Source organism: Pogona vitticeps, chromosome 11, assembly GCF_051106095.1.
Source record: "Pogona vitticeps strain Pit_001003342236 chromosome 11, PviZW2.1, whole genome shotgun sequence".
Taxonomy (NCBI): Eukaryota; Metazoa; Chordata; class Lepidosauria; order Squamata; family Agamidae; genus Pogona; species Pogona vitticeps.
This window is the reverse complement of record NC_135793.1, coordinates 1,706,122-1,850,300: the sequence shown is the minus strand read 5'-3', so window position 1 is coordinate 1,850,300 and position 144,179 is coordinate 1,706,122. Positions and strand designations below refer to the sequence as shown.

Below are 144,179 nucleotides of genomic sequence, written 5' to 3'. Positions count from 1 at the left end.
CCTCCCTCTGAAAACCAGGATACACACTGGAAGCAGCCTTTAGGATTTCTGAAGAAAAACTGTTTCTGCTGACTCTGTAATTGAAACAGTAAACGGCACTAAATTCAATGAAATATTCTTTTAAATAAAATAGTTCTGCTTTGTGAGGTTGTTTTAAAGAAAGAATTCCTAACTGAGGTTTTTCCTTAAAAAAAAGGGGAATGGATGATGGGAAAAGAACAAGGCTTGGGGGCTTCTCAAAGGTTGAGAAGAGGATGTGACACCCAAAAGGTTGGAATCACTGTTTGTTGTCACCTTCTGCAAAAAGGGGATTGCTGCCCACAGCCTCTCTGCAGGAAATATTTTAGTCTGTCACCATCCAAGGGATCCCAGGCAGCCCCTCACCTGGGGGGGAAAGACACAAGGACCCCATCCACCACGCAGAGGACCGAGTCCAAAGGCACTCACCACGCAGTGGGTCATGACCAAGCAGAGGCAGGAGCACCAGGCAGAGAACACGGAGCTGGAACAAGGCACCGAGAGGCAGGAAGCCAATGGAGGCAAGAACAGGGACCAAGACAGGAGCAGAAATACTGGGACGCAGGAGCTCAGGAACAGCAAAGCAGGCAGAGCAGTCTGCACAACACAGCTGAAACCCATGACTGCAGAGGCCACTTCTGGGAGAGCCGCTCCTTAAATAGCCCTTCCTTCCAGGTTTCCAGGTGAGCCTCATGAGTGGCCCAGCAGCTGCTACCCGGGCCAGGGCCTGAGCCTGCAAACATCCAGCCGTACCTGGGGTCAGGCTGGCCCCGATCCTGCAGCTGCCCGGGCAGTGTGGGCCAGATCCTGACATAGTCTTTAAAATGCTCAAAACGTTGTTCTCGCTTGTCTTTGGCTTTTGCTGCTGCTAGACCAGACTTGACCCCAAGTACCATGATTTTTAGAGTCCCCCTTTCAAATCACGTGACTCTCCGTTATTTTATTTATTTACTACCTTTCTCCCAACGGAGGAACCCAAGGACGTTCATAATAAATTAAAGCAATAAAATCACACACCCTTAAAAATGAACAGAACATAATGTCCACCCCCCAAAATTAAAATAAATAGGCAAGAGAATTAAAAATGTCCTTTAAAAACACACATGGTTTTAATTTTCAGAGGAAATGAAGAAGTTGGCAGCAGAAACAATTTTACCTAAATATGTCTGTTTGTTAATCACTCTTAAACCACACTTGATTGTCCAAATCATTTAAAAGGCTGCCTACATATCCTTTCTAGCTTAGGATAAGGCTGGCTACAGATCTGGAAGTTCACCTATTCTGCCACACGACATCCATAGATTTGTGCCAACGAGAAAAATGTTGTTGAAAAAAATTCTCAGCTTTAGAAATCAAACAGTGCTAATTTCCTTTGGCTTCAATCCGAGGGGATGGGCTGCACTTGGTATATGGCGTCCATGCAAAAGGTGCATGACAGGGAGCTAGCTTGCAATTGAGTAATTAATTACTTCTGAGTAATTGAAGAAAAAAGATGGGTGAGCTTCCCCCTTCTTTAAATCTTGGACACACAGATTTGTATTGTATTTTAAAATTAGCAGGAGCTATGCCAACAAGACAGAATGTCTCACCAAAATAATAATAATAATAATAATAATAATAAAACAGTGCTGTTTCCAGTATTTAACACAAACCATTTGGATTTCAGAATTCACAGTTCATTTCCTTTTTCCTTATGTACCCCTCCTCTTTAGGGATGGGGGAATGACACACTATCAGAGTGACCCATACAGGCCGTTTTCCCTGAGAGAAAAAAAGAAGCAAAACGCTGAATGCTATGCTCTCTGCTAGGTTTTCCCAGACTCCAAAAATTGCAAGCGTATTTGCACAACCGATCTTCAACCCGTACTTCTCTCCCTCCATCTCCACTGCTTGATAGGGGTGTAGCACAATTGCCATATCATGCTTGCACATCTAACAGCTACCTTTGACTGGAGTTTAAGACTGAAAGATCAAAGCCCAAAGATTGGTTTTCGGAAGAAGGAATTTTAAGACAATATTCAGTTCTCTTCATCTCCCTTTGATTTCACAGCAGCGTCGTTTCCTTTCATATTAATAGTTAGCTCAAATGCTTTGTCTTTCTTTGAAAATGTCACCATCCTGGTGCTTGTATTTTGGTTTGTTTATATTTTTTTAGAAAAAAATCTCCATCTTACTATGCCACATGTATTTATGTACTCCCACATTAAGAAAGGTTGAAAGACTGAAAGTCCAGGTCAACGTGGCCAAAAAAGATTAAGTCTACTGGAAAAGGAAGGTAAGTTGCTTCTTTGCTGAAACAGCCGTACTGGTTATTCATTTCCATTAGCCGTCATTCCACGTGGCTATAAAGGTGTGGGAGGTGAGGCATCAAGGTCCATGTCACCGGCTCAGTTGAGAACAGGAGCCTTTGGGCTCATCTTCTGCCAAAACCACCTCCTCTCTCTGGTCATTCCAACTCAACATTAATTCTTTTTAAAGTTACAGGAACATTTAGGGCCGTATTCTGTTGAGCTTCTACTGAGCAGGACATTGCATTGCCAGGAACCAAGTTGTCTTCATAGCTATCATTGCTCGTTTTGGTGGTTCTGTCTGAACAAGCCATGTGGCTTCTGGTGAGACCTTACACTAGGCAGAATCTCAGAAAAAAAAATATTAGCCCCCAGGCATTGTAAAGTCATAGTTGGCTTCCCTTTATTTGTGATTTACAGGAACTATCCAAGGTCCTGAAACTATGGTGAACAGGCTCAGCATAACTTGGGTCACTGCAGAAGAGCAGGGGAAAAAAGCCGTCCAGAAGTTAAAAAAAAAACACACACACACACACAACAGGTTCACAACACTCTCCTATCTGCAGGCACTATCCATCACGAGTCAGACGCTTATTTCTGATTTATGGGTGCACCTAGGAAAGCCACCAACATGGCGTTAACAAGTGACACTTTGCTGCCAAGGCTTACATGATGCACTTTATGCAAGCTGAAACTGGCCAAAGGGTTTGGGCCATGGTGTTCAAAGTGGCCTTTTTCCCCCCTTTGTTCTCTCTATTCTTCCTATTCTAGCTATCTAATGGTGCAAATCTGCACAGTAAACATTAGCTTATTTTCAAAAATCTGTACCAAAAACACACATACGCACAACTTTTTAGACGCTTCCAGTTGCCTCATAGGACTCCATTCTGATTTTAAAACAAGTGCGCTAGAATCCTTATCCATTTGTGTTTCCGTTTTCAGGTGTGGATCAAAATAAGAACAATAATGAAGTTTTGCTCAGCTCCAAAACACCCTTCCTGTGTTGAAATGTTCAGTCCCTTCTCCTCCCACACCTTGCACACATGCTCCTCCAGATGGTCGCCCAGTCCTCCAAAGTGGTTCTTTGAAGGGTAGGAAAGTCTGCTGTGAGGAAAAGGTGGGAAAGCCTCATTTCACACATAGAACATCACATGCCATTCCTCGGATCCAGACCTAAACATTTCATTCGCTGGAACAAAGCAGGGAAATGAATCTTAGCAGAAGCTGCAACTCAGCAACATAAAAGGCGTGCGAAAGAATAGTCCGTGGTGTATGAATGGACCAACCCTGATTTTACATCACTAGGAAAAAGGTTTTCTATCTGTACGGGAATTATATGTCCCCAAAAAGTGGGATGGGCAACAGAGACCCCAAACATACCCTTAGCACCCTCCAGGAGTTTTCCTTTAAAACTGGATGTACCTACTGCTGTTTTGTTTTGACTTAGAAAACTGGAAGAGGGCTTGTTTTACAAGACTGTTAAGTAGACTCCTGGCTTTATGGGAGGTGGGACATGTGGGCCTCTTCGGATTTTTGGATCTTGCTGTACCACATCCTAAAAAAGGGCTCACCCAATGCAGCCACTAAGACAAACAGATTCACCAATTAAGAGTTCTCTGCCTCACCTAGGACAGAGACAAGCCACACTGACTCCCCAGCCCGCATGACCTCAAGGCTCCAATTAAAATTATTTCTGAAAGGTCTTCTAGTGGGGCACGGGGGCTAAATGTACTGCAGTTTGGGTCTCCCTGGCCTGCTTCAAGTCTGAAGGATTCAGAATCAAAAGGGATGAAATCATAGCTCTGCACTGAGAGAGAGACAGACAGACAGAGACAGAGAGAGATGCTTTCAAAGTCATAAAATCAGATGATGGAGACAGCTCCTAGACCCTGGCAGACTGAGGACACAGACTCTATGCAATTATTACATAGCTTGGTTTCCTTAACAAAAAAATAAAATCCCACTGCCACCCCAAAGGCCATGACAGATAAAAACAACAGCATATAAAAACAGGAAACAGCAAGACCAGGAGGGGGGGTGGATGCTATTTCTTCATGTTCTTACAAAACCTGGTTTCCACGTTGCAGCATTGTGCTGTATTTCCAGGACATTTCTCCAGCACTGCTTTCTTGTGAACACCCACATGGCTACACCTGTTCCCCTCACACACACACACACACAAAAGACAGTGCATCTCCTGAACAGTTTATCCAGTTTATTCAACCATGACTTCTAGGGGAAAAGGCGATTCCGCTGATTGCGGTAAAGGAAAGCGCTCCCTAGCTGCCAGGGTGCGAGCAGAGACTTCCTGTTCCCCAATACCTGTGCAAGGATTCGTCCTTTCAGAAGTGGCGGGAAAGACAGCCACGTGCATGGACTACAACTCCCAGGATTTTTCAGGGATCACAGGAGGATTTTGGGATTTGTGGTCCAAAACATCCCCCACCCCGAAAAAGGCCGAACATTTTCAACTACCATTTGCTGCACAATCCATTGGACTGGGAGCAATTCTAACTATCAAAATAGGCGACGAAAGAAGCTCTCTGGGCTGTTCCCCCAGCCGGGACACTGAAAATTTAGAGCTGAGGAGCCGACAAGGGGGTGATGGCTTCCTATCTTGACAGCAACTGCGAGGGAGAGGATGCTGCAGGAGAAGATGCTCTAATCCAGCTACAGGGATCTTCTTTTTGACCATGCATCCAAAAAGCAGAGGGAATTTCTTGCTGCAGTTTTTAGCCGAGGGTCCCCATCTCCTCCTGCTTTAAAGGGACAAACCACAGCTGAACCACGCTGAGAAAGAAATAAAAGGTTAGGGATCTTGGAGCAGAGCATACTTTAGAGTAGGGAGGTTTCACCAAACGGATGGCTACAGCTGCTACACTTTTTAATTGCCCACTGCTTGCCAGTTAATGAAGGGTGGCCAGGGGGAGGGAGGGAGACACACTGCTTCTACTCTGTAATGGGACTCGTAGTCCCTCTTTATCGCTGATCTAATTCTAGATCCGTATGTGCCAAGTTTAAAAGTGAGGGGGTGAAAACAGCTCTGTTCTGTGTAGCTTCTCAAAATAATAATAATAAATCCACCATACAAACCTTTGCAGCTATGTCACAAACTTATTATGCAGCAAGAAAAGCTGTGAAGCTCTCAATATACAAATGCACAAAGCAGGAAAGTGGGGGATAAAAAAGAAAGAAAGCAGGTTTATTTTTATTTTATTTTTTTGTTAATCTTGTCTGCTTGAAGCAATGGTATGTGTTACTTGTAACAATAGAAACAAGATGTGCCAGACAGAGGTGTGAAGCTTAAGTTCTGCATTATTTTTTTACAACCCTTACTGAAGCATTCTGAATGAGTATGTAGCTGAAATACGAAAGGGTTTTTTTTTTGACGGTACATCAGAAATGAGATACGACAGATGAGAGGCTAAAAAAATAGTGAGCAATTATAGGATTTCAACCCAGAAATGCCACAAGGCTGAAATGGTGCACACTTCCTTGGAAAGAGACACAGGTCATTAAATCCACCCACCACAAAACAGGAATCTGGACAACTCAAAGCATGAAACCAAGTGTCTCGAATATCCAGCTGACCTGTGCTGGTGAGGACCAAAGTTTAAGGTGCCAGATGCCACATGGGACCTTTCCCCCCCCCACCCCCAGGAAGAGGGTCACGCCTAACTGTGCATCATGGTGTGTTCCCAACAGGCCATCAACAAAGTTGTTTATTAAATTTATCCCCTGCCTTTGCAGGCAGAGGTTTCTCCTGAGCAACGCTAGTATACAAGGACCTTGAGTTAGATCTGTGCTTGTCAGCTGATGTCGGCCGTTGTAACAACTACGAAGTTTAATTATTTATAGAAGAATGAATATTGATGGTAGATCGGTTATGTAAACGCTGGAGGGGGAAAAATGGGTTGTGTAGAAGAGACCAAGATGTTCCTCTTAAAATGCTCTCTAAACAACAGGAGACCTGCTGTGACCCAAGACACTCCGGATACTGTTTCTATCGCAACAGGGAGGATTAAATTTTAACCCTAAATCCGTGCAAATATAGCGAGGAGCTGCAAGCTGGTTCCGGTGGCCCAAAAGGTAAGAAAGCCGGCTCAGCTGCCTGACCCTGAATTTGCTACTGATGCTAATAAGCAGGATGGAGTTGCTAAAGATGATGGGCACCAGAAGTTATTTGTTTGATATAAACTATCTGAAACTGAGCTTCATACGCAAAGGTTTGAGCCTGTTACACAGTTAATGGAATCTTTCATACTTGTTTATTTAATTAAGCTGCTGCTGGGGGGGGTGTTTGTGTGTGCGTGTGTGCGCGCGTGCGTGTGTCTGTGTGTGTGCAAGTGCAGGAAAAGCCGGAACAGAACAGCCCGCGCATCCATGCTGGCCCAGAAAGTCTGACTGTGGTCCTCTCACAGCCTAAGGTTGAACCTCCTAGGTATTCATCTAAATTAAATGCTGGTTTTGTGTCTCTACTAGAGTTCTGAACTGAAGTTTGTGCCCAACTCTAGTTCCTACCTCTTCTCTCCTGAGAGGCTGTTAATGTGGTAGGCAGTAGTCACTACACATCTAATTTATTTCGATTTTAATTCATTGTTGGTTTGAGTCATACGTTTTTAATGTTCATTACTGTACTCTGCCCAAAGTGACCATCAGCCAGACAATCAATTTAGAAGTTAGTTAGTTAGTTACAGTAGTTAGTTAGTTTTAGATAGATAGTTTTAGTTAGTTAGTTAGTTAGTTAGTTAGTTAGTTAGTTAGTTAGTTAGTTAGTTAGTTAGTTAGTTAGTTAGTTAGTTAGATAGATAGATAGATAGATAGATAGATAGATAGATAGATAGATAGATAGATAGATAGATAGATAGATAGGCAGGCAGGCAGGCAGGCAGGCAGGCAGGCAGGCAGGCAGGCAGGCAGGCAGGCAGGCAGGCAAGCAGGCAGGCAGGCAGGCAGGCAGGCAGATATTGGCAAAAGAACATTTAAGCATGTTTTTGCGAGCATTCTGAAATGAGCATTTTTGCATAGATTTTTTTTCCCTTGAAGGGCACATTCTTCCCCAGACACATCTGTACCTAACAGGCCGTGCTGCATCTGTGCCCATCAAAGTTTGTAAAGAAGGCAGATTTCTCATCCATTCCCCATTGGCGAGGTTTCTCTTTTGCTCTCATGAGGTTTAACAACTCACAAGCCATTTGGGATCTTCAGTGCTGCTGAGTCATAAGTTTGTTTCTTACATTTGCATCCGACTTTTCCCGGGTGGTGCTCAGTCCGTCCCTCTCACAATCCTCCTGAAAGGTAACGCTGGGCAGCCCTCATCCCGGCATACCTCAAGATGGGATGGCCTAAAGCAAGGATTTAAGCCCAGATCCTGCGCAGTATGGGAGCCGCCTGCCACCATCGATCAATCACGCTTCGTGCAGAAGATAGATACAAATGTGTGCGGAATTATTCTCTTTGAAACTACAGCATTTTAAAACATTTCCCGACTGTGAAGTCACAGAAAAGGATAAACCGCCACAAATTCTGCATATTGCTGATCTGGACTGAGAGATAACTAAAGAGTGACAAGTGCATTGTAGCTCTAAATGAACTGTCTCATTTCATTAGAGAGAGCGCAGAGCGGCTTTCCGTGGTTAGACAAACATCGAGTATAAATATTAGAACAGACTCTCCAATGTATTCATAGGCCATCGCCCTTCAGAAGTAAGCAGGGACCTCAGCTGCAAAAGATCTGGCTCTCCGTTCTCCATCATCATCATCTCAGAACTGGAACAGCTGGAAGGGGCTCTATCTGGATCATGGAGTTCAGCCATTCAGTAGCTCTGGACCTTTGTATCCACTAGTTCCTTCCCCAGTTGCGATTTCAGGCTGCCTGGGACAGAGCAGCATTAAGTGGGGGGGGAGGAGCAAGGCCCTCCCCACTTCGCCCCTGGACAATCCCTGTTTCTAAACATCACCCAAAGCAAAGGAAAAGATGTGGCTCCCGGGGATTTGAGCAGCAAAGCAGAAGGTTTCCTGTGACGTTCAGCCCATGTCAAGGAGACCCGGAAGAGTTTTCTCAAGTTTACTGGGAGTATGGAAAATTGTGGGTTTGGGCTACGACCATCATGATGTTGCCTGTTTAACGCCGGGAGGAAGAAGTCCAAAACACCGCGCTGCACACTTCTGTTGTCAACCATGGGAGAGACAAAACCCCAGACAACATGGCACTGCAGCTGTCAAGCTGCCCAACTAAGCCTAGTCTCCCTTCAGCAAAGAGGGTCCCATTAGCAACTCCATGAAAAAGTTTGAATGTGATGCTGTCCTGGTTTGGGAGGAAGGAGCCTTCAGGTCTAAACTAGACAATATTTTGCATCCAACGGGGCTCAAATCGCTGTTCAGCCATGGAAACCCGCGAGGGGGTGGCCATGATCCAGCCACCTTTTGAACCTCTAAGTAAGTACAGAACATATATGGTAGAACGTAGGTATTTAGAACTGCTGCAGTGTGTTGGACAGGGCGAAAGAACGGGGCTCAGGAGAGCTGGGTTCAAATCCTGGCCAAGGCAACTCACACGGGTGAGGGCAATGGTAAACCATCCCTTGAACATCTTACATAGGTCAAAACCCCTATGAGGCTATGACTTGGAAGCAGCGGGAGGTCAGGGAGCAATTAAATCAGTGGGCTTTGGGTCTGGAAGTTAGGTATGCTCTGTAGATTATGAGTCATACAGTGAACAATCAGTTGACGCCAGAAAGTGGAACTACATCAACACATTTATATTAAAAAAGCAACAATTCCAGCCCAATCCCTCCATATCATGTTTTAAAAACTGATTAGACAAATATTTATTCTTTATTATTAGAAGGTCACAAACTCAAGCTAAAGCAGCACAACAATATGAACAAAAATAAGAAAATAATCATTTAAACATTACGGTTCTTCAGGAGAAAGCTGTTCGTGAAAATAATAGTGTCTCTTTATGAGATTCTACAACAGAAGAAAGAAACTTAACCACAGGCTCCAGGATTTTCTGGTTTCTGCTGACCAACAAATACTCCCTATATTATTGTGAATGCCCTTCCGGGGTATTTCCTTAAAAGAGGACAGAAAGCTTTGTGACAATCTTCTCGGTGGAGGCTACATTCAGACAAGATACAGGCCAAAGACCCAACTCCATGGGCACAGACTAATATTTATAATTTCCGCAGAGATCGAAAGAGTTTACATCTCTGGCTGAGAGGTTGGGAGTTCGATTCCCCCACACAGGGGCTGGATTTTATGATTCACAGGGTCCTTCCTGGCTCTGAAGTTCCAAAATGATGGTCATGGTGATAAAGAAAGCTAGAAGTTAACACAGGCAACAACAGACAAACAAACTGGAAAGCTGCTGTAACATAGCTAGGAGGCCTCCTGTCCAAGTTTTATTGCAGCTGCACCATTGTCTCAGAAGGCATGTTCACACCTTTTATGGGTGACCACATACCATATCATTGCATTGAATCTTTCTTGCACACTCTGTCTTCCACCACCACCCCTCTCTCACACACACATTCCTTCAAACCCTGAAGGAGCAGGCAAGCAAATCAAATGCAGACTTTATTTGTCACGTCTGGGAAACACATTTTTTCTTCCTTTTATTTTTAAAAAAGTTTTTATTGTTCTCCCAGACAGCAGTGTCTGTCCACTAGTAACACAGGTGCAATTAAAGACAGGTTAAAGGTTCTCTGGTGAATGTGGCATACTTTCAAGTTTATTAAAAGCTCGTTTTGCATGGCACTAGAAGTGGGGAAGCCGTAGGGAGAAGTAGGGCAGCTTCGAAATTTCCCCCTTCAGCCGGAATAAAAGTTTGCAGTTCTCATGATTTAGCAGAGAAAAGCAAAGGGGAGGAGAGAGAAAAGAGACGAAGCCCCAGAAGAGTAAGCGAGAGGTGGCATGCCTTTGTCTCTCATTTAATTAATACCTTGATGGAAAAATCTCTGGAATATATTAAGCAGAAATCAACACAAAGAATGGATTTGACCTTTAGTGCCTTCTTCAACAAGTACAAAAGACTACATCAGAGTTGATCATTTTCATTCCATTAATCATTATTTTCTTGCTTTCGCATCAACCAACATCGGCTGCACATTTCCTTTTCTTTAAAGAGAATCTGAGTGAAGAAATCATCATAACAGCTTGTTCCTAAAAGGGCACTTATCCCAAGATAACAGAACATGGCTTCCTGAATCAGCTGAGCGAGAAGATTTGGTTTAACTTTGCCCAAGTCAATTAACACATTTTGCAGAAGGAAACCTATCCACGAAACTCCAACCTAAACTTTAATCTTAGAATTGTAAACCGTATGGATTATCGAGTCCAGCTCCTACTTTCTATTCATTCATTCATTCATTCATTCATTCATTCATTCATTCATTCATTCATTCATTCATTCATTCATTCATTCATTCATTCATTCATTCATTCATTCATTCATTCATTCATTCATTTGCATCTGTCCTTCTGCAGAGGATGCTACCCAATTCTGCAGTGCTTAGGGCACCTTCCAATAAATCCTGCTTAGGATACATGCCACTCCTGTGCAGCAACTGCAGCCATCCTGCACAGTGTGGGGTGCTTTCTGAGCCCTGCAGCCAAATCCTTCACACAAATGATGCCCTTCTCTGCAGGAATTGTAACGACCCGGCACCACTTTGCACTTCTTCCGGAAAAAAGAAAAAGACCACAAAAACTTCATGTGCAGATTAATCTCGCCGTGAGGAGAAAGCAGCAGCTCCCCCTTCTTGGTTTCCCTCTGAGCGGTAGGATGCAAGATTTGCACCCAACTTGGTATATTTACAAAAATATCTAAAACTGCTTACTCTGAAAGCCACCAAGCGGGGATTTGAAAGGCAGTGCTCGAAGGGACATAAAGGAAAAACCATCCCTCTCTTTGCATGAGAATTACAGAAGTGTTCCTTTTCTAAATACATGGAGAGTTCAGGAACCTTCTCTCTGCAACATTTTCTGGCTCCAGCTATTCCAAGGGCAAACAGAGGGGGAGAAAACTCTTTAGAAAAAGCCTCCCGTTCGAGGCCACCATTTCTCCTCTGCCACAAAAGCAACATAAAGCAACACTCCTCACTTCTTCTCTCTACAACACTTTTAATAGAACATAAGGCTTCATGCTTGGTTCCTTATAAAACAATTCTTTTCTGTACACACCACTGAGGAGCAAGCATGCTCCGAACAATTTAGCTAACCAATGAAAGCTTGCTTAATGGAAGTGTTTTCAAAAACACACTACAAGATTTTCCCCTCTCCCCAAACAGAAACAATTAAGCATTCACTGTAATTTGCATCTGCTTTCTCTCCTGTTTCTAAAGCCATGAACTCTGCCTTAATATTAGCCCCCATATGCTCATCTAAAGACCTTAAGTGTTGGGGGGAAAGGATTTGGCCACACAACTCCTATTAGAGTCCATGGGAGCAATTAAAAGCTGCAGCGAAAAAATAAAACTGCATTGCGGGGAAATTTAAGAGTTCAAAGACTTCATTTCTTAAATAAATAGTCTTTCATGTTACTGCAGATTTCCACTAACGTTGTTGTTTGCTTTGCCTCTATTCCCTTTTCCTCGTTTGCTCCTTTAAAAGCACCGGGAAGGCATAGTGAAGCTGAATGCAATCAACCACTAAATCATCTTCTTGTACACGCACACCTGTACAGCTTTCTTGAATCATCATCCTCAGCAGCAGACTGTTAAGTCAATTCTCACTGATGGTGACCCTCTCCAGGGGTTTTCTAGGTAAGGAACGCTCAAAAGAGGTTTCTCATTCCCTTCTTCTAGGGGCATCCTGGGAGCATGCAGCTTGCCCAAGGCTACCCAGGCTGGCTCTTCACCCAAGAGGCAACGTGAGGAATTGAACTCCCAACCTCGGACTCCATGACCTCATGTCTCAACAACTGAGCTATCCAGCCAGTATAATAATAATCATTTATTTATTATTTGATTTTTACCCCACCCTTTTAGACAGAGTCTACTCGGGGGCCGCACAATCATGTGTTGCCAATTCATGGTGACCCTTTCCAGCCGTTTTCTAGGTAGAGAATACTCAGAAATGGTTTGCCATTCCCTTCTTCTGGGGACATCCTGGGACTGTGCAGTTACACAGGTCGGCTCGTCTCTCTGGAGGCACAGTGGATAATCTAACGCCCAACCTCTGACCCCACCGTTATTGGGTGATCCAACCAGTCTCTCTTAGACTGGAATATTAATGGGCTGAATAACTCCCACCCAGAATTCTTGAATGCAGATGTGATTCTTTGGACAAGTTGCTTGCCACTCTCTGTGTGCGAGTGCGTGTGCGTGTGGGTGTGTATTCCTCTAAACACATGGAGCGAACTGTAGTTGCATAGCCATGTGTTGTGATTTTAAAGCACAAGAAGGAAATGACTCTGTTTTTGACAGGATATGTGCTACGGAATGAGTATTCTGGACAGCTGATTTTGCATACTTGCCCTTCAAGGAATTAACAGCTTGCTTATCGCTTGCCTTAAGACTTGCAGGTGTGAAAATGACAACTAGTGGGCACAGGACTCATTCTGCCCAAGCAACGTTTGCCGAAAGCCTGCTGTTCTTCCCACATAAAGTAATTGCTCCCTGAGACCAAGGAAAAATGGTTGGAAAGCTAATAATTGGTCAGATTGATCTCTGACAGCCTGTTGTCCCTGTCCTCCCACTACTGCTGTCAAACATCACCTGGAACTCATTTCTAGCCAGCAGGGCTATAATCGGCCTTTCGCCAGCCATTCGCCAAAAACAACAGGCCTCTTCAAAGGGGACCACGCACTGTGGCTCAATGAAGGCTATCAGGGTACAGCACAGCCAGGGAGACAGTTAAGACTTCTGCAGACACCAAGGGCATCCTCAAACCGCTTGGCCCAACGCCTCCCTTATGAAAATAAATGTACAAATGCTCGTAACAGCTGTTGGGTTTACAAAGCAAAGCACTATGAGCTCATGAAGGCTCCAGCAGTTCCGTGTCGCTCCGAAGTTCTCTATTCCACCAAGTTCTACTCTTTTCAGCCTGAAGTCTACGGAGGCTGAAATAAGATGCTTCCTCCACACACATGACCCACAGCCTGGTGTCTGGGGAAGCCATGTTTTCTCGAGGGATAGGGATTAACCAGCACACTCGTCATGTTTCCATAGGTGGCTCCTGCTAGCCATCAGGCAGTCTCCGATTACGTTCAAGCTAGTGGCTGCTGTTCATTCTGCTGGCAAAAGCCATAGGAGGAGGATTTGTTAAAGGCCAAAGGGGTCCCTCATTGCTCAAGGAAATATGCATTGTGGCCTCCCTCGACACCACTGCTGCACTTCATTTCAACAGACATTATATCCTGTAGCTTTCCCCAGCAGAACTCATAACAGCCCCTGGCTGAAATCATGGGAGAGCTAAAGAGAGCAACTGAGACGCTTTCAACATCAAGAGGACATTGAACTAGTCCAGCGGTTCCCAGATGTTCTTGGGCGACCACCCCCATAAATCCTGGCCTTCGCAGCTAGTGACAAAGGCTTCTGGGAGTTTCAGACCAAGAACATCTGGGTTACCCAAGGTAGGGGACCACCAAACTAACCAACATACTTAACTCCGTCTACCTAGAATCAAGCTGGCTTGTGTCTACATCGTTCCCATCATGAGGTTTCTTGCTTTGTTCTACAGTGGGGTCTCTACTTAAGAACTTAATCTGTATTGGAAGGTGGTTCTCAAGTTGAAAAGTTCTTATGTTGAATCTGCATTTCCCATAGGAATGCATTGAAAACCATTTAATCCGTATCTGCTCTTTTCCGTCCATAGAAACTACAGTGGAACCTCTACTTAAGAACTTAATCCGTTTTGGAATGGTGTTCTTAAGTTGAAACGTTCTTAAGTTGAAGCAAAATTTCCCATAGGAATGGACTGAAAACCAATTAATTCGTTCTGGCTGTTTTTTTGTTATGTAGAGGTGCGTTCGTACATTGAAGCATTAGTTCCCATAGGAACTAATGCAAAGCTGGTTAATACATACTCTACCACTAGGGGGATAATTTTTTTTTTAACCTAAGATGACCTAAGGTTAAAAAAAAGAGCAGGAAAGGTTATTTTTCCTGTTCTTATCTTGGATTTCTGTTCTCAAGTAGAAGCAAAATTTAGCAAATGGAGCTGTTCTTAAGTTGAATTGTTCTTAAGTAGGGACGTTCTTAAGTAGAGACCCCACTGTATTCCTGTGATTTATTTGGAGGACTTAAAACTCCAGCGGGTCATTTTATTTTATACTCAAGGCATCTTAAATCACATGGGCATGCAATCATAGACACACACACGAACACATGCACATACACACTCGTTCAGGGGTGGGGCGAGTGAAGGGAGATGCTTTCATTTTCCCCCACAGTTTTAGTGGAAGTTTAAAAGAATTTAATCATCATCTTAGATCTGCAGAGCTGGAAGAGACCGTCTGGATAACAATCATAATAAGACTGATGGTCATATTAATAATGAGAATAATAGAAACAACAGCAATGGTGCTACTGGGGAAGCATCCGTGCCGTGAGGTCCAAATGGGTGGGGTGGGGATGATGTAAAGTGAACTCTCAAGGGGAGAGATGAAATATTTCAGGTGTTTTGAAGCCGTGGTGATAAAGGGGAGGAGGCTGAGCTAAACATATTTTACTGCTTTGTCATAACATGCATTCATGTATAGCGTAGCATATAAACGTGTCCTATTTGGCATATTTATGGAATTTACAGCACGATCTTACATGATTGCTGCATCGGAAGTGAATTGCAAATAGACCCGATAACAGAGAAAAGTGGATGAAAATCACTGTGCCTTTGCACTATCTCTCTGACGTCTTTGCAAGCATTGGGGGAGGGGGAGCGGAGAGGGGTTGAAAATAAAAAGCACAGTTCCTCAGAGTAAACAAAAGCAAGGGTGTTATTAGATGTAAACTGCTGTGTACAGACTGCGTAGATCTCCTGAATTTAAAAAAAATAACAATCCCAATCGTTATGGGGAAGAAGTGTTTTCTAATCCCAGATTTTCAGCATCCAGGCCAAACGATGGGAAAAAAAATGCTAAGACACACCCACCTTACTGCTTGATGGCTAAGGGAAAGAATGGCAAGTATCCCCAACAGCCATGCACCAAGATTAAAAACCTGGCTTTTGAGTTAAAAGGAATTTTCTGATTCAGTATGAATTCCACTGTATCACATGTTATATAGAGTTTGCGCCCAAACTTAATGGGCTGTTTATGTTACCGTTAGCAGGTAGCCAGAGGACCTGATGAAGATCAGGCAGGCCGTTGTACATTCCAGTTCTTCCTCTGCTAAAATACTTGATCAGTTCTCTTGAAAAGAGAAGCAGTTAAAACAGGGAAAGAGGGGGCTGGATAGCTCAGTGGTTTGAGGTGGTTTTACTATTGCCACCTCCCAGTGGGTTTCCACGGCTAAGTACAGATTTGAACTCTGATCTTCTGGGAAGAAGTCTGATATTCTATTTGCAACACCACAACGGCGCTCATGGCTTATCCAGTACATGGCAGATTATTGCAGCATACAAATATTTTCACACTTAATAATCTTCCTCAACCACAAAGGTAATTAAGTGACTTAGGCTAGTCAAACTCCCACTTAGCATGGCCAGCAAAATTGCCACAAGCTTAAATAGGGACATATATGTTACCTTGCACTTCTCTTAAGAGCATAAGGCAATAGCAATGATGAAGTATTATACTACATCAAGGCCAAGAGAACCTCATAGCATAATGATCAACAAAATATGCAATTTGAACATGTACCCCCCCCCAAAAAACACCAAAAAAAAACACAGCTTCACAATTTGAAGACCTTTTCCTCTTTTTTTTTCCTTTTACTTTATTACATATAAAAAACCTAATTTTGCAAAATGCATCGTGTTTGGAAGGTTCCCTGCGGATAAATGCAAGCTGCCGAGTATTGTATCAGTGGCAAAGGGAAAAATAAAAGATTTTCAACCACAACAAAATTTATACTAAAACTGTCAGTCTTTTTTGATTGGTGAATTCATTTATTCTCCAGCAATATTGTCATGCTGGGAAAATTATATTGTGTGTGTAAACCGACAGAGCTTCAAACATGCATACTATAATAAAAAAAAAGCAGAAGGCTTAATGTCTCTTAATATGCAGCTCTGTTCTTTTTATTGAGCATCACCAAAACAATCAGCAACCTCTTTTCTGGAACTGTAATCTCGTCTCTAATTTCCCTGTTTTGTTGCAACTCCGCCCGAAAGCTAAGGAAGTACAGATGAATGTACGCATGCCATTGGTCATTTGACATTGACATGGTAGATCACAGCCCAGCAACACACCCGATCAACCTGCTGGATGAGTCACAAGGCATGGATGCCTTCCATTTCATACCTCTGGAAATCTCTAGAGCAACAAAACCAGAGACCAGAGTAGCCTGGGTGATGGTGGCAGAAAATGGGGCTGTCCAACAAGACAATGGCTTGTTGGTTGGTTGGTTGGTTGGTTGGTTGGTTGGTTGGTTGGTTGGTTGGTTGGTTGGTTGGTTGGTTGGTTGGTTGGTTGGTTGGTTGGTTGGTTGGTTGGTTGGTTGGTTGGTTGGTTGGTTGGTTGGTTGGTTGGTTGGTTGGTTGGTTGGTTGGTTGGTTGGTTGGTTGGTTGGTTGGTTGGTTGGTTGGTTGGTTGGTTGGTTGGTTGGTTGGTTGGTTGGTTGATTCATTCATTCAGTCAGTCAGTCAGTCAGTCAGTCAGTCAGTCAGTCAGTCAGTCAGTCAGTCAGTCAGTCAATTTATGTACCACCCATCTAACAAACTGCTACTTTGGGCGGTGCTCAGCAAATTAAATGAACATTATATAATAATATAAGTACTAAACTATCTCAGACATAAACCGTAACCCAAAACAGGCGGCAAAACAATTTCCAGAACCACATGACTTCTCTCTGCCTTCCTGCACCACCTCAGTGATTTGGAAAGATTCTCCCCAACTTAGGTTGGTGTTTAGGACCTTTCTGAATATGCCAAAGTAGTTCCTTTTATAGAGGTGGTGCCACTGCAGAGAAAGTCTGGCTTCTGGTTACTATTTTGGGGGCTTCTCTGGGATTTGACACCCAAAGGTCTGTGAGGACCGGGTCAGACAGGCAGCCAAACTTGGCAGAAGATGCTCCCAACCCTTTTTTTTTTTTGAGTTGTGACCTCCTTTAAGAATAGACAAGTAACCTGCAACCCTCCCCTGCCATATTTACATTAAAAGACTTTTTAAAAAAAAAAAACGGGGGAAACCCATTCCTTGTCTTTCTCTCCCAAAAGGGTGTGTTTCTCGTGCATACACTGACACCCTCACTTTAATATCTTGCTCCAAAAGGTCAAGGAAGGGCTACAAGACAGATCGGGCAACCTGCAACCCCCTAGGAGACATGTCACGACCTCTTTGGGGGGGGGTCCTGCCCCCCAGGTTGGGAAACATTGCACTAGGACTATTCAAGGGTTTGCCCTACCCTGTCCATAGTGTTCCGGGTTCAGCAAAATTAAGATTTGGGTGATTTGAAGATACAACAACAACAACAACAACCAGGGCTTTGGGAACAATATCAAGAAATTTCACACAGTACTCTAAGGAGCTGCAGATTGCAGAGCTACCAAAAAAAATAAAATGGCAGTAATAAGAACGGCATCCATACTGCACCGATATTTAACAGTTACTTAGGTTTTTGGTTAAAACTTGCCTCTGCAATATAAATACCAGTCAATGTTTTTAGCATTTTGATTGACTGTGCCTGGTATTTTAATAATAATAATAATAATAATAATAATAATAATAATAATAATAATAATAATAATAATAATAATAATAATAATAATAATAATAATAATAATAATAATAGTGTTGCCAAGTTCCCTTCCCTCCTTCTAGGGGCGCTCCGGGACTCTGCCGCTTTTGCCCAAGGCTAGCCAGGCTGGCTCTTCTCCCAGGAAGCACCGCAGGGAATCCAACTCCCAACCCCAGACCCCTACCCTGAGTTATCTATGCAGCTTAACGATACTAACTGAGTATTTATTCCATGCTAGCCAAAGAAGGTAAATCCCTGCAACAGCATGAGCATTATTTACTACATTTAAAAACATTTCTGATCCACAACAGATCCAGGGCAATGCACGTCAGTGTTATAAAAGGCATTAATACTGTGGTTGCAAAAATTTGAGGGATTAAATGTATTCCATTTGCAAACAGATAAACAGATCTGTAGTTGTTGTTGTTTTAGAAAAATAAACTAAAAACTAAAATGCCCAGGGAGAAAGGAATGTGTTGATAATAACTAAAATATACAATTTAAGGATTTGACGGCGGAGGGAACTAAGACAGCTCGTTTCTTCCCCCTGCCCCGTTTAAATCCTGAGCACAAGACTCAAAATCCCCGCACCCCTTGCACGAGTCCTGAGCAGCAACCGCATTGTCATTCTGCATCGACCCCATTTCTGACTGTTGGGGTGACCCCCCATGAAGAGAACAAGATGCAAGGAAGGACAGCAGGTAAGAAGAGCGAACAAGACACGACATCCTTCCTTTATTGCAAAGATTTCATCATGTCCGTCTTCTGTGTGTATGTTGTTGTTGTTTTTAAAAGAAGGCATCACACATTCATAACCCTAATCGATTTTTCAGAGACGAAAGCAGAGGAGGTCTCTTTGGGATCCGCTGGCTACATTTCTGCACGAAAGGAGATCTCGGCTGGTGTGTCTCAACGACCTCATAAAAAAATTTTAATTAACAATATTTCCAAGAAGGAAAAACTACCATTAAGGGTCTGTCGCTACCATGTGACTTACAAGCGCTGCAATGCTGTGTAACATATTCAAATGGGAAGCCAATGATACCTGCCATCTGAGCATCTGTGGCGCTCCGAAGGGCAAAGGGGTGATGAATTGAGGACCTCACGTGAACACGGACACAAGAGGGAGAGACGCCAACATACAAGCCTGGCAAGAGACAACCTGTCCCCCTCATCTGCCTACTCATTTTATGTGGTCAGACGTTTCTACAAATTATATTAAAAATATATCCTATCTTGACAAGCCAAGAACCGAGATGGGCGCAAATCAGAAACCAGCAACAGAATTGTGAATCTGAATTCTTTTGCTCTCAGATAAGGAAGAAGGCAGGCCCACTGGCAGCTCTAGAGAAAAGCTGTACCCAATACCATCTGAACAGGTATTTTTCATAACCCTACCTGGTGGTGGGTAGAAGTCAAATTGGGACCCCTTTGTCGTGCCCAATACTGACCCAAAGTGCATCATTTTTCACGTCGCACAGAAATACAAGGTAGGATAGCACTTTTCGAAGGCCTGAAAGGTCTTCCTACAGAGGAGGGGCAGGATCTGTTCTTTAATCATCACACAGGACAGGACATGCAACAATGGGCTCAAGCTATAGGAAACCAGACAGGGAAAAAAATTCTTAACTGTTAGAGCAGTACAACAATGGAGCCTATGATCTCGGGAAGTGGTGAGCGCTCCAATGCGGAGGCCTTCAAGAGAAAACTGGACGACCATCTGTCAGATCTGTTTGGACTTGGACCGAACAGGGGGCTGGACTTGATGGCCTTATAGGCCCCTCCCAACTCAATTTTTCTATGATTCCATGAAATAGATATGACTGTACTTCTTCAGAAACAATATTTGACAAGGATGCACGCCGGAGAGAGACTGATGCTGTGTTTGGATACACTGTAAACCTTCTATGTCCCTCAAAGATCTCTGAATTTCTCTTCTAAAAGGACTTGGGAAAGATAAACACACACATGAAACTACCATGGAGAAGAAGTCCATTAAGCAATATCAAAACCTATGGATGCTCTGAAAAGGCGGGAAGTTATGTGTGTAAATTTTGCAACTTGATCAGCTGCTCGGCTGCATTGGCATGGCATAAGAATGTTGAAAGCATGATTCCTTCTTTAAAAAAACTGTACTTCACATTAATGATCACAAATTTTCAGGGTGCTCATGGACTTCCACTGAATTATCATCCGTGCTATATTTGTAGCCCTTGTTTTGATTTTTTTTAAAAAAAATTGCACATCAGTGCACACAGAATTCCAGCCAATAGACTTGATTTATCATCTATAATGTCAAACTCGAAAAGGTTAACCACCATTATTAGCTGCCAGTGAAAACGGAGTCAGTCTATGGGCTTGAATAGGGAAAACAGTGCAGGGGACCAGATTCGGGGAAAAGTGGAAGGAAAGTGGTTTGCGGGGAGGTGAGGGGAGAGAGAGAGAGAGAGAGAGAGAGAGAGAGAGAGAGAGAGAGAGAGAGAGAGAGAGAAGCCTCTCTCGTCATTTACATTCACCAGATGGGAGCCCGCATCCTCATTCCAAGGAGCCATATCCCTAAGCAGCTCTCTTTGCATTTATAATTGAATACAGCTCAAAATATAATCATTGTAGTGTGGAAAGATTAGAAGATCTCAGATGTGCCTTATGAAGGGAGAGCTGCAGAGCAAAAGCACAAGAAAAGGTATTTATGGGGGAGTGGGGGATTGAGGGTGGGAACGCTGCTGCCTTGAGTCAGAATTGGACCACTGCCAAGGTAGGGTGCAAGGAGGCCTTGCACGCATCTTTCTCCTTCCCCCCCTTCCCTCCCCTTTCTTTCTTTTTTTTTCCAAAAGAGGCAAAGCAGATGTCTTGACAACCTGTGCTGATTAAATATCTCCAAGATATTTGCCAAAGAGCCTGGATTTATTTATTTATTTAAAAACACAGAGAAGAGAGAGAGAGAGAGAGAGAGAGAGAGAGAGAGAGAGAGAGAGAGTATAAGGAGGAGGAGATGAAAACACACAGAGGCCCAATGTATCTATCAGGAATCCACTCTGCGGACGTCCTCAACCGATGATCCAAGCGAGCATTTAATTTTCGAGCACAATTCTGCCTCCCGCTGATGTAAGGGTTTGAAAACCCATCCTTGCTACACCGATGAACACAAAATTATGTTGCTGTTGTTGCTGTTGCTGTTGCTGCTGCTTTGTGCTGTCAAGTCGCTTCTGACTTTTGGTCACCCTATGAGAAAGTGACCTCCAAGATACCCATTCCTCAAGAGTCCTAGCTCGGTTCTTGCAAACGGAAGCACAAAGCTGTAGAGATACACAAGACCGGTCTCCTTTCAAGTCTACTTATTGCGACCTCCACGGACGAGCAAAACCTCCCCGGGATTTGAGACAGGAGCCTTTCAAAGACTCACCTGGAGTCAGAACCTGGGTCAGGCATGGAAATCCTCTCTCCATCTGAGGCCCCATGGGAACAGGGCAGCATCCATCCCTGGAAAAGGGGTGTATATTCTGACAGACAGCTGGCAGGTGCAAAGCTTTCCAAAATGCTGTTTCTTTTGGAATACAACTGGGAGTCATAGCCCCTCTCCAAAAAAAAAAATTAAATTAAATCCAGTTTTCTGTGCAGGAAGAACACAGAAATCCCAGTAAAGACCAAAAGATGGATCCTCTTGTAATGAAACGATTCGATACAAAAAACCCCCACAGACTTTGAAAAAGGCAAGAGAAAGAAAACCAAACAGCAAAACCCCTGGAACACACAAAATATCTCCCAAAAGAACATGCAAATTTAAGAGACATATATAGAAAAACAGAAGATCAAATCCACAGGCCAGATGGCAGCATCTATTTACATTTGAGAAAGGCAGGAATTAAAAATAAAAATTTGATGCTTCACATTTATAGCAAACTCGTGTTCTCAGTCATCTTAATTAACAGGGCTCTCCTCCAGAACCATCCCTGCACATCCGTCCATGCACAACACGCCTCTGGCAGCTTCCAGCATCACTTGGAGCAAAGAGACCCATTTTAATCCACAGATTCACACTCGGAGCTGTTGAAAGCTGGCCTCGGGAGACAGCAGGGACCCACAGACAAAAGGGCGAACTCTATCCGTAGTAAAGCCTCCAGGGGACAGGCAGGAGACACCCTGCGCCCAGCGGAGGCACCCGTTTTCTCTTGCCTCCTCTCCTCCATACCTCTTCACCGCTTCCTCAGCACCTTTGTAACTGCTTAGGGATGAGCCTGTCCTGCCTCACAGCAGAGCATCTGGCATTGGGATTCTATGCAGACCAGTTGTTTTTATGAGCTTTGTTTGCAAGGGTTGCCTTTCCGTTCTGCATCTGTACAAGGGAAACAACCCTGACTTGTTACCTCGGCATTTTTGTAAGATTCAACGGGAGAGAGAAATCGCTCTGCCCTCTGTGAGCAAGCAACAGAGTCAGCTATAAATCTTAAGGCAACTGCAGTGATAGCCACTGCATGGAAATACTTTAATGTACAATACTAAAAAGTCAACAAACTCACCCGAGATCCAGTGTCAACTTTACGAATTTTGGCAATGCCCAACGTTGTTGTCTAGGAAGGTATGCAGTGGGACAACCTTTAAAAGGCTTAATCTAGCTAGGTGAGCAATTCACCGCAGGTTCTTGGTATCCCTGCATGACCTTTCTGGAACCCCATCCAGCTCAAATCCATTGCTCAGCCACAGATTCATGCATTACTGCCTTTCTCCCAGAATCAGGACCCAAAGTGGCTTACAAGACAATTCAAACAACGGCGGATTAAAAAACAGTGAAAGGACAGATATTAAAATAGAATTAAACTGAATGATAAGATTAAAGGCAATTAAAATTAGAACTTTTTGACTTAAAAAAGGAGAACCAGCATATCCGCCGGAATCTTATAACTTGAGACTATTAAGTGCAGAAAAGCGATGATGTGAGGTCAAGCCAATTCTGATTTATGGCAACCCTTTTCAAGGTTTCAAGTCAGAGATTACTCAGAAGTAGTTTCCCATTCCTTTCTTCTGGGGGTGCCCTGGGATCGCTGTGCAGCTGGCCCAAGGCCACCCAGGCTGGCTCTTCTCTCTGGAGATGCCCAGTGGGGGGAATTCAACTTCCAACCTCTGGCACTGTGGCCACGTATCTAACTCACTGAGCTTTCCAGCACCTTAAGAGTCAAAAGGCTTGCTTAAATAAGACATTTTGTTATCTACTGCCAGAAAGAGAGGAAGGAGAGGCCAAACTTGCACAGAGCATCATGATATTGCCAGAGGGAAATGACTCAGGACCATCTTTGAGGCAATGCAAACTGTTCATGCATCACATCCGAACGCATCTCACATTCCTACATGTATTAAAAAATGGGTACAGATTTTCTGCTCACACCCAAACCAAAGTTCTGTGTTGCACAGGTAGCTAGAAGGACCAGAGCATTAGAACCACAGGCTTGCAAGGAGAGGGATCTGTTCACAGACATGAAGCACACACTCCAGTTTGACATGTTGACTCTATTGCCTTCTCCAGCTCATTACTGGAAGCCACGTTTGTAGGCAGTGGCTGTCCATGATCTCATTCCACTTTGGGTGTGTGGGGGGGGGAGGAATTACCCTCTCATCCAATTCACACAAGATCAGTCAATATTAATACAGGTTTTCCAGGGCTTCCTGCTTCTTCTCATGCTTATAGATCCTGGGATGTTCTATGTGGACTAACTTTGGCTCATAAAGAACTCTGGCCATTTCCCTTTATGTAATCAGCAATCTTATCTTCGTACTATGATTAGTACAGCAATAATATGGCATGATTTCTTCCTTGAATTAATGGTGTGTGTGGGTGGGGGGGGGGGAGATTACACAGGATTTAAAAACTATTTTTGGGATAAAACACCTCTATCCTGGTTACAGACTTAAGGATAGGCTATGGCACATGAACAAATTACGTGGTTTTGGCATTTTCATGTGATACTAAATAAGAGGAATTAGGGAACTACAGAGTAAAGTCATCCCTCCATGTAACTTACCCTGTTATACTGAGAATCTGTTGGGATCGCAATGAAGGGGGAGCGATTCTTACACACCATATGTTCTGTAAATCCTCATAACACCACAGAGAAGGTGAGATGAGGATGGAATTCCACCCTCAGATCTTGCTTTTGTATATTTAAGGCAGGCTTTGATGTTATAAAATTAAATCCTACCCAGAGCCGGCAGCTGCCTTTAATGGTTGTTGCCTCTGCTTGGGGGCACTAAGCCACTTTTGAGAGTGAACCCATTGTCTCTTTTCTACCCAAACAAGCCTCCCAACTAGCTCAGCTGCACATGGAAACTTAAGATGCAGGGTGCGTCTTTCTGCCTGAAAAATAAGCAGTGGGATTAGAGCTGAACTCAACAGCCCATGCCTCTTCTCCCTCTCATTGTTAACAATCGCAAGTCAGCACACTCTGCAGAGCTTCCCCTGGATGCCAAGACAAGGTCAAGACATTTCCCTGCCTGAGGCCATAGACAAGATGGCACGTGGAACCCAACCCAACCCAACTCGACCCAACCCAACCCAACCCAACCCAACCCAAGCACCCAAGAGTAGACAGATGCATGGTTAATCTGACTTCAACTGGAGATGAGCAGAACAAGGGAAGAGATGCAGGGCACAACACACGGGGTACACCGCCCGTTTCTCCAAAACCTCCCACACGCTGTCTACTGTCCAGCCCCTGCCACCTAAAGTGGCCAACCTCACTCTGCCCCTTGGGAAAACCAGCCCTGCACCACAAAAGCAAAGGCAAGGAACGTACAGGCCAGGAAAGGGGATCAAGTTCTCTCTTTTTTTTTCTTTTTTTTTTTAGCATGGTTGGGGGGGATCAGTCAGTCAGTCAGTTTATTGTTACGGTCTTTAGACCCATCATATAAGGCAAGGGGGGGGAGATAAATCTTGATAAATTTCCAGATACTTCCCCCAAAACATTTAGGAGTTAAAAAAACCAATTTAGAAACTATTGTTAAAGTCCTGGGAGGACGACTTCTAGCCGGTTCTCCTCTTGCTCGACAAGCAAGCCCCTGCAGGACCTCTGCTCATTTGACTCCCTTCCTACCCACCTGGCCCATTGCACTGGCCCGAGCCAACATGCCCACACCCAAAAATGCCCGTCTGCCTTCTCGGATGCACATGCCTGGACTTCCCCGAAGAGGCTCCTTCGCACTCACACCAGGACAGCTGTGAAAATATATATACAGAAAACTTTCTTCTGGAGAGCTGCGTGCCTTTGGCTTCCACCTCCAGCAACGCCACTTCTTCCCAACCCAACTGGTGGCAGCATTGAGGCTGGACTGGAGTGAGCACTGCTTCATTCCCCAGGACATGGAAGACCTATTTGTGATCTATTTTTGCTTCATCATTCACACTGTACGTATGGATTGCTTGACGGGTTGCATTTATGCCCCACTTTTCTCCTTATGATCTGGCTGGAGAGCTCAGGGGCAGAGGTCTCTGACTGCGGAGTTGAAGGTTGCGAGTTCAATTCCACCGGTGGGGCTCCACAGAGAGGAGCCAGCCTGGGTGGCCTTGGGGGTCCAGCTGCCCAGTTCCTGGGATACCCCCAGAAGAAGGAAATGGGGAAACCATTTCTGTGTGTTCTCTACTCAGAAAACCCTGAAAAGCATCTGCCATAAGTCACACTTGGCTTGACGGCACATGGTTCTTATTATTTATCCCCATGCACTCATCTCTGATGTACATGGCTGTTGTCCCTTCACGTTGCCTTCACCCTAATTCTAATTCTGCCCCATGAGATTCCCTGCAGGGGAGAAAAGTGTGGCGTGTCCCATCTTTTCTACCTAGTAGGCAGGCAGGCAGAAGGGGCATCCCCTCACTTGCCCAAGGGGATGGGACCAGCATCCTCCCATCATCATCTGAACAGAGCAAATAGGTTTGAGAGGCCTAGGATACTTCACTGCGGGGGGGGGGGAACACCTAGACGCTTACATCTCATGATTTGCCCATGCATGTAGGAGTTTTTTAAAACATCACCTGATATTTCCCGGCCTAGGAATGGAAATGCAGATTAGAGAGTGTTTTTATGGTGTGCAAATCCACTTCTCTTATTTGTTTTTTACATCATTTTAAAAGGGAGGGGGAATGGACGCTGGAGGCTGAAACACAGGCTGTGACAAAGGGAAGATCATGCATGCACACAGTTTTCATGCCAGGCTCAAGCACTGTTTATCAGACAGAAGCAGCACTGCGGCATCCAGATCATGCACGCCTGTTTTGTTCACATTTTAATGTGCCATCTTGCAGTAGATGCCTGCACAGCAAAGTAAATGTAATCGCTATATATACCCTGTGTGGGTGTAAGGGGTTATTTCTAACAGTTCTCATTATACTTCATTGCCAATTTAAAATGCACTTGGGGGGAAATAAGAGAGAGAGAGAGACCTAACTGCCTTCAAAATAATTCCATCTTGATTTCCCCCCCCTCCCTAATTATTTCCAGAACCTTTTCATTATGCAATTTCTGGGGCTCATTGAAAGCTTCTTCCTTTCAAATGATGTGAGTCAAGCAAATGAGGCAAATCTGATCTTCCTCCCTTTCCTTCTACTCCTTTGTCATAAACACAGACACGGACAAACACAGATTGACAACATTTAGCCCCCACGAACCGTTTTTAACAACAATGAAACGGCTCGCATTTTGGGGAGGGGAAAACGCTGCAATAGGAACTTCGCCCTAATCGGTACAGATATTGTGTTTCCGTTGCAACGGATAATGCAGAACGGAAGGAAGACAACGAAAGCAGACGTTCTGAATTATAAGGGTCTTGGTAGCCCTGAAGTGAAAGATGATTGTGGTTTTGTCACGCAAGCCCCTTTATGAACCCTTGTCATACCTGCAGGACTTCCACTGACCTCTTCCAGGTACACCTCCTGCTTGTACAGGCATCGTATTTTCAGCCCAAGAAAAAACATGGGCAGGGATAAAAAGTGAGTGAGCTTTTGTTTCGGGAATCTGGTGCACCCTCTCCATTTATACTCCTCAGCAATAAGGCACTCAGCTGATTGCACTCTTTGGGGTAAGGTTGCTGCTGCGTAATGAGGGAAATGGCCCTTGCAACTCTCTTAACCTATGAAGAAAAGGAAAAGGCTGGCTGGAAAGTTCACTCCATTGGAGCACCTGAAGGCCATGAGTTCGGTTCCTCCCTGTGGTGTGCAAGAGAAGAGCCAGCCCGTGTAGCCTTGGGCAAGCTGTATGATCCCAGAAGAAGAGAATGGTAAATTGCTTCTCAGTATTTTTTTAGTTGGCTATGAAAACAAATTTAGAATATATGTGCATACATATGTATATGCTAAACCTCCGTGCTCTCCAGCCCAGAGGACCTGGTTTGCCAAGACCCAGGTAGACCTGCCTTTCAACCAGAGAGGCCCGGTCTACTCAAAACCTGTGGGAACTCTCTAACTGAGGTCCATTACAGGCTCCTCTTCAAGACCAATGGAGATGTACTTGCGTGGATAGGTAAAGACCGAGGAATTATAGAACCCACCAAATGCAGAAAGCTAGAATCCTTTGGACACATCATGAAGAGGAAACAAAGTACAGCTTCTTATATCTGATTGTTCAAGGTGATTTAAATGGGGGAGGGGAGCTATTTGGAAAGATGGCAAATTTCTTGACTAAAGAACTTGGGAAACTGGTTTGGGTGCATAACTGTTTAGCTCTTTTGTTCATCCAAAAGTGCAAATGGGTGCGAGGACTTCCAGCCTCCGGTAGGAAAAGAACAATAAACAGCTTAGGTCACACAATAATCTTGAATCATTCTCGTTTCTTGGCACTGGGTGGCTTGAAAAAGGCTACTGCAGGTCTATTCCACTCAGTGAACTCTGCATGAAATTTTGGGGACAGCCCCGCCACTTTTAGGTTGCCCATGACTGTCCACCTAAGCCTTTGTTTGGTTCGCACAAAACCAAAGACCTCTTTCGATTTCGAGAATATGGAATCAATGAAATCTGGATGATGGTCCTAGAACAGGGTTGGCGAACGTACACGTTCCTCTTGTCATAAATGGAACAAAAAGTGTGGGCTTCACCTATTTAACTGAAGGGAAGTCTCTAGTGCCATGGAATGACTATATCGTTCTTTAAGGACAGATGAGAAAACTCAGCCTTCGAAAGACATCATGGAGTTAGCAAAGGTACCCACTGCTGCTAATCAGAATTTGGATACCATTTCCTTCAGAGCTGAATTAGAGCTGTAGCTAGGATGAGGAAACTGAGGCTTAGATCCAGGGAATAAACCTTCGAGGGTGCAAAGATTTGGACCCTCCCGTCCCCAGCCACTCCTTCTCAGGACAAAGGAAAGATGACGCAAATGGGCTGGGGAGAGAATCAGTACAGCCACCGGGTATCCACGTAGCAGCTTCCCTCTGCTTTCCTGCATCATTTCCCCACGGACACCAGCCTCACATGATCAAAAAAAACACTGAGCCAGACGGTTGAACTCAAAGGCCTTATAGGCCCCTTCTGACTCTATGATGCTATGAAAACAAAACCAACAGGACACCCTGGTCCAAGGTGATGAAATTGCTGGATACATCTTCAGACAGAAAGCCTCTGAATACCGCTTGCTGGGAACCACAAGTGAGGGACACAGGTGTTGATGTTGAAAGGCAAGTCTTGCTTGTGGGCTTTCCATCAGTTCATCTGGCTGGCTAGAGTGGGGACTGAATGGTGGACTACCAAAACCACCGGCCCATACAAGAAACACTGTTCTAGTATTCTTAAATGCGAGCGTTTATCTCTGGCTTGGAAGGCCCATCTACATCACTGTCCTCGTAACAGAGAACGATTTCAGTTTTAAAAACCTGCTCAAACGGTTTTGAGAAACCTCACACAGGTAAAAGGAGACGCACACACCTATACACAGCCATGAGTCAGCATCGGCAAGCAGCTAAACCCATGACAAGCATTCAGAACCTCATGCTGGGCGAAGCAAGGCCACTCTCTTGCCCAAAAATCTTCAGCACTCTATTAGTGAACTATCATCATCATCATCATCATCATGATCTTAGAACAGCAGAGCTGGAAGGGAATCTGTGGATCATCGGGTCCAGCCCCCGTCAGGGAGGCACCGTGTGGGGATCAAACTCCCAACCTCCGGCTCCACAGCCAGAGACCAGAACCACCGAGCGATCCACCAGAGATGTTCCAAGGGTGGGGAGGACTCTCGCTGCCACCAAATCTGTAGCAGAAGCTCCCGAGGTTTCATTGCAGAACAGGAACAAACCTTCCAGGTACCAAAATAAATAAATAAATGAAATGACTAGTGCATTAACTGAAGTGGTAAATGTGATTTGTCATTTACCACTGTGAATCTATAGATTTTAATGACGGGGTCTCATTTACATTTAACGATCAGTGTACTAGAAAGATTTCTCGAGAGCTGGGGTTATTTTCCTGTCTTGGTAGGAATATATAGAAATTTCTTCTTCCCTAACATTTGACTGACTGAGCGGCGCATAGAAATGCGTTATTTAGTCTCTCCACAAGATGCAGACAAACATCAAATATAAATGGCAGCTGGAGAAAGAAGGTAGCCTTTTCACTTGATAACCGTGGGATCTATACACAAATAGCAAGAGGAACCCACCGGGCCCCAAATGCAGTCTTCAGAAACACGGTCTGGAAAACCTCAATGACTGAACATTTCAAACATTTTAGAGGAAATAAGGAATAGTTCACCAGGATATTCTTAAAGATGGGAAGGCCTAGGGGGGGAAACAGAAAAATTGGGGGGGGGGGGGAGAGACAGTTCCTCCCCCCCCAACCGGTTTTTCCCCAAGCAGTTTCATATGGCTTCAAAATTTCTGGAAATTTTACATCTCTAGATATCTTGTGACCTACAGGGGTGAAAGGAGCCAAAGCCAAGCATGAGATTTATTCAGTGGGGGGGGGGGGAGGACGGGACTGAAAATTACATTGGATTTGCTCATCAGATCTTTACAAAGAAAAAAAAAGGCAGGAAAAGGCATGGAAATTATCAGCCAGAATCCAACTGAATATTTACAACTGTGTACGTAAGTGCAATGGCGTAAGTCAGAGTGGCAAAGAGATGCTAATTAACAAGTCCCCGGTTGAATTCCTACTCATATGCTGAGCCACGCAACTGGTGCGCTACTGGGAATTCAATCAGGGTCTAATTCCACTTGTTGCCCCAAGTTACACCTGAGCATTTATGGAGGTGTAAATGCTCTGGTGGACAGAGTGCCTGAAGAACTTTGGATAGAGGCTCGTAACATTGTACAGGAGGCAGCAACAAAAAACATCCCAAAGAAAAGGAGATGCAAAAAAGCAAAGTGGCTTTCCAGCGAGGCCTTAGAAATAGCAGAGAAGGAAAGGGAAATAAAATGAAAGGGAGATAGGGAAAGTTACAGAAAATTGAATGCAGACTTCCAAAGAATAGCAAAGAGAGACAAGAGGGCCTTCTTAAATGAACAGTGCAAATAAATAGAGGAAAATAATAGAAAGGGACAAACCAGAGATCTGTTCAGGAAAATTGGAGATGTTAAAGGAACATTTTGTGCAAAGATGGACATGATAAAGGATAAAAATGGTAGGGACCTAACAGAAGCAGAAGACATCAAGAAGAGGTGGCAAGAATACACAGAGGAATTATATCAGAAAGAGTTGGATGTCCCAGACAAGCCAGATAGTGTGGTTGCTGAACTTTAACAAAATTAAAAGACATTTGCTTCTTGGGAGGATAGTGATGACAAACCTAGACAGCATCTTAAAAAGCAGAGACATCACCTTGCCGACAAAGGTCCGCATAGTCAAAGCTATGGTTTTTCCAGTAGCAATGTATGGAAGTGAGAGCTGGACCATAAAGACGGCTGACCACCGAAGAACTGATGCTTTTGAATTGTGGTGTTGGAGGAGACTCTTGAGAGTCCCCTGGACTGCAAGGAGAACAAACCTATCCATTCTGAAGGAAGTGAGCCCTGAGTGCTCCCTGGAAGGACAGATCCTGGAGCTGAGGCTCCAGTACTTTGGCCATCTCATGAGAAGAGAAGACTCCCTGGAAAAGACCTTAATGTTGGGAAAGTGTGAAGGCAAGAGGAGAAGGGGACGGCAGAGGATGAGATGGTTGGATAGGGTCATCAAAGTGACCAACATGAATCTGACCCAACTCCAGGAGGCAATGGAAGACAGGAGGGCCTGGTATGCTCTGGTCCATGGGATCATGAAGAGTCGGATATGACTTAACGACTAAACAACAAAAAATGCTCAATGGGATTCTAGCCATGAAGATTAACAGATTGGTAGACCTTGGGCATAGAAAGAAGGATGAATGAGAAAAAAAAAAGCAGGATAGATTACAGACACTTTTAGAAGAAACACTCAATGTTGGAGTGGATTGAGAAACTAACAGGCACCAGACTGCTCAGTTTGGGGGATTTGGCGGGGGGGAAGGAAATAAGGAAGATGATGGACAATTGAAAGACTCCTCGTTCTTTGATTCTGACGAATGCTGCAGAGAAGGACTGGAGGTTTAAACGGAACACGCGGCTGTGTTTGATAGTCGGGAGCTGACATGGCAGATCAGCCCAAGACAGCGTTTTCTGACTAACGCCGGATACGAGGTGCTAAATGCTGACAATTCCTTTGAGCCTCTCCTCTGTGGACAGCCGTTTTCTCAAGCTGCGGTTGCAAAAATTTTGAGTAATGAGACAAGAGGAAAATATCCCTGCCGTCCTCAGATGTGTTTCTGTTCTCTTTGAGGGCCATAAACCAAGCATCTCGGTCTCTTCTAAAAGACATGCATCTCGGGCTAATCAGGTTTGCTGCATGTTCTTAAGAAGATTGAAGATTCGTCAGTGAAATTTTATCACGGTGTTGAAAAAATGAGTGTATGAGAACAATACTGGTTTGACGTGTTGCAGTTGCTACTTCTATGACTGATATCGAACCGTAAATATAATTAAAGCTTTTTTTTGGGGGGGGAGGTGTGTTTCTCTTTCATACATAAGTGACTCTAAGCAGTGTTAAGACAATTATCCAGAGAGATTAATCAGCTCATCCCAACTAATATAACATTTTGATACACAATCTTCCCTGTTTACTGAAAGGACGTTAGATTATGAGCACCGACACACCCATTTTATTCCAGTATTCATCTGGAATAATCATTCTTTAAATCGCAAGGGGAGACGGCCATACTTATTTAATTAAGAATTTGGAAAATTTGAGTATAAGAATCAGTCAATCAATCAATCAATCAATCAATCAATCAATCAATCAATCAATCAATCAATCAATCAATCAATCATTCATTCATTCATTCATTCATTCATTCATTCTTATATCCCGCCTATCTGTTCAATTTACGACCACTCTAGGCGGCTAATGGATTTGGGCATCTAATGTCTTGTATCAGTTTTCAAATGCATTAACTCCAAGCAAAGGAGTTTTTGCTTTTGTGTTGCTTTTATCAAAAGCTTCAAGTAACATTCAGTGGCACAAAAAAGAGGAAAGGTATACTATTTTAATTTCCATTTATCGTTTATGAGCATGTATGGATTTGTAAAATTTTAAATCCTCATATTTTGCTGCATATAATTAGCATGTCCAGGCTGAAAATTATGAATTGGGGGGGGGAGAGAGAGATTGTTGTTGAAGCATTTATCAAATTCTCTCCGGTAGGTGAGACTTCTGCACTTACCGTTCATGTTGTGCCCTGTGTAAACCTTGGTGACTCATACTGACCTTTTTAAACTAGACTGGCGTGAGCTTTACTCAGCAGATTGATCAAACAAGAATTACTTGATTAAAAACTGGGGGCCGATTTTAATCAGCAAGGGTCAATCTTAATCTGTGCACCTGTGAGATAAAGAGAAACTTGTTTATTTTGGGAAGCAAATTCTGTTCTAGGATGTTGCTGGGGTATTTGCTATGTCAAATGAGAGACAGCATTTGAGAGCAATAAAGCCGTGCAGACGGCATAAAGGCCTGAATTATATATTTTGCTTACATAACAGCTGAAGTTGGGTGGAAGCCAAAATGTTCAAACTGTTAACGCAACCCGTCGGAATCAGGAAATACATGAATTTCAGAAGCCATTGTTTCCAACCCATTGTTTCCAGTCATCCCATCTTACTTCCAGTCCAATCCAAAGCAAAATGTCTCAAAAATAAGAGTACACAGGATCACAGCCTTCCTATTGGTATCCAGAAGTTGAGCCGTGGCAACTGGATTTCTTTCTTATTAGGTTGGAATGTTTCATTACTCACCCAAGTAGCTTCTCCTGTTGCCATGACTCAACCTCCAGATAACCTCACCTGGATGACTGAGAATCTTCACAGATATATCTTCCTATTGATAATACAGGACGCTGGCAGAAAGCCCTAACTGGGTCCTACGCATGAGATGACCAAGTTCCAATGACATCCATTAACAGCCTCTCTCTCCAAAATCCACCTCAAAATATACTAAAACTAAGAGATTAGGTCTCGATTGATTAAGGTCTCAATAATTAACAACGACCACATCTGCGTGAAAACTGAAACCAGTACAAAGATTTAGGCTTGCATCAACAAGGTTGAGATTGCAGACAGTATGACTGCAGCCTTCCTGTGTCAAAAGCCAAGAATCTCATCAATTAATTTTTAAGAACTAGAATTATCGGGTATAATTATCTGCCAGAATATTTCCTCGTTGTATAAGAGAATGAAATATAATATAAATACGCATACACTGCAACAGTACAAATTTATTTCACATTCTTGCATTAATAAGGTAATAATGATTAATAATGTAATAAAGAAACATCTTGTTATTTGCAATCCATTAAAAGCCTCTTCAGTCACAATGGGAGTGTGTCTTTGGGGCAGAGACTGAGGAAAGGAGAAGACCTCTAATTAGCGGGTAGGTGGGTGACAGGACCCCATGACTACCTCACTATACACTGCAGCAAAAGCTGAGGGAGGAGGAAAATGTCCTCTCATAATTCAAGCATGTTCCTCTCCTCAACGACTCTCTCCATTTGTAGAACATGATGCTTGTTTCAAAGAGCGCCACAACCTCCCTCCTTAATCAAATCCAACTTTTAATTTTAAAAAGCAATTTCGAAATCCTCCTGTGTTGCTTGTAGAAATGGTCTTCTGACAATATCTTCCCATCCCACAAGTCTGGAGGTATTCAGTGTAAGATGAGCAGGATTTTTAGAAAACGCTACACCAGTTTCAATAAGCCCTGAACCAGCCACTTCAATAATTTTAAATATTTTATTCCAATCAGGAGAACAAAAATATTAGCCCCACTCATTTTCTTCAGGCTCAATGAGCTCAAGCTAGAGAAAGCCAAACTTAGGCTGAATATCAGGAAAAAATGTCTTAACTGTTAGAGCAGTATGACAATGGAACCAATTCCTTTGAGAGGTGGTGAGCGCTCCAACGCCAGAGGCATTCAAGAGAAAACTGAACAACCCTCTGCCAGATTTGCTTGGATTTGGGATTCCTGCCTAGACTGGATGGCCTGAAAGGCCCCTTACAACTCCATTGTTCTATAATTCTATGAATCATTTTCTTGGAGAACTTTAGTTGGTTCATTTTAGAGATCATAGCCAGGATGTTGTTTTTTCCTTCCAGATCCACCAATCTATGTAACAAGCTACGACTGTGAGAAGACAGGTGCCACCAGGAACTTTTTAAAGGTGTTTTCAGGTAGTTCCTGTTTCACACATTCTGGCACTCCGACCCAGAACAAAGATCCTTAAATCTCCTAAAAGTTGAATCACGGGAAGTGCACAGCTTATGCTACCCATGGAGTAGCAGATGGAACGGTGGTTTCAGTGTACAATCATTATGGCCACTTATATCCCATTGACATTTTTGGAGAGCTATTGTAGCAGTTTGCAAAAACAATGGTAAAATACAAATAAATGTACCTGCATTACATCTAAAGCAAGCATTCCAATCGAAGTACAGTAGATTTAAACATGCACAATTTAAGTGCATGTTCTGTTCTCCCATTGAATGTAATGGAGGTTAACCTTAGGCTGCATCCTATATAAAATAGAGAGCTCTATGTCATAGCCCATCAACCATTCCGGGATTATGAACCACAGGTGACCATGTGAACCATCACAGCAAAGAAAAGGCCTTATCGTGAAGCGATGGCCATTTCACACATTTAGATGACTTATTCCTTATTAGAATTTCCACTGCCAAATATTCAAGACTGCAGTCTTCATTGATGAATGATTTTCCAGCCCCTCCGTTGCCCAACAGTCATCAACATAAACAGCTATTTTAAAAGAAAGCATAATTGAAATTCCGCCTCGGAATTTATTCATAATTGCTCAGGTTCCCTTTATAGGATCTTGGGGAGGGGGGGGGCGGATGGAACGCATGTTGATGATCAAGAGTTGATCAATCAAAATGCATGGATTGATCAGTCTCCCATCAAGTTTCAAATCTAATAATCATAAACACTACATCAATTTAGTACTTTTGAAGTTATGATGTATTTTGGATTTTCTTTTCTTTGTGAAAAAAATTAGAAGTTGGTCCTCTGTTTTTACAGTTCTTGCTTTGGATTCTTCCAAGTGCTCCAACCTCTGGTATCTTACACCCGCCAATCACTCTATGAAAAAACTTGGATCTCATATTTTCCATTAAGGACATTGATATATTTACAGGCATTTTGTCCTTATTCTTATCATTTTACTGGAAATTTTCAACAGGGAAGGAGGAACACTGAATATTCACTATTATTCCTGGTACAGCAAAGTCACAAATGGAAAATCCATACACAGGAGGTCATCAAGAGATGGCCATGTCACACTGAGAATATGGGAACTGGGTAATTCTTAGTGACTCTTGTGAAAAGACTCATGTTTCCTGCTTATTAAGAACAACTGCACTAATGCACAGCTCCTGAATGAGAAGCCAGTGGCCACAGTACCTCAACAAAATCAGCCTGCCCTGTGCAGTTTTTTTGTTTGTTTGTTTAACAGGAGTCCTATTGTGTCACAATATTGTGTCCGATTTAAATCCACACAAGAACACTGCACTCTTTCAGCAGTCCAAAGACCATGGATGGTTTTTTCCCCCCATCTTTTTAATTTAAAGGGACAGGCTTGGTAGATCATATGTCAAGCCACACACTTTGAAACAGGTTCCCTGGGAATTGGAGGGGTGGAAGAAGGGGAAAAGGCTAAGAGAGAAAAACAAAACCCAGTATTTTGGTTTAAAGTCCAAGAGTCCAAAGGAGATGTGTTTGAAAGGCTAGGCTGTGAGGGTCACCCAAGTAAAAACTCTTAAAATATCACCACAGTAATTTAATGATTCATTCAAAATATTTTACCCCACCTTTCTCCTTAAAAAGGATGCAGGGCAGCTTACAACACTGAAAGATAAAATTTAAAGTTGAAAACAATGAGTATGCAACAGTGGTTTACATCATTAAGAGACAATGTTTAAAGCTAATAACAATGAGTATAAAGAAGCAGCTTACATCATCAAGAAACAATATTAAAGCCAAAACATGTATGCAAATATTAAAAAGGAACAAATATTACTCTGAGAGATGGTAAACGCATGTGGTACTAAAGGCCCCATCAGGGCAGTAATGCATAACAATCCTCCTAAAGGTCACTCATGAAATCAGCCGTGTGGCCAGCCACTCAGGCAGGCGGCCCATCACTGAGAGGAAGCCTGCCTGAAGAGAAAGGTCTTTGCCTACTTGTGAAAGGGCAGCAAAGAGGGGCCAGCCTAGCCTCCAGTGGGAGGGAGTTCCACAGTCTAGGGGCAACCACAGAGAAGGCTCCCATAGCAGCACCTGTGAAGGTGGCGGGACCGAGAGAAAGGGCTCCCCTGATGATCTCAACACCCAAGCCAGATCATAGTGGGAGACACCGTCTTTGAGGAAATGAAATCAGTCAAAGCTCAGGTCTTAAAATAAGTTTAATGAGTTAAATAATTGCAGGTTCTTTCCTTCTGCACATGGAAGCCTGTCTCTTAGGAGCTTCTGGACTAACACCTGTATTGCCCTAGGTATTCGACAAGAAAAGCCTGCAGGAAATGAAGAAAAGGGCAGAAGAGGAAAAGAGGAGGAAAGGGTTGTTAGAAAGAATAAAGCACTCTCTCCCTCTTTCTCCCCTGTATTGTACTTGTTAGAAGCAAAGTTTGGGGGAGGGGGGAGAAATAAATACACACCCAGATGGATGCAATGAGTTTGAAGTGCCTGGTTTTCATCGTCTAGCCAAGGGTCCCGAAATAACAGGTGTCAGCATCTCCCGGGTGCACAGGAGAGCACCTGGTGGGTTGCCATCAGACGTGGTCAGGAACCTACAGGCAGACCTTGCTGTAGCATTGTAGAAAGTATGGCAGATCTCATCGGTATGAAAGCAGGAGCAGAAAGCTTTACAAGACAAAGCGTTTTGGGTGAAGTACAGGAAGTTACCTCTTTGACCAAGGGCGAGCAATGAGGAAGGGCAGAGCCAGCAGGAGGGACCACTCCCAAGGTGGGCATATGTCTGGAAGCCTCAACCCCCAATATCCCTTAGCAGGCTCCCCCAGTGAACACGGGTGACTCTAATTTCTGATGGCTGCGCATTCTCTCTGTGTTTTATTTCATGCTTTTTAATAGTCACGTCCAAGCTGCTGAACCCACATTAGCACCATGGACAGCTCCTACACAGTGCAGACTGGCAGTGTGAAGAGTTTTGTTTTTGCTTTGTGGGTGAGAACTAGAGAGCCCAGCATTGAAGCTGCTTCGTGAATTCTGGGAGCTGTAGTTCAAAGACGCACCTCTGCACACCTTCAGAGTGGATGCACAGCCCCTCCTGAAACTTACTGCCAACCAAGTACCGTTGGATCCACTCTTCTGTACGGCAAGCATGAGGAGATCCTCAGAATGGATCCAGTCTAATGTTTTGAATGGAAGTTATGACAAGGAGTAGGGGTGGGAGAAGCCTAGCATGAAATCACTGCATTGCTCGGAGGCAGCCGAAAATCTTACCATGGGACCAATCAATAAGCAGACAACATTCGTCCGAGCCCTGTCAAGAGAGGGCTAATGGAGATCCACAGCCACACAAAACATGGAAGTTGGGAAGACAGCTCCCATCTCATTACTTGCGCTGGCTGGGGCTCATGGGAGCGACAGGAGGAACCCTGACGGGAATGGCTGCTTAACCTCGTCAAGCCACAAGTCCAAATAGGCTCTTACAGAGAGAGATGGACATTGACAGGATCAAGTCAAGGGACCTATTCCTGCATCTTAGTGGCCTGATGGCGAAAGGAACTCTTTACACTCTACCCATCTCAGGGAATAAAGGCATTAACAAGAGGGTGTTTGTGTGGGTGGGCCGGTGCACACAAGAGAAACACACACATCCCTTCAGCTAATGAGTTTTTTTTTTCCATATTGTCATGCTTGATTGGGTTGATTGTGTGGGCTGTTTTTGAGTCCCTTCACACAGTTAAAAGACTTGACGTTTTAGGTGTATTAATAGTCACAAGATTCAATGTAATACATTAACCAGTTCCTCTGTGTGTGTGTGTGTGTTAATATTGTTTCCCAGCACTCTTTTGAGTGCTTCAAAGCAGCTAAGAAACCAAAGAATGGTCTCAAATCAGGATGTGCCACACAGCTTGGTTTGCTTTGGGTTACCAAGTCATGAGGTTGCATAACAGAAGTCATACCTCGCTCATTTCACCTTCAATACATTTTGTATAAATAGAGTTTCGTAATCTTCTATCAACAATAATCTTGGAGCTGCACAGCTAGAAGGGACCTTACGGATCATCCAGTCCAGCCTCTGTCAAGGAAGTTTATGACTTTCTGAGTCACAGACTTCATATGTTCTTCACCTGACCATTTTTCCCCTTCTAAATCCTAGGGGAAATGTCAATTTTCCTTTCCTTCAGAGAAGTTGGTCCATCAATTTGTTTTCTGCTTGTTCCCTAAAAACTTGGAATATTCGTGAACATTCCGTGCCATCACATCAAGTCACTTTAGGGAGGCTTCATTCCCTGAAGTGCCTATGTTCCTCCTATGCCTAATTAAGTCTTCCCATGCTGATCCAAAGATACCCAAGACTGTGCCTCCCACAGACAAGAGAGAAACATCATGAAACTCGAGGTTGGTATTACCAGAAGGCCTGACATGTAGTGTCATGGTGCATAGGGCTGCTTTCCAAATCTCTTGAGCCACCCAACTCTGATTCATCAAGTATGTAGGGCTGGGGGATCCTGACTGACCCGAGCCCATCCAGTAAACTTAGCAACTAAACCATAGATTTCAACTTGGATCTCCCAAACCCCTTCCTATACACTTGCTGCCTCAGGTGAGAACTTGCTATTATATAAATGGATGCCAAGGTTGAAATGTATCGATAAAAAAGCAATTGAAATAACAAACATGCTTGATTTGTGTACTGAGAAAATAAAAATACCTAATCCACATAAAGTGCTGGCTGGATAGCTCATCTGGCTGTGGAGCCAGAGGTTGGGAGTTCGATTCCCCACTGTACCTCCCTGGAGGGGAAGAAAGCCAGCCTGGGTGGCCTTGGGCCAGCTGCAGAGTCCCAGGATGCCCCCAGAAGAAGGGAGTGGGAAATACTTCTACCTGGACAACCCTGGAAAGGGTTGCCCTAAGTCAGAACTGCTTGGGCGGCACACAATGATGATGATTTCACATAATATGCAACTTCAGCTCCGTGGATTTGGGAAACAAGGGATACAGGCATCCTACTCTAGTCACCCAACTGTGACTGCAAAACCACTTCTGTTTTTGGGGGGGGAAAGGGGGGGAGCTTTGCAGATGCAGGGCCTTTAAAAGGTGAACAGCCGTTCCAGGTGTGGCAAAAAAATTTTTTGCCAAAAGCTGCAGGCTTTTCTTAAGGAAAAATGTTACAGACACCTGAAGAAACTGGACTGAACTACAGACTTTGCAGTTCTTATCGTTTGTCCGAATGGCTCTTTTCTCAGTAACCGAAAGTTAATAAAATTATAAATTAACAAAGGCGGAGGAGAAGGGCATTCACAAACAGTCATATCTCTGTTCTAGGCTTGCATTAACTCACCGCCTGGTTGCTCTTGGCAAATTAATATTACCACCAGGAAAAGCTACAGAAAACTAACGGCGACACAACACAGCATGTTGACTCCCAAATGCAAATCTCCGGCTCCATTTCTGATTGCACAATAACTCAGCACCCAATGACTTGCAGCTAAATAATCCATCGGTGGTGCCTGCAAAACATGCTCAGTGCACCATCTGAGCATGGTCCGCATCGAAAGCCAGAGAAACTGGCTTTCCTTCGTCCACTAGAGGCTGGGAAGAATCTGACCGACCAGGCCAAGGGTCACGAAATTCAGGCAATCCTGTGCTCGTTGGGCTGGAAATAAGCACGTCCACCTAAACTGGACTTACTCCTCAACAGACACGCATAGCATTGCACTAATGAGGCAGCAGAGAAAAGTCTCTTGGATTTACGAAATGAAGAACAGGATTTTTTAAAAAAAAACTGGGGGGGGAGTTTCACCCCCAAGCTTCAGCAGCACTTCTGAAGATCTTTAAAAGGCTTTTGCAAGCTTTAGATTTCAAGCTTTCACATATTACTTATGAAAAATGCAAGCTGCGGAAAGGGAAAGAGAAAAACTTCTGAGGATTTAATATTCTTTCTCTGGGCTCTTCTACTGCCACTGGATACTGATGTGACTAATAATAATAATAACTTTTTTAAAAAAAATTAATGGCAGTCAAATAAGCTCCTCTCCTTGCCTTGGCATCAAAGCCTTGTCCTTTCCTTGTAAACTGGACCAGACGCGCGACTTCTGTCGCTTCTGCAGAGTGTGCAGCTGGCAGAGGCCGACCCCCTCAGGGCTCCAGAAAGCAAGAGAAAGAGGCAGGTTTTAAAAGGCACTTTCACAGTTTCCTGATCTGCTTTATCTGGAAGGCAATGAGCAGGAGGCAATTCTTAGCCTCAGCTAGAGCAGGACCCACTGAATCAACGGTACTTCTGAAGCCAACAGGCCCATAAGGCACATTGATTCCATGGTGAGCCACCATGGATCCCCCCCTAGGGCAGTGGTTCCCAACCTTGGGTAACCCAAGTGGACTACAACTCCCAGAAGCCTTCACCACCACTAGGTGTGCTGGCCAGGATTTCTGGGAGTTGTAGTCCAAGGACATCTGGAGATCCAAGATTAGGAAGCACTGCCCTAGAAGTGGCTTCTGTATGATCTAAGACTCTAGGCCAGTGGATCCCAACCTTGGGTCCCCAGATGTTCTTGGACTAAGAGTCCCAGAAGCCTTCACCACTAGCCATGCTGACTGGGGCTTCTGGGAGTTGTAGTCCAACAACACTTGGGTTACCCAAGGTTGGGAACCACTGCCCTATGACGGGAAAGGCAGCATATAAGTAAGTAAGTAAGTAAGTAAGTAAGTAAGTAAGTAAGTAAGCAAGCAAGCAAGCAAGCAAGCAAGCAAGCAAGCAAGCAAGCAAGCAAGCAAGCAAGCAAGCACTATAAGTACTTTAGTTTGGACTAGCTATGTTTTAAATTACTAGCCTTTAAAATGTTATCACATGTTTAACTGTTTATTTCACAACCTTCTGTTGCATCGCTCTCTTTTTCTAACTATTTGGGAGCCACCTTCACTCCCTTCAAATAAATGAAAATATATAGAATTGTCCTTTCCTCAGGACAGGACAGAGTAGGATCACATGTCAAACTTCACAGAGAACTAACGAGGACATGGAGTCATCAGCAATGCCCAAGAGACAAGAACCGTTGCATGGATGGCCCCTGCATATTCCAGAGAGGCATCAGGTTCAGGGAAACTTCAAAATTTGCAAGAAAGACAAAACTAAAACTATGCATGTGGAGGAGATCCTCAAAAACAACCTAACAGGGTGTGGACCATCCTTCGCGTGGGCACAGGATCCCGCTCAACCATTCCAGGGAGGGCAGTCGAAACCTTGGAGTGGGGAGAGGGAAGAAAGAGAGCAAATGACATGGTGCCACCTGCCGCTAGCTAGCTAGTGCCCTGAAAACATTTTATTTCTCCTTATTTCTTCCTAAAGAAAGGGGACAAAATTTGAAATGCATGAAGGAGCAGAGGCAAAAACTAGTAAAAGGAAATCTGACCCATGCCGAGCTTTTAAAACTCCCTCCCAGATAACACAGTAATTACTGCTGACAGCTTAGAAGTGCCCTAAAACATCCGTAGGGCATCCGTAGGTTTGATTATCTTAAGGATACAGGATTGCTAACAAAATCTTCCGGAGCAGTAAATGCCAAGGGTGCTCAAGGGCCCATCAGTGTGTCACAGAAACTCTCCATGGGGGTCACCGATCCCCAGGATGATGGAGGAGAACAAAGCAGCCGAGAAGAATGATTAAGAGCAATAAAAAGCAGCTTAGGGAGTTGAAACCGAGGCAGCAGGAGGTGGGGACACAACGACACAGATTCCTCGTCACTACAAGGGCAGACGTGCTCCTTCTGCGCCAAGACAGCAGCTCCCAAATCTTTCTTATGCCATAAATAACATTCCATCTCAGTTTTATTTAGATCCTGATTAGTATTATTATTTCGATTTCCCTGAAATAACAGGAATGGTCTAAACCAAGATTGTTTCCAGCCTCAAGCCATGACTCCGTGACTGCATTCTGTGTAACATTAAAAATAGGAAGGACGGGGGGGGGGGGGGAATAGGGAATGCAAAACGGCTCTCCTCAAAACTAGAAGATGACAAAATCTCTCTCACCTTTCTGTCATTTTCCCCTTAGTCTTCACTGAATAATCAATAATTATGTGCTGGGAAGTCAATCCTGACTTAGGGCAACCCTTTCCAGGGTGTTCCAGGTAGAGAAGACTCAGAAGTGTACTACCATTCCCTTCCTTTAGGGGGAGCCCTGGCATCAGTGTACAGCTGGCCCAAAGCTACCCAGGCTGGCTGTTCTCTCTGGAGATGCACCGTGGAGGAATCGAACTCACAACCTCTGGCTCCACAGCCAGAGGCCTAAATCACTGAGCTATCCAACAAGCTTGCCCTCAATACTTAAACGCCTTACGGACCACTTTGTGATCTTTCTGGTCAGTGCTATTTTGCAGGTTTACACAATGTTGTCCTTTTGGTATATTATTGTATTTTATTATTCATTTTAAAGACAAGAATGCTGGGAAAGGTGCAATGAAGTGGGAAAAGAGGAAGGCCAAATGTGAGATGGATTGGCTTCCCAAAGGAAGCCACAGATCTGAGTTTACAAGAGCCAAGCTGAGCTGCTCAGGACGGGACATTTTGGCGATCGCTCATTCATGAGATCATCATAGGTCGGAGATAATTTGATAGCATATACCTATAGCTTTATTCTTCATGAAAACATTTTAGCAACCAGCCCACAGACACACAGTGCTAATACTGTGGAGTATAGATCACTCCAGTTTGCTCTGCCCCCCCCCTAAACGAGCCCTTGAATGTTAGATTTTGTACAAAAACCTACCCAGATCAAGGCCAAGATATGCAGCCCTAATCCATACAAAGCTTGCACACCACCCCATACAGCGAGTTCGCAAGTATCTGTTTCCACACCTGCATATCATTTGACCTGTATGGAGAATACAGGTCAAATTTCCTGTATGGAGAATGAGTTCAGGGAAATCGCCCCACAGCTGCGATACAAGGAGGTCTGCAAGCGGGATCTGGAGGCCTTAGGAATGGACCTCAACAGATGGGAAACCTTGACCTCCGAGCGTTCAGCCTGGAGGCAGGTGGTGCATCACGGCCTCTCCCAATTTGAAGAGACCCTTGTCCAGCAGGCCGAGGCCAAGAGGCCATCCCGAAACCAGCAAAACCAGGGAGCTGGACAGGGGACAGACGGTATTTGTCTTCAATGTGGAAGGGATCGTGTGACTCTTAAACTGGCCTTCTCAGCTGCACTAGACGCTGTTCCAAGTCCTCCATACAGAGCATGTGACCATAGTCTCTCGAGACTGAAAGATGCCTAAAATATCATTTGACCAGTAAATGCCGGGTCTGAGTGATCTTTTAGAGCACACACCACACTTTTAAAGAGGTAAAAGAAACATCAGGTTAAATCACAGGACGGGGGGGGGGAGGTGACAAAATAACTGCTTCACCTCTAAAAAATGAGACAAACTCAACAAAAGGGAGGGGAAAATGGAGGAGAAGAGAAAGGTGTCAGCTATCATCAAGGCTGTAGCCTTTAAAACCTGTGTAACTACAGTACTAACTCAAAGAACAATGACTTTAGTTGACTGCAATGAGTCAGCTGCTCACCCATAATGTCAGCGTTGGAGATGCTACGGGATGCTGATAAACATTCTAACTGCTCAGATAGTTTTAAGATGCAAGACAACACAGCATGTCACGTTCCTATTTTGGATAGCATCAACCTCCCTATGCAGCCATACCTGGACGGAGCCAGTCTAGAACCCAACTAGTCCACCTGGTACCATTCACTATGTACGTAGGATCCTGGCACTAAATTTAATGTCATGTGGTCTGAATTTTAACACTCCTTGAATCCTAGAATGATGGCATTGGAAGGGGCCTCTCAGGCCATCGAATCCAACTCCCTGCTCCAGGCAGGAATCCAGCTCAAAGCAGACTTGACAGAGGGTGGCCCAGTTTCCTCTTGAAGGCCTCCATAGCGCTGTAGCGCTCACCACCTCCCAAAGTCATGGGTTCCACTGTCATACTGCTCTAAGAGTTAAGAAGTTTTTTCCCCCCGATATTCAACCTCCATCTGGCTTCCTGTAGCTTGAATCCATTATTACATGTCCTGCACCCTGGGGAGGACTGAGAACAGATCCTGCCCCTCCTCTGTAGGTCTACCTTCAAGTATTTGAGAAATGCTATCCGGTCTCCCCTCCATCTTATTTTCCCAAGGCTAAACCTGCCCTGTTCTTTCTGTCTTTCCTCCTAGGCTTTGGTTCCCAGCCCCCCTGCCCTCCTCTGAACCTGGTCAAGAATCTAGACCTTTTTCGCTTCTGCATACTTCCTGCAGCTGGCCTCGCTTCCACGCTGTCCATCTCTTCTCTTCCATAATCTTTCCTTCCTCTTTTCAGGTTTCCTGGATTCGGGTAACCACAGGGAGGGGTGGGCTACCCAGAGAAGACAGGTACTACTTCTCAGCTGGTTTATACTGTGTTATTAAACAAAATATCTCAACTTTCCAATGTCAACACCTAAAGACCGATGGGGCTGCTTGACGAAGTGGACCTAGGCAATCCCATAGCCATCAGCCAGACATTTTTTTTCTCTCTCTCTCTGGTCCTTTTCATAGGTCTGCATGCGATAACAGAATGACTCTTGAATTCAGTTATTACCATACAAACATCACACCCATTAATTCAAGAAAAACTCCAACATTTGTTGGCCTGTTCCAGGCTTCAGACAACATTTCCCCACGAGTCTGCTTTGAATATAGCCGAATGGAAAACGGCTGGGTTTGTTTCTGTTTCAGTCCTTTGTACCATCTTCCTTCAACCCTCCTTTTCCAAGCATTACCAAAGCGTGGTGCGACAGGCGCCTTGTGCATGAAAGCCTTCTGAGCTGACATCCTATGGATGCCATGCGTTCATCCAGGTTTAAAAGACTGCAGGCTGGTTCCTCCAGCTGACCCTCCTCATTTAATTCCACACCGAAAACCGACAAAGGGCACCAAAATTTAATAAAGCAATCTTCTTTTATTTCTCTTCTAAGCAACTGAAAGCAAGCTGTCGATTTCTCCATCTTACCTACCACCTTTCCAGATATCGCCAAAGGGGGAGTCCTTGGACACTCCCTTCTCTTAAGATCTGATATATTCCCATCCTCCCGTCTTCCCTCTTCCTTCTCCTCCACCACCCTCAGTCCTCTGATGACTTTGCCCATTCTCTTTGGCTGTGCCGCATAAACAATTCAACCTTCCAGAACATCTCTGATGACCTTCTTGAAGACCCTTCTTAAAACCCATCTCTGCCATGACCTTCTGGGTACATCTTATCTCCATGCTTTACTTCGACTAAGCCTAAAACTTAGCCTCTCGGCGACACCTGTCACAGAGGCGCAGTTCCCCATTTATCCCACGCCATACCCTTTCTGTTGCGTCTCCTCTGCTAAATATAAGACGGTAAAAGCAGTTCCTTCATTGTCTGCAAGAACCAAGCACGCAGGTGACACACAGGTTACCCTGGCTTTTACATACACCTTCAAAATGACAATTTCTTTCCACAGATGACCTTTTGAGTTCCATTAACTCACTTATTTATGCATTTATTTATATAATGCACCTTTCTTCCAAAGTAGGACCCACAGCAGCTTGAAATAAAAACACACACCGCTAAAAACACAGCTAAGTTATAGTAATATTCGAACACAATGGAATAGGTCATCATATTACAAACGAGCACGGAATGAAAACAATTTAAAAACCATTTCAAGGCACAGCGAAAGAAAAAGCACAACTCAAAAGATGTTTGTTTGCAGGAAGAGATTATAACAAAACGAAACGAAAGGCCAGTTTTGAAGGAGTGCTTGTAAGTTTTCTTTCCAGAGAGGTTTAAAAGACATTTTCTTGATACAATAGATTTACTTTGTGGCAGGTGAGGAAAACGTTGCTGGAGAACATTACAGGAGCTGGAAGTTAGTTAGAAAAGGTTTTGACAGTTAGCCCTGTGAAGCTAACAGGCCTGAGTGGTTAGGGTTGTGTGCATGTTTTTAACTAGAATGCTGAACTCTACCAACAATTATTGTCTTTTTTTGGGGTGGCGGGAAAGTCACTTAAATTTAAACGATTCCTGAGCCCAGGAACTTGGTCTGGTACTAAAACTGAACAGAACTCCTGTTCTTTTCATCCGGCCCATACACTGCCTACCCCAAACTTTTTTTTTTCGTTTCAGCATCAATAAGAAATAGCCCAGCAAGTGGGGGAGGGGGGCGTTAACTGCCACTGGCAAACTTTTGGAAGTCAGAAATGCATGCCGAATCTATTAAAATTCTCAAGTAGAGTCCGAATGACCTTTTCTTTTTAAAAAAAGAAGTCGTGCTTTTTAAAGAATCACCAAGGCCCAAGAATGAGAAACAAGGGTTTTGCCAAGAAGACTCCAGAGGTTTCAACACAGGAATTCAAAGGGCCGGCAGGTGTCTCGGTTGCCACGATTGCTTCATTTTGGCTAAGACACAGCATACTTGGAACAGCTTTTACTGTGCGTCTTTTGTTTGGAGGGATCTTGTGTAACTGAGTCCGGATGAGGAGCCGATTTTTCTAACTATCCTTAGTTAGAGCAGAAGTTCTCCCAGAAAAGCAGCATGATATCTCCTCCTGGCCTGTTGAAAGCTGATACACAAGGCACGAATCAGCAAGAACAGGTGGCTAGAATTCCTGTGCAGATCGACCTGATCTGCACAGAGAAGGAGTGGATCCTTATCTTAAGGATCCGCCTTATCTCCTGATTTATCTTTCACCAGCTACACAGTATATACAGAATGCCAGCAGAAGATACTTCTCCTGTTTCCAAAATTGTGAAGACAGGGCTTGGGGTATAGACAATTCTTATGCAACTGAGAGAGATGTGGAGCGTACCTGTTTGTCCTCTCCTAGAATTGACGCAAAGCACCCGTGCATGGCAGATTTATTCAGTGAACAGGTTGACTGAACAGACCATGAAGGATGTCAGGCCCTACCCGTAGTGCTTACATAACCGCTGACTATTTAATCGTGGCTGTTTTGGCAAATATTTGTGCTTTTTTTAAAAAAAAAAAATAAAAGCAGTGTGCCAAAGAGTGTTGCTTCCTGCAATATCAACTTAACAGACACACTCAGAAGCAGGAACCGGATCCTCTCTACTCCTCAGTACCAACAGCTACCTTCAGACATCAGCATGTACACAACGCATAGACAACATTGCATTCACAATATCACCTGTGATTAGACAACCAATACTTGAAAACCTTTCCAAGCTTCCACTCTGAACCATTATCCCCAGCTCTTTGGCTTGAGAGACCACTGGCCCATCGGGAAGCACGAATCTCTGCAGGCAAAGGTGTCAACCATTCCTGAACTGCTGGGATGTCACGGAAGAAGCGGAGCAGCCTGGGGGGGAGGGGAGTCCACAGCAGAGCCCTAATTGGGGATGGGAGACCGCAGAAGCCTTGCAACTGGAGATCCAGAGGACATCCTTTAGCAACAACCCAATCTTTAACGGTCACCTGCATGCCACAGGCCAGAGTAACCGGCTGGAGTGCAGCCCAATGGTTTCTGACCTTTTGATGAAGAACAGACAGGTGGCTGCATGTAATGGGTTTGACACATATCACCAATCCGAAATCAACCAGATGGGAGTGTGCAGCAAATTAAAAAAAAAAAACAGGGAGGATTTGGGGCACATGAAAGCACCTGTGTACAATTTATTGGCTAGCAGTCAACCCACCCTTTCTGCTGCCCTCCCCCTTACCCCATTTTTTTCAAGTGGCACCAACTAGTACTCAAACATTCTCAAGCATCACCGTGTTGACAGCTGGGACTTCTATGTGACTGCGCAGAAAAGCAAGGAGAGGGTTCGAGAAGCAGGGGCACAGCTTAGAATCCATCAAGGGAAACCACCAACACAGAAAAGGAGGCCACCCTGCATAACCACACAAAATCCTAAGGAACAAAACAAAAATACCCAAAAACGCCGTGGCACCTTGAAGATTAACAATTGTATTTTAAGGTGCGCTTTTGTGGACAAGTCCACTTTGTCAGACATAGGAGGGTGAATGAAATACTGGATAAAATACCACTTTCACAAGTAAAGCATTCTAAATATTCATTGGCTCTAAAAGTCTCGGGTGCATGGTTACATCTCACATACGGTAATTTATGGCCTGTGTCTGGTGTTAGGTTCTATTGTAAACATTCCTGCAGGAGACAGAAAACAGATAGCAGGCATGAGCAAGGAGGAGGGGGGAGAAGGAGTGGATGGGTGGGTGAAGACTGTTAACGACTCAAGGAAGAACATATACAGTCATCTGAAAATCACACATTTACCCTTTAATTTGCTCCCATACAAACATCAAGTAGTGTGAACTCCAGAATTATCTTCAGGAAAAACCAAACTTCCAAATAGAACTGGAAACAAGGTAAGCAAACCGATTTCTGCATTCCACAACCCTCCAAGACCAGTTTATACATCATGATGATGAATGCTTTCTCCATAACCAGGGTAATGCAGGTAAGAGTTGTGGACAGTTTTTTTAAAAAACGATTCATTATCAAAATTCACTCAGCTAAGACATTATTTGGCAAACCACACACCCTCCCTTTGCTTCATGCATCCGTGCGAGCAATTGAGAAAGGACGAGGGCATCAAAGCAGAAGATTTCCGCCCTTTACTGGGCAGGTGGTTAACCGTATTCATTGCACTGCTTTGTGTCTGGACAGAGTTTCGGGTAATAAGTCAGTTTAATCCCGGAGAGGCCGCTTCCTGGGGAAAGAGGCCCTGAACTTCAGGGTTGGGGGGGGGGCTGGGTGTACCCGGTTACTTTCAGCATCCCAAGAGGATCTGGTGGGAAGGAGTCACACGGAGCCACGTGCCGGCAGGGGTGTAAAGCAGGCCAAAGGCGATCCCGGGGGGGGGGGGAGATGCCTAGCAGTCTCCTCCGGTTCCAAAAGCGGGCCAGTTTCCAAAAGGAAAGAGGTACCACCACCTCGATCCATCCCGAAGTGCCAAGGGGAAGGCGCAGGCAGGCAGGCCGGCTCCGGACCCCTCTCGTGCCAGGACGGGATCCGACCCCCCCAAAGCCTTGGGCGGAGAGGAGGCGAACCCAGCCGGCCCCTTCCCGCCCCGGGCCTTCGGCGGCGGTTCCAACGCTCAAGCCCCGGGGCGGCCCGGGCTCCATCCCTCCGGGGCCGAACCTCCTCCTCCGGCCGTCCCCACCCGGAGGCAGAGGGGCGCGGGGCCCCCCTCCCGGCGCAGCCGAGCCCCTTCGGAGCGAGGGGGCCGCGCGGGGCCAGCATCTCCTTCCCTCGCTCGCTCGCTCCCCCTGTGCCTGCCCGCCGGTCTCTCGCCTTCGCCTTCCCCCCCCCCCCCCCGGCGGGGACCAGGCATTAAACCAGCTGCTCATTAAGGAGGAGGACCCCTGGCCCTGGGCGCCCCCTCCCTGCCTGCCTGGCTGGCCCCCCTCCCCCGGAACGACCCCCACGGTTCACAAAGGGGCTGAGCGTCTCCCTCCCTTCCCCCTCTTTTTCTCCCCCTAAAGGGGGGGGGAAGGAAAGGATATCCCCTTCAAAAAGGGGGGGGCTGGGGAACTTCCCCCTCCGGCCCTTCCCCCTCCCCCCCCGCCCAGCCAGGCCTTTTGATTGGCACCGTTCCTGGAGACCCCCCTTCCCTCCCTCCCCCCTCCCTCCTTCGGCCCTCCCCTCCCCCAGCCCTCGCCGCGGCTCTTCCCCCCCCCGACCGCGCCACAATGCCTAAACACACACACACACACACACACACACACACACACACACACACACAATTGGGGGGGGGTAGAGAGAAGAGAAAAGAGACTGCAGGGCTGGGGAGGGGGGCTGCGCGCTCGGCTTCCTCGCCCGGCCGTGCGCGCTGGGGCTGCGGCTGCGGCTCCGGAGGGAGGAGAGGGTTGGGGGGGGCAAGGCGAGCCTCTCGCTCTTCTCTCCCCCCCCCGCCGCCGCCTCCCTCGCCTCGCCCGCCAGCCCCGCGCGCACACACACACACACACACAAAGAGGGCGCCTCGCCTCCCCCTCCCTCTCCCCCTCCCGGCCGGAGGCGCGTGGCCGAGGCTTACCTGGGAGCCGGCGGCCTGGCCGCGGAAGACGAGGCGCCGCGGAAGAAGAGGAGGAGGCGGCGGAGGAGGAGGCGCTCCAGCCCGCGCCGGCCTCTGCGGTTCTCTCGCCGGGCGCCCGGCGCTCCGCCAGCCCGGGAGGGGGACCTGCCCGCCTGCCCGCCTGCCTGCCGCCTCCTCCTCCTCTCGCTGCGGCGGCGGCTCGGCTGGGCTTGGCGGGGAGGGGGCCTGGGGGGCGGCCCCCGCGAGCTCCGGCCTCGCCTCGGCCCGGCAGCCCCGGCAGGAGGAGGAGCAGCAGCAGCGCCGGCAGCGACGCGCCCGCTCGCCCGCCTCCGCCTCTCCTGCCTCCGCTTCAGCACCAGCGCGGGCGGCGGCGGCTCCTCCTCGCCTGCCTCCTCCTCCTCCTCCGCCGCCGCCTCTTCGGCTGCTGCTGCTGCTGCTGCTTGTGCCGCCGCGGCTGCCGGGGCTTCCTCCTCCTCCTCCTCCTCGCCGCCGCCGCCTCCCTCTTCCTCTTCCTCCTCCTCCTCCTCCTCCGCGGGGCCGCTCCTGCCCATTCAGAAGGTCCCTCTCGCGCTCCCGGCGCCGCGCTCGCCCCGCTGCCTGCCTGGCTGGCTGGCGGGCGTCCCTGGGCCGAGGCTGCCGCTGGCTGGCGCGCGCCCGCGCTCGCTCCTGCCTCCGCGCCCTCCCGCCCTCCCTGGCTGGCGCGCGCCCCCACGCACTCACTCACGCCCGCGCGCTCACACACACTTCTCTTTCCCTCCTCTTCCCCCCCCAGCCCTTTCTGGAGGGAAGGGGCGGCGCGCGCGCGCGCGAGAGAGAGCCTGCGTGCTTGGATGCCCGCGCGCGCCCCCCTGGAGGAGGTTGCGCCTCCCTCACGCACTCCGCCGCCGCTTCTGCTTCTCCCCCCCCCCATCGCCGGGCGCGGAAAACGCGCCGAGAGGCTCTCCCTTTGGGCTGGGCTGGGGGGGGGGAGATCCTGGGAGCGAGTCCCCCCCACCCCACCCGCCCCACGTGTCCTTGGACTACCCCGCCCAGCTGGTGGGGAAAGGCTTCTGGGCGTTGTAGTCCAAGAGCCTCCCCAGGATGAGGAACCCGTGGTCTGCAGGAAGGCTGCCAGGCCCACCTTCGCCTGAAATTGGGGGGGGGGGGGAGAGGAGAGAGAAAGTTCTGCCCATGGCAACACCATGCAGGGCTGAAGGGCGGGGTGGGTCCTTTAAGAGGAGAAGACCCTTTCTTCTCTTGCCTCTCTTCCCCTGTGCCCCGGCCACCTGCTCTCCCATCAGGGTCAGTTAGCAGAGGACAAGCACAGCTTTGTAGGGTGGGAAAGGTTTGGGTGCCTAGAGGGACAAAGACCTGAGGGGAAGAAATGCCCATTGGCCTGAAGGGGCCCTCAGAGGCGTTTTCTATTACAATCCAGGGTTTATTTCCCCCCCCCCCCAAAATTCCTCTTCCAGGTGGATAGGTGCCAGCGTCTGCCAGCAGTGCCCCCCAGTGTTCTACAGACCGCAAACTAGCTCTACAGAAGAGAGTAAATAAGAATGGGCGGTCAGGAGGAGACCAGAGTGGAAAAGCACTGCATCTGTAAATTCACAGCTATAACCAATGGTTTGAATAGAGATGATGGCTTCTTAACACACCCTACATGTATTAATAGATGGGGGGGGGAAACAGTTTTGCATACAGCTGAAATGTTTTTTTCCAGAAAGACCACAAGGTAACAAAACCTCTCAAAAGCAGAAATCCTTGTTTTAACACCTCCAAAGGTTACTGACTGATGTAATTGGCCTTACCATCATCAGGATGTTGATGCTTCTAACCAATCCTTTGAATATGCACCAGCAGGGTTCATAACACAACTGTCATCCTTTATCACGTGCCGTTCAGTATCTCTCCAAAACTTGCAAATTATCTAAGCTATCTTTGCAACAAGAGTGGGGAGGAGATCGCATTTCTATCCCTCATTTTCTGCACCTGCTTAGTGCATCCGTGGTGGTGATGATGCAGAGACCAGACTTTGGGGTGCTGTGTTATACCAGATTAGAAATCAGTACCCGTACCCTTTCCCCCCGAAAATAAGATAGGGTCTTATATTAATTTTTGCTCCAAAAAAACACATTGGGGCTTATTTTCAGGGGATATTTTAGTTTATTTTCATGTACAACAATGTACATTTATTCAAAGACAGTCATGTCATCTTCTAGTTGCTGTACAAGGGTGGAGGGCAGGGTTTCACTCAATTGAGGCTTATTTTTGGGGTAGGGTTTATATTACAAGCATCCTGGAAAATCATACTAGGTCTCATTTTCAGGTCAGGTCTCATTTTTGGGGAAATGGGGTAGCTTTGCATTGACTGAAGGAAAAGGTGCTCCAGGCTTTTTCTTCCTAGCCCTATCTGGAGAGAAAGCCTTTCCTAGCCTTATATCTGGTGGTCTCCCACCCAACTAGTAACTCTACCTAACCTTGCTTAACTTCTAAAACCAGTTTTGCTCTGAACGGTGTGCAACTTGAAATGATCATATGCTAGCTCCTTTTAATAAATATAACGTTTAAGCAATATGATCTGGTCTGAGCAAATGCATTCACACTGGATCCTTTTTTTTCCAGAGTGAGGGAGGGGAAAAAAACGATTCAAAGGGTGGCAAGACTTAACCTATATAATGTTATGGATTAATCTCTTGGGGTGATTAACAGCTAGAAGTGCCGTTCTGTTGGGAGAATCAGCAGGTGGGGTTTTGGTGAAGCTGGCTTAGCTCTCAATTGCACCCGTTCCACAATGCAGTTTGCATCGGTCCCCTTAAAACCTGACCACCATAAATACATTGGTTCTCTTTCGTCCGCAATGCAAGCGTCCTTTCTGTTTGCATCCAGAAATTATATATATTTCTACATTTTCTGCAGGAGGACCCCTAGTGCCCTGAAATACAGCAGAGGATTCTAAGTGCCTTGCCGAAGTGACCATCACAGAATTAGCAGAATGGGATCACTGCAATTTAAAGTGGGATCAGTATCCTGTAACGGAGGGGTGCTAATCATGTCGGCCCCCGTCACATGAAACAGATAACAATGACATCAAACACATCACATGCACAGATCTTCCAAACGTATATGTTCAGTTCCCCTAAAAGACAAAAGACACACATAGATTCAGAAATGGGGCCTTCTTTGCTGTGGCACCCATACGCTGGAACCAACTCCTGGTGGAGCCACTCCTGGCTCGTTCCCTCCGAACATAGAAAAGGCTTCAGAAAACATTCTGGGTGACCCTGGCAGACGTGCTTATTTACTTTTTTGTTTATATGCCTCATGTTCCGCGTTCTGTTCACAAATCCCGCCTTATGGGTTTTTTTGTACTTTTGTTTTATTTGTAAAATAAAATAATTCACCGCATTGTAAGCTGCCCTGATTAGTGCATTGCACTCAAAAAAAGGGTAAAGGTTCCCCTTGACAATTTTTGTCCAGTTGTGTCCGACTCTAGGGTGCGGTGCTCATCCCTGTTTCCAAGCCGTAGAGCCAGCGTTTATCCATAGACAGTTTCTGTGGTCATATGCGACTAGACACGGAACGCCGTTACCTTCCCACTGAGGTGGTCCCTATTTATCTACTAACATTTTCACATGCTTTAGAACTGTAAGTAAGTAAATAAATAAATAAAATTTTGCTGGCTGAAGCAAAGGACAACATGACCCACCTCCTTAATTCCATGTAAAGAAGGTGATTGGATGGAATGATGCAGCTTACATGCACTTGCAAGATCCGCATATTTCCCCCTGCTCTGTTGTCTAGGCAAGAGCATAGAATGGATGTTAAGAGGTAATACGTGGAAAGTCACTGAAGTAGCACGAATGGCATCATGCTTGCTTTTGTGTGTGGAGTTAAGCATGCTTCCAAGACACAGATGAAAAGTCATGCTACGAAATGATTGCCCAACGGCTTAGTAGGGGCAGCATGCCAGATGGAAGAGCAATAGTGGAATGGCTCTACGCTGGCAGCCTAATACAGTACAGCACATTCCATTATAAAAAAAATTTACTGTTGGAAATGAGCTAAGGCACAGAGCGTTAAAGAGCAGCAATGAAAAGGCTTCTCAAGCAGTAGCATCTAAGCCTACTTCTGCCTGTGCTGGAAAATCTAGTGGCTTCCCATCTGTTTCCAGACACATCTGAAAGTTCTGGGTTTGTCTATAAAACCCTCACCCAGGCTGTGCATCAAAAGCCCATTTTCTCCATATAAGCCCACCTGCTTGCTCACCTCATTTGTAGAGACCCTGTAATAGGATTGGATCCACACAAGCACAAAAACTAATTAGGAATGCTCTATGTCCAGAGCTGTCAGGACCGGTCCCAGGAGGCTTTGAATCTGCCCCGTATGGGAAAATGTAGACCCCCAATCCTTTGTGAATTTCTCTAGTTCCCTGTAAAGCTGCCTTAAGCTTTGCTACAAAAGAGGAGATCAGCATTTCACCTGTCCAGAATCAAATCTGGAAAGAGATGCCCTCCCCCCGCACATACAACCCAGAGGGGCGTTAGCGAATATCTTTGCGGTTCGCAGGAGATGGAACTCATGTAGCAAATGCAGCTCTGGGCCTCCCAGTGCATTTAATCTGGATGAATAGGGTTTTGCAAATGAAAAGTCGTTAGACTACCTGCCCAAATCAGGAGGGACACTGCATTCATGAAGACAGATTTGAAACTAAATTAGGAACCTCTTGAAAATCAGGAACGGCAAATTGATGATACAATTATTATGATGTTCCTTGAAAGGAGTAGGTGGGAGAGGAGAGGAGAATCGGTCACAGAAGAAATGAAACACTGGCTTTACCTCAACACAGGTAGGTCAATGCTTCATTTGCGCAGACAGCCTGCGTTGCAGTGGAGGTGAAATTAAAGGTCATGTTGTCAGACCGTTTACACTGGAGAAATGTAAGCTATGCAGATCATTTCAAATGGAGCGAAAGGTGGGAGGGGGCTCCCTCACCATCGTCGGGGAGGGGGGAGAGAGAAATAACTCATTTTTCTCAAAGAGAGATAAAGACATCTTTGTACATTTGCAAATCCGAGAGCCTGGTGCTATAGCGAGCGCCACAGAGCGACCCGAACGGCGCGAAAGTAAATTAGCCTTGTGTACGGCCCACCCCCAGCTTGATAGAGAAGGTAAATAAACTTGATAGATGGTGAGGGAAGAGCCTTTTCATCTATAAAGTCCAAGATAAGATTTTCTTTTCAGGATGATGTTAGCTGTAGAAGCAATTCGGTCTGCACCTTCTGTTCACAAAGAGTGTTTCTTGAAGGATCCCAGGTGCGTTTGATTTATCAGCAGGATCTGAATTCTGCTCCTTCTTCACAGGGGAGATAAGGAACACCTTTCAAGAAATGGGGGACCCTGAAGTCCACATAACCCTAGCCCTCAACCCCTTTTCACCTTTTGCGCAGAGAAAGGGGGTGTTCAAGGAGTCCTGCACCTGCACAGGAAAAGCCCAGGTGAGCCAACCGGGCCAGCACCTTGGTGAAGATCATCCCCAGCCTTCCCAGAGAGAGAGAGAGAGAGAGAGAGAGAGAGAGAGAGATCATGTTTGGGGTTTGCTGCAGGATTCTGGGACTTGCAGGTTTTTTTTTTTTAAAAGAATCCACATGTATTTATTATTTGCTTAAAACGTGCACCCGACATGGAGTCCCACACATCCTGATGAATGCACCAATTCAAGCACACGCACAAAAGGTTTGCACCCATCACAATGGCGGGAGGATCATCTCAAAGAGGCAGCATGGTGTTCATTTGGAACTATCTAACCCCATTAATTATCTAGGTTGGGTTGCCATCCTAAATAAGTCCGCTTTTCCTCCTAAAAGTGCCAGGGACCCTTTGTTCTTTTGCGGCAAGAGCCTAAAGCGGACGCCATCCCTCTGTAAACAGTAAAAGTCCACTGAATGGCAGGGAGTTTTTCAAGAGTCCAGATGCTGAGTTCTTTGCTTTTAGAAGTATAGGGAACACGGCTGGCATCGAAGGACTGGAATCAAGGCGTTAAGGATCAAAAGAAGTTTGTGAGCAGATGGCCGTCGCTCATCTGGTACGGCTAGGATGGCCCACATGGCCTTTGTTTGAAGGACTGCCACAGAACGGTCCTTCTGGCATGGTTTCCAAACAGGTAACCCTGTCAATCTGTTTCAGCAGGTAAGAGGCGCAAAACCAAAAAGGAAAACAGAGGAAGTGTGGCACCCTCCAGCCAGAGAGCTTCATTTTAGTGTGAGCTTTCTCAAGTATATCAAGTGTACAAGTTCATAGCAAACCCCCCCTCATACACACATTTATAAAATAATAACCATCTGGGGTCAAGTCCATTCTGACTTTTCAGGGCTTTAAAGGAAGAGAATACAGAGAGGTGGTTGGTTGACTCTTCCCTTTTTCTAGGGGGTGGCCACCCAAGGCCACCCAAGCTGTCTCTATCTCCCAGGAGGCTCAGTGGGGAATCGAACTCCCAACCTCTGGCTCCACAGCCAAATATCTATATACCATATTTTTCGCTCCATAAGATGCACCTTTCCATAAGACGCACCAATTTTTTAGGAGAAGAAAACAGGAAAATATAATCTGTTTTCTTCGCTCCATAAGACACACAGACTTTCCACCCCCGTTTTGTGGGAAAAAAGTGCGTCTTATGGTGCAAAAAAATACAGTATACACAATTTCCATAAAACACAGGAATGATCATCAAAATTGCATCCTTCACATGCAAAAGGAGATCTGGGGGTTGGGAATCTATTTTCAGTCCAGTATAAGAGTCACTTGCTGTGTTGTCTAAACTCATGGCCTTGCTTGATATAAAACAGGAGCCTACATTCATGAGATGTTCCTTATTATCAACCCCCCTTTGGGACCGCAAGCAATATACACCCTTCTCTGGGATAACCAAACATAGTAAAGTTTAATCCTCCATAAACATGCACAGGATTACACTGATTTTTCAGGAAACAAGCCACTCTGGACACCAACTCGATGTCTTGCCATTTTCCCAACAACGGTGATGGAAATGAAGATAAACTCTAAGGACATTTGAGGCCAGGAAATCTTCTGTTTTTTTTTAAGGAGAGGAAGAAGCACCCGCTGTGCTCAGACAGATCTGGAGATCTTAATAAACCAGTCATGTCCCTTAAATAAACCTTGTTCCTTGCCAATGAGGTTGCCCTCTAATGTAAAACCATTTTGAAATAGGATGGAAACTGTTAAAGAATATTGCTGGATATAAAATCTGAATTATCTCCAACTGGGATTGCTACTGAGTTATTTTCCTGGTTTTGCCCAACATATTCGTTCTGCGCTCACAGACATGTTTTAATTGCATGAAGAATCGGCGTTGCCAGTTATTGGCAAATTAAAAGATCTCCATCTGTGAACCAATAGTTACAAAAGGTTTCCTTCATTAAGGAGATGAATAAGCTTATGAGATGAAAACAGATGAATCAAGGTACACAGTCTGAAGAGTGTTCTTCTAAATGGAATTTTCTTTCATTGATACACAAAATGAGTACGCTCTATATTCTCTCCTCCAGAGTCTCATTTGATTTAAATGCTGCAAATTTAGGTGGCAAACCCTATAGTGGTCCAAAAGATACTGGGTTTTGTGAAACATCTTCTTTAGCTGCAGAGGTCTACATGTAGGGAGTCATTCACAGAAGACTGGATGTTGCTCCATTGTTTCTCTTCCACCATCAGCGGAAGGAAGGAAGGGATCAACAACAATAACACAATCTTCTGCGATTAATCTAGGATTGTTCCATGATTTGTTTCCACCAACACAATCAAGGAGCGAAGGGGAAAATCATACCAGAGATAATTTAAAGCAAAACGTCTGGTAATACTCAGATGACCTTGGATTGGATGAAGTGGGCTGCAGTCTGGAAAATATTTACCCAGCAAATCTTGTTAGCCTTTATTTAAAGTCCTGCAGGACCCTTGTTTTTGCTACAACAGACCAACACAGCTATCTCTGGAAAGACTTTACTAAGAATGTTTACAAGGAAAAAGGGGGGAGGGGAAAAACCCCACTGTCCTCCCAAACCTAGGACAGGACAGCCGTTGGGCATGGCTTGAACAATGCAAGTTGATCCACAATGGGTCCTTTACGTCTCTGGAGGTTGGGAGTTCGCTTCCCCACCGTTCCTACCATTTCTGCAGTTCTAAGATGATGATGATTGTAATGCTACAACCCATTACTTTACCCTGTGTATTTTCATTTTACGCATGCCAATAAAAGCAGTCTATAAGAAGGCACAGTCTGACATTTCTTTAGATGACTTTCAGCTGCTAGGAAAATCTGGTTTCCTCTTTTTTCATGAAACGTCTCTTTAAGTTGTCAGTGCATTGGCTTCATTAGTATGTGATGACATTTCATCATTAACCAGATTAAGCCTGTCTAGGTGGCTTAGTGAGATGGCACGCCTAGCTGTGGAGCCAGAGGTTGGGAGTTCAATTCCCCTGCTCTGCCTTTCAGGAGAAGAGCCAGCCTTGGTAGCCTTGGGGGGGGGAGCAAGCTGCACAGTCCCAAGGCCGCCCCTCAAGAAAGGGAAGGGTAAATCCCTTCTGAATATGTACTGTATATCTAACAAGTCCTAAGTTAGAATCAGCTTTATGGAATGCTATATTTGTCATAGTCACCATTATTATCCAAGGTTATCAAGATCAACATGCAGAAACCCAGGCGAAGAGGTGCACACGGGGCATGCTGTTAACATTTATTTGATGTTTTCATCTATTTTTATGTGTTTTTTTTCTCCTCTGCATTCTTTCATTCATTTTATTGTTCGACTTAGGTCCCGCTTTATTGGGCAGAAACGCTAGGTGGAGGTCAAACCAGCAAATAAACAGATAAAAATAAATCAGGCGGTAAAGAGACACAAATATATACTTCGGTATACATGTTTGGCTGATACCATCTATGTCAGAATTGAAAGGAAAGTTTCTACTTCACCTTTCCAGGAACTGTTCAAGGTGACTAAGTGAGGCACAACCATTAGCTAATCCTTTCAAAAGCCACTTGCAAACTTTCCCCTAAAACAGCATCTGGAATGAACACAATCCGACAGATACCTAAAATGAAGAACTGCAGTCCGAAGACTTCCTTACGAAGACAGCCACGCCAAACGTCTTCTAAGAGGTCCTCAGAGACCTTTGCGCACCACACATCATGCTCTACAGCTGAGGCAGTCAAGGGGCGCATCCATTTGTAGGCGCTCAGCGATGTTCAAGCGCAGGATTAAGACAACCACAGGCGGGGATGATGCCAAAACCACGTGGGGAGGGAGGTTCTGCTTCTTCGGGAAAAAACACGGTCTGTGGGAATGGCAGTGCAGAGGACCCAGTAGTTTCCAACTTTGGCTACCTAGATCTTCTTGGACTGCAATTCCCAGAAATCCTGGCCAGCACAGCAAAGGGTGAAGGCTTCTGGGAATTGCAGTCCAAGAACATCTGTGGGCCCCAGTTTGAGAAGCACTGTGATCTTGTTCGACCAAGATCACAGAGATCTGGGTTCAAATAACCAGTCAGCCATGGGACTCCATGGGATGCTTATGTGATTTCCCTTCCACTCCGCCTTGAGGCTACAGAATACCACCTTTAATCTTTAACTCTTTTCTTTTTGTTACCAAAGCACAGTGTGAGTTTCCAAACAGATACAAACCACCATTTAGATTAATTAGTCTGATTGCATTTTGCGCATGCTCAGCAGCCCAGGCTCTGGCTTGCCCTTCCAATCAAATGTTCCATAATTTGTGACTGGCTTTCCATTGTGATGACCCTCTCATTCGATTTGGCAAATCCCCCGATTTGCCTTTTGCTTTATGCACAGCTAAAATCAGACCGTCTCAGAATGCCAAGGGTTGGAAATGGAATTAGAACAAGAGCCTTAATCCTGGTTTCTTGATTCTGGTGTCACACCAAACTGTTGCTAGTTTAACTGGAGCTCAGCAAACCCCTTCAAACCAGGGTTTTCAACTGTGATTTCTCGGCCACCCAAACCTGCTGTAATGCTACAGAGTAGAGGCTCCTTTCAGATATCCTGTCCTACAGCAGCTAACCATGCCTTAGCATGCTATCCGAAAGGAGCCTCTGTATTTCGTAGCATTAAAGAACAAACAAAAAGATGCCCAACTGTGGCACTCACGTTGGCATGAGCAGAAGATGATTTAAAGAAACCAGAAACTTCAGTGTTATCTCAAGAATTCTGGAGGGAGCCGATGTTCTTTCCTCTGTGGGACATTCTTTTTGCCTTTCAGCTGTAAAGTGAAGGCAGGCAAATAATATTTTAAAATGCATTAGGAAGTGAAGAGGGGAAAGTGGATGGTTTCCCCCCTCCCATTTCTTCTTCTCCCCCCCCCCGCAGATCGCAATTGGTAGAAGTACCTATTCAAATATATATTTATAAACAGCTTGAATCTTAAAGCTTGACCAGATGGAAACGTGCCTGCAAAGAATTGGACGCCATTCAGGAAAGGCAGGCAGCCAACAGACGATCTAACCTGCACCAACATATGCCAGAAAATGGTCAGTCATCTCATCTTTAAGTTTGACTCTTAGCCAGCAGATGCCAGAACGACACAAACAATCGTTAAGTGCCTTTTAGGAAAAGCGAGAAGCGATTGTATGGACAATGAATGCCAGGAAGGGTTCCTGATCTTCCATTTCATTCCAGAAACTTCTCACATGGATCAACTGAAGACACACTTTTCCATTCATCACACATGGGTTTGCTTCTCACACCTGGCACGGTTTTAACCATCAGAACATCCAATGACAATTCTCCCCCCCCCCCCCGACCAGGAATGCAGAGGAAGAAAGCAAGCTTGAGAAGCGATTTCGGGGCATCTCCGTGGCTGGAAAAGGCCGGCTTGTTTTAAAGCAAAGCACACAAAAATGAAGCATGGGTGGAATTATTACAAAAAGAGATTAATGCATTTGCTGGAGCCTTCATCATGCAGGAACCGACTGGCAAAAATCCAGGGGAGAGGACCTTTGTCCTAATGCTCCAGACAAGAGAAATATTTTGCAGACAGGGAGAGCATTTGGAGACTAACGCCCTAGAAATCCCAGATTACTTCCCTGCAGGTACTAATCTAAGTTGGCAGAGATGTAAACCTGGCAGGAATGCAACCCCTTCCTCCATAATAACTGTATTCCCACCAGTGAACACTAGAACTACCCAGATCCACTTTATCTTCTCTCTGGTGGCATCCAGGATTTATCAAAGCCATCAAGGGGTGGAGTTGGGGGGGACTATTTGCTCCTTCAGTTCTCCAAGCCAGCAGACCTCAGAAATCACACCACCCAATGACAACGTTAGGAACAGCCTATATACTACATTTGATCCTCAACAGAGACTTAGGTTTTTGGTAAAAACTTGTATCTGTTAGATAAAACCACTTAATGTTTTTATAATGTTGATTGACTGTGCTTGGTCTTTCTGAATAACAACAACAACAACAATGGTGTGTCATTAAGGCAATTGTGACTTATGACACTTTCTAGGGTTTTCCAAGTACTGGTGGTCTAAAGGGGGGGGGAGGCGGCAGGAAGAGTTACTTTTTAAAAACTCTGCTAACCAGATTCCCATGCTGGGTCGGGCAATGTAGTCCTTGTCTGGGCATGGGAAGAATGAAGAATCTTTGGCATTTTATGACAGCGGGCACCTTTTTAAATTAAAAAAATAAAAAGTGATTTTTTTAAAAAAAAACTATATATTTTTTTGTTCATTGCTCAGCACCTCATCCCAGGATAACTCTTGCTGCTTCCCTTTCCTGCTTGACCCCCCCCCCCAAAAAAAGTTACGCTCGCTGCCTTTTCAAGATGTCAGTGGGCTGTCCAGATTCATGAAGCGGAGGAACCAGAAATATTGTGACATTTCCCCCTGCTTCTGACATGCATTTAGAGATGTTTAAAGTATTTAGCTGTTATGTTGTCAAACCATTACATATAGAAGAAGGCGGAAAGCTAGGGAGGATTAAGAGGCAGAAATGGCATGCCACAAGATTCAAAAAAGGAAAGAAAAGAAAGTCTTCTGCATTCAAGACCTCTTGGCCAGATAGTGGAGGTCTCCCTTGAAGAGATTAGTGCATACAGAGTGAGGGAGGGAGAAGGCCTCACAACAGAGAAGACCCAGCTGATTGGTGACATTTTTATGCAAAGCTGAAAAGCACACAACAGACAAACCAAGCCTATGAGAACGGTGATGATCTTGTATGCATTTGAGCTTTGCAGATAAATGTCATGGACCAACCGGATCTTTGGCTTTCCCTGTGTTTCAGACCCACCACTTAATTTCTCTCCGTTTCTTCCTGCTGAGGACAACCCTTCACACAAATCTGGGAGTTCTCATAAGCTTAGAGGACCCTCAAACAAAGAGAAAGAAGGATCCATCGCGGTCTCTGCTGTATTTCCTGCTGTGTTTACCACAATCCTTCTGAAACCCAAATATCGTAAAGCACAACGAGATATCATAACGTGGTGGGGTCCGTGAATTGGCCATCATTCTGATTCTACAAAATCATACTACTGGCCACTTTATTAAAACCAACCTACCTATCGCTGGGAGAGGCTGAACCATCAAAATGTAAGGTACTTACACAGTGTATCCCAAAATGTAGGTAGGCAATGATGCATTTTTATCCAGAGAACTTTCCAGGCAATTAAACATGTCAGCCTAGAGGTTGGAATCCTGTTCTGCAACTTATACTGCACAAGGCTGATGATGTCATCAACCATAACTTTTTAAATTTTTTAAAATAAAACATTTCTTGTTCCCATTCCAATGGTCCTGAGACTCCCATGGGATCCCTTTTGGGGATGGTGAGCCCTTACTCCCCCAAAGCTTCTGCTGCCAGTGAAGCCATCCCAACGGCTGCACTTTTCAGAATTTAAAGACCACCCTGTGGCCCCTAATGGCTTCTGCAGTGAAAAGGATCCCATGGGAGCTTTGGGGTGGGAATGAGAAATGTTTTATTTCCCCCCCCCCAAAAAAGAAAAGCCATAGATGATGACATCATCAGCCTTCCGCGGTGCAAACAGCAGAATAGGATCCCAACCTCTAGGCCGCCATGTTCCATTTCTATGCCACCTTCATCCCAGTGAAGCTGCGCATGCAATGCCATCTCTTACCTTGGCAAAGGTTTGCAGAGGCTCACCTTGTCCCTCTTTTAAAATCGAACGTCGCCACCAGCTTTGCAAAAAGTGAAGTGTGTGCATGTAGGCTGTTCTGATGTGATTAAGGTGACCGCGGTGGGTCCTTTTAAGACCAACAGAGTTTTTGAAGTTATTTATAACGAGACTGGAGAGCGAAACATAGCAGGAATCCTTTTAACAAGCACTCAAGAGAATAGAATTCAAAACACACCAATGGATGTTGAGTAGGCATCGTGGGGTGCTGGATTCTTGTACGAATGTTGGAATCAGGAACAACGGGCATTACAATAGCTATCTCCTTCTCCTGGGTGAATATCCTGTCTCAAGCTTCTCTGTGAACTTCAGAGGCTATTCTGCTGGTCTTGACTTGGAAGGATGTGGGTGGTGGAAGGGAGGGAGGGAGAAGCCCTTCAACTCTGGTTGAGAGACTCAGGACACACTTACTCCACTTAGACAGATATGAAAGCTGAACAGTGAGGGGACCTGGCAGGGGGAAAAATGGATTTGGTTGAAATCTGGAGCTAGAGGAGAGCTTTGCAGATACCTGTATTGCCAGAAAGGCTATTGCTTCTAGATCACATCAAGCCAGGTTTCTCCCTAGATGGCAAAAATAATGAAACGAAGGTTGTTGTACCGATGGGCACATCATGGGAAGGCAACGCTAGGCGGCAAACACAATGATACTGGGAAAAGTTGACAACTGCACTGCCTGGTGGCTGATGGCAGCTGGAATTCCCCAGTATCTGGTGGGGACATGGTGCCCCACATCTGATGTGCAGGGTGGAGAAATGGTGAATTTTGGAGAAGGGGCAAGTATGAACTGCTGGATAGCTCAGTAGTTTAGCTATCTGGCTGCGTAGCTAGAGGTTGGGAGTTCGATAACCCCACTGTGTCTCCTTGACTGGGGCTGAACTTGATGATCCAGAGGGTCCCTTCCAACTCTGCAGTTCTAAAATGATAATTTAGAATCTATGCAAGACAAACATGGGTAGTAAGGCAAAAAATGAAGGCTGCAACTCTCTAATCCCCAAGCCTTTCCACAGTTCTCCATTCACGAGTGTCCTCCAATGCTAAGGCACCCTTCCTTCCAGATTTCCACTAGACGTGGATTATCCACTTGCATTTAGACAAAGCAACCAAACCCAATCCTAGTTTCCTCTTCTCAAGCTTCAAGCTAGAGGTTCCTTTCCATGCTTTTCTGTATGGATTTTCCCAGTCAACAATGTTTTCCCCCTCCCCTCACCCTGCTTTTAAATTTTGTGTTGTTGTATCTGGGTTTTCTGACTGTCATCCTTTCAATTTCTCTTCCATTATACTTTGAATTAATCCCAAGGTCTTCTCTTTTGCCCTACCGTACTTGATTGGCTCTTCTCTACATTAGAACCTTGTTCATCTCTACTCCTTTCAAGATTCCTTTATTACTTTTTCTCCAACTTAGCTCAAACTTTTCTCCTACAAGTCCATGTTTCAAAAGCCTCCTTTCTTCCCTTTTTGTCTAGCAACATACTAGTACTTTCAACTAGTTAGTAAGAGCTGACCTGTGCGTTACATTCTATTCTTAAATGTTCTCTTCTTCTAATACGAGACTTAATGAAATCTGGGATCAGAGCACGTTGTTTGAAGATCAGTTCAAAACAATGCAGCAAGTAAGGGATTTCACACATTTTACTTCCACACACTAAAGCAAAATCCTTCTTTCTTCTACCCCTCTCTCCCACACCTCAGGCTGAAAGCTGCAGAGGGCACCTTTTAAGGCTGGAGTGATGTAAGTGTTTTTCTTGACAATTTTATTGATGGCTACAAAGCACAGAAGAATATCAGTGAATTATGCTGGAGAGCTGGGGATGGCTCATTTGTCTTTTAGCCCTTGAGATTCAGCTTTACATGTGGCCGTAGGCAGGTTTCTAAAGATTTGTTGACTTCTCTTCACATCACAGGAAGTGGAGGTGGAAGGGAACAAGCCCACCATGCAATTTAGTACAATAGCTTGTGCCTGAAGAAGGAGAGCACAGGAATGTAATAATACTGTTGTGTTGAAGAGGAGAAAAGTAGGATCGCGGTGAAGTACTGGTGACTGAAAAGATGCTCTGGATCACCAAGAAACACCTAACTCTTTCTAGATCTCCAGAGAAATATATGAATCCCTTAGGAGTGATTCTGTGTCCAGTACCCCTTCTCCAGAACTTAATAGGACCGCCAATGCTCAAACCAACAAGACATCAGAGTAATGTCTTCTTAAGGATCTGCCTTACAACGCTTTCACCCCTGCAACTCAACTCAACTCTATTGCTCACCGCTGACATGGCCATTGCTTGAGAAAGACGAGGGCTAGAAAAGGGTCCTTGATCTGTTCTTCACAAGTCCTGCTTGGTGCATGGTTTTGCAATGGGTAGCCAATAAAGTAGGACAAGAGTCTTGAGCAGAAGGGCAGAAAAGTCCCTATTACTTTTATAATGTGTCTGAGAGAGAACTGGCATTCCGGTACAGGGTATAACAGTCCTGATGACTCCTTTCTTTTGTTCTCCAAGGCAGGGTGACTGCCGTCAGAGGCTGTTTAGTTCCATTCAAAAGATGCCTTATGTTGAACATCCTCTTTTCCAGGAAGGTAGAAAGTTCTCGCAGAACTTCAGAAGTCAAACTGACTGTACACTTGCATTTCAACAAAGCCGAGGTGCACATAATTGTTGGCCACTTAAGTCTTATTTTGACTATTATATTCTGTAATTTTTATCTTGTCCGGTGTCACCATCTTGATTTTTTTTTTAGATCTGTTGTCCTTTCATATCATATTTATTTGTTTTATATTTCTGGACTGGATGGGATTTGGATCTTTTGTTAATTTTATTGCTGGAAATCACCCGGAATGAATGAACGAACAAACAATAGTGGGCTGAGAAAAGATGAGAACTGACGACATGACTTACCTTGCTGGGAAACCTGTTTACCCAGGGATGTCAGCCTTCTGCCAGGTTTTCCCACTGGCCCACTTTCTGGGTCTCCAGCAAGCAAGCAAGCAGGGCCGCCTTTGGTGCCTGGCTCCCCTAGTCTGTCCTTAGCTCCACTGTTCTCCAAAGGCCAACACTGTGATGTAGCGGGATGACCACGCTGGGGTTGGAAAACCCACCCCTTCCGTCCTCTCTCAGCCTCAGTCATCTCACAAGCCTTGAGTAAGGCTCCTTGAAGGACAGGCATAGTAATAACAAACATGAACAAAATAAATTCTTAAGTCAGCTGGAGTCAAGGCTAATGCTGGCACCATTCAGCAGGGGCTCAGGAGTCAGGGGAGGAGATGAACCGCCTCCTTGAATAAGCAGGTTCCTCCCCATTGCTCTGGCCAATGTAAATTGATCCAAAGCAAGGAGATGCCTCAGGCAGGACCATTTCATAAGTCTGGAAGCAAACACAAAGAACGAGGAGTCCAAGTCCTACGGGGGGGGGGAAGGACGTTCCCCCCACAAATTCGTCTGCCGTTAGCTCCAATCATTGATTAGAAATAAGAGACAAGGGGCTAACTGAAATGCAGGGAGCTGCATGGATCTACTCTGGTTTCCAGTCACATACTGCACCCCATCACTGGTAAGCAACATCTCCCAAAACTGAGGAAGAAAGAATTAAGCAGTCAACAGTGGCCAGAGCTGGATTAAAAGATGCCGTTTTAGAGAATCCAACGAAGCAGTCCAAGAGAATTCTGTTATAGCTGCTATTACCATTCTCATAATTGGAGATTTTTATGCTATACAGGTGGGGCTATAACATGAAGGGTGCCCCTTCTAACCTTTCTCATTGGGTATTGTTAGAAATCGAAGCGCTGTAGCGCACTCTCGTTCCATTTCCATGACTGAATGCTGCAAAACACACACACACACAAAACAATGATGTTTGATCCAAGAATGATCACAAAGCTGTTTTCTCCAGGTGGACGAAGCGTGCTATTCAGCCTTTCAACTTCTGTTCAGAAAAATATTGGCTTTCTTCTTGGCACTGCTGAGGAAGCTGCTGCGATGAAGAATCATTTCAGTTAGAGACCCATTTCTATTCAAAAAGAAACAGATCATTTATTCCAGTAATATTTATTGACACATGACTTGGGATAAAAAAGGCTTCTGAAGGAACATTTTACCCTGTTTCCCTGAAAATAAGCCCTAGTAGGATTTTTCAGGATGCTTCTAATATAAGCCTGACCCAAAAAATAAGCCCTAGTGAAGTGAAACACTGCCCTCCATGCTTGGGCAGCAGCCAGAAGATGATGACATGGCTGTATTTGAATAAATGTAAATTGTTGTACATGGAAAAAAAATAAAACATGCCCTGAAAATAAGCCCTAATGCTTTTTTGGAGCAAAAATTAATATAAGACCCTGTCTTATTTTCGGGGAAACAGGGTATATACATCAGTTATATTGTGGAGGGATGTGTTTTTTTCATTTTTGGATACTGGTTATCTGTACTTCTCAAGCTGCACCCTGTTCCATGGAACCGAAATGAACACCCTGCATGTGATTTACAATCCAAATTTTGAACCTGGTGGTCAAAGCGGGTATTAAAAATAAAATTAAATGCAATTTCTGGTGCAAAAAAAATTATAGGGGGAATAAAAGGTCAAAGCAACTGCAGAAGAAACATAAATGGCTGACATGTTGATTCCTACAACATTTTTCCTGTTATTCAGGCAGACTTATTCTGTTTTGAAGGAATCTATTCAGAAATGGTACATCTATCTTATAGAGGCGTCGCATAACCAAGAAATTAAAGAAAGCGATGAGGTCTCCTCTTCCACGGAGACTGACATTAGCAGAACTGCTCTGGTTACTGCATATGTGAGGCTGTACATGGGTTGCAAGAGGGATGAGAGCTCATTTCTAGATATTCCTTTCTGTCAACTGCCAGCCAAGAAGGCAACCAGAATGATGATGGTCTCTGGCCACCCTGAGATAAAACCTGCCTTTACGCTCCACCAAGGAAGAGCCGCTTCTGACCTCACCGGGAATAGAAACCTACCAGGCCGGTTGAGTGACTTCCCAAAGTCATTGTAGAAGTACAGGGGGGTGATCTAGCAGGGCCTTCCCGAAATGCCCCCCCCCCGCCGATATCTGCCACTCTACTAATCCATAGCCAGCATGACTGCTGCCAACTGGGGTGGATGGGAGTTGTGGTCTATCCATTCCACTTTGAATGTGCGATGTTGGGAAACATCCTTCATCAAGGGAAGCAAACTCTGTTTGACAAATAGAAATCTTGATCGCTGCAAGAAAAAAACAAACATGAGAATGCCTACATCAATGCATCGCAGCCCACTTCCTGGAAAATAAGTCAGGTGACCTTCCACCGCTCACCGAAGTGCAAGCCACGAGCATTTTGAAAGACTTCTTGGCTGTGCAGAGTTCTGACTGAAAGCCTGTGCACTAAACCAAGGGAGATTTAGAGGCAGTGAGGGGGGCAAAGAGCACCAAAGACGCAGCACACCAAAAATTGGCCACCTCTCTTCTTCTTCTTCTTCTTTTTTTTTTTTTGCTTACACATGTCACGTTATACCAGCCAACGCTAGCACTGGCTATGGTGAAGGACATTTACAACAATGAATGGAGCTTCTAAAGGAGGAGCAACCAACCGATACAGAGCTTCAAGAGGTGTGCATGGCATTCGTAGTCTTCCTCAGCCATTTCAGCAGTGGATGACTGCATGAACGGAGCATCTCTCTTCCATTATAATGGACGAGGAAGCTTTAGAGGGAAGGGGCACACCTGGACACCCACCCAGAGATCTCTCAAGACAGGTGAGCGTTTGAGCTTAGCACTTTCACACTGTTGGAAGGGGGGGGGAACAAGCAAACACAGAGGGGTTGCTATTGATGTCATGCTTTCCCCTCTTTTTCTGAATGCTCACGATGACCGTGAGGGAAGGGAGCGCCAGAAAACTTTCTATCACACATTCTAGTTAAATTAAAAAGATACTTCATTTTCATCTCTCCACTAACTTCAAGGAAAAGACACATCCAGGTAGAGAACAAGCAAAGACAGATCCTAAATTAAAAGCAATTCCAACTATTACCACACATTAGCAAGGCAGACACAACAGGAAAGTTACTCATCCTCATGGTGCATTATCTGCTGAACAGTGTTTTTTTTTTTTTTTAATCAAGGTCAATTTCATAAACCCAACACACCAAATTTTCAAACAATTTTCTTCAGCAATACTTATTAACTGAATAGGGTTCAACTGACAGGTATTCCAAATTGTGCCCATCTATCTGAATGCATTCTGCACCTCAGTACGGAAGCCTGAATTATCGGCAAGACAATAAGACTCATAATGTTTATATTGAATTTTTGTTAGAATTTAATAGCATCATTTCCTTGTGTTTTTCTGGGAAGAACAAAAAATATAGATGGGCTGGCCTTTCTTATTTTGCCTTGAGAGATGCTCTGATCATTTTCAGACCCAGATCTTGTTTGTAATTTTCAGAGTTCTCATGGAAAGTATTATTATTATTTTTATAGGGACAACTGAGGGAATGTGTCATGGCAAAAGACTGGAGTTTGTTACCAAAGACCTGATGTCCATTATTCTGTATAAAAGGATAAAAATACTATCACATCCAACAGGTTTTTTAAAGAAGGTCAGCTTCCCTTCTCCTGTTAGTGCACACACTTGAGAAAACGGATGCTTGTTAAAAACATCTGTAATGTTGATGATGTATAAAAACATGTGTAGCCCACCAGCAGTGCTGAAAGGAAGGATAAACACTCCACTTCGTAGCAGAAACATTTCAACACCCTCCATATGATGGGATTTATGCCATTTTACAAGGAATTGTCAGGGCGAGGTGAAGGGGAAGTGTACATGGGCTCATCAACCTGCTCCCACCGATCTCAGTAACTATCAGAGATGCTCACGGACATTTATGTTGAATCCTTTGGTTACAGAAACGATGTTCCACGGAGGGAAAGAAGCCTTTTAACTAGGCCAGCAAAGTCTATATGGAACTGTTTATTTTGTTGAATGCAGCGGAAAACAGGGCCGGTGCAAAGTTGTTATTAAATTGCTGGAAAGGGAAGGAAACGGGATTCCATCTCAGCACGAGCAGTTCCCGCAGCCCTTCACACTATTTATGATTTCTTCCTGGAGTTTCTTCCTTTCTTCCTCCTTGGACAAGTGGTGGTTCCTCTCCTCCCACCGTTCACTGGTGTTTCTGTTCATCATCCGGCTGCTCTGCGTGTGCCACATCTCGTAGTAGAGGCTGCTGGGGCTGGTCAGGAGATCTAAATGCTTGCCACGCTCTGCCACTTTACCCTGTTTTAAAGAAACATGAAGCCGGTGATCAAAGAGCGTCGGCTCTTGGGAGATGGGAAGGCGCCTCGCCCGCGACCCAGAGAAGGAAGGGGGCAAGCATCGAGCCAGCAGACCCCCCCCCCACGGGTGGCGTTTCGGATTAAGGCAGCCCTGCATGCTGAAGGCGCTCCCGGGGAGAGGCCTGCGAGGCAGAGAAACACATGGCTGTACCCACTTGGCATAGGAAGGCAAGATCGATGTAAACCATTTACATACTCAAGACACAGCTTTTTAAAGCCTTCTCCTAGGCAACATAAACTCTGTACTGAGCTACCATCTACAGATGGCATGAGGTTATTCCAATGCACACATTTATTCCTCAAGTCCCCCGATCCCCGCAATTCTGCATCATTTATTCATGTTCTCACCTACCATTAGAGAGGGACGGGGCATTAAAGGTTGCACCTCTTCTTGACCAGTGGAAATATTATTTCAGCCCTGTTTCTGCTGCTGCCTTTGAATGTTGCACATAGTTCTGAGCTTCACTTTGCAGACAGACAGGCTAGACATTTCTTTATTCTTTTAGAAGATAAGCATGAAACACCAAGACTTTCTGGAGGCTGAATTCTGCATCCTCTCAAATCGATAGCAAACCAATGAAATAACGACAGGCAAACTCATGCAGTAAGTCCCAAGTCCAATTTCTTGCCAGCTGAGAGTAGACAAGACTAGGCAAGGTGGGGAGAGAGCTTGACTAAGTACAGGACAGCTTCCTGCTCTCTGTGTTTGGCCCTTCATCACAGTTAGATCTAGATGTACTCAACAAAGACAGGCTACCCAAGCAGAATCTGCCTCTGAACTTCCTGGGCAGGAAAAGAGCTAAAATACCTCCTTTCTGCTCCTACACGCTAGCATTAAAAACATGGGAGCGCAGATGAGTAAGATCAGCTAAAAACACATATTGCTTAGTGACAGTAGCAAGTGCCTTATAAAAAGGTGGACTTTTTGAAAAAGACCACAAAGCTAAGAGAAACCAAGTTGAAATCAAGATGACCTGGTCTGTCTGCTTTGCAACAGTAAGTTATAAGCCTTATAAACGATAAGAACAACAAAACAGAAATCAAATTGGTATGAAAGTCCTATGCAATCACTGTGTGAATACATAATTGGCAATACATGCACACTGTGTTTTTTTGCTGAAAGCCACAAATGACCAAGTCAAAGAACCGGATTTCTATTAACAGAAGGAAAAAAGAAGAGGTACTTCAAAGGCCTTTTAGAACTGCCATGATTTGTATTAAGGATTTGTTATCTTTTGGCACTACAACCGCCGAAGGTCACGATGACATCGGTAACACAATTCTGATTTTAATTTCTGATTTATAATTGAAGCTTGAAGTCTTGCAACATCTATTGGATCAGCACAGTGGTAAATCACCAAGGCTCCTTTCACATTATATGCATTTTCCTTCTGCTTTCAACAGCCTTTTTTTTTTTTAAATCAAGTTCATAGCAGGTCACTCCAATTTATATTGGGGAGGGGAAGAGATTTGAAAAAGACAGCATGCGATCTCTGTCCTCTGTCTGTTTTAAGAGAATAAAAAGCTACCCATCCAGAAAAAAAGCTAGCGATAAGATCACTGTCTACTCCTTTTTAAAAGGATCAACCATTTATATTCAGGCATTTTATTGCATGCTAAATTTAGTGTAAATATCTGTATATGGTGCAGGAAAGTTGCTGAATATACAACCCCAATGCCTGCACACCTCTCCCCTCCACCTCTCCATGCCACATCTTCCTCTTCTTCTAGCCCACCTTCATCTGACTGACTGGCCCAAGGCCCCCTGTAAGCAAGAAGGGCCCCAGAAAGCAACTTCCCATGGAAAATAAGTCCCTGACATTTTACGAGCTGGCTGGCAGTCAGACGTGTATCAAACAACCTCGTCGAGACCCTTGGGGGGGGGTCTTCCCTGAGTGAGGGCTCACCAAAGGAAGCCCCCTTGCGGGCCTCGGTGTCCCAGCTGTTCCATTACACTAATGAGCCAATTTAATAGGGCCTTTAAAAATATCCAGTAATTATCATTTCATACAACTCGTCCTTTCTATATCACACTGTTAGATTTGGTTCATGAAATAAAAACAGAAAGTATTGTTTTAAAAACCCAATGAAGATGGCTAGCAGGAACCTGTTACAGGAAGAACAGGCCAGCAGGAAGCTCATCCACCTTCCAATGTGCTTTCTGTTCGTGCTGTTAGTTGCCTTCCACTTGGGTAGAGAGGTAGGGTACAAAACAACATTTACGTAAATAAAACGTCCCAGAAAAGTTCAGAGAATTGTGTACGGAATGTACAGCACATACAGCGGAAACAGGAAAGGTCCACGGGGACGTGATCTTATTGTCTGATTTTTCCTTCTGCTGAAAAGCAAAATGACGTACGTACCTGAAAAGTGATGGGGTTACTGGCGCGGTAAAAAGCAGAACTAGAAACAAGTTGGAAAGCCAGCAAAATAAAAATGCGAGAGTCTAAGAAATGCATAACGCTCCAAAACCAGCACTAAGCCACCCAGTGAAACTAATTAATGGTAATCCACTTAAAAGGCCAGTACATCGCGTTCTCCTCTCTCCTCCCCAGGAGTACAGACGTATGTGCACAACCGCATAAATGATATACCCTCAGCAGACTCTGGCAAGGCTGATGAAGGAACTTCTCGCCTAAAAGCTGGTTCTTACCTGATGGAGGACAATTATTTCATCGGCATCCACCACGGTGGACAACCTGTGTGCAATGAAGATGGATGTTCTGTGTTTCACCATATCCCTCATGGCATTCAAGATGTTCTGTAAAACCAGAGGCACACATATAAGATAAGGCATTTGATGACTTTCAGGTGAAGGGAAGACACATCTCAAGACGGACAGCAAATGCAACAATTGGGATCGCTTGTAAAGAAGAGGTGTCAAAAGTCCCTGCTTCACAAACCAACATCTCTTTCCACCTTGGAACTTAATCAAGGAACACGGAGGAATTTCATAGCTGCATGCTGTACCTCCAAAAGTGAAACTTCACCATTTAAGTCACAAATATGATATTTGGTAAAGTCTAGCCTGGTCAGAGGGAACGTTGACAAAATCCATCTTCTGAATGGGACAGAAATGTCTGGATGTGCAGGAATTGGTTTTCACTTCATTTCTAACACCACACCTTTTAATAATGCCTATAAGGTATGTGCTTTTCTTTACATACAAATCTCCCTTTTTGAGTGCTTGGTGCAATTATTGCAAGAAAGGAGTCTTCTTCTTTTTAAACCGGCTGCTTTTAAAGTGTAAACATCCAGCTCCGTTTGACAACCTTGTAATAAATGTAGCAAAAGGAAAAGCAATGAGCTAGCAGAGCATTCGCTAGAACTTCAAACCGGCTTGCATGCGTGGCGTCCAGGGAGGTTCCTCCTAACAAGTACACCTTTATCTTATCACACTCCAGAGAGGAATGTGAGGCTCAGCCAACAGTCAACAGCCGGGCAAACCCATCCTAGAGGTAAAAAGATATGCCAGAAATCTGACACACCAAGCAATCGCTTCCGATACAGAGAAGAAGATTAGTTTAAGAACCCATTCCTGATGCTGAAATTTTTCTGCTAACCATTATAAAGTCTGATGGCAGTGGTTACAGTAATGTAATGATATCTGTGTCTCAACATCCAGATATTTTGCAGATTCATTTGTGAATATCAATTGATACCAGGCCAAAGGGTTAGGAACACCTGAGCCGACTCTCTGCAAAGATGACACCAGGAGTGGAAAGGTTCAGCAGTCCACATTATGCAGAAATAATTTACAGGACTGACCTGTATGAATGTTAAGTGGCTACCCACAGCTTCAGACTGAAAAGATTCCAGCTCTCGCTGTTAGGCAGACACAAAGGGTGCCAAGATACGCTGGGCAAAACAATATTCAGCGCTGGACCCTCGCTCTTTCTGCACCTAACACTGGGAAGGCCAGGAGTCTCAGTGACCGAACCAGTGGCCTCTGCTGGGAGCACCAAAGAGGGCCGAGGCTTCCTTGGGAGGAAGCAGGAGAAGCCCAGCAGCTCACTTACCTCTTCCGTAATGGAATCTAAAGAAGAAGTAGCTTCATCGTAGAGGATAATGGGAGGATTCTTTAGGATGGCCCTGGCGATCGCAATTCTCTGCTTTTCTCCTCCTATGAAATAAAATATGAAATGAATTTAGTGGCACTCTTCTCCTCTTGAATGCTACCATGAAATGGTGGTCATGGTGGTGGGGACCCTACAAACAACACTTGCACATTTTCTTTGCCCACCCAGTGAAATGATCTTTCACACACACACACACATACACACACACACTAGTGCTATCAAGCACTTGAGTTCCTCAGAAGATTAAGGAACGAAGCGTGGGGACAAAAAAAGAGCAAGATTAAACAAAGGGAGCCTCTGTCAAGTCTCAGATCATGACAAGCCCCTTATCACAGGTAAGCAACTTTTACAGGCCGTATCCAGATGTCTTCTGAGTGCAACGTGAAGCCCAAGCTGCATAGAATCTGAGCCCGCTGGTGGTCCAGACACTACTTGAAAGCAGCACAGATTGCAGAGCCTGGACCTTCACACATACATGGTACCATTTGTGGCCAATACTGTAAAATCAGTCCTGGAGGAAGCGGGCATCTATAGCATCGCAAGCTCTATTTCCCCGCCATCTGATAGCGTTCCATATCACGCCAGTTTGCCCAAGCCCCTTCAAACAGGATTATTACTATTAGTTAGACCATGCAAGCTTGTTTTAAGAAATTTAAATTCCATTTCACGTTTTGAAGGTGGCCCAAGTAATTAATGGTGATATATGCACCTGCCTTTCCAAGCTACATCCCCAAGGTTTGACAACGCTTCCGTTTAATGCCTTCATATTCTCGGTGATGTGCCCTCCTAACTAACACTGACTTGTTTTAGCAAACCACTTTAGGAGGATAATAATCTCATTTCACTTTGAGCCTTAAGTGGCTGCACTGAAGCTGAGCAATAAACAGAAATTGAACTATTCACCCAAGATGCGGTTCCTGTTTGCAGTCATTCCTTTCATAAAAAGCCTGGCCTGAAATGCTTCACATTTGCTATGGCCCATATTTGGAAGGGGGGAGGGAAATGCACAACAACACCCCTGCCCCCCCCCACTCCGTGGACCTTTCTTGGTTTCTTTACTACACTCACTACACAGTTCAGACATACCATCTCCATGAAAACTAAATTAAAATGGGAAGGTCTTGCCCTCATCAAGACATACAACGGCAATATGGAACAATGGGTGTATATCATATGATTCCAAGGGATTGGTTCCAAGCTGCTGCCGCCGCCCCCCCCGGCCAATGTCGGAAATTATGGGCATAGCAATCCCTATATATTTCAAGGTCTCTGGTTCCCTCCAGCAGTCAATTCTGGTAATACAGCTTGGAAAGGCACATTTCTGTTTTTTGTTTTTTTTTAAATTTAATATCTTCAGGCAGCAGGTAAGTGAAACTGCAAATACTGACACAGAGGTTCTGGTGTACCTCAAAAATATAGATCAAGGTCTTTGCTAATGTGATACTATACTTAGCTGCTGTACAAGAGCAGTACAAACTCTACACAAGTCATGTGTGACACATGCACCCATGCATTTTGCTACCTCTATGTACGAACACAGGAAAGGTGCCTTGCACTTGAATACCATTAGGTCTTAGGTGGCATTTCCCCCTGAGCCCTATCTTGGAGATACTGTAGCACTGTGTATGGAACATATTTGTTCAATATACGTATTTGTTGGCATAGTCTTGTTAGGATTTTGACAGGTTCAGTCTCTGTGTCTTGAAGTACTTCTATCAGTATTCAATCTACTCCGGTGATTTATTTCTTCCTAGTGCTTTCATAGAAGTTTTCGCTTCACTTTTTTACAACTGCAGGTGCTTCATCATAGGATTCCTCTTCAAGGAAGTCTGTCATAATTTTATCTCTTCTATATACTGTTTCCACCTTCTCCTTATTTTATCCTGGTTAGATAGTGTGCTTCTTGTTGGTCATTCAGCATTCCTAATCCAGGCTTAAAAGATCTTTAGATTTTCCTCTTTTGTTGTCCTTTGCCTAACGCCGAGGGAGGCCCGGAAAGAAAATACAAGAAATCGGGCCTTCTCGGCAGTGGCGCCTCGCCTCTGGAATAACCTTCCCCCTGACATTCGCGCGGCTCCCTCACTGGGTACTTTTAAAAAACAACTAAAAACTTTGATGTACCAGCAGGCCTTCCCGTTTATCAACTCCTGATCCCCCTTCCTTCTTCTCCCTTAGTTCTGTCCCATCTTGTCGTAACCTTTCCTTTGTATAATTATTTTAACTGTATTGTGGTTGTTTTATTGTTGTAAGCCGCCTAGAGTAATCTTAATTGATTAGATAGGCGGGATATAAATAAAATAAAATAAAATAAAAAAATAAAAATAAATATATGGTGGTCTCCCATCAAAATATGAATGGGGGCTGGCCCTGCTTAGCTCCTAGTCTGGGACTGGGGCAGGGTTGGGGATGCCTTGTAAAAATCTTGCTGGGTGTGGCTTCCCGGTATGTGCAGGTGTGCCTAAGAACGTTTGTACACAAGCATCTCCCTTTGTGACCTCACTGAGCTCTGGCCGAACAGAAGGCACAGCGTCCGTCTAATGGTGTGCCTGTCCCACAGTGGCCTGTAGTCCACACCATCTGCTCTTCTTCAAATAGGGTATCACACCATGGCGGCTGGAGAGGTAACAACAGTCAACGCTAACATGCATGCTTCCTCACCACACTTAAAACTTCAAGTGAAGGATCAGGAATGATACAAATAAACAAGAGCTTTAAAGCGCAAAGAGTGCTTTCCATACTGCAGCTCTTGAACAGTCCTTTAACTTGAAAAACCATCACCATTTCTCATTCTTCCCACGCTATAAAAAGGCAGCACTTTCTGAACGTTCGTAATTCCAGTTTTTCGTACTTCTGAACACAACAAAAACATGATGTCTGTACAAAAAAATGCACCCCCCTTCCATTTTTAAATCCTCATGGCTACTATTATGGAAAGTGATGAGCATGCAACTTCCATCAAAACTAGGACCAATCCCATAAAATAAAGAGGAGCAGGGCTATACTGGGTCTTTAAAAACAAAAAACAAAAAAAACACCAATATTTAAAAGGTCAGAAAGCAGATGTGAAACATGTCATTACATGGCTCCAATACAACCATTCTTTACCACCTTGCTTACAGCTGTATGAATGTTTATGTTGGCTACCCACGTTTGTTGCACAACCTAACATATCTTTTACTTCCATCAAAGTAAGCCAATTTGTTCCAGTTTTGCCCACAGTAAGTCAACAGTATAATTAACAGTGAAAATATTTAATTAACATATATAATCAGGTTTCAGATGGAAGTACTGGTTGATTACAGCATTAACTTTAGAAAGTAGAAGTCCAGAAATTAAACAGAACCTTTACTAAGGTAAATTGATGTGTAAGGTATATGTTATCTGAACCAGTGGTTCTTAACCTTGGGTTACTCAGGTGTTTTTGAACTGCAACTCCCAGAAACCCCAGCCAGCACAGCTGGTGGTGAAGGCTTCTGGGAGTTGCAGTCGAAAAACACCTGAGTAACCCAAGGTTAAGAACCATTGATCTGAACCATGAATAAGGGAATGGAAAAATCACCTTATTTGCATTTAACGTTATGCAAATTCTTGATTCAATGGGTCTGCCAACTGGATTCAGGCCTCAAGACACAAAGCAAAGAACATACACGTCCAGCAAACATTTGGCATTTTATTTATTTTTTATTTCTCTTCTGACTGTTTAGGTTTTATTGCTGGCCTGTCTCCTAACTTAATGTACTGATGCTGTTTAGGCTGATATATTTGCTTTTATTGTAATATCTGTGATTATATCGATTGGTGGTTTTTAAAAAAATTGTAAACTAACCAGAAGCATTTGGCCAGCTGTGTCATTTTCAAGTATTTTTTAAAAATACATACATAAATACATGTAGAAAGTTCTGATAAAACCTCAGAAACACAACAAATCATTCAGTGCAAAATTCATTGGTGTGAAATAAGGGTTGCAAAGCAGGAGACTAGGAAGACACATCCCCTCCAGTCCCTGCTCCTATCCCAGCAATTTCTCCATAGAAGCAAAACAAAGAAAAAACAACAACATACACACAAGGTCTTTTCTCCTACTTTCTTCTAAATAAACAAGTCAACCTGCTGAGCGATACGCACAAAATAAATTCGACCAATATTTCACAGTATCTGCTCACAAAAGACGGGAGTTTCTTTTCCTTTCCCAAGTAACATGTGTAGAATTTGGTTTTAAAAAATTTAATTTACCAAAAATGGGGGAAGGGGAGAAAAAGAAATCCACCCACCCACCCCTGCCCTAGTTTAGCATAAAACCTAAAGATGATGCATCAGATAAATTTACACACAAAGCCAAAAGGCTGGAGAAAAACAGGTTAAGCATTTTGCTCAGTTCAGCTCATCCATCGTCGCCTACCCTTGCCTCTTTCTTTCAAGACCACTTTTGCCATTAAACCTTCCACATTTAGACACAGCCAAGCAGCACATTACCAGGACCATAAAATCATTTCAACCTTTAAATGGCTTCATTTCCAACACAGCCTGCTCAACACAGGGATGTCTTTATTAGATAGAGGAAAGTTGTACATTTATCGCTACACCTTTACATTTGAATCAGATGCCTCATGAAAGGTCATCGTATACTATGCCTCAGACCCTATTTCACCCCCTCCAGCAGTCACTGATCACCCCCAGTCAATAACCAAGCTTTCTGGTAACTACCACTGCACACATCACATTTTTGCAAAGAGAAGCAACGAAAAGGCGCGACAGCTCTCTACTTCCAGTAATACAGTTCTCTCACCAGCTTGTTGATTAAGTGTCAGAATTTCAAGGCTGAATTGCTGGTTAGCCACTGAATATTAACTTCAACATTTTACCTTAACCACTAAGCAAGTCACATCACTAACAGTTGGGCTGAAGCATAAACTGTGCACCAAGCCTGAGGCGAGGCGGAAAGAATGTGAGCATGGAGACAAGTTGCACGCTCATTAACGTACCTGACAGCTTCAGACCTCGCTCACCCACTTGGGTGTTGTACCCATTGGGCATTCTAAGAATAGCATCGTGGATTCCTGCCAGTTTTGCCACTGCATAGATGTCTTCTGCAGAGGCGTTGACATTGCCATACGAAAGGTTGTAGAAGATGGTGTTATGGAACAGGACAGGATCCTAAGGGGGGAAAAAAGGAAAGCAGGACCACGGCCCAGTGAGCTCCTTCAGGGAACAGGGCTTTGAGCATATTTTAATGAGAGACCGCAGTGGCTGTAAGAATAATTTTACTCCATGCAAGCACAGGCAGGGTTGGGAAGAGAGCAGAAGACATGGTTTCTGTTATTTTGACACACGGAGATGATGACATCCCCTAAGAAGCAGCCTGCAAATCCTGCAAGGTCATCTAGGAGAGTCGTCATGTTCTTATCAAGGTGTTATTAAATTATCACAACAATATCAGCAACAAAAAGAAGAGCATTTGGGGCCACTTGGAAGGATAATGAATTAATTTCAATGTGGACACAGCTCAATTCTTCAGACACAACTCTTCTAACGCTATCCACCAAACTCTTTGCCAGACCGTATCCACAAAAGTTGCACTGAAATAAATTTGTTAGCCTTGAAGGCTCTATAATATTTTCCTGTTTTTATTTTCACTGTGGCTGAAGTAGGTACCTGCCTGAAAACTACTGAAGTGTCAGTTTTTAGGAACATGAATCCTAAATGTGTATTGAAAGTATCTCAAATACTGCTACTGTAATTCAAGGAGTTAACAACTACTACTAAATACAAAATATACAATATGGAAATACAAACAGAATGATTCGAATACACTGTAACAAAATAAGTTACAAACAATACATTAACAAATGGGAACAATGTATAGAAGAAAACTGATGAACTGGATGTGTGATCAAGCTGCTTCCCGGCAGGTGGCAAATACCCTTAAGCACCCTGGCCCGTGGGCTGCCCAAAGTGGAGTTCATCCTGGCAACAGTGACGAGCAGCCAAAGAAGATTTCGGCAGTTACACTGAGTTCAGAAAATTCACCTCGTTCAGAAAGCAGGCTGCTGACGGCAGCTTTCTGCAGGCAACGTACGTTTTCCTTCTCATAACTGAACAGCTTGCCTGGCAACCAATCTGCCTCCAGGTATAATTCAAAGTGGAGATGGTGACATAGAAAGCCTTACATGGATTACCTGAAGAACGGCTTTCCCCCCACACTGAATTTGCCCCAAATCTGAGATAGCTGAAAAATATGTTTGTCAGTGTCTCATAAACGTTGGAAATGTACATGGCAAAGATCTGACAAAGGAGCTGTTTGATGGGATCCACCATGCCACCCCAAGGTGGATATCCATTAAACGTTACAGATCTTTCTGGCAGACCTCTGACCCATTCAGCAGGTGTGTTTCATCAGTTGCTACCTTGGGGGAGGCTGTTCCCCCCCCCCCAACTGGCCCATTTTATTGGATCTTTCAAAAGCTATTCCTGTTTTATGCCCTGCTCTACATTCCCACAGAACTGGTTTCTTCCATATTTTACCCTATTTGTTCCTTATGGACTTGAGCTTCATTATTTGGAAAGGTGGGACATGAAGGAACGAGTCCCTGAATCATAAATATATTCTTGAGGTATTGCCTGCCTGCCTCTATGCCTGTGCATGTTTTGAGAGGACTCCTCTAGGTCCCACCTGCCTTCTGAGGCACAGTGGTTAGCTACAGTGGTTCCCAAACTTGGGTAACCCAGTTGTTCCTGGACTGAAACTCCCAGAAGCCTTCCCCACTCGCTGGGCTGGCCGGGATTTCTGGGAGTTGTAGTCTAAGAACATCTGAGGACCCAAGGCTGGGAACCGCTGCAATTGTGGGATTCCAGCTGTGAAGGACTCTTCCACAAGAGATTTGCTTGGGGACAGCCCTGGTCTTTCCACTACCAGCCGGAGACCTTTTGGTTTTCCACTGTTGACATCCACGTTATTTGAATGCTGCCTTTACAGAGTTCCTATTTCAGCTTAATGTAATATATTATTTCATGTAATTAAGATCGTATAGCACGCTAATCTCAAAATGGAATGGAAAGACTGGAAGATATGAGTCTAAAAGAATGCAATAAAACAGACCTGGCTCTAAATAGGACCTCTTATTGACATCCCGCCAATTGACAACTTGTTCCAATTCTCCTTTTCTCTGCAGCCCAGCCCTCGGCTCAGCCGCTCCACGACTCCACCACTGCTTTATTAACTCCACCCACTACAGCACTTGTGGCTGTTTGCAGATTCTTACAATACAGTACCCCATTTCCCAAAACGCGAGAAGCAGAGTACCTGAGGGACAACTCCTATGGCCTTCCTCAGGCTTTCCAGACTGACGTTTTGTATGTTCTGGCCCGAAACATAAATCTCCCCCTTCTGAGGTTCAAAGAAGCGGAACAATAATCTTACAATGGTGCTTTTCCTAAAAAACAAAACGAAACAAAAACACATACAAAATCAGAACCTGATTGATTTGGCTTGCCATTTAAAACACAAAAAACAAAACATGTTCATTAAAAAAAATTAAAAATAGTGAAATCAATCAATGATGCAGAATTTAGTACATCGGTTTACCCACCCTGACCCACTGCCTCCTACAATGGCCACTTTTCTTCCTGCCAGGACTTCGAAAGACACGCCACTGAGAACTTTCTGCCCCTCAAGGTATTCAAAATGCACGTTATCAAAGGCGATGGTAGCAGTCTGTGGTGTGATCTGCAGGGGCGGAGCCAGCTCTTTATCCTAATAAAAGAAAAGAGCTGGTTTACACACGGCCCAGAAGTTATTTCAAAGAGCTTAACAAGGTAAACAGTGGAGTCCAATTCAAAAGGTGGGAGAAGCAAAGACTGTCACCGGAAGAGGTTAGAAAAACTGGCCATTTCAGCTGTACAGGTTAACTCAATTTCCTCCCCCCGCCTCCTTTTCTAAAGGCTCAAGAATCCTCGGCTGTAATCCTTTGCATCCTAGCAAGTGTTTGGCCCAATAAATTCTGCATCATCAATTAAAAATGATCAAACAAGACAGCAATGGATAGTATAGTGCAAAGATCAGGAACACTGCTTTGCCATTTGCTAAAAAGTAATCTCAGAAATGAAATATTTAAGGTACTGCCTTAATTCCTTACATAAAGCATTCCCTTTACTTACTTACTTACTTACTTACTTACTTACTTACTTACTTACTTACTTACTTACTTACTTAGATCAATTCTTATGTGAAGTGGCATCACCACAAGGTGACCCCATTCATTCTACTATATTTGGTAACATTTTAAGAAGTATTTGTCATGCAATACTCACTTTGATTTTCGTGTCTACATTCATCAGCGTGAACAAGATGTTCATGTCTATGAGCGCTTGTCTCGTCTCTCTATATACGGTTCCCAAGAAGTTAAGGGGTAAAGAAAGTTGAAACAACAATCCATTCACCATCACTAGATCACCCACTGTCATGTTACCTTAATGAAAAAACAAAAAATAGGAGTTGGAATGGGCTTATTTGCTAGATATTTTGTTCTTTTCTTCAATGTACACTGCAGCCAATTTGAAAATAAACTTGATTTACTTAAAACCATAGAATGGTACAAAGTCCTTTTAAACTAATTTCGGTGGTCATCTGGGTGTTACACCCAGGAGGAAGAGTCTGTTTCGTGCCTTCGGGAATCCCTGTAGTAGGACGCGGGCAAAAGTACTGAAAAACGAAAGGTAAGTCTTTGAGCAGATGATGCATCAAGCAAATCATCTCAAAAAAAGAGAGGCAGATTATCTGCAAGAGGGGTGAAATAAAAATGGCCTGACTGTCTTTCAGTTTACTTGTCACTGTCATGATGGACGTCCGTACAGCTATTCAGGCCTTCAGGCCTTTTACGTATCAGGATCCAAGCCAATATGCAAGACTTAGAACACAGAACAAAACACTAAGATGAGACACGTGGATGTTACCTGCGAGGATTCCTTGGCTGGCTAGTACCATAGCAGCTGTCAAACCGATGCTGAATATGGCATTTTGTCCAAAGTTAAGCAGAGCCAAGGTAGAGGTAGTCTTCTGCGAGGCATTTTCATATATCTTCAAATATCCATCATACCTCTCAGCCTCGTATTTTTCGTTATTGAAATACTGGCAAATGGAGAGGAAAAGAGTTAGGATCCACGTTCTTAGGAATATGCTGGGTAAATTCTGAAGCAAGACCGGCCAAAGAACATGGGCATGCCCTGTATCATTTCATGCCAAACTTCTGCTCCTGGTGGCTAAGAGACACCCAAGTTATAGCTGCCTCCCCACACCCCCGAGGTGGCTGAGGTTCAAATCCACCTTCCTCAATGAAGCACTCTTGTCGTTCTTAGACTGCTTATGGGAAATACATCCTAACAACATTTAAGTTCTCCAGATGTACTTTCCTGAAAAAAAAAATCCACTTTGTTTCAGGAGAACACATAAATCAGGGGAAATACTTGGTGCAAACCCATATAAACATTCTGAGAACATTCAAACAAGGGTTAATTTTACTACCCATTATTAGGAACAGATTCCTTTGAGCAAAGAGAAAGAAATAGACATTAATGGATAATAACATCTAACGGAGTTAATGGCAAAAGTTAAAAGTGCTAATGGCTTACCTTCACAGTTTCATAATTTAGCAGCGCGTCAATGGCAGCATTACCAGCATCGTTATCTGCTTTGTTCATTTCTATCCTAAATTTAGTTCTGAAAGACAAAAGGGTTACGTATAAAGTTGTTCTCAATCCAGCTCCAGACAAATCAGCGCATTCCAACCAACTGGAGGGTATGCCTTACCTCCATCGTGTAATTCCTATTGTGAATGCTGTGTAGGCTCCTAATGTCCCCAAGGTTATTAGTGCAAAGTGTGCACCACATTTATAATACTGGAGGAGGAAGAGGAGAGAGGAAGCACAAGGTCAGACAGTAATAAACAAGAGGTTTTCTTGTGGTTTGTATGTGCGGCACAAACCAAATTTTCATCTTCTAATGTGGCCCAGGGAAGGTGAAAGGTTGGACACCCCTGCTTTAAGGTATGTGTATGTAATTATTTTCCTCTTTGTTTTCTTTTATGTTGAGTTGTATATTGTAGTCAATAAAATTATAATAAAAATAAACAGAGAAAGAGAGAGGGAGGGAAGGCGCAGAGGAACTGGCATTTCTTCAAGTCACAATTATTTCAGCCAGGGGAAGATTTACAGGGGTTTGAGGAGTGGTGGTGTCAGGGCTCATAAAGATCCCCCATGGAACATATTTTGTCTGCAGTCTTCCTATCTGTATCACCCATCATCATAAATGCACATGATCACCACAATTACAATCGTTGCAGTTTTACGAAGCAACACGTACCAAAATCCCACTGACAAGGGACACTTCAAACAAGGTGGGGCCCAGGTTGAAGACCAAAGCACTGAGGATGAAGCTGATCCCTCTCGTTCCTCGGTCAATGGCTTTAGATAAGGCTCCCGTCTGCCTGTTCAGATGGAAACTCAAGTCCAAGTTATGCAAGTGGAGAAAGACGTTCTTGGCGATTCTTCGGATGGAACTTTGGGCCACTTTCCCGAAGACAGCATTTCGAGCTTCGTTAAATAAAGCAGACCCAGCTCGTGAGATGCCATCTGGTGAAGAAAACAATTTTTTTTAAAAAAAAATCTTTTAAAAACATGCTTATTTTATGGAGGCCCAGCATCTTAACATTTTACATTATTTACTGCTGTTATTTATTAGGTTCCAATTTCAAATATACTACAAACGTGGAACTTCATTTTGGAATATATTAAAAAAGAACCCACCCACCCCCAAGACTAAAATCCTTCTTATAGCCTATAATTATTGCTTTTGTTGATGGCATGATATAAGTTTAAGAAAATCCTCAAAAGGGGGAAACTGCACAGAATAATTTCTGTCCCAGATGCATGGCAGTGATAGTAGTGAAAGGTCATGTGCATTAATGTTCCAAACCTTTCCCGAAGAAAGTCGGCACCTGTCAACAGATTAAAGAATCACACTTACATCCAATCAGAACAGCTGTTGCCATGGTTGCAACTGTATTGGGTGCATCACTCAGGTTCAGAACATTTCCAGACATCTGGTTGAGATTGTCTACTGCATGTTTAAACATGAAGGGAACCACTATATTCATGCCCTGAAAAGCACAGAACGCAGCAATTATACAAGATGTGCAAAAATGCTTATTTACAAAGTATAAATATTTTGTCTGAATTAGCCGCAGCTACAAAATTCTGCTATTAACTACTTAGCGGGATGATGCTACAGGTTTCAACGTAACGGGAACTGCAGTAAGAGGCCTGCCCTCCGAGAATAGAAGCATGAGCTTCCCACGGGCGCTTCATGAAAACCAGCTTTTGTGTCAACCAAACAGTTCATTGAGAATGTGCTTTGGTTCATTTGGGAGACTCATTAAAATGATGATAAGACTGGGAGACACAAAATAGAAAGACTCAACCCAGCGTGTATTAATAGCACTGATAAGTTATGAAGAGTCACTGGGGGCAGTTCAGAGTATTTCACCTGGAAAGATTTACTAAGCAGAATTACAGCAGCCTTTCTTGACAAGCTGGCATCAGACGAGATGGACTGGGATCCAGGACCAGCACCCTGGCTGAATACGAAACAGCACCAAGCACCCTGTCCATCTCCTCAAGTGTAAACAACTATGCAGATTGATGGCTTTATCCAAACTGGACCTAGCTGAGCAATTTTATCACCCACTGCATAAAGCATAAAACACTTTCCACTCTTTTCTCATGAAATAACAGAGTACTACAGAGAAGTGTTCACTCCTGCTTTTTTCAAGGACCCATGATGTGAAGAGTTAATGCTTGCTGCTTATTGAGAGTGTAAACATTGGCAGCTCTAGTCAAATAGGGATATGATGATTTTCCATTACAGTGGACCCTCGACTTACAGACGGCTCGACTTACAGACTTTTCGAGTTACAGACTTCTCTGGCTGCAAAATTTAGATTCGACTTGCAGCCAGAGAATCGACTTACAGACAAGAAAAAAACCAAAATGGAATAAAAATAGAATAAAAACCACTGGTTATGGGATTAATCGGTTTTCAGTGCATTGTAGGTCAATGGAGATTCGACTTACAGACTTTTCGACTTGCAGCCACCATTCCAATACGGATTGATTCCTTAAGTAGAGGGCCCACTGTACTTCCAGTCTCATGGAGACCAAGATTTCCACACTTCTCTCTTCTCAACACCCAGTGCCTGCCTCTAGTTTTAAGACTCTCTGGCCAACTACTGCATATGCAAAGGTATTGTTTCTTCTTATGAACTGCCTTTTTGGAACAAGTTCACACAAGGCTTCAAACAAAACATAAGTCGATGAAATGGCAAGTTTTGCCACCACTGGCACAACTTCAACTTATTCCTGCACTTGGGGATAGAAACTAATTAACTAAATAAAAAAGTTCGAGAGCCATAAAATGAAAATTCATTAGTTGTTATCACTCTAATATCAGAGAAGGGATAGACCTCAAATAAGACTTTGTTGTTTAGTCGTTTCTGACTCTTCGTGGTCCCATGGACTAGAGCATGCCAGGCCCTCCTGTCTTCCACTGCCTCCCGGAGCGCTCAATGCTGTAGGGCTGGGGTTAATCCTACCCCTGCTTTTCTCCTGAAAGTTGCTTGCCCCTGTCGCTCTGCAACCCTTTGACTTTGCTAGGTGCTCAGCACCTCTGCTTGTTGCTGAATATCTTCTTCTGCCCTCAGGCACTAAGTTATATCAGAATTATGCAAAATCCCTGGAGACCTCACACACTTAAGATTCTAGAATTGCAAATCACTATCAGTAAAAACAAACAAACAAACCAACAGGCCGCTGTGGCTGGAAAATAACTTCCGACACAGGGCTCCAAGGAATTGAAGCCGTGCTAAATAGGTTTTAAAGCTTTAAGGAAATGTACCACTCTGGAATCTTAATTTCCAAACACAGCTTTTCAATAAATAAAAACAAAACATTGGGTCAACTCCCTTTGGTGTTACTTGCTTAGAAACTCAGATTGTTCAACATCTTTTTTATAACAAAACCACACTCCCTTGTCATCTACTTTACATTGTAATGACCATCACTTAGCGGGCATAAAACAGGTTTCCCTAGGAGAGTCTATTCAGTAGAAATGAAATTTACTGTAATGCAGATGGCTTTGATCTGCTGCAGATTCCACCAAGTCCCTCTGCAGCCATTTTGCTTTTCAAAAGCCATCTAGACCATATGATTTAAGCCATGCTCAGGCTTAGAATAGCTGCTGCCGCTGTTCTATTTCTAAACTTAAGAGGCTGTAGCCCCCCTTCAAGCTTCCCTCCTAACCTGCAATTAAATTAATTGGCACAGTCATGGCTTAGCAGGAGAACTTCCTTCCCCTCCAACACAAAAATCTTTAAATGAAATTTAAAACAGGTCCCTCTCACCCCCCAGAGGGCAACAACATGAATACGAATGAGGTGGCCTAATATCAGATCCCATGCACACATCCAGTTTGGGTTCCCATCAGCTACCTGTCTTCACCTTTCTTTCAGTATCCTGTTCAAAAAAGAAGCCCTAATCCCACAACTGTCTCTAGCCTAAGAACAATGGATGGAGCACTAAAGGAAGTCCTTCATGGCCACGATCCAGAATGCCACGCACGTATCCAGCAGCTTGTGTCTAACACTCTTCCTTCTTTGAACAGAAACCCACCCTGCCCCAACCCCTACAGGCACAACAGAAATCAAACTTTCTATCATGGCATGCAGATCGAAATTTGAACTCTTGCCATTACAACAGAGCTATACGGAGAGAGACTGATCAAGAAATATAAGCTCAAAGTGTTCTTCAGCTAGCAAATCTAAAGAGGCAATCTATAGACCATGGGTGATGTCTATATAATACTCATTTTCCTAAAAACATTGTACCAAACCTAACGCTCCGTGTTCATAAGCACAAAATGCTGAAATTACAAGCTTAGACCTCAGAGATGAACACTTCCAAGGCACGGAGACAATTACTATGCATGTAAATAACAGCAGAGGATCCGAGACATACATCATTTCAATGAGGTTCTCGGGTGGGCAAAGGGGTGTCAGTAAATGAGCAGAGGCAAACCTGGTTCTTCTCTAAGGACTTAATGACATGGCCATCTATGCCCCACCACAAATTTCAGGCCCTTAGAACGATTTCTCTCTCTCTTGACTTCCCAGGAAAGAAATCCTTAGATATTCTTTCTTTCTTGTAGTTCTGCCTTTGGAGTCTCCCTGCCTCCCACAGCATTTTTTTTTTAAAAAAAGACTCAAATCCCTTCTCTGCTGTGGAATAAACATGGTATGCCCTGTTGAGCAAAGGGCGGTGTTACCTTCCCAAGCCCTGTAACCAAGAGGGCCAGGCTCTATCCGCCCGTTGGCCACAGACCTACAGACGTTAGCCACGCTTTTAATAACTCGTTGGTAGGGATAATTGGTCCTACTGATGTCAGTCAGGATTAATGAAACCCATGGCTTATTGTTAACTGGGCTGTAGCACTGCCATTAAGCATTGTTAAGGATAGCAGTGAGGTACAGAAAGGGGCAGGCACCATCCCACACTTTAGGGGGTGAGCACATCCTTCTGCTTCTGGGGAATCTATAGTCATGGCTGAAACAATAGCAAAGCTCTGTACATTGATGAGAAATTAACCATGAAGGAAGAGATGAAATCAACATCTGCATCATCTGTGAGAATAGAATATATGGCGGGCTGAGCTACACCAGAAAAAGTTTGCTAAATAGCACCTGGCAATGTGCCTAAAACCAAGAACTGCAGGAGCACGGGAAACCCAATAAACTTAAAGAGATTTCTCTGAGCTCCTTGAGTGAGGGATGGGATTCAAACATAAAAAGTGCATACTATATGATATTACCAGGAACAGCTATGACATAAAATGTTCTTGGATCGTTACTGCCAGAGACAGAATAGGCTAAGACTCTCTGCTTTCCTGGGACTTGGTCCTAGCACTGCCTGTAGGAGAAAAAAGCCAGCGTAGATTTTTCATTAGAAGACCTTCCCCGAAGGGTCCACGAAACTGAGTCTAGCTAAATGAGTTTAGATATTGCATTGACATATCCCTTGTTGATTAGGGAGATAAGACATACTCGTGAGGCAGGCATATCATCCATTTTAACATTCCCCTGGCATTCCATGGGCGTGCTTTGCATTTTTCAGCCTGCTCCCCTCCCCAACGTAGAAAATTAACAGTCAGCAGCGACACAGATTCTGTGAAAGATGTGCCTGACTCATAAATAATGGATGCTCAGCCCATGAGCAAAAGGCCAAAAAAGTCTGCCGACGTGACAGGAGGTGACAGCAGCTCTTATTAAACTCGTGAATTCCATCCATCTATCAGGGATATACACAACTTGATCCCCAGTGGAGCAAAAGCGAAAGGCTTCAAGCCATTTAGACCACCAGTGTCATCAAGCTCCCAAATGCTTCAAGCTTCCATATACTGTGGATAGGACAACTACTACGGTCAGGGAGAGACCACTGTTTCTGAGACCCTGGACATTTGCAGCTCCATGTTCCACAACTTAGCATCTTTTGGGAGGCTTACAGACAACCACGTTTTATTTAGCATGTTTTCATGGACTACCACCTCAAAACATCTAGGGAACAGCAAGATAAGGAATGCTGGCTTTGTTGTCCTGTTGGACTAAAAATGGGACTTCATGGGAACCTTTGGCCAAACACATCTCATTTTGTTCACTATGTCCCACTGGCCTGTTTAGAAAGGATGTCTCTTGCCATGCTGATGTCTAGACCAGATGACTTCTTCCACAAGGCTACCAGTGTTGGCCCTGTATGGAACAGCTACAGCACTGGCAGAAAGGACATACAAGGGCTTTTTACTAGAGATGGGCAGTTTGTCCTGGTTTGTTCACTGCTGCAACAGGTGTTTGGGGCCTCGTCCCCTTTGATCGGCACCCACAAAGAAGCAGTGTCCAGAGGCAGCAGGGCATGGAAGCTGGGGTGCTGCTGCCAAGCGGGCACCTGCTGGAGGGGGTAGGACGCTGAACCGCCAAGCACCTGTTCGGGATAAATGAACCAGGTTGAATTGCCAAACCAGCAGTCCGTGCCCATCTCTACTTTTTATGTTAGCAACACTGGCTTTGGGACTGTTTCCAGGCCTTATTAAAGTTATGGGTCATAACCTTCAAAGCCCCAAATGGCTGAGGACTAGAAGAGCTAACAGACTATCCTCCACAAAACCCTCCACTCATTATTATCTATCAAGAAGGTCTAGTTAATTAGGAAAGTTCTTTGTGGCCTCTTGGGTCTTCTACCTTCCTGTAAGCAGTGGTCCCCAACCTTGGGCCTCCAGATGTTCTTGGACTTCAACTCCCAGAAATCCTGTCCAGCAGAGGTGGTGATGAAGACTTCTGGGAGTTCTAGTCCAAGAACATCTGGAGGCCCAAGGTTGGTGATCACTACAGGACTTCTCCCCAGCAGATTGGGTGTGTTGAACTTAAGTTATTTTGCTGATCTGAGGAAGAGTGACTTTTTGCTTATTTTATCTGCTACGATCTTATCAACACATTATTTTTAAAAACAATTTATAAGCTGTCTTGACTGGATTCTTTTTTTAAAAGCAAGAGTGTTGTAAAAAATTATAATAGAAACATTCCTTGAAAATTAATACGAGGTCAGCAGATACACCTTGAACAACAAAGCATTCTGTGGTTCAGCTTGCTTGTAGCATTCTCCTGTTCAGCTAAAAGGAAATTTAAAAGTTCTCTCCTGCAAGTGTTCTCTCGTTATCAACTTTGTGTCTCCTCCTTGCAGCCTCCTTCCCACTTTTGTAATGAGGCAGATCTGCTGAATGCAGATAAGAGACTGCATGGTTTCTCACCAACATGAACTACCCCACTCCCATGCAGATCATTTCAGCATGTGCCCCCCCCCTCATCATTTTGAGCCACTGGGTCCAAATAAACATTCATCACTGACAAATTCTGAATGCTCCCATCAGACCAAAGAACAAAACAGAACAGGCAAACCGTGTAACCCCTAAACACACATCCTGTACACATCTGGGGAAGAGAAAGAAAAATGTTTGCTCCCCATGTTTTACTCTTGCTACAAGCCTGTATTATCACTGCATTTCTCTAAAAATCCTAGAACTAGAATTTACTTTTATTGGCACATTTGATTCCTTTATTTCTGTACGGTCCAATCCTAAAGAGTTACAGTAGAATATGCTAAGATGTGCTCCCGTGGTGCATCAAAGCAAGCACTCACAAAATACCACCAAGCTTAGATGCCCAACTCTGTGCCTGCCCCAAATCTAGGTCAACTATCCATTAATTGCCTCAATTAAAGCTCTACCACAAGGAGGGGCTCTCGCTGAGTGCAGGAAATGAGGATTTCAAAATGCCAGCAACAGAATCTCTCTAAGGCCTGCTTGGGAGTGCAAAACAGCGAAACTACCAGTGTGGTGCAAGCTGTCTGTTCACACATGGACCGCTTTGCAGAGGAGGGACGTATTCACTGTGAATACAACTCACAAGCTCATCTGAGTGGGGATCACAAGACAGCCCTGCCTGTGCCAGACAGCTCAGGCTGAAGAGTTTGCCACAAGGGCCCAATCCCCTTGGTTGAGTGACTGTGAAGGGGCTTTCAATGTCCATGCTTTTTTCCTCCATCCCCCACCCCACCCGAAGGTCCTGGACAAAGCTTGCTCATCTGGACCGCTATGAATCAATGGAAGCAACACCAGTCATAAATGTTCCCTCTAAGATGTGGGGGTGTGCAGTGCTGCACTCCTTCTGTACAGCATTCCTCCTCCTCCTCCTGCACCTACAGCGAGTGTTTCCAGCCCATTTGGTTCTGGTCGTGGTGAAGTCCCACTCTGGGGGAAGGAATTTTGCCAGTCACATAACAAAGGTTACATATCGTCTGCTAAACCAGGTTTGCACACCATGAGGAAGAGAGTGTGCGATCTTGTTGAACCAAGTCTAGGCATCTGGGAATGTTCCACTTGCACAGGGCTTTAAATTTGGTTCGTTCATGGAACTGCCTCCTAGGCACCTGTAGCCGATTACTGAGATCAAGATGGCCACTTTTTAGGCCATTAGAGAGACACACAGAGAGATATTTAATGGATTTTGAAAAGGCTTTAAGAATTTTTCCAAATCCAATGAAAATTCTTTAAGGCAACCTCAGCTGCTTTCTGTTTCAAGACCGTGGAACAGTTCTTACCTTGGCAATTGCTAAAAATCCAAGTGATACGGCAACTCTGGCACGGAGGTCAGGCCTATCTTTGGGCCACACGTACGACAGCATCGCGTGGATGATCTTTCGGCTATCTATTTCTTTCAACTGCGGAAAGAAGACATTGTATTACACGAGGTCATCCCAAGCCAGTCCGGGAGAAGGATGACTGCAGAATCTCAGCTCCCAGACACCCGTCATCTTCTGCTACCTGCAAGGTTTTAAGAAAAAGTTTCCCACTTCAGAAAAATATTCAGCACAGACTTGGATCCTTTTAAAGGCTACACAGCAATGTCATGCCCAGGACCAAGAAACTTGTGCTAGGTGAGTTAATTGTGTGTAAAATGTCACCACTTATTTTCAACAGAATGGCTCCGAAGTTGGGTAATCATGCGTTATGAGGCTGTTTTAACAGCCAACAGCAGAACTGTGGCTTCTCCCATAAACTGAATGGCTGCCCTGTCCTGTGCTGTTAATTCCTTGTTTTAAAGCTCAAGCTAATCAAACACCTGTGGCCCGCTTCTGTCATTTTATGAGTCTTTCTATGTAGTCAGGTAAATTCAAAAGACAACCAAGAAAAGCTAGGAGCAACCTCGTGTTCCAAAAGCTAAGGCCAGCACATCATAAAACTGTTTATCCTCCCGAGTCTCCCCAACCTGTTCCAACACAACAAAATAAGAAATGACATCAACAGCAGCCGGCAGTTGAAGGAACCAGTGCAGGTGTGAGGTTGGTTTGCCAATCGAAGGGTTTTAGGGACCAGCCATGGAATCACTCCTCTCTTCCACTTCTCTGGCATGTAAAGCGGGAAGTGGCTATTGAAATAACATTTCTAGAACCTAAGACAGAGTGTAAGTTTTGACAGCTAGTCTGAGAACGTTCTAGGTTTGTGAAAGCCAGAGGTAACATCAGACATTAAAAACCAAAGTGGAAGATAATGTAGAGGAAATTTTAGAGATTCCTATAAAATCAGCCTGTTCTCGCATTTGGACTTCATGTCAAAGGGAGCAGTGAAAAGGGAGGCTGCCCAGATGCCCTCTGTGGAAGTGGGATACATGAACTATGGCAACACCACAGCCAGGAGCCCTAATGGAAGCAGGCTGGCCAACAGCAGCTTGGGTTACCTGTTCACTGCTGAGCAACAGTGTGTTTGCCTAAGTAGCTCTGCTCAACTTATCTCCAAAAGAAACCAACAAATCACAGAGTGGGGGAGCAAGAGAGAGAAGGGCACAAGCCTGGGGCTAGCTCCTGAAGGGGGCAGTGTCCCCTGTCCCTCAAACCTGATACCCGATGCTAGCAGAACTCTCTAATCTGATATGTTTGTCTGCCATTAAGATCTCTTCCTTGTCGAAAAAAAAGTGTATGGAAATGTAGGATACTTCCATGTGGTCCAAACAATTTTCGGGGAAGGGTTTGGAGGGAAAGAGGAAAGACAACACAAGAAGGCACAGTCCATCTTCCAACTATACTACTTAATAATAAAACATAACACTTATACAGTGCTACTTGAGTAGGCAAAAGTATTTCATGTATCCGCTATTCCCTTATTTCACTTTCCCCCCCAGTTTCAAGTGGGGAGAAAAATGTCTTTGACTTGAGGTAACACTACAAGTTGCCATCAAGAGTCATGGGGAGTCAGATGATTATATTCAGGAAAAGCAGAAGATCACACTGCAAGACTAGACGGAGGGGAAAAAACAGACAAATCCGCATTCTATTCCAGTTTCTATATGCTCCCACACCTTACCCTGCTCCCACCAGGGGGAACTGAAGTGTTAAGATATACTTAAGGTTGTTGACAATCTAAAGTATTTGAGAGCAGCATCCCTTGTAAGTACCATTTATATATCCTTCAGAGGGCGTAGATTCTCTGCTAACAACTTACAAGTCTCAAGTGAGTACCAAATAAATCTGCACTTCTCTCACACTCCAAGAATTGAAGAAAAAATATAATGCACACCGAGAAATCCTTTTCAGTGAGACACACACAGAGGGCATCACATTTCAAGCAGATGGGGAAAGTGTTTGGTAATGATTTGAAAGAAATGAGAAGTGACGCCCAGTTAACTTGAAAGCCATGTAAAGTTGTTTAAATCATCGTTTGCTCTTGGCTCACCACAATTTATAGAGGAGAGCTTTATGGAGGAGGGGAAAAAAAAACAAGGAGCAAATAGCAATTAGAAGCAAGGAACGATCTGACTTTGGTTGGCAACACAGATGATGTAGGAATGAGTTACAAAGCAGCATGCAGATGGCCACAAACTGTGAAAGAGGGCAAGGAGCAGATCCAGGTAGAAACAGGGGAAAGAAAATATGGAATGGAGAGCAAAGGACAACATGAACCAGATCAGGATGCATAAAACAGAAATAAATTTAGAGGACAACAGCACACAGAACAGTATATAAAAAGTAGTCACGCAAATCTGCAAGAGAGGCCTCCAGATACAAGACTGATTGGCATGGTCTTCCTAGCACCTTTAAGCTGCGTGTCTGAGATATGTGCAGTGAATTACTAGAATACAAATAGAATTCTAATTTAATAGATACTGGGTGGGTGGGTGTGGGGATGTCCAAATGTAATTAGTGGAATTAGTTCTCTTCAATCCTATTTGATAGCAGTTTTATGGCTAGCACGATTAGAACCCAACACTGCTGGAGCCTTTCAGCGAATCTGCAGGAGGGAGTGTATTTTGGTATCTCACCTTAAAGATGCCTCTCAGTTTGGAAGGCACCACCAGCAGATGCACTGAATGTAAGTTGAAGTGTAAGAACGCTTAAGGTTGCATTGTCCTGGGTTTGAGAGATGCAAAAACAAAAACATGCCCACCCTCCTGCCTCAAACTGCAACCTGTGCACCTTTACCTGGAAGTCAGGCCAACGGAACACACAGAGATTTATTTTTGCTACATGCGCAGGAGTTGTCTGTGTGGGCTGGATTACTAGCAGAGGTGCTTTCCAGACAATCCGATTCAATGGGCTGAATCTCCAACCACCGCACACAGAAAAAAATCAACAGCCACAGACAGTTTCTCCTCCTCTTCGCCTCCGTCCCATCCCAGAAGCACAGCTTGGCCAGGAGACGACCAGGCAGGCCCCAGACAGAATAAGCAGCCACAAGGTTCCTCCTTTCCCAGTTACCCAGGGAGAATCTGACTTCCAGAAACAGTGGGAACAACAAAGGCTGCCAGCTGCTAGATGTAGGTAGACAGTTCCTTTTCTGTTTGAGGAACAGAAGCCTGGGTTCAGTTGGACAGAAAGGCCTGTTTAAAATTTCCCACTTCCTTCAGGCACTGCCAAATGAGCCCATCTTTCCATGTTTTGGTGTACAGTAGGACCCCTCTATCCGCAGCATCAGTATCCACCGATTCACTTATCCACTGACTGAAAATACTAAATAACCACCTCCTAAAATACGTATTTATACATATGCTGAGGGTATATTTACCCGAACTGGCCACTAGAAAGAGCGAGAAACCCTGCAATGCATAGGGTTTGATATTTCTGTGTTTTCTAGCATTAACCGGCAGGGGGGGGGAGGGCTTGGAACTGATTCCCCACAGATACCATGGTCTTAATGTATTCGTTTGTAAGCTTGAGGGAAGAGCCTATATCTCACTTCCATTCATGTGCAGTGCATGCTTCCAGTACTATGATCCATTTCCAAAGACAGTATTTTGCTTGGGAACTGGGACAACCAGCAGCGGACAAACTGGACTGCCCAGCAAACACAGGGCAGTATTATTTTAACAAAGATCCAATTCTGTTCCTTTGCTAAATGAAAGAAAGATACTTGGCAGGCCTCCACATTTGCACTTGGCCAACGGGAGTGTGGCAATGCCTCCTCACCCACCCCAAAATCTGGGGAAGCAAACAGGCACCCAGCCTTTCCCTCCGTTTTGAAGCTGTCAATAGCTTTCCTACAGCTGTACGGCCTTTCCTGCCCTATTTCCCCAGTTCGAAAACTATTTTGTGAGGGCTGGTGGTGGGGTGGGTTGTATTCCGAGAGCTGTGCAGAGAAGACAACAGGAGAGCCTTGGCCAGATGGGCAGGGAGGGACTGAGAATCTCCTTTCAATCTGTTTTTCCCCAAAAGAAAAGAATGGGTCAAAAGCTGCTGTTTGAGGATGCTTAGGTTGTCTTCGTACTGCTTTGTCCAGCTGGCTTTGGGGGCCTTTAAAGAGAAACCGCCAACTAGCCCGCCTCAACCCTCATCCTTCCCTCAGAAAGAGTCAGCAGGCAAGAGAAGCTTCCATGAGGGAAAGCAGCTATTCTGACAGTTATAATTTTTAGCCCAGCCACAGTTGCAGGCCCTGGACAGCCAGCACCTTTGTGATAAAATCTTATTCCTATTAAACTTTCAGCAGCTTCAGAGGCCAAGAAAGAAAACCAAAACCATCTAAATAAGTAAGACTATGCCCCAAGAATCTAAGAGAAACCACAGGAGAAAGTATCAAGGAAGGCGATGCATGATTAATACTGAAGAGAGCAGGAACAGGAAGTTCTGTCAATCGTTTTGCAAGTCATAAAAACTGCTCATCCACTCCTCAACAAGGTCCCAGTGGCTAATTCTGACACAAGAAAGAATCTTTTCCATTCTGATGAAATCATAAACCAGTTCAGCAGAAAACAACATGGGTGCTGCCTCTACTACAACGTTTATATAGAAATAAAAGCACATATATTTACCTCTTCCTTTGGATCTGAATGGAGTCCTCCACCTGCGTGTCCATGCCAGCACATTCTTTTATCTCTCTGAGACCAGCCTTGAAGATTCTGCACAAGGAATAAAATACCCATTGTTGACTTCAAGCATTATGAATTTCACAATGAAACCAATTACAGACCAATCCTTCCACACAATGTTTCGCTTGAATCTCAAGGACGGGTTCCTTTAACTCCACGTGCGTTGAAGAAGTCGATGAAGAAGCACAAATGCAATCAGGATAACTCTGGCAAACATCCAGGGAACCAAGCAGTGTGTTTCAGAGTGGATCGACCCTTTGGAACCCCTTCACACGGTGCCTTGGGTGGCAGAGATGGTTTGGATGTCATGTCCAGATGATGTTATTTGCAATTCTGACATAGTAGGAACAGAGAGTTCAGTGGATGCTGTCTTACAGAGATCCCGGTAGGGCTTTCCAAGGTATTTGAATCCTAGGATCATGGAGTTAGAAGAGGCCTATAAGGCCATCGAGGCCAACCCTCTGGTCAAGGCAGGAATGCAGGTGGTTGTCCATTTTTCTCTTGAGATGCTTAAGGAGTGAGGGGTTTACCAATGCTACCTCTAGTGAGCTTCCATGGCCAAGAAGGAATCTGGACCCAGATTTCCTGAGATCTACTACTCCAGTACTCTGTTAACCACACTACACTGGGGCAGACTGGGCAGCTTGTTATGACGTCGAAAACAAGCAATCTGGCTTCTTTCTCCCCAGACCCAACAGAGTCACAAGCCAAAACTCCTGATTCAAACAGCACAATAAACAAGTCATGGACAGCAACAAGATGCCTTGTTAGCAGGGTGGATTTGATTTAAATAGAATTTTGGATTATTTAAATAAAAAAAATTTACAAAATTTTTAATCATTATTTATATTGTGATTTCAATCAATTTGTTTTTTTTTTTAATCATTGATTTTTATCCACTCTAGTTGTTAGTTTCACTACACCTGCCTGCTACAGAAATGACTGGTTAGCATTCACTAACACACTGCCTTGTTTTTGCTACCATCTGCTACCACTGTACCATATGAACACACAGCACCCACTCTGTGGAAAACACATTTACTGTATTTAGTAACCATTGGAAAGGGCTGTATAGGATATAGGATTATCACACAAAGCTAAGTGTGCCCGGTATTGAACATCCATGACAAACAAAACTCAGCACTGCATACAAGAACACCAGATTTAATGTAAAGCAAGGAAGAGAGGCATCGTGAAAAATTCATCAAGCAAGGTGGAGAAAAATAAGATAATTTTTGTCCATTACAGAAATCTCCCAAAAAGCAAATGTCCCCCAAAAGATATGTTTTTTTTTTCTTTTGCACAGCCATGAAGCAAGGAATGTTTCAAACCTCCTACAGAACGTCACACCAGATAGTCAAGTCAGCTGCTATCAAGGTGGCTGAAAACAGTCTCACCTCCTATTGGCAAGAAACATAGACTCCATAAACTACGTTAAGTAGCAGGACTTCTGTTGGGGGAAGGGGGAGGAAGAGCAGCTGTTAAGACTTGTGGGTCCCATGCTAGAAGGGGCTTTTTCAAAGGGAAGCACCAGCACCTTGAATGTTTCCATAACCTTCAGCAAATTGGGAAAACGGAACTGGTTGTGGTTCAAGCTGTTGTAAACTCCTGCCCAGGAGAAGAAAAATGCAATGCTCAACCATCATACTCTATGACACATAGGATCAAATCCCAAATTGCTTTCTTTCTTTTTTTAAATGGAGGTCTTCCATTTCCCAGTGAAAAGAGAATGCTGCATTTAGACTGTCACTTCTTAAAGTGCAGCGAGGCGCCAAACAAAGCGCTTAACATCTCTATTATGCTAGAACACCAAGAGCAATTTGGTAAACATCATAACAACAATGTAAAGCACTTCCAGGGACCTTAAGAAATACTTACAGGTGCCACAGAAAGCATTAATTCACAGTGATTCTTTGCAGAGAACATCATTGCTTCTGCTTTGAAAGAGAAGGAGTGGGGGGGGGGGCTTTACAGCAGAACATGCACAACAAAAGAAAATAATCTAACATGCCCTGAATACATATTTAATCAGAGGCCACACGCCACAGAATGGTAGTGTTTGTTCATCAAACAAACTTACGGCTTACATTGGTGTGCACTGTTGCTTTAACCACCATGAACTATTCTATTTATGAACAAGCAATGGTGTCTCCTTGACAGGATCTGGACTCGATGATCCATAGGGTCCCTTCCAACTCTGCAGTTCAAAGGTTACTATTATTATTAGTTTCTCCCCTATTTCATATCTGTTTCTTTCCCACCTCCTTTGTCTGCTGCTCTGTCAGGAGAGGAAACTGGGGAAACAATCAGCGGTGCTAGGTTTGGACCCAAGAACGAGCCATGATTCCAGCAAGCCAGAGTTTTGGCTCTAAAGAAGCCAGAACTCTACAAGAAACCACATGGCATCCAATTGTTGGTTTAAGATGAGAAAATAATAGGTTCCTTGCTTGTAACTGTCATTTTCCTGATTAAACATTTGTGAACACATTCTCCATAGTACTAACAGTAGCAATGTAAGTGAGTCATTAGGGTCATGGATGGCTTAGGTCTCTGGCTATGGAGGCAGAAGTTGGGAGTTTGATTCCCCACTGTGCCTTCTTGAGTGGGGCTGGACTTGATGATCCATAGAGTACCTTCTAGCCCGGCAGTTCTGAGATTATGATAATGATGAAGAACCACTGTTTGTTCTGAACACAACAATCCAAGTAACGTGTTGCATTAACATGTGTGAACCTTATCACATTTGAGACAGCTCAATGCTAAGCATGGATGCTGCTGTTTGCGTTTATCTAGGTGTAGCCACCAGCTATAATTCTTGGGTTTTGGAGAGGACCTGACTCTATGGTCAGCATTCACTAGCACACTGTGTGACCAATATGTGCAAATATGCACATATTTCTGATTTTAAAATGTCAGTTACCACAGACTAATTTGGGCTGCCAACCAGAATACAGAATTACTTTTTCTTTGCAAATACCCCACACCCTTGAGCAAGTATCTGCTATGCCAAGCATTGAAGGAGGCCAGTTAAACCCACTTCAGTCTGGCTCAGATCTGCTTTTGCACAAACACCTGTTGGATGAACCATGTCAGAAGAGAGACAAGATGAATGTCCTTTTAATGCTTTAAACCCCTAAGCAAGGCTTTGACCACATCTTTCTGGAGAGGATGGTGATTATATGCATGGTGTGTTTCAGCAGATATGTTTCTACTTGGAGAATTAATCTTAGAATATGCACTGTTGGATTTCTAGCCAGCTACACAGTATGAATACTATGGGGCCCTGCAGAAATCTACCATTCTCCCCACACCCAGTTTTTTTCAATCTCTACATGAAACATCTAAGTGAGGAAATCCAAGGGTTAAGACTCTGCACAGCTGTTCAAAGTCAGGCAGCACACACGTTGATTTAAAGATCCGATTAGTAAAGATCTGGATGAGAGTCAATAAACTGAAACTCAGTCTAGCCTTGCTGTGTAGTTATCTGTCAGAAGAGCTAATATTCATGTTGTTCTCAATCGGCAGTTCTTAATCTTGGGTCCCTAGATGTTCTTAGACTAAAACTCCCAGAAGAACATCTGGGAATTCAACTTTGGGAACCATTGTTCTAGATGACTGTGCTTCCCTTGAGAAGCTGAGTCAGAGCTCAAGCAGGCTCTTGGGCCTAGTTTTATCCCCAGAGGCTGAGGTGACCTCTCTGGCACTGGGCACTTTGCAGCTACTAAGATTAGTAGACCAACTGTGACACCTACTCACCCATTCACCCATCCAAGGGTAGCCTGGACAGTTCTCCATCCTGCCAGTTGAGTTTTAGTCAACAGGTCTGGGCAACCAAGTTTTGGATCTTGGCCAATGACAATAACCAGGGTCAAATGTCCAGAGGAAAGTTGTATTACATGCCTAAATTAGGCTGCCAGAAGAACCAGGAGTGCATTGGGCAGTGCGAGGAGGGGAGCCAGAGTATATGCTTGTTCTTAAGAGCACCAGCCTGCAGCAACAAAGTCTACATCTTCCTTCTCCCTCATCTTCTCACAGTAAATCTGATTTCTGACTAGGTTTGTGTCTGAGGGGGCGCATGCCCACCATATTTCCTTGCTTCTTAAAGTTATAATTACCAAATCACAGCATAAAAATAAATAATTAAGACAAAAAAGAGGTAAAAACACCAAAGTTTGCCAACAGCGACTGCATGTTGCTCAAGCATGCTGCTTCCACTCAGTTCTGCAGAGGCTGAGCACTGAGTATAATCTCCCTGAGTCTTCACCTGCGTAACACCACTCTTGTGTCCTCCTGCTCCTCAGAACAAGCAGGAGAGCATCTGGACCCTCAGCTGCCACCCCTACTCTTCTGGAGAATGTGTTTCAACTACATCTCAAGCAGCATTTCGTTCCTTCATTCCAATTGCAGCTGCTATTTTAAGACAAAAAAATACTTGCTCTATAAATTGATTTGGTACAAAAACTGAAGTGGATTCTCTTCCAGCAGACAAAGCTTACTTAAGTTACCCAGAGATATGGCACAAGTTGCAAGCGAGGAATCAGATGGAAAGCTGTGTTTTTCCCCACTGGCAGAATTATAAGGGGAGAAAAAAAACTGCTCAACTCTACCTTTGCAACATCCAGTAGCTGCCGGGACGAGCATCTCCCTGAACTCTGCCATGAGGGCCGGTTTAATACTGGGGGAATCTGAAAAGAAGAAAAGCAATGATGGAGTAATTATAAGCACGAAGTCCATGATCAGAGAACACTTCACCTGTTTCATACATGGATGATTGGCACACTCGAAAACCATCTACTTCAGAAAAGCAACAAAAGAAAAGTATGTGGACTAGTGGTGAGCTAAAATAAAGCACTGGGAACATTTTAAAATATTAAATAGCAAAGAAGCTTGCTCTTTGCTCCCTGAACTCCTAGCAGAATTCTGTTCCTTCGCTTACTAAAAGCCTCAAGCCCGTTCTTACTGAATGTTGTTCTTAACAGTGTCATGCCTAGTAGCCTGAGATAAAACTTATTTCTTCTTTGAGCTGCACATTTTAATGTTCCTTTTGTATCTGCTAAGATCTTTATATAGTCCCAGGTTCCTTCGGATTCAGTGCTCACTTTCAGCTTTTGACCATGATAACTGGATCAGAGGGAAGTCAGAAATAAGGTCCTTAAGGCAAGCCACTACAGCACACCTAGTTTAAGATTCTTTCCTTGGGTCAAAAAAGCACCTCAAGTCAACCCTGGGAAAAGCGACCTACGGAGACCATAGAAGATAAACTTTAGACCATTTCCAACTCAGAAGTGAAATAATAACGTGCTCTTAATGCTGAGATGAGCAATTTGATTACGCCTCCTATCTATGAGCAAAACTGGTGGTTATAGATATGCCACAGTGCTATATCTAGTGGTCTAAATCCAATTGCTAGCCCCAGTTAGAGTAGACCCATTCAATCAAGTGCTGGGTAGTAAATCAGGGCTTATGCAAATTCTACTGACTGAAATAAACAGAACTACGTTTCTAAGCAGGACTAGCAACTGGATTCAGGTCAGTGTTGTTATCGGCCAAATGTCGTCTAACTTCTTTGAGCCTCACTGGACTTCAGCTTATCAGCTTCTAATTCTCCGAGATAAGAAAGCTTCTGTCTTTTAATCCTGCACTGCAATGGAATATTTTGAAAACCCTGGCCCCATACAAAAGTACATTATTAGGAAGAAAACTCCTCAACCCATATCACTGTGTTAACTCGGATTCTATTTAGCATCAGGTCTAGAACAGACTGTACTACCAAGGCAAGAACTTTTGGCTAAAAAGGAGTAAGACAGGTTGCCACCCAAATGCCCTCAAAACACTTATAAAGTTATGTATATCTTTCTATTACTCTGGTCCAATGTCTTCTAAGTCTGCTATAAATATAAATGATTAACCTTCTTTTCAGAAGCAAAGGGGTGCATTAAATGCCATTAATATAATTAAACACAAGTAAAATTAGCCGCCGTTAAGTGTTCTTGAGAAGAGCTGAAACAGCGGCTCAGCCATACATACGAAGTCTGACACAACCCCTCGGCATGTTATCTATCAATCTCTTCTAAATAAATAGCTGCACTTGGAGCCAGGTGGGGGTGACAGGAGGACAGAGTTATTAAGCAAATGGCAAGAAAACAGACCGATACGAGAAGAAAAATGTCAAGCAGCTCTACAGAACTGAATGAACCAAAGGGGACGCTGCACCCTAACCAACCAGCACAAGCATTTGCTTCCAAGAAGACACTTCAAGAATATAGCAGCTTTAGGGTCACCTGGAGGTGCTATTAGCTATTCCAGCCCTGCACACAGGCATAACCTGTGGCAAGCAACTGTTCCCACCAGGCACCAGGCAAAGAAGCTATTTGCAGTGTTGGAATACTCCTATTGCTGCCAACATTAATAATGTGTGGGATGTGTTTGTATATGAAGTAAGAATGGTGATTGCAAGTATTTGTTGGCCTATAATTTTTTAAAAGAACTGACCTATTCATTCGCTCACATAGACTAAGCAACAGGTAAACATATTATATTAATTAACTGAGTTAGTTTACAAAAAATTTAAATACTGCATGAATATACAGCATGATGCTACATAACCAAGTTCTATTTCATGCTGAATAACCTTTGAACTATAATGTATCTTAAATGGAAAACTATCTTTAGATAGATGTTACCGCCAAAAGCATTTTATTAAAATAAGTTTGATTTAAAAAATGTTTAAAATCCAATTTAAATTTTAAAAATCCAATGTTTTTGATTTTTTAAAAATTGATTTTAATCCATCCTGATGCTACCATAAGACGTAGCAATAGTTTTAATTATATGGCTTTAAAATGGGAATTGAGTGATAGTAGTTAGGATATCCTCCTCCTTTGTTCAGTTATTCTCTGAACACTAGTTGTTGAGGAATCCTATCCAAAGGAAGGTGCTCCTTTCCGGTTTCCCATATGGATCTGATTGGCCACTGCAGAAAACAGAAAAGCCATACTAGGCAAGTTTTCAGCCCATACAGCATAGCTCTTCTTTGTTCTTAAGGAAAATCAATTTCTCCCCAAAATTCTATGATCAGCCTCAAGGTACAGATCTTCCAGGACAGCGTGTGCTTTCTGAAGCATACTCTCTTAAGCTATGAAACGTTACTGGCTGTAACTGCAGAAGGGGGCGACTTCGGCTATCAATTAATACACAGCCTTGGCACCAGCCTATCACAGCCTCTCAGACAACTACAAAATACACATATCATCACAACCACAGCACTTTATGAAGACTCCCAGTGTCCTCCTTCCTGACAAGATTCTCACCTTCTTCAGCATCAGTAGATAAGAGTCAGTTCTGACACTGACACAGCACCCCAGATAAACTTAAAATATACTGTATAGGCTACATTTGTACAACAGAAGCATCTGTAGGAATCCTCAACTCTTCTGCTTCACCACTGTTGGATCTGTGCTTTATTGTTTATGCCATTGTATTAAACCAAGGTGCAACTATTACATTATTTGTTTCTCTCCTAATACAGTAAACCAGAAAGATTATATCTAAGGCCAGTTTTAGGTTTGCTAATGGATTTTATCCTAGCTCCCTTGGAGAGAAACAAATCAGAGTAGCAACAGGTTCAAGGTTCAGACAATTCAGTGAATCAGTCACAGATCAGGTGGTTTCCTTAACTATCGTGTTGCAAGCAAGAGAAATCAAGGAGCGTGTAAACTAGCAAACTAGAGTTCTTTAACATGTCCGTCACCAATATCTGTTCAGGTAAAAACTCTCCTTGGCTGTCTTTCTGCCCAAGCCAACACGTGATATTCCCACCTGCCCATTTCTCCCATTTTAAAAAGTGGATTTTTCTCCAAGGAGATTCTTCTGGGAGCAGGTGATACTTCCACCTATTCCCTGCAACTTCTCCTAAGATTTTATTTTACTACAATTTATGAATATCTCCATTTTTATCCAAGAGAGGCTTCACAATGGCTCACAACATCAAATAATAAACAATCTTCAAAGCTAAAAAATAGCACAAATAACTGCAATAATTATTTTTATTGGTTGATTGATTCAATTTCTACGCCGCCCATCTAGCCAATGGCCACTCTGGGTATACCACTGTACCACAATGACCATAATAATACAATATAATAACCATGGTTAAAAATGAAAAAAAAAATACAACCAACAAAACTGGCATCAGGCAAAAAGCAGCTTCAACCAGTTTTATAATATATATTCAAAAGAGAAATACAGTACTTCTGTTCATTAGCTACTCTTATAAATATATATCATTTACCCCCCTCTCCCTCCAGACATATATCAGTGTTTAATCAACACCATCCCTCAGGGATCCAGACAGATGGTGAAACATATATGCAGTACTCCCCCTCTCTCCCTGTATATGTATGCATATATGTCTGTGTGTGTATGTATACCATGTGTGTGTGGAGAAAGAGATAAATGTATGTATGTAATTTTTATACCACCCATTTGGTCGAGGCCACTCCAGGTGGTTTACAGCCTATAAATACCACCAGGTATCATTGATTGATTGATTGATTGATATCCCGCCCTTCTGGTCTGGTCGACCACTCTGGGCGGCTTCCAATAAGGTGTATACGAAAACGTAAGAATTTTACAAACAGTCCATAATACATACAATAATAAAACAAATAATAAATGAGAGAAAAAATAAAGAAAGAATTAAATATTGACAGGAGGGAAGGCCTGAACATACAACCATGTTTTTAGTTGATATTTAATTTAATATCATAAGGAATAGAAATAATAAAATACAAATAAGCAAAAAAAAATCAGCAACCTGTAAACATAAAAATACATTAAATTAAAACATTTTTAAAACATTCAAAGTTTTGTCTATCAATTAACGGTACTCTTCACACACACACACACACACACACACACACACACACACACACTCTTATATCGATGACTAAGGGCCTCCCTCAGGGACCCGCCGCCGACCCCCCTCCTCAGAGGCCAAGGCTCGTCCTCCCCACCCCCACCCCGGCCGTTGCTCCCCTCAGGGCTTCGGTCCCTCCTCCTCCCCCCTCTCTGGCCCGGGCGAAGAGAGGCCGCCACCCTCCTTTCCGCCTTCGCCCTCCCGCCTCAGGCCGGCCGGCTTACCTGGGAGGCTTCGGGAGGCGTCCGGCCCCTCTTCCAAGCGTGCGCCCGGGCCGCTCCGGCCGGCGGTCGCATCCAGAGGCACGAAGCCAGGAGGAGCCGGGGCCCCGGAGGGGAACCGCCGCCCGCGCCCGCCGCCGCCTCAGCGGAGGAGCCCAACGGCATCGCCGACAGGACTCTCAGCAGCGCCATGTTGGGGAGGAAGGAGGGCGCGGGGCACGCCGGGAGACGGGAGGACTGGCGAGCGAGACGGGGAGGCCAGAGGGGCCAGTCGAGGCCGGCGGGAAGCGAGAGGGGAGGAGCGAGAGGACCCCACGCGGCCGGGCTGCTCCTTTGCTCAGTCCACAGCACCCTCTGCATCATCATCATCATTAAACACCAGGCACAGTCAATCAAAATTGTGAAAACATTGACTGGCATTATATAGCAGATACAGGTTTTAACCCAAAAAACCTAAGTATCAGTTAAATATTGAGGTAGTAGATGTGCTGCTCCTGTTATTAGCATAATTATCAATAAATAATATAGAAAGGAACTTAGGTTTTGTCGCGTACATGTGAAATGGATCCAGAAACACTATCTGTCTATCCATCACCCCTCCACCTACCTGCCTGCCTACCTATTTATTTATTCCATTCCCTCCCTCCCACCGCCCCAAAGGATCCTGGGAAGCGTAGTCCAGCGAGGGCCAAGCGCGCCCTTCTCCCTCCTGCGCTGAACTACATTTCCCAGCATTCCCCGGGCTGGGAGAAAGCCGTTCGGGCGAGGGCCACCCCGGCGCCTTCCCGCCTCCCGGGAGGTGTTCGAGGGTGAGCTTGGGCGGAAGGCCCCTCCCCCCCCTCCTCGGGCCCTGTCATTAAAACAAAGAGGAAAATGTAATTCATCGCACGCCTGGAAGGGAGGGGGGGAGCGGCGGCTTCGTGATGAGGAGGAGAGAGAACGGGAGAAGCCCTGACCGCGTGCCAGGAGAGGGAAAGGGAGTCTCAGACACGAACAGCGTTTAACGCCGTGAGGTAAAAAAAGGCGCCAACGCGGAGGAGGGGGGAGGAGGGATGGGGAAAGCCGAAGGGCGCGTGCGCGCGGGCAGCCAGGAGGGAGGCGGAGCGCCAAGGCGTCGGAAGGGCGGGGCGGACCCTTGGCCGAGCCTCTGGGCGCCGTCCGTGGGCGTGGAGTGGCAGGCGCGGCGCCCAATGGGCGGGCGGCGTGGGCTGAGGGGAGAACCGGAGCGCCGGGCGAGCGCGTGGCCCGGAGGGCGCCTGGCCGGCCTGCCTGCCTGCCCTCAGAGGCGGCGGCGGCGGCGGATGGAGAGGCGGCGGCGGAGGATGCCTTGCCACGACCAGCGGGTGGGCAGCGGCGGCGGAGGAGGCGGCTCCGGCGGCGGAGGAGGCGCCTCCTCTTCCTCGGCGAACGGCGCCTCCCGTCAGCCTCCGCCGGGGGGGATCGGCGAGGGGGACCGGGAGACGGCGGGCGGCGGAGGCGGCGGCGGCGCTGCTTCTCCTCCGCCTCCTCCTCCTGCTGCTGCTGCTGCTTCCCGGCTGTTGCGCTTCGCCGACGCGGGCCCCGAGGGCGACGACAGCCCCAGCCCGGACAGCAGCAGCGTCGTCGGAGGCGCCTGTGGCTGCTACTGCGGGGACGGCCACGGCGGCGGGGGCTGCTCTTCCTCCTCCTCGGGGACGCGGTGCAGCAACGGGGCCCTCGAGGGGGCGGCGGCGGCCCGGCCTGCCCAGGGCTCCCCCGCCGGCTCCCTCGAAGCGCCGACGCCGCAGCTCAAGCTCCTGCCCATGAACGACCAGATCCGGGAGCTGCAGACCATCATCCGGGACAAGTAAGTCGGGGGCCCCGCCTGGGGGCTTGTCCCTCCTCGCCCAGAATGTAGCCTCTGAGCATGGGCCGATCGCCCCCCCTCTCCGGGGAGGCTGCGGAGCCTCAGGCGCCCTGGGAAGAGAGGGGCGGCGGCGGCTCCCTTTGTCTTGGCCCTCAGGGATTCTCCCCCACCCCCACCCACGTGGCCCTTTTGTCTCCAATTGCAGCAGGATCGGGCCCACCGGGATCCCTCTTGGGTTCAGGATCGGGACTTTCCTCCACGCCCTCCCGCCCCACAACAGCCTTGTGAGGTAGGGCAGGTGAGGACGAAGGAGAGGCCCAAGGCCCCCTGGGGGAGGTTTGTATCTGGGTGGGGATTTGAACCCAGACCCTCCTTTTGATCCTCATATTTATTTACTTTATTTTATTTGGGTCTGTGGAACGGGTCTGGGGACCCCTGGCTCCATCCCAAGGCTAAGCGTGAAGGCAGAAGGAAGGAAAGTTGGCATGATCGTCTGCCAGGGACGGCCCTGCTCCTGATTTATGGTCAGGATAACTGAGAGGCTTCATGTGCGGGGGGGGGGGCATTTCAGCAGGTCCAGAGAGGTCCATAGGCTGCCTTCTCAGACAGAACTTAAAAATGCAAACGAAAATCAAACAAGAAAAAAAAAGACACAGTGAAACTGCAAGATGGGCTTTTGGGATGTTGTACAGCTCATCCTGCTTATGACCTATTTAAATTTCCATTCCTGCAGGGTTCCCGGAACTGGAATTCAGCTCTTTGAGCTGGAAAAAGAGGGCTTCATTGTGTAATGTGCACTGCATGTGCAGTGCGTACATGTGAGCTATTAAGTGATGCTGAGGTGGCTTTCCTAATTTCCTGGAGCTCAGGCATTCCAGGGAACAAAATCTCTGTCTTGCCAGGTGATGCCTTTCGGCACAGAAAAGGGCCTGGGTGGGTGGGGGGTGCTCTTCCGAAGTATTCGGGCATTTCGTCTTGGCTCTTGAGGAGGGAGGGCAGAATGGCCTGCTAGAGCTGGGGTGATGGTTTTCACTCACTTCGGTTGAAGGGGAGCTGGCTCTCCCATCTGTGTGTGTGTGTGTGCGCTGTCTCACTGTTCTTGGCTTACTTCCAGTCTGGTTCTGTCATGCAAAGATGGCTTGGTGACAGGTTATCCCGCTTCCTCTGGTTGTTTAAAGCTGGTCAGTATTAGAAGCAAGTTTTTGTGAGGTCTTCTTCCTCCCCACCCCCTCCCGGGGAGAAGAAAAACACTATGGTGTAAATATACCATGGCTATTTAGCCCACCTCTAAGATGACATGAAACGACTATGAGGTCAGGAGAAGGAGTGGACCGTTTTTTTTCAGGTTTGCTTTTTTACGCATCTGAATATTCTAAAATCTCAGGGTCTTCTAACCAGATGTTTAGTACACTGGTACTTTTTGATAAGTCCTGATCCAACTGGGGAGGTTGCCTTATGCAGAGTCAGATCCTTGGCCTGTTGAGCCCAGTGGAGTCCATTCTGACTGAAGGGATTCTTTCCTAGCTCTCCCAGGACATTCCTGGTATCCTGTGGTGTCCTCTCCAAGGTCTTAGCAAGTGAGAGCCTGCTTAGCTTGCAAAATTGGTTTGGATGGAGCGTGCTCAGAGCAGGAGAATGGTAGGTTTGTACAAAGAGAACAAAATTTTCCATAACCTGCACTGAACCAACGGTATCGTTACAGCTATACTTAGCATGGAAAGGGTAAGCATCCTGTTTACAAATACAGCGTGCCACAAACTAAATGACTGTCGTTGTGACAGTTAACTCTCAGACAGTGATGTCTGTCTGTCCAGGGTATATTCTGGCCTTTCTTGTTGTTTTATTCACCAACCCATTTGCCAAATGACAGTTTACCGTACTTCTCAAAGTAAATATTTTGCTTATTAGCTGATATATATTTTTTCTTCAAAAACAGGGTTGAATGATAAATGCATCATATTTGCTTAGCGTGCCCATCTATTAAATAGGAACAGAGTGCATGAATAGGCGTTTTGAAATAAAACTTGACATACTTTCTGAACTACAAGGAAGTGGTTCACATCTGTGAATCTCCCTGGAGAGAGTTCTAAGAAGGGGGCCCAGAGTGAACTTCTTTCCTGACTCATTTTCATCCTGACAAATTGCAACCCTCTGCACTGAGCAAAAAAAGAGAACAGAAGCATTTTCTGACTTGAGTAAAATAATGCAGTAGAAATAGACACTGTTCCTTTAATGGAAGAAATGTAATGTTTCTGACAATGAGCAGCATGGTGAGGGCGTGTTTGATCTCATCTGTGTCTTGGGAGAAATAGCATATGGGAGACTCAGCATCCCAAATGTCTTTATTTGTCATATGACAACAGTTTAGTGACCTATTTAAGGATGAATAGCACTGTGTGCTCTGTGACTTTCAATGGTTTATAGACCTTACAGTTACAGAACTGTGATTAGTTGTTTGCCGCAGGGCAAGAAAACCTGTTCCTTGCTTTCTTTGACGTCATGTATTTATTATATCCACACCCAGTGGTGCTGCTGTGTCCTGGATGGTGTCAGTATTTCCATTGCAAAATCTTGTTCTCATGGTCTTAATACAGTTTCTGTATTAATACTGAAAACATTAGTATTTTTAGATACTGTATGTCTTTAGATATGCAGAATTTAAAATTCAGAATAATGTAGTGGATCAGTGTCATAAGTATGGTCAGTGAAGAATGTTAAACAGGCACTGAAAATACAAAGTGCTTGATGAAAGAAGTTTGTCTTTGCATCAAAGTACATTTGCAAGAGTTATGACTCTCACTGGCTTGCTCTATTCACCTCATCTCTCAGGAGATGGCAACATGCACACACACACCTGTTTTTGCAAAGGTTGCAGCCAAATTCAGTGACGTGGCAGAGGTAAAAAGAAATTAAGACAGATACATTTTTTGTTTTAAAGCAAGGCATGCTGGTGTACACAGCTTATTTTAAAGGAGAGTTGTGTTTCAAAAGGACAGTTCTGTTCTCGAATGAAACATCTCCCTGAGGCACCGGGGGACGGAGACAGCAATAGGGGGTTTCTAGACCTCCACATATTGCTTAAAAGCCTGCCTGAAGAGGAAGGTCTTTGTCTGATGACGGAAGACCAAGAGGGAGGGGGGCCCACCCGGGAGCAGCCACTGAGTAGAAAGTCCCTACCAGGTGAGCTTGGGAAGGTGAGGGAACCGAGAGAGGGGCCTCCCCAGAAGACCTTAAAAACCAGGTAGGTAGGCACATATGGGCTGATACAATCCTTCAATTAGCCTCGACTCAAACTGCATCAAGGTTTATAGGCGATAATCAAAGCTTTGGATTGAGCAGGAAAAGACTGGCAGCCGGTGAAGCCACTTGTAAAAAGGGAATGACCTTTTCTTGTAACCAGGGCCAGTCATCAGTCTGCCTGCAGTGTTTTGAACCAGGTAGAGCAGTGTGTGCAGTAATCCGGATGAAATGTATGGTAACTAAGGCATGTGTCACTGTAGCCAGATCAAACGTTCAAGGAATGGGCGCAGCTGGCACACACCAGCTTTAATTGTGCAAAAGCCTTCCTGCTGTTGCTGAGACTCGTGCATCCAGACTCCATGTCAGGAGCACTCTCAAGCTGCAGCCTAACCCCATCCAGAACATGCTGGATCCCTCTCTCATGATCTGCCTTGTGACAGACCAGCAGCACCTCTCTCTTGTCTTGCCTGTGATCCCTTGATGCAATTTTCCTTTGGAAATATGTGGCCTTCTGCTTGAATGACTCTTATTCAAAGGCCGTGGTGGTGTCGTTTTTAAGAGGTTAATCTGAAGTCAGGACTTCCCATTCCCTCATAAAATGCACGCCTGTTTGACTAGTACTCTCTCTTTGGTGTGACCGTGTGTTCTGGGATACTTAACAATGGTGGTTAAAGCCTAAATGGAATCGTCTTACTAAAAGTTATATTTCACTCTTCTTTTTTTTTTCCAGGACAGCCAGTAGAGGTGACTTTGTATTTTCTGCTGATCGCTTGGTGAGCAAATCCTTTTCTGCGCTTTGTCTCTCATTAATTATGCAGGAATTCAGTTTTATTTTTGCAAATAACTACTTGCATCTTAATTGGAGATCTGTTATTATTAGTCTTGATATCAGTATTCTTACATAACCCTGTACATATTAACTTTGAAATCAATGGTCCTCACTACCAGATATTGTTGGGATTTGACTCTTATTTCACTATACTGTACTTCAAGCTGATAAGAAATGAGTGATTTATGGTCTGCCTCTTGGTCACATAGAATATGCTATAGAGATTTGGACAAGGAGTATTTTTCATGGAAGCACCCAAATTAAACCCAGTTTCAAGATGGATTTGATTTTTAACAAATCATTGATTTTTATCCACCATGCTTGGTATATTGTCCTTCGTTTCTGCCATATCAGAGCCTTCAGGTTTTATGCTAAATAGAAGACTGACATGTTCATAGCTGAGGCAGAAAGCTAGATTTGGAGGCTGGCTGTACTGCTAGAAAACATGGAATTTGACCAAGAAGGTGCTGTATCCAGGACAGCTTCTGCTGACTTGATGCTTAGTAGCTTCACTATCTTGAGATGGGTGTTCACTCTTTTTTCTCCTCTAATTATTCTGATACACAAAATGCCCGAAATTTGAGCACTAGTCTTAGCCTGCGTAGAACCACTGAATTCCTGGCACTTACATAAGTGCTGATTTACTGTTTAGCCATTGATTCTGTGAGTCTGCTGTAGTCAGGAGGAGTAATTGGATTCAAACCAGTGGGAATGTTTTGTGAATCCAATTTTTTATGATTTTGTGGAGCCAAGAAATTGTAGCAGCTCAGTCACTCCCATCAAAGAAAGAGAGGTGGAAATTGAACCCCGGAGTCAAGACGCATAAAATTAAAAAGCCAGGCTTCTTTGAGTGTTGCCTTTGAATGGCAGCTCTGCATGCTGTGGGGTAAATGTCTCTTGAAATTCTGGCAGAGTGTGTTGTTATTTGAAGGGGAAAAAAGCTGAGCGTACAAGCTGTTCGATGTGTCTGAAACAGCTCCTCCACAGCATATGTATATGCGTAGCTGGTAAAGAAAAGGCAGGATTATACTGCACTTGATACTGTATAGCTGGAAAAGAATCTATAGAAAGGAAGGCTAAACAAGGAGCCCTTTGCAGGAACAGAGAAAGGGTTTGGTTACCAAGAGTGGTTCCTCCCTTACCCTCACGTCTTACCAATTGTTGCCAGCATTCATCTCTCCTACGGTATGCTGTACAGGTGAACTTAGTTAGCTTTAGTATAGTTTTGTCTTAGTAGCATGAGTTTAATGGCACACTGAATGATTTATAGGTGTGCAGATGATAGAATAAAGTCCACTTGGCATATTTTTGAACAGTCCAGAGGGGAGGGAAAAGTTACACTGTGTGTATACTGAAGATATGAAAAGAAAGATTGTGGTCACATTTCTGTTAGCCTTTGATAGAAGCTAGGATTTTTTTCTGGGATGGCATCTTCTCTCCTTCCCCCGTCCACTGATATAAACTCTTTTTCTCTTACAGATCAGGCTTGTGGTTGAAGAGGGATTGAACCAGCTGCCATACACAGAATGCACAGTAACCACTCCAACAGGTAATAGGGTATATCAGGGTGGCCTAGATGGTGAAGAGGTGTGTGCTAAAATGGATTCATAGCTTGCTGGAAATGTGTCCTTAAGTTGGCAGCCAACAGCCAAGCAGGGAGGTGCACCTAGTGTTTTGCTCACCTCTGCTTTAAAATGTTAATTGGCCTGCAGTCAGGTTATCTAAAAGGGTCACCTTGTCCTGCCCTGCCTGCTTTCTTAAGTCATCAGCTGGTACTCTTCTGTTAGAACAACTGGAATGGCAAGGACATGGGACAGGCCGCTTCTCCATGACCGTCCCTCTCCACTTTGTGCCATTTGCTACGGCCTGTGAAGGAAGTCTTAACAACATATTTGTTTCAACTGGTGGCCAGTGTCTGTTGGAGTCTTGTTAATCTCAAACTTGACTTCATTTCTCTTAATCTGATAAAGCTTTTTTTGTATACTTGCTTGTTTCCAATGCCTTTATTTGGTGCTAAGCTTCTTTGCTAGCTCTGACAAATCAGATCTACATATATCGAATAAAACAAATTGGTAGAAAAGGACTATTACTTTTTCACAGCTTCTCTGTGGCTTTTCTCGCAGGGTACAAGTATGAAGGGGTGAAGTTTGAAAAAGGAAACTGTGGAGTCAGCATCATGAGGAGCGGTAGGTGGTTAAAGCGGCTTGTGCCTGCTTTTCATTGTTCTTTCATTATCAGATGAATAAGTTATTGTTTCCAATAGTAGAAGGATCCAGAGAACAAATGTTTAGTTAAATATAAGTTACGTCTTTACATTATGGAAAATAATGTAGGGAGCTGCAAGGGAAAAAGGATCTCATAAGGATCATTGTCTTGGCTAAAGATTGCTTCCATGTGCCCTTTTGATGCAACCTCCTTGGTGCTAATCTGCATGGTAAAGGGGTTCATTGTTTGTCTGTCTACTTGTAAAAAGAAGCGCAAATCCTTTGTTGTATGTGCTTGAAACAAGCTGGCCCTTTCTTGATTTTGAACTCTTTTCCTGTTTCCCTCCCCAAACAAAGGAGAGGCAATGGAACAGGGCTTGCGTGACTGCTGCAGGTCCATCCGAATAGGGAAGATCCTGATACAGAGCGATGAAGAGACGCAGAGAGCCAAAGTGTACTATGCAAAGTTTCCACCGGATATCTACAGGAGGAAAGTGCTTCTCATGTACCCAATACTGAGTGAGTGGCTTACGAGTATGTATTTTTTAAACCCATCCCTAAGCACTTTGGCTCCAGAGTGCACTGTTGGAAGGCAGATCCATCACTGGCTTGAAGCAAAGCTTAGGCTTGCCTTGAGCCACATATAATGCAGTTTTTTTTCAAGCTCTGCCAGAATGTACATTAGTTGAACTGCATCTGGCAGAGATTGCATTGCACCTGTTCTGGGGAGATGTGCTTAATGATGTAAAATAAATGTCATTTGAATCAACTGCCAACCACCTTTTTAACCACCTAAAACCAGTACATTGTAATTGCTGGAGGGGAGCTGCAGAAAAAGCTTTTGTCTACTTGAGTTTTAGCAGAAGAGGTGGTAGCTGGGCACTTAACAGAAACTTGGATCCTATTTAGCTAGACAGATTGTAATAAAGTTTTCTAAAAATGTGTTGTGAGCTGATGAAGACTCCATAGTGATACCTAAAACTCAGTTAATAGTTTCATTTCACTATCCATGTATAAGTGTTTAAATGCAGAGGACTAAACCTAGAACTTCCACGTCTCCTGAAGCAAGATTTTTGTACTCTGACAGGTGCTTTTTACAGGTCTGGTAACACACAAGTAATACCAGCCACTGGAGAAGCAACAGTAGTGAATGTACTTTTTTTTAAAGATACTCTTAGTCCACCCATGTGGACCATCCAGGCAGAGGGGCAGAATAGTTGCTGTCTAACATGATTCTGATCATAACATACCTTGCCTAGATAGACAGTAGAATAAGTCCCTTTTCTCCTCTTTGCCCTCACCTCATCAGGTACTGGCAACACTGTGATTGAGGCTGTAAAGGTTCTTATAGAACACGGAGTTCAACCAAACGTCATCATCCTGCTGAGTCTATTCTCTACACCCCACGGTAAGTCTAACAATGGGACAAATTAAGAGGGACAGACAAAAATGTGTTATTTGTTCCTAACCCTTTCCTCTTCCTCTGTTGCCTCCCCCCCCCCCCCAGTTCACCTCAGGTCTAGTTTTGGTTCTGCAGGTGGGCTGGGATATAACCCTGTCGAATCATTTAGATCCAGCCAGATGGGGGGGGGGGAGAGGGCATCTCTGCTTGCCTGCATGCTCTTCTAAAAAATTACATGCACACACATATTCCTCCTTTCAATGACAATGGGGTGGAAGTGCAAATATATCCATAGGAGGGCCCTTTCACACATTCAGTGGTAAGGTTTTCCTTCATGTGCCATAGTGACCCAGTGGTGCAGTCATGATCTTGCGGATTCCTGGTTACCTGAAAACATCCTGCTATGAAAATATGCTTTCTGTTTAATCAAGGGAATTGATAGTTGTGTTTTCTTGTGCCTAACATCTATTCTATATTGGATTAAAGAGCTTGACTTCTGTAGGTTTATTTGCCAAGTCACCGGAGCTTATTGACCATTTCAAATAGTCTGTGTAATTAGAACATACTGTTCCCATGTTCTCAAAGATTTCATTACTGGAGAAAAAACTGGAATATTTCTGTTTTTCAATATGATAATCTGATACAGTATCACAGATTCTGAGCTTGGATGGCATAGATTCATAGTGAGTACATGGTTTGGGCTTCGGGATGTCTTTTCATTCCATAGTGACCCTTTATGGTTGCTGGGAGCTGTGTTTTTTTTCTGCACTTGGCAACTGAATTGTTGGTAAATGCAACCTGGCTCCCTTTAGGACAATATATGATGTAGGTTTGGGTTTGGAGTTAGGCTAAGTCAGGCTGTAGCTTGCCCATTGAGTCAGTGGTTTGCTCAGAGGTGACAGACAGCATAGTTCAATATAGATCAGTAACTAAACAAATACTTGAGAGGAAGTGGGTAATCTTAGAGCAACTTTTTGCATGACAGTTCATAAAGGCTGTGAACCTTTCAACTTTCTCTTCAAGTTCTTTGATTCATACTCTACAAGATCCTGATGTAAACACTAAGCATAACTAGGTCGGGCTTAGGGCATATGCCTTGAAATCTGTGAGCCATGAGTAGCGTGATTTGTTCCGTGAATTTCAGAGAGTCTCTTCTAAGTCTGAAGTGTAATCCTATAGTTACCTAAAAGCTTTTCAACCTTCCAGTTTTTGGGGGACCTTCTGCATATCATTTTGTCCATCAAGAAATCTTTTCATGTTGCAAGAGAATTTTGAGTGTCTCCTTTTGCCCTGGTGTGCATGACACCACAGGCTAGCCTGCCAGGCTTGGCTAATTAAAGGTGGTCCAGAAAGTGCTCTTTTTTAAAAAAAATGGTACATTATGATGGCCGGGGGTGTGGGATTGAGTATTCTCTTTTTTGGAGGTACAGAGACTCATTTACGATTAATTAAAAGGGCTTGTTGGGAGCCAGAATTACTGCACAAGACTTAACTGTGCGTAGTCAAAGAGAATGCATTAATTTTTGAAATAAAAAAAGAAGAAAAAGAATATCTGAAAAAGCCTTATGCTTACAGAGATCATTCTTTGGAGCATAGTTAAATTAGATAATTAAACAAAGCCTGTACTGTGTATATACACTACAAAAATAATAATAAGAAAAAAGATACTTCCCAGAAAGCCACTCAGCTGTGAAGGAGCAAAGAAAGATGACTAAAATGCAGGCTTTAGCTATTCATTTGCTTTCTTCTTTTTTAAAGGTGCCAAATCAATAATTCAGGAATTTCCAGACATCACAATTTTAACAACAGAAGTTCATCCTGTTGCACCCACACACTTCGGACAGAAGTATTTTGGAACGGACTGAATTACATAACCAGTGTGTTTTGTTACTGTACATTACTTTACCGTTTTCTATGTTTTATAAATTGAAGTGGAGGAATTAAAGGGTGTATTTAACATCTTTTTTTTTCTCCTTTTTTTCTTTTGCCAAAGGTGAACATAGTTGACTTAGGCTAATTTTTTTTTTAATTTAAAAGATGAAATCTTGGATCTTACGTCGATGTTTTTATTTTGGCAATGAGTTGAGAGCAATGAAGCGCATTGGGCGATGACATACTTGTAATGATGTATCTGAAAATTACTGCACTCATCGTTCTTTTTATTTATTCTCTTGTAGCCAGTTTAAGTGGCTCTTTGCAACTGTAAAATAAAATAACTGTGACGGCATCATTGTCTGGCTCTTCTTCTGATGTTGTTCCTAGAGTGTTGCTGGAATCTGTCCGGAACATTCAAATGTTCTCCTTGAAGCAATGGCAAATATCTTAGGAACTTTGAACATTAGGTAGTAGATGCCTTCTCTGTTCTTTGATCATATTCTCAACCTACATAGCAGCAATGTACATGTAATAAAGGTGTGTAAGCAAAAGGAGTGTAGTGTGTGAGACACATTAAACTATCCTCCCTAGTCTAGAGTTGGATGCACAAGTCCTTGGAGGAGCCTCGTGGCGCAGTGGTTTCAATGCATCCTGCCTACTTTGCTTTGGCCTGCTGGGTATCTTGATAAAGTTCTGTCTTTGGAAAGATGCACATGGTGGAGAGTGAGATGCCGTGTGTAGATGACGGAGGTAATTCTGTACATCAGCAATACACCTTTGGGGCTCAATGGGAATGGAAATACATTTAGAAAAAGGTGGTAATGAGCCACATTTCTTAACAGAAAGACCCCAGCGCTGTATTCAGTACAGTTTGTAGTCCTATGAGTCTAGATGGGTGGGACAGAAATCCAATAAATAAATAAATGGTGGAAATGGAGTATCTTGAGCTGCAGTCCAGCAACAGCTGGAGGCCTTAGTCGTGGCTCTCCTTCCACCCATCCCTGCTCTAAACCGCTTCTAGGAGTCAGAGGAAATTTGAAAAGTAGCTCACAAGAATGGTTGGAAGAATGTTATAATGAGATGTGGAATCTAGCTATTAATGATAAATTAACTTGTGAACTTAAAGTTAGAAAAGGATTATTGAAAGAAAATAGTTCTAATGAGATCTAGAACCCAGCTATAGAACATGTATTTACAAAACATAAGCCTTGGTTGGGTCTATCGTGCTGCCTTCTGGGTCAGTGCAATGTCTGTTTCAGAGCAGCTTTCTTTCTACTCAACAGTGTGTGGAAGGGCCATTTCTCTCCGTAACCCTCTTGCTGTACCCAAGACATGGTCTTCAGCTACTGAACAGTAATGGTGCTGAGTTGGAAGCCCTCCTTCTTCTGTATGACCCCTGGTTGACCCTGCAGACCAGAGAGAGGGCAAGGGGCTCTAACTACACAAGACAATGCAGGGTGTTTCAAAGGGATGCTCAGTCGATGGGAAGTCTGACTTAGCTGCTTAATGTGAATCATTATGTCTGTCGTGCTGAGGCAGTGTGAGTCTTCTTCATATATTGAGTTGACCACAGTATCCATTTCCGGGTTGTTCGGTAATGAAGTTACAAGGACATTCATCCTCCAGTCCTTCCTGTCATCTCTGTCTAGTCCTCAAATAGTATTTTTATTTTTACCCCAATGTTCACAGAGTGACTGTTTCCAACTTTAGTCTGAGTCATCAGCGACCAAATCATCTAACTTGGAGGTGGTACAGCATATTCCACAACTATTACACAATCAGAACAGTTACTACAGTATTGAACTCTTTGCATGTACCGGTGAGAGTGCTGGAGAGGCAGAGTCACCAGATATAAGGGTCTCTGCAGGAGATTGGGAGTTTGAAGTAGAGAGAGAGGGTGGTGGTTGAGGGTGGATGAAGTGGGATGTTTGGTTAAGAGTTAAAGACATTGATTGTACCTTCATCACCTATATTAATAAACAACTTCTATTTGGTTCTCTTTAAAATGACACATGGTCTGGACCTCTATTATTAATAATACCTAATGTTGATGTAATCAACTGGTGGCAGCTGAAAGACACATAGCTTGTGCCCTGTGTTTGGTGAAACAATCAAGGGGCAGGCGGGAATGTGACAGGGTCGCTATAAGTCACTTTTGGCTTGACGGCACAGAACAGAGGAACAAGTTTTAAAACGTACACAGACCTCGATTTCTGAAAATATTTTATTGCAAAATGTTCCATGCTTTAAGGCTGCTACAAAAGCAGGAACACCCACATTTTTAGATGAACAAATCTGAGAGAATGAAATGCTTTAAATATGGTACAGGGTTAATGTGGAATTTCATCCTTGATCAATATCCATCAATGATAAAGGAGGCTTAGTTGTAGGATAAAAACTATGATCATTTTCTTGTAAACTATAATGAAGAAACCGCACCTCTGAAGTAATGCCAGTTAAATAATGTGGCTTGATTTAGATACAAGACACACACAATGCCCCAAGAGAGAAGCAAGTATGACAAAATATTTAGAAGTATGGAATTAGCTGCTCTCAGCTTGTACCCATGACTGGAAGAAAGAAAAGAGATGCTATAAAAAAGATAACAAGGCATAGGTGGGAGAAAGACGGTGCAGTAAGCTGCCACTTTTCAAGATCCCTCAGAAAACAATCTTAAAACAGGCCATAATAATACTTTGATTATCTGAACAGAACAGAAAAAAGGCATGACAAGATACTTCAAACTGAACTAACCAGTTGATCAGCAGCCGATGGTGGTTGTAGATGGAAACCTCTCAATCGGTATTGGAGGAAATAATGTTTCAGCAGATTTCCTCCTTATATGAATTAAATTCAATTTTAAATGGATACTTTACGGCAATCTGTCTCAACTCTTTCAAAATATTAAATGAAAAGTCATCTGGGTTGTTTTTTTTTAAAACTGCAATACTGAGGGCATACTGGATACTGATGAGTGACGAGAGAAAATCGAGTCACTATACTGTACTTTATCTTATTAGGGCATTGGTTTTAATGAGGAGAGATTTCATTGACAATGGACTTCAGGAAGCCTAGATGTGTGCCATCAGCAGAGATGACCAAAACTGGCTCTCACCACCTTTAAAATATTAATACATCTCAAATCAAAACAATTTTCAAGTAGATTCATTTCACCAGGATGCAACCCAAATGCATCCAGAAAGCAGTAGCAGCTGGTGCCAGGAAGAAAACGGAGTATTCTCTCAACTCGAAGAGGAGTTTGGTGGTTACCAGCCCCGCCTCCTCTAGTGGGCGTCCACCCTGGCTTCCCTGCTCCGCCTCCTCCGGGCGCTGCTTCTGAGTGGCCACCCTCCAGAGAAGGTGGGGCTTTTAAGTGCCGAATATCTGTTCGGCCAATAAACGAACTGGCACGAATCAGTGGTTCATGCCCATCTCTAATTTATACTAGTTCATGACAATGCAGTGTCTCCAGAATTGTCAAGAACAGCCTCTGTGGTGTTCATATCGTCAGCCTGCGCAGCTATAAACTCCGGTTTTATTGTCAGTGGTTTACAGGAGGATAAAGTGGAGGGATGGATACGGTGCAAAAGTTTCAGCAAGTCTGGGAAGAAATGCAATCTGGTTGCTGTACCTCATCATTCAGTTTTCCCCTCCCACCCCTTCTTTCCCCAAGAGGGGCAGAAAGGAAGATATATCACATTCATGTTGGCATTACAGATATTATTGATCATTTTCTTTAAAATATTACAAAATTGTGCTTTCTAATTTATGGCCCCATTTTCCAGAGCAGCATTCCATAGATTCTGGGCAAATGAAACCTTTGTCATGGCAGGATGCTTGCTGAATCTTACAGGACTCAGGCACAGGATGAGAAGATAATCAATCTACTCTGTTTCTCCCAACATTATTGTTCCTTGCTCTATAGTTATCTAACATCTAATTTACAAAAATTAAGCGGCGTGATGTAACAACGTTAGCAAAAGACCATATTTCTCTAGCAGTAATTTACTGCTCAACTTATCATGGACATAATCTTTCATAGTCATCAACATGATGACTTTTAAGCTGCTAGCCAGAGAGAGTACCTGGTATGTTGTGTGCATGTGTAATGTACGCCCCGGGCGGTATTCTGTACCACTTTTGGGAAGACTAACACTCCCATTGACACCGTCTCTCATCATAGTTGTGAAGTCCGACAGGACAGCATCCGCGTCTTCAGCATAATCTTTTTCTCCTCAAGTAGGTCAACAGCCCTACAGAAAGTTCTTAAACAGGCGCACCAGGGCATCAGCCAATGCCAGGGAATGCACATTGCTCTTAATTCCAAAGCTAGTATAAGACTTGAGGCTATGCGCAGGCCACGCCTGCCAATCTGCCTTTGCACATTTTCTCCCCTCGTTTGTAGCACAGGATGGCCACAGTGCTACAAAAGATTTGACAAACAGAATGAAAGGAGCTGTGTCTCATGCAGTGTAGAAGCCTTCTGCTCTGATCCGTTAAAGGGCCTCCCATGCTTTCCACTTCCAAGCAAATATCCAGTATTTAAGAAGTATCTTTCAACTGGATGCTCTTGAGACGCTGGCTGTTCTAGCCCAGCTTGGCTTCAGTTACAAAGCGACTCAAGAACCGCTGATGTGACGGAACTCCAGAGGCAATTATTACAAGCACGGGCTCTGGTTTTCAGCGAGGTTGGATACTGTCAAGACTGTTTGAGCAGCTACAGGTATGCTTGCTGTTTGTACCTGAAATGCATCAAATATCTAAAATAAAGAGAGTCTGGATGCATCTCTCCTGCCTCTTCTTGGAAGACAGGCAGACCATCAGTACAGCTGATCGCATGCCCAATAAAGAGGAATGTGTGTGGGAGGCTCGGTCTGGCCTACAATGTTGGCAGAATTCAAGGAGCAATAACTGGCATGGTTTTCCTCCCCCTGCCCTTTCCAGTTTAGCACAAAGGCACTGGAACAAAACTGAGGTGGAAGGATGGTCCCCTCTTCATGCCATGTGCTTAGACCTTTTTTTTTTTTTTTTTTTTGGCTGATGAAAATGCCCCTGTGTGCTTTTGACGATGGAAACAGGAAAAATCTGAATGCAACTCAAGAAACTGATAAGTGCTGGCAGTGACTCTCTCCATCAAGATGCAAAATATTCCATGTGGTGCTTTCACTCAGATATACTGGAAAGCTTTATTTTTATGGCAGCATACATACAGCTTGTTGCCCACGCAGTTGCAGAACTTTCGGCAGCAAAAGCATGTGGAAACGTCCAGCTATTGCTGACCACAGTGAGGAATCTAGAGGAACACCGAACCTTGAGGGGGACGAGAAGAGCTTAAAGCTGCATTGGCAGTTTTCTGTGCTTCGATGTTGGAGATCCTATGGACTGTAGGATCCTACAGCCATCTTTGGCGGATTGCCCGGCTGCGGCCCTACCTTGACATGGGGGCGCTCACTACCTTGGTCCACGCACTCGTAATCTCAAGACTAGACCACTGCAACGCGCTCTACGTGGGGCTGCCTTTGAGGTTGATGCAGAAACTTCAGATGGTGCAGAATGCAGCGGCCAAGCTCCTTACTGGAGTGAGAAAATACCACCACATTTCTCCTACCCTAGCCAGACTGCATTGGCTGCCCATTCATTTCCGCATCGATTTCAAAGTTTTAATGCTAACTTATAAGGCCCTAAACGGTTTGGGACCTCGATACTTGGTGGAACGCCTGCTCCCACCAAGATCTACCCGGACCACCCGCGCGAGCCAGGAGGTGAGGCTGAGGAGCCTGACGCCAAGGGAGGCCCAGAGGAAAAAGACTCAAAACCGGGCCTTCTCGGTGGTGGCTCCTCGCCTTTGGAACAATCTCCCTCCTGAGATTCGCACGGCCCCTATGCTGGGTACATTTAAAACCCAACTAAAAACATGGCTTTACATCCAGGCCTTCCCTCCTGCCAGCATTTAACTTCCTTTCGCTTGGCTATCTATCATTTATCATCTTTTGGAATGTTTTGTTACTAATGATATCAATGATTTATATTATTTTAATTGTATATATGTTTGTTGTTAGCTGCCCAGAGTGGTAGACTATGCTAGATGGGCGGGATATAAATCAAATAAATAAAAAATAAATAATAACATGGCCCTGTTAGGAAGGCTGGCTTGTGAACCTCCTCATTCGTGAAGGCACAGAGTTGGCCTCTACTGGCTTGTTGGGTTCCATGTTGGCTGAGGGCTGGCACGATTGCGCAGGAGCAAGTATTTTTGAGTTTGAAAAATTCCCCAGCCCAGATGAATCTTGACAGGGGAAGTCTCTTTGCGATATGGTGGCTGCTCAGGCGTTTCCAAAAATAAACTCCGTTATTTTGGTTACCTGAGAATGAGGGGAGTTTATTGAGGCAGGCTATGGAATTAAAACACGTTGCTCCCCAAAGGTGCTCAGGGAAATAATTTGCATGTATTCTATTTGTGCCGTTACAAGCTGAACAGCTGCACTACCCTTCAGGGGTCTGGCACGGGAGCAGAAATAACAATTGGAAGCGCCGTTTGATCGAGGCTGCCAAGAAAGGAGGGCAAGAGCAGCTGCCGCCTCTTGCGGCGTCTGGTTTTACACCGCAGGGGTGGCCAGAATGTAGGCTGGGGGCGTTTTAGCTGATGGCAAGGTGATCTGCATTAGGTAGATTGGTCACGGTTTCTGACTCCCCGTTATTTAATAATGGCCACGACAGATTGCCTTTCACTCCTAAATTAGACTGCTAAAATCAATAACGCTTAGGAATCGGCAGGCACACATTTTTCTGCAGAAAGGCTGTGGCTTGTGTTCTGGCCCTGGAAACGGAGTTTGGGGGCTGTTCTCTGAGTCCCTCTGGCTTGGCATTCTTAGTGCTCCCTCTTTTGCCCTGGGCTCTGGGTCTTGGTTTTCGTAAAAAGGAACCAAATCAAGAGGATAAACTGGGTGCCTGCTCATGTCTGCTCCACAGCTATGGCTGAAGTGGAGACCAAGAAGTGCCGATGAACACAAAAGGGGAAACAGAAGCTGCTTGCCTGGGCAGAGAAGTTGTGCACGGCTCTTTGCTGGCCATTTTAGTCCTTCCTTTGAACGGGCCCAACCAGGGTTAAGAGGAGGAGGCACCTGCCTGGTTCAGAAGGCTTAAAAGCCAGGAGGTGGGAAGGAATAAAAGGCATCCTAACCACAACTAGCTTGGTGGCCTTAGGCTGGGCATCATCCTTTCAGTAGTTGTGGTGGTGGTGGGAGAGATACAAAGCCAGCCAAGCGCTTGAGTTCCTGTTCAACTGGGATGTGCAGTGATGGCCCCACCAAAGGAAGGTGCTGCGGAGTTACAGGGATTTTGCAATTTTAAGTTCTTTGCATGTGGGCCTGCATTTTCTTTTTTAATATCAAAGACTGGTCTAATACAGTACTTATTTTTTGGGGATTCACATTGATTTCAGTGCCTTTGTAATGTCTGATCAGCTTGGAAATCACTGGACAATGTGGGTTTTGCTGCTACGTACGTTACATTCAAATTGAAGTGAATTTCGTTTCAAGGAGAGTTTACACTGCTTTTACACATTACAGTTGCAATGTCTGTTTTCCATCGTGTATGCATCAGAGAGATGATACACAAGCAGCATCAATCAACACACTGCATATAATCCAGAAGAAATGGAGCCTAAAAGTATCCCCATTGAAATCACAAAAGCTTTATGTCGTTAAATGCTTTACATGGGGTCTAGTGAGACTTCGTTCTCTCTGGCTTCTCCCCACTGCAGCATCCAAGGAGCGTATTGAGCGTCTCCGGTAGAGCTTAAACCAAACGCCTTACACAGAACCAGTGAGAGTGTCCTATTTCCATAGCAGACATGGGTAGAACTTTGGTTCTGCTGTTGGCATACCATTTTTGCTTTTTAAAATAAAGTTGTTTCCTCCTCTCCTGCTTCTGCAAGAATGCAAACTGAAGCAACCAAGAAATCTCTCGAGAAAAAGATCGTACTTGGCCGGACCTTGAGGTCAAAACAGATACCGTACGCTGCCAGTACTTGAGAAAGAGAGAGTTTATAAAAGAAGAAAATCTAGCCCATTCCAGTTTGCTTACTGCCAGGGTTGTTTAATGTGTAAAAGGGGGGGGGGAGCTTGATTTTGTTTTTAAGGAAGCAGCCTACAAATTCTCAGTACCATTGCTCATTTTAAGACAACCACATTCTCTGCCTTTACAGAATCCAGTTGGTGTTCACGGTTGTGTAAACCGCCGTGACTAATTGTGGGTAACTGATGGGGCACATGCTGTTCATACTTCTTAGCTGTGCAATCAAGATGCACCCTGACACTTCATCAATTAACTGCAATCGGTGGTGATAAGTTACGCACATTTTATGGCAACACCAACAGGATTCTGGCAGTGATTTAGAAATCTGTGGAACAGGACTGCATTCCAGCTGTTTCAGTCCAACCAGCGGTAGGCTCACATGATTGAACGTCTAACTGTACAGAATAGTTCCTTCTACACAGAGGGAAGTAACATGGCAGGAAAGTGGCAAGGCTGAGACCTTTCTTCCTGGTATGCTACTTTTCGATGTGCAGGGAAAATGCAGAGATGGGGAACATTCCTTTTGGATGATGAGTTCCAGAATCCTATGGCTCGCGTGGCCACGATGGCTATGGGCTTCTGGGAACCGTAATGCAAAACAAGGGGAAATGTTTCCCGTCCCTGGGGAAACATTCATCAAGAGATGCACACCGTTGTACGAGTTCTTGGTGCAGCTACAGCCTGATCACCGCGGCAAGTCCTGGGCACGCAGTAGCGGAGGTCAAAGGCCAGTGGGCTGTGTCGGAAATGTGCCTAGTCTTTCAAGTTGTGCTTGTCGGTTTCGTTCTCGGCCAGCTTTGTAGAACTGTAGGCACCTGCCACAAAGATTGTGCTTTAAGGCTCATCACATCTTTACACCACGCCAAGAAGGATACCTTTTTAGACCCCAAAATGGCAAGAGTTCTTAGCAGAATCAAAGGTAGTGATGAAGAAAATGGCAGGGAGAGATTCAGCTCACGGGAGGGAGAGGTGAGTACTCACCCAGGTTTTCGAACAAGGTCTGATATGGCAAACCATGATTTCTGCCCATATGCATGCCATCAGGTTGTCCGGATGCCCCTCCTCCTCCATTCCTCGGTTGCAGAACTGTTCTTGTTAGTGGTAAGACGGGACACGAAGGGACATCCACGGTGTCAGCTAACTGCCATTAAGGCATTTGGAAATGCAAACATGTTTTGTTCCTTCCAGGTAAGACGTTTAAAAGGAAAAAGTCAAAGATGTCCTTAAAAATTCCAGAGCTGTGCTACTACGAATCAGTAGTATGATCATGAGAAGCATCCTGGTGCAGGCATCCTGAAGAACCATCTCAGACAGCCAGGATTCGCATCAGGGCCCCAAGGCCGCTTGTCCTGAAAGAACCACATGCTTCCGCCACTTGGAGGAAGCTGATGAGGGAAGGAAGCTGAAATCCAAGAAGGGATGGGAAAAGATGAAGCCATCCTCAGAACAGATCTGATTGAGAGTACATTCTGTTTCTTTGCCTTGGGGAAAAAAACAGACATGATGTGATGCCACTTTGCATTTAACAGGCACATGTAAAAACAACAATAACAGCAACAACAACACACACAATACAAATAGAAGCTGCTAATGTGTATGCTCAATGGCAGTTATAAGGAGTGAAACAGGCTGGAAGCATGGAGAGGTGATGAGGGAGATGCAAGAGATAATCTGAATTGGTGCTGGAAGATGAGACTCCTAGGTAGCAAAGTAGGCTGACTTTGGCATATTGCCCCGTCTTGGTCTTTCCTAAATAACCAGCTATGTTTTTTGCAAGTTCCTGTGCTCAAGCTTTCCTTTCTCCTTTTTGAAATGAAATATAGTTCTCTTTTCTTAGAAGAGAGAAAGACAGTCTATTTCCTCCAAGTCACAGCACCCCCATCAGCAAAACTCATCTATAAAAGCCAACGTTATCAGCTTTTCCAAATCCTTCCATTGAAGGAGCACAGACCCTCTCTCGTTTACCTGAAACAATACATCCTTGTTTTCTACTTTTACCCAGTTCTGATTTTCCGGAGTACTTGCCCTGGTTAGACATCTATAAACTAGCTTGCTATGCTGCTGGGACAAAGGTCAAATATTTCTTTAAAAATAGATGTGTTCATCATTAAAGTGACAAGAGTTTGGGAGTTCAATTCCCCACTGGGCCTCCTTGTTGAGGGCTATGCTTCATGATCTACAAGATTCCTTCAAGCTCTGCAGTTCTAAGATTATTATATTATTAAACACAGTTGCCTTTCTGAACCCTGCTAAGCCAGGTTTCCACGCTTAGGAAATACATGCCAATTCAAGGATCCACTCTCCATGCTTACCAGAAAGAGTGGATTCTGTCCTGCCAGCCGTTCAAGGAATGCTACGTCTCCATTTCCATGGAAAGGGTGGAACTTTCGGGGCAATCTAGATCATCAAGGAAAAGAAACAAGACAAGTCAGATGCTCAAAGACATCATCAGAAAGCCGGGTGATAGAAAATGCTATTTAGAGGTAAAAAGCCACTGCTGTTACTTTTTGGTCAAGGTTTTGCCTTCCCGCTTCCTAATTGAAGAATTAAGTTATTTACGGGCATTACTGCATTCAGGCATGAATTTTCATGGCTGCTACAAGGATGAAGGGTATTCCGCTTAGAACAGATGGAAATCAAGAAGTCTGCGCTGACTCGTATTTGGGTGTTTTGCTCTTAACACCTGGACCGTCACAGATTTTACAAACCATTCTTCTAACACATATTTCCCAAAAAGAAGTAAATGCTTGGTTTATGTAATTCAGCACTGTTCTGGTTGTTCTCTGGCCCAACATCCTCTTGCTAGTCTTAAAAGAGAGTCGACTCATTGAATCAACTGCTGAATCGTATTTCCCACTGGGCCCATGGGTCTCGTCTCGTCAGGGCTAGCCTTAGGAGAGACCGGCTAATGTAGCGCCAAGCTTACAAAGACATGTTGAGCCGCGGGGGGTTTGTTTAGACCCAGCAGGTGCTGTGGTCTGTTTCAAGCTGACACAATTAGCTGTGTTTGTGCACAAAAAACACAAAGGGTTGCTTTCTTGTAGTTGAACGGGGGGGGGGGGAATATTAGCCAGGGAGACTGGGCGATGTGTCTCCTTAATTGCTGAAGGCTGCGAATCTCCTTTTGAGCCGGTCCCTGAAGAGCAAAACCCTGATCAGGAGGAGCACTTCTTCTGCCACTTGAGCAAGGCGGGCGGTGGAGTGCTTGCAAGTGGCTCTCAGGGGACGAAGGGAAATGACTTGCCCATCAAGTTATAGTGCTCAGCTATGGCCATCATTTCCCCTCAGGCTACAGGGCCCTCCTGTTGGCTTTCTTTCCCCTTTCTCACAACTCACTCTGTTCCCATCACAGCTGCACATAGATAGATAGATAGATAGATAGATAGATAGATAGATAGATAGATAGATAGATAGATAGATAGATAGATAGATAGATAGATAGATAGATAGATAGATAGATAGATAGATAGATAATTAGATAGATATAGATAGATAGATATAGATATTGCATGGGTGGCAACAGCAGCTGGGCTAAATGTCAAATAGCCACGAGCAGAAGAAGGCAGCGAGATGATTCTGAGTACAGTCATGGTTAGGCTGCTGGACTCAATAGACCTAGATTCATAGCCTCGCTTGGCCAGGGGGTGTTTTGGGCCCCATTATTCTCTGCCGTCTTAGCCGACGTACTTGGCTGAATCTCAAGAAAAACTTTGCAACTGTTCGAGCAGTACAACAAGGGAACCCATGACCTCGAGAGGGGGTGAGCAGTGCTCCAACACTGGAGGCCTTCAAGAGAAAACAGGACAACCCCCCCGGTAGGTCTGCTTTGATTTGGGTCCCTGCACTGAGCAGGGGGGTTGGACTCGATGGCCTTAAGAGGCCCCCTTCCCACTCCACGATTCTTGGATTTTATGACACCTCACAAGGTTGTTTTGAAAGTAAATTGGGAAGCAGAAAGATCATGCCTTCTCTGTTGGGTTCATGGAGGTGGAGGAAGATGGGATCTAAACCACTAAAATAAATATTTTTAGGGGAAGTGAAAGGAGCCCAGGAAGAGATGAACAGTGAGCCCACGAAGGGGAAGGGGAGCCGCCCTTCCGGACAATGAATGTCAGCTACTGGTGACTTCTGCTGAGCCCTCTGGGATATAAAAATCTACAATAACCATCAGGCAAGTGAGTCTGTTTTCTGCCCCTTTGTGACAGTCAGAATCTCTTGTCTGAAATGCTTGGCCGACTCTGCCTAAGGGCAAGGTCTGCCACAGTATTTTTGCAAGGTTTTTCGTAGAGAAACTTCTTAATTCTAACGAAACACACACATGCGCGCGCACACAAAGTACAGGGTGGAGGAGGTTCCGTGTTCCACAATCAAAGTTGCCGAGTGTGAGGGGAGAAGCTGCTCCGATGCAGGTGCCTTGATGAAAGGCCCTCAGAATCCCTCTTCGGAGCCCGTGCGGAAGCGAACTACTTCAGCTGGACTCACGAGACCCAGGAAACGGTACTTATTCCAGCCGTGCCAGCTTCTGAAGTGAGCGCCTTGGGTGAGACGGCTTATTAAATGTTGCCATGAAGCATCCTTCAGCATCTTCAGGAGCGCTGAACAAGGTCAGTGCGAAAGCTACCCAGCGCCAAGCAGGAAGCATCGCATTGCAGGAAAGACGCATATTTCCCAGCAGGGCGTTTCAAGGGCTGGGAGTGCATCTGGGTTTCTCAAGGCGACCTGGCCTGTTTTGCAGCGCCTTGGTGAGCTTTGTTGGGTTCGCAGAGAGGGTCAGGAGGGGCCAATGTCTGAACGCTGATGGTTTTAGGCTCCTCACGTCACGACACTCGCTTCCCCCCTCCACCAGACCTACCTAGTCTCTCCACTCCCACTGAAACACTATCTGGATAGATCATGGCTCAGCAACCAAAATCGGATGCCACCATCGGCTACACGTTCAGGGTGATTCGATCTCTTTCGCCATGGCCTTCCTGTGGCTCTATGAACGAATGGGCCCCCACCCACCCCTGGAACCGATCTGTGCGCAGGCAGCCCCCTTACCGTGGGTGTCGTCCTCCGAGCCGTCTTCCTCCCACTGCTCCTCGTTTGCCAGCAGCGGATTACGCGCTTCACTCAAAGTGCGGGTTGGGAAAAAGTGCCCATCACCCTGGCTGGAGAGACAGAGGTAGCCCATGAGAGCAGGGAACCGTTTTGAGTGTGGGATACAAAATCCAGGCATCTCTCTCTCTCTCTCTGGTGTGTGTGTGTGAGAAAGAGAGACTCTTATGCTGACCTCCAAACTTTTCACCCTGGCTTTTCTCACCCAGACTCCCCCCCCCCGACAGCGGCTCCTCGCCTGCTCGTGCAGTTCTCATCCCTGCAGGACGGACTCTGCTCGCCTTTATCCGAGCCTCACCTCTGCTCTACGGCTCCTGGGTGAGTTGCCGCCCACATACCTGGATGCAACAGGTAGCAGCCAGAGTTTCTTTTTCTCTCCAAACACCTGTTGGAGGTTTTTCACAAAGCCGAGGTTGAATCCATTTTTATCCGGGCCGTTTGGAAACACCGGGGCAGAGAAAGCCTCTACAGGGAAACACAAGTGGTGAAGAATGATGTCTCTTTCTCGTGGGCTGAACCTGACAGCCGAGAACTTTTCAGGTCAAACACATGTTTCCTGCCTTTAGAAAGTTTTCCCTCCAGATACATAATTCCTTCAAAGCCCCTTGCCTGAGCAATCAGACTTACAAATGAACCCCGTGTTTGCCTCCCACTGATGAATCACACAACAAAAGCTAATTTTCAATATGCAGCGTGAGGCAAACTGTTTTATCAAGTCAGGGGGACCAGATTCTAATGACAAAAGGCTTGGTACGCCCAGCTCTTCCTCCAACTGACATCCCCCAAAAGTGGCAGAGAGTGAGCCAGGCATGTTCCTTGAGGCAACAGATACCCATGTCCAGATGCCACTGGGCAGAAAGATCCCTTCCCGGGTACCAACTAAACACATAAAGCATTGGTAGGGACCCACATTTCAGCCTGTGGCTGTGGGGCAGTTCCCATTCTGAGGGCTTTGAATGTACACCTGCCCCAACATTGGGCTGCCCAGGTGTTCTTGAACTATAACTCCCAGAAGCCTTCACCACAAATTGTGCTGGCTGGTGTTTCTGGGAGTTGCAGTTCAAGGACAGCCGAGCGACCCAAGGTGGGGAGCTACGGCTCTCGAAGCATCACGTGATCTGCTCCTTGCATGTCAGGAGAGAACACTGGATCTTTGTGGCGATCCATCAGTCCCATTGTGAGCCCCCCGACTGCCTGCCTTAACCGAATCCTGTTGCATATCTTACCCAATGTAGACCTGTTCTGACTGACGAGCCAGCAGTGGTAGCCAAAGAGGAACAGGAGGCTAACGAAAAACATGATTGCCACAAAAAGGAGGAAAAGGATGTGGAACTTGGAACGTCCGTTGGTCAGTTCTCCCTGTCAAGGAAAGCCGAAAGAGGATGAGGAGAAAAATGACAGGATTTTTTAAAAAAAATTCACGATTGTTTACTGAAGGTATTGCAGTGAAAGCGCCAGAAGCCTCAGATGCCTATGGCTGTTCTGAGCCAACCACAGCAAGAAGGAGGCACCCGTTACCCGACGTAGGCTGTTTTGCTCGGGCAACAACTCCTGTGCTGCAGAGCTCTGCTGGTCTATCTGTGGCCCCAACCCCTTGTGGAGCTTTGTGGCGCAGTGATTAAAGTGCAGCCCTGCAGCCAAAACTCTGCTCACGACCCGGGGGTTCAATCCCAGGTAGCCATCTCAAGGTTCACTCAGCCTTCCATCCTTCTGTGGTCGGTAAATGAGTCCCCAGCAGGCCTGAAGGGGGCGCAATGTGTACCCTGCATAATTAATTCATAAACCGCCCAGAGAGTGCCCTTAAGTGCTATGGGGCAGAATTGATAGGCATTGATCCATCTTGGTTTTATTTTTGAAAACCACTTGCAATAACAGGATTTAAAAAAGCAGCACTCATACTAAAACTGCTGCTGTGGTTCCACAGATGGAACCACATGTTTTACCCTACACAGCGAGAACCCCTTACTTTTGTTTTAAAAACCAGACTGTTCGAAACCCCAATGACAGTAAGTGAGAAACAAAAACTATAAAATGACCCACCACATTAAAAAAAGCTAGGTTTCCAAACTTACCGTCCAATACTTGATGAAATACTTGAACACGGTTGCAGAAATATACACGCAGTACAAGAGGGAGTAGGCTAAAAACAGCAGGAAGAATTTGTAGTTCGAAAATCCAATGCAGTTGTTTACCCTAGAAAGCCAAGGATTTAAATCAAATTTTAAGAAATTAGTGTAAGGATACCGAGGGCAAAGTGTTGGAGCAAGCCTCCAGCGAGGCCCGGGCATAACTGGGGGAAGGTTAAACTCAGGGGAAAAGAAAGAAAAAAGGCAAGTACAGTATTGGGAGTTATGGTGGACGTGTATAAAATTATACCTAGTGTGGACACAGTGACAACAGAAAAGACTTTCTCTCTCTCTCTCTATCTTTTAATGCTACAGTTGAACAGGGTCACCCACAGAAGTGGAGGATCCAAGACAAATAAAATGAAGCATTTCTTCATGCAGTGCAAAGCTAAACTGTGGAACTCACTGCCACAAGATGATGTTGGCCATGGTGGGAACCAAATAGATAAGACTCTGGTGCCATCCAACATGGCTTTTCTCGTGTTCTCAAAGTTACAGTTGAAGCACAATTTCTTACGTTGCCAATCAGCGTGCGCACACACACACACCCTAAAAGAGAATAATCCCCAAAAGTAACTTGTTACTGCTAGTGTTAAAAACCTTCCCTTTCTAGAAAATGAAGTGCCTTGTTATGATAGTCCTTGCGTCACCGTGAAGGTAGAGCGCACATTCCTGCTAAAGCATAGCTGTTTCAATTTCCTGCTTGCAGGAATGTATGTTTGTTTTGTTTGATTGCCCTTGAGATCCAGAAACGCATCGATCCGGACCCGGACAAGAACTGAGCCGACTGCCTCCCAAAGATTGCAGGACAGACCAGGAACCCATCTGTGGGCCTTCCGGTTTGGACGGGGACTGGATAAGGCAGCCAGCAGACATCCTAGCTTCCGCTGAGAAAGCCAGGGGGTTGTGTTCCTGACTGTCTCACAACGACATCCGCTCACCAACACCGGGCATCCCAAGGCTATATTCGAGCCACTCCAAAGGTCAGCATGCCCAGGAGGTGAACGTGGACAAAAGCACCCGGCTTCTCTGATCCCGAATCCTAAACGCTGGTCGAACAGAAAGGAGTCACCCAGCCTTGTGCCTCTTTGGCACCCTCAAAACGCTTTGGGGAATCGGCCCCCTTGGGAGAAGGAAACATGGTGTTCGCCGGGATGGGTGGAAGCGGCCACCCACAGCAGTGTTTCTAGAGCGACTCACTCACCAAGGGCAGTGATGGTCCATTTTTAAGACGCACCTGCAAAGAGAGGGGGGGGGAAGGATCAGGCTACCAGGAAGGGATGCGTCAACGGCCCGGGAGGACCAAACCCCTTGGGGTTGGACCCAGAAACCCTGTGAGCCATCTTAAAACGCCGTGTGGTTTCTAAGTCAGTTCAAGTCTTACCATTGCCCTCCCCCCAAGAACTATCTCCACTTCATGCTGAGGATCCCCACGGATACCCCAAGCACAGCAGGAAGGTACACTGAAGAGGGACGGCCCACAGCATCCCCCCCCCAGCACCCCCCCCCCAAGTGCAACCTCTCCAGCTCTCTCAGAACCGGATGTCGGAGGAAACTTACATGGCACAGATGGAGCAATGGTGGCAGCGGTCCGGCTTGATGAGTTGGCATCTATCACAGAATCGGATGGCTGGGAAAGAGCGGACACAAAAACATCGTTAGGAACCGAATCCGGAACGATCATGCCGCCCGGCCGGCCTGGTACCTATAAGCGAGCCAGCCCCTGGTTTCTGAGCTTTGCCAGAGCAGAAACACAAATACAAAATAGCTGGACTGTGAGGCCTCTCAGGCAGGGCTGGGGAGAGGATCACAGAGAGGAGGCTTTGAAACATAATCATTACAGTAACAATAAGAAGAATAAGCCAAGAGAGCTGCCGGTTTCAATGAGGACAGAAGCAATGGCCCAAATCCTCTTGCATAAGTTATGCCACGTAGGAGGAACCATGTCGAACTCCATGGAAGACGGCCACTGATGAAAAACATCCCCTTTTGATTCTGGGTTGCAAGCAATGAGACGAAGAGGAAGCAACGAGGAATCAAAGCGGGGACTTGTTGGCGTGGAGCAGTCTGTCCCTGGCAGGGGTTTGGGTGTTACGTTAGGCAAGAGGATTTGAGCTCCAGGGACTTATGAGTGAAAACACTGCCCCATTCCCAGTCATTCCCTGGATCTGCTCCAGTTCGGCCCTCCCTTGAAACCCAATTGGGTTTCCCAAGGGACACAACAGGCAGGAACTAAGCCTGACTACGGTTAGAGATCGTGTCCGTCACTTTCCTTACAAATCGAGAACATCTTTATGGGATTTCCTCCTTCGCCGGACAGCTGGGGGAGGAAGTTAGAAAAGAAATCCTGTTAAACTAATCTGATTCTCTCTGCCTTAAGGGCCTTAAGATCAAAGGTTGGCGGTGGAAGGGATAACTGGGCTTTCCGGCGTCGGCTGCTCTGATCAACTTGACGAGACCATCGTCCTCCAAAGCTGCCGGCCCCACTCACCGCCGTTCCTGGTTCTGGTGTACACAGGCAGCTTCTGGGCCATTTCGGCCAGGATCTGCCTCTGGCCCTCCAGCCTCTCTTCATTCTCGTAGCGCTCTTTGTCCGTGTAAGACATGTGGAACTGGAGGCAGAAGAGAACGAGTTAGGTTGGCCAGGTCGGAAAGGAGGCTTATTGATCGGTCTGCTCTCCAATTAGAAGGGGAGCAGAGGACACGGCCGGGTGGGCCTCGTGTGCTTGGAGGCTTGAGACACAGATTCTCATCTTGGCTGGAACCACACTGCCCAGTAGTAGTTCCAATACCCGAAACCCTGGTGGTTGCTGGACTACGACACCCACAATCCCTCACCCTTGGCCACGCTGGCTAGGATGTACGGAATGCACGTCCAGCTGCCACCTTTGGGGAAGAGCCAGGTTTGGAAACCACCGATCTCGTGGGTCTCTGAGTTTTACCTTTTTGTCCGGTTGCTGGGGAGGAGTGAATATAGTCTTCCAGTATGTCCATACGAAGAAGACAAAAATCACATGGAATATGACGAGGTAGGCCACTAAAGGAGAGGGAGGGGGGGAAAATAATCATTCTGAATTAGAGAAATACCACCTCCTCCGTCGCTAGGCAGCAAAACAGGCCAGCTCGACCGTGGTCTGCTTTCCGGTTCTCTTCTTTAAAAGGTGGTTTCAAAGCACCTTTCCTTTTTTTTAAGTGGACCAGCAATATTTTGAAAAAAGAAAAAAAAACCTAATGTAATGGGATAAATATCCACGTACCTTTTTCTATTTCATTGGTCACAGTCACTGGAAGAGAAAAGAAGACAAGTTTAAATAACACACAAAAATTCTTATGGTGGCCTGTATTAAATCTCCCTCTCCCTCTCTCTCTCCCTCTCTCTCTCTATCTATCTATATCTATATCTACTGTATATCTATATCCCGGAGTTAAGTTTCCCTGAAGATTATACCTGACTTGGCAACTAGTGGATGAGTATAGGTTTTTAATCAGGAAGAGCAGTCTGGGATCTATATTCAACCTGGCCAACTTGGCCCACAGCAACTCTCTCGGGACTGAGTCAAATGCCGCCTTAAGGTCCAAAAAGGCACCAAAGAGTTTATTCCGATATTTCCCACTGTATTTGGAAACTAAGTGTGACAATACTGCACAATGGTCAAGGGTAGACTTGCCATGACGAAACCCTATTTGTTCTGGGCCTAGTATGTTACACGTTGTGGGAGGGAGTTCCACAGTCTGGGAGCCGCCACATAGGAAGCCCTTTCCTGTGTTCCCACCAAATGCACCTGTGAAGGTGGTGGGAGGGAGAAAAAGCCCCCCCCCCGATGTTTAATGGGAGGAGACAGTCCCTCAAGACTGAGAGCTTCCCGGCCACGTTGATTCCAGGCCCTCGTCTTCTCTGAGGGAGCAAAAGGCAAAGGGTGCAAGTCTAAGCAGATGTCACGCTAAGAGCTGGAATTTCCCCGGAGTGGGAAGTCCCCACCAGTGTAGTCACTGGTGTTGTTGGCTTATGAGTCAATTTCTGCGAAGGACACCCACCCGCCTTCCGGTTGCATAACAGCACCGTTGCACAACTGGCTCAATCCTGCCCTACAAATCTGTGGGAACTTCCCTTTCAGCAGGAGCTCAATAAGGATACAGCTGTCTGAATCAAGAGCTTGTCACTTAGCATCCACAACCCTGCCCTATCTGGGTTGGGCATCCATTGGTCAACTTGCACCCACTCCAAGCTTTTAAGGAAACTGCCTTCAAGCTGATAAAGAGACAAGTGACCATGATCTGCACTGTGATCACACCAAATCCAGACCCTCATCAGCCTCTTCCACCTGTAGATCACAACCGTACCACACAAAGATAATTTTCCTGCAGGTAGAACATAGTGTCCAATGCCCAGGTATTTGACACAGAATGAGTGGATGCTAGACATATCTGCAGGCCTGTGTTTTCATGGAAAGGATGCAGTGTTAAGACCTCCACTCTTTAATTTTTTTAAAAAAATTTTTTGCTGTCACCCTGGATATAGACGCACAATAACGCAGGGAAGAAATGTTGAAAGTTCTCCAGTCCACTGCTCCCACGAATGGAGATAACCCAACATTCGTTCCACAGACTGTATGCTGCATTTCATAAACACAGGTTTGAATCACGAGGGCATGCCGACTGCAGACCGATAAAAAGCAAAACCACTTCCACTCCCAAGCCAACTACACCAGAGCACAGAGTGCTGTCCTCTGAAGATACCGGCCCCAGAGACTGGCGAAACGTTAGGAAGAATAACCTTCAGAACAAAGAGCCAAAGAGCCCGAAAAACCCACAACAACCAAAAGGCAAAAACATTGGGTTATGCCAGGAAGTGAGGTCAGCGTTCTGGGTTCCACCAAATTCCCACCACATCACAGAGAAAAAAAAACTCTCTCTGGAACACAGAAGGCAATCCCGTGTCCAGAACGGCCAGCATTTTTTGGGCTGTTCACTTTATCCAGAGGAATTTCACAAAGGAGTCCACCTCCTTTCTTGGGGAAAAAAAAAACACACCAGAGACCCGAGAAGCGACTTAATTTCTGGCATACTGCACAAGAAACAAAACGGAACAAAAAATAAATCAGCAAAAGACAAAAAGATTGTGGCATCTTAAAAACGAGCTGCTCTATTTTAATGCGACCTTTTATGGATCAAGCCCATTTCCTCAGACATAAGAAGGCGACTATATATAATTTGTTCTTCCCATAATTTGTGGTGTGACCTATCGTGGGACACGGCTGACCTCATCAAATGGAAAAGGGCTGTAGGCACATATGAAAGTCTCAGGTTCAATATTTCTAAAAAATCGAATGAATGAATGAATGAATGAATGAATGAATGAATAAATAAATAAATAAATAAATAAATAAATAAATAAATAAATAAATAAAAAGAATACCATGGAAAACTTGCTTGAGAGCTAGTCAAACATCTGGTATCAACAAGACTGCATCAGATGCATAAACAGAACGTGGCTTTGTATGTTCTTAAATGCACTCATAGACAATGGGTACACAAGCACACAACTACACGGAAGAGACGGGAAAGGGACAGAAAGATTATTTTTCCAAGACAAGAGGGAAAGGTCAACAATTTGAAAGCAGAAGCAGCACTAAGCAGCTGAAAATAAACTCTTGAAAACTGGGAATAAGTGAGATTCAGTCAATAAAGGTCAACCAGCAAATCAATGTCGGAGCGTGCAGGACGCCAGCTTGCATCAACGCCACAAAGGGGAGACGACAAGTCGCGTGTGGCGGGTGTAGGCATGAGAGAAGCGTCCGCCTGCTGCCAAAAGGGGCTCTTCCATCACCCTCCCCTCCTCTCCCAGGTAACCGCCAACTGTGAACAGCTAAGGAAGTGAAGTGAGACGGTGGAAACTCAAAGAGTCTGAGGGGTCTTTGGGCCTGAAGATGCCACCTGACCTTGGCCACGTGCAGATAGCCTGGTGGGACAAGATGGGTCACATTCCTGGATCTGTTCCTTCAGGGTTTACCAGTAAACCCTGACCCCATACCTTTTCCTACTGGTTGGTTGGGGAGGGAATGGGCATTGTTATATCATCATCATCATCAACAACAACAACAACAATGTTCCATCAAGTCAGTTCTAACCTATGGCAACTCTTTCCAGGGTTTTCTAGGTAGAGAGTATTTGGAAATGGTTTACCCTTCCTTTCTTCTTGGGACGGTGCAGCTGGCCCAAGGCCACCCAGGCTGGTTCTACTCATAGGAGGCACACTGGGGGGGGGAATCGAACCCCCTAACCTCTACCTAACTCAATGGAGGCTCCCTTATCATCATCCAGGCTCCCTTATCACCACCACCACCATCATCATAACTGCACGCTGTTAAGTCCATCCTGACTTTATGGCGACCCTTCCCAGGGTTTTCTGGGCAAAAGGGACTCAGACCTTTTGTGGGTGTCTTCTGGGGGCTCCCTGGGAAGGAGGAGATGGCCTGAGGCTACCCAGGCTGGCTTCCCCCCCCCCGGGAGGAATCAAAACACACACACCCTTCCCCCCCCCCAATTCAGCCGGCCTTGCCCTGCACAGGGTCCTGCTGCCTTGCAACACATTTGACCGAGAGAAGCCAAACCCTCTTGATTGCCCCCCTCGGGGCTTCCTCCCTGGTAAAGACTGGGAGTCAGGGGTTGAACCCTTTCTCCCTCCCTCCCTCTCTCTGATGCCCACATATCATCTGGACTGCAACACCCCCCAAAAAAGAATCCCCGAGCCTGAGGTGTAGCCCAGAGGTGCTGGACTACAAAGCCCATGGCCTCCCAGGGGCTGGGTCAGTCGGGGCACTGTAGTCCAAAAGAGAGGGGGTGGGGTGGGGGTGGGGGGGTCCTAAAAGCTCCGGCGTGTCCTCAGGAGGAGCGACGCGCCCTCTCCCCGCGGGGGACTACATCTCCCATCGCTCGCACGCACGCCCCTGGGGGGGCGCGGCGCATGGACTTTGTAGTCCATGGCCTCCCAAGGAGCCCCGGCCTGTGTTTGTGTGTGTGTCTTGTGTTGTGTTGTATTGTAGGGCTTGACACCCAGGTAAATCCGGGTGGAGGAGACCCCTCCCCCTCCCCCCCTCCTCTCACCCAGGCAGAGCTCGAAGACGTAGGCGTAGTAGGACCAGAGGGCGACCAGGGCGATGAGGAGGACGGGCACCCAGCCGAAGACCCGCTGGCAGCACCGCAGCCCCCTGGACAGCGCCATCTTCCCGGCGCCCGGCCGAGGGGAGGCGACGACGCCCTCGGCCCTCCACTGGCCGCGCCTGGCGACGGAGGGAGGGGGAGGCCGGGAAACACGCTCGGGCGCTCGGCGCTCCGCTCGCAGGCCTGCCTGCCTGCCTGGCCAAAGAGGCGGCCGCCGCTCACACCCCCGGGGCGCCACACTTCGGGTCCCTCTTCGACACGCCCTGAGCCGCCTCCACCGCTTCGAATGGGGGGGGGAGGGAGCGGTCGATCCCGGTGGTTCATTGGGGGGGAGAGGGGAAAGACCGGCGGCCGGTGGAGGAGGCCTGTCTGTGTGTGTTTGCGTACGTCGGGCGGGGAGGAAATGTCGGGGATGGGGGGGTCCTTTGGGGACCCCAGGAGGGGCCGGATCCGGAGCAGCATCAAAGCCAAGCGGGGGGGGGAGACAAAGAGAGACATGGAATAAATACTCTTGGTGGGGCAAAGGGGGCTCCCCGAAGTCCACCTCAGGGCAAAAGAAAGGAGGTCTTCTCTAAAAGGTCGGTTGGTTTTGCAACACCCATCGCACACTTAAACCCATGAGGGATGATGGGAGTTGTAGTCCAAGGGGTGTCCCCGAGGAAGCTGAAGAACGGGCCTGATCCTAACCTTCTTTGCACTTGCCTGGCAGTGGGTGAAAACCTGGAATAGGGTTTGCACAGTATTCAGCTTTGCCTTTCCCTTTGTTTCGTATGTGTGTGTTTTGTGTGTGTGTGTGTGTGCGCGCGCAGGGAAACAGCTGCAAAACATCTGTCGGCTGTTTCCCCTGGAGCCGCAGCGCCATCTAGCGACGATTGCTCTTCACTGCACTGAGAGAAACCTTTAGTACTGAACTCGTGGGGTCAAGGGAAAAGCCCCACTGAAGAGAAAGGGCTTTCCCTGCTTGCAAAGACGGGGCCAGCCTGGCCTCCAGTGGGAGGGAGTTCCACAGTCTGGGGGCAAACACAGAGAAGGCCCCTCTCCCGTGTCCCCCACCAAAGACCCCTCTGAAGGTGGCTGGACTGAGAGAACAGCCTCCCCTGATGATCCCAACACCTGAGCAGGCTCATCAGGGGAGACGCCGTCTTTGAGATAGCTTGGGCTTAAGCCATTTAGGGCTTTAGAGGGTAAAACCAGCACTTTGAATTGGGCCCGAAAATGGATCAGCAGCCAGCGGAGCGACTGTCACGGGGAGGTTCTGTCATGCCTGCAACCAGTCCCCGTCAGCCATCTGGCTCCTGCATAGAGCGTACATCTCATAGATATCATATACATTTATATTGCTATCCAGTAACAGATGCATCAGGTTTAGGGCCATACCTCTGGGAGCTAGCACAGCCGTCTGGTGAGGTCCAAATTATGGGGGACCAAGCACACCGCCAGCACCTCATCATGGCATCTTCCACCGTCGAGCTTCCACGTCCATAAATACCCGACAGGACCCTGGCCTGGCAGATCCGTTTCAGTGAAAGCTTTAGGTCACTTTCCCTCCTGGAATGACACCAAGGTAGTGGAATTAGGAGCCCACAAGAGGGCTCTGGAATCCACACAATCCTCCTCTGCTGTACATCCTTGAATCGCAATCAAAGGAGATGAAACAAGGCCGGCTTTCTCCAACACAAAAGCGTGGCCTCTGCTAGAGAAGAGCCGGTCCATCTTTATGTGGTGGTCAGCGTTGCTGTTCTGCATCTCTCATAAAGAAAGCTGGGCACCAAGGGCGTTCCGGCTTCTTCTTTCTGTATCATGACATAGATTTTTTATTAGCCACACCATCAGGGAGTTGTAGTGCAACACCCGCCCCACCCGCCCGCCCAACATGTGTCCCCTCTCTGCTGTGTCCGGCAGAGGCACAGAAGAGCTCAAACAACTCAAAATGCAACGGGAAGCCCCTTGCTTGTGGCTTCTCTCCCCTCCGCTAGAACAAAAGCTTTCCATCTGCTCTCCCTCCACGCTTTCTCTCCCCCAGAGAAGCCCCAAGGAGGAAAACTGCACCTGTTGCATTTCTACCCGTCAGGCAGTTTTCAAAGGTGACAGGTTTAGGTGCAGCTGTTCATGGCTGCGCAACAGAGGGGAATACAACAGGTGCAGCTTGTTCACCCTCGAGGTGGGGTGGGCTATTTGGGCCGTTCTGAGGGCCACCTTTCTTTCTGGGGGGGGAGAGGATATCCTCAGAGGGGGGCGGGCATGGCCCCAAATCTGGAAAGAATCAAACCCACCCATTTCCAGATTTTAAAAACGGATGCTTTCTGCTTTTAAATGCTGTGTGTATTTGTAGGTTGTAAACTACAGTATTTGATGAAAAGGAACCATGGATCTTGGACCACGGATGCATCCTTGTCATTTGGGAATTGTATGTGGGGGGGGAGAGAGAGATAATATGGCTATGATAGAACGTTCATGGGACACGCTACGCCTTTTGAGGTACAACAGCCCTGCCAGGTAGGGAATGAGATTAAATTTCGGAGGTAACGGATGCAGACTCCAGTTTGATCTGCCCTCCTGTCTTATGCCTCATTATTTGAGTGGCTGAATCCAACCAGCACAACAACACACTAAACTTCAGGAAGTTTCATGTTGCCCAAAATTCACCGGGATGAATTCCCTCCCTCCTTCCTTTCTTCGCCCC

The 144,179-nt window shown here is 45.1% G+C and overlaps 3 protein-coding genes across 6 annotated transcripts; 1 reads left to right on the top strand and 2 right to left on the bottom strand.

The window, feature by feature from the left end:
* Positions 1-70,029: 70,029 nt before the first annotated feature.
* On the bottom strand, positions 70,030-107,957 carry ABCB7 (ATP binding cassette subfamily B member 7). Its single transcript, XM_072981267.2, has 16 exons — positions 107,665-107,957; positions 103,131-103,208; positions 98,467-98,553; positions 93,770-93,889; positions 86,541-86,673; positions 85,878-86,146; positions 85,326-85,414; positions 85,148-85,235; positions 84,473-84,647; positions 83,831-83,988; positions 83,110-83,273; positions 82,824-82,953; positions 80,506-80,677; positions 75,464-75,567; positions 74,098-74,205; positions 70,030-71,385 (listed from the first exon to the last, which is right to left on the bottom strand). The coding sequence occupies exons 1-16, from the start codon at positions 107,851-107,853 to the stop codon at positions 71,167-71,169; spliced, it is 2,283 nt and encodes a 760-aa protein (XP_072837368.2). The 5' UTR covers positions 107,854-107,957; the 3' UTR covers positions 70,030-71,166.
* Positions 107,958-108,680: 723 nt separating this feature from the next.
* On the top strand, positions 108,681-119,388 carry UPRT (uracil phosphoribosyltransferase homolog). 4 transcript variants are annotated; one of them, XM_072981265.2, is made up of 8 exons: positions 108,681-109,486; positions 109,692-109,775; positions 113,457-113,499; positions 115,035-115,104; positions 115,679-115,741; positions 116,117-116,278; positions 117,069-117,167; positions 118,920-119,388. In XM_072981265.2, exons 1-8 carry the CDS (start codon positions 108,714-108,716, stop codon positions 119,024-119,026), a joined length of 1,401 nt encoding a protein of 466 aa, XP_072837366.2. In that variant the 5' UTR covers positions 108,681-108,713; the 3' UTR covers positions 119,027-119,388. The 4 variants fall into 4 exon arrangements, with proteins under 4 accessions (XP_072837366.2, XP_072837365.2, XP_020640103.3 ...); XM_072981264.2 differs by having other exon boundaries at positions 116,117-116,293; XM_020784444.3 differs by lacking the exon at positions 109,692-109,775.
* A 5,898-nt stretch (positions 119,389-125,286) lies between these two features.
* On the bottom strand, positions 125,287-141,625 carry ZDHHC15 (zDHHC palmitoyltransferase 15). The gene is made up of 12 exons (XM_020784405.3): positions 141,440-141,625; positions 137,593-137,619; positions 137,278-137,372; positions 136,827-136,947; positions 135,896-135,965; positions 135,540-135,572; positions 134,282-134,402; positions 133,436-133,568; positions 132,548-132,674; positions 132,153-132,262; positions 129,425-129,509; positions 125,287-128,593 (listed from the first exon to the last, which is right to left on the bottom strand). Exons 1-11 carry the CDS (start codon positions 141,555-141,557, stop codon positions 129,466-129,468), a joined length of 999 nt encoding a protein of 332 aa, XP_020640064.3. The 5' UTR covers positions 141,558-141,625; the 3' UTR covers positions 125,287-128,593; positions 129,425-129,465.
* Positions 141,626-144,179: the final 2,554 nt, after the last annotated feature.

Bases quoted from the DNA above. Each gene is read 5' to 3' on its own strand.
- ABCB7 (XM_072981267.2), bottom strand. From the start codon at position 107,853: ATGGCGCTGCTGAGAGTCCTGTCGGCGATGCCGTTGGGCTCCTCCGCT. The intron at 84,648-85,147 runs GTAAGCCATTAG...TCCATTTGCCAG, and splicing joins TAAATTATGAAACTGTGAAG to TATTTCAATAACGAAAAATA. The intron at 74,206-75,463 runs GTAAGTGAGCTG...CTGGTTTTACAG, and splicing joins TAGATTCCATTACGGAAGAG to AACATCTTGAATGCCATGAG.
- UPRT (XM_072981264.2), top strand. From the start codon at position 108,714: ATGGGGAAAGCCGAAGGGCGCGTGCGCGCGGGCAGCCAGGAGGGAGGC. The intron at 115,105-115,678 runs GTAATAGGGTAT...CTTTTCTCGCAG, and splicing joins CACAGTAACCACTCCAACAG to GGTACAAGTATGAAGGGGTG. The intron at 115,742-116,116 runs GTAGGTGGTTAA...CCCCAAACAAAG, and splicing joins AGTCAGCATCATGAGGAGCG to GAGAGGCAATGGAACAGGGC.
- ZDHHC15 (XM_020784405.3), bottom strand. From the start codon at position 141,557: ATGGCGCTGTCCAGGGGGCTGCGGTGCTGCCAGCGGGTCTTCGGCTGG. The intron at 137,373-137,592 runs GTACGTGGATAT...CCTCTCCTTTAG, and splicing joins GACCAATGAAATAGAAAAAG to TGGCCTACCTCGTCATATTC. The intron at 132,675-133,435 runs GTAAGATATGCA...GTTTCCCTGTAG, and splicing joins TCAGAACAGGTCTACATTGG to AGGCTTTCTCTGCCCCGGTG.